Source organism: Coregonus lavaretus (assembly GCF_964263955.1).
Source record: "Coregonus lavaretus genome assembly, chromosome: 35".
NCBI classification, from domain to species: Eukaryota; Metazoa; Chordata; class Actinopteri; order Salmoniformes; family Salmonidae; genus Coregonus; species Coregonus lavaretus.
The window spans coordinates 15,840,867-15,985,045 of record NC_140022.1 but is presented as its reverse complement, the minus strand read 5'-3'; positions in this window follow the sequence as shown (position 1 = coordinate 15,985,045).

Sequence of the window (144,179 nt, the reverse complement as noted above, 5' to 3'; positions counted from 1 at the left end):
AGCCAGCCTAATGGCTAATGCATTCTATTGATGACAGAAAAAAAACCTCTCTCTTTGTTAATCACCAACATATGTTGTAATCAATTATCTCAATAAATATGTACCAAAAGAGTAGGTTGTGTAAAAAAACAAGTACGCCTACCTAATTTGTAGCTGATTCATTTCATTTCTAATAAGAATAATATGTTCTTAATTGAATGGACATCCATTTCAAATGGTTGAATTGATAGACCTCTTTAAATTGAGGTGCACTCAAGGGCACTCAAAGAGAAGACTGGCATTTTTACCTCCTTGGTTTTTAAAATAGATGAAACTGTACAAGTTAGGTCCTGCATGGATATAGAGTCATTTTCTACCCAAAACACAGTGTTTTCAATGATATGATGGAAGTGATTAGTGTGGTTTGTGAGAACCAGGCCCAATATGGAGTAGAGCTACATGAGGGGTTGAATAAGGCTCAATAGTAAGGTACAGAAAGACCCTGAAGTTTGCTTTTTAAAGTCTGTGTTGTGCTTTTTCATCTGCCATGGCAACGCCTTGCATCACAATGATGATGTCATGAAGGATATTGTTCACGAAATGATAAGAACAGCCAAAATCGATTCATTTGAACTTGGTTGCTTTTCCAGTAGCCAACTTTTTACTAGTAATTCAGATAGGCCTATTGCCTAAACATATCTGGATCAGGATTCTCACTTGATTAATTGTAAGTAGCTGGGAAGAAAACGTGTGCACATTGTAAAGAGATGCATTATTATTTGGTTAGCAACACCCACTTACTACAACGTTGTGTATTTTCCAGAGTTATTGTTAGCTAAGAGGAAGACATGGAGGGTTCAACGCTGACACAGAGGAGGGGTGAGTGTCGGTTGGAGGAAAGGGCGATCTAGACAGACTACGTGATGGAGCTGGGAGCCAGGTTGGCTCTGGTTTTGCAGAATCAGAAGGATCAGGAGAAGAAGATGAAGAGGATTTGGTTCAAGACGAGGAAAATGCCAAGACTGATTGAGGAGGTAACAAGACCAACTTTGACAAAGTCGACAAGAGTTCTGTTTAACAATATTAAATTAAAGCAAATATAAGTTATTGTAAGGGCAAAATGTTCCATATGCCATGGAATGTAAGCTAACAATGTTTTGTCCTTATTTCTTTTTGTATTAGGCTACACCATGGCAATGCTTATAACTGTTCTTGTCTAAATGTGTTGTATCGTGTCTGTCTGTTTCAGTGAATTTATGTCCTCAGTTCTTATGGTTGTCTGGTCATAAAAAATAAACAACCGTTCTATCATAGACGCTCATATCAGGATTATGTGGTTGTCTCACCTAGCTACCTGTCACGGTTTCGGCCGAGACTGCTCCTCCTCCTGGTTCGGGCAGGCATCGGCGTTCGCCGTCCCCGGAGTACTAGCTGCCACCGTTGGATGTTTCATGTGTGATTGCTTTGGTCTGTTCTGTACACCTGTGTCTGTTTGTGTGCTGATTGCGTGTCCTATAAGTTCCCTGTTTTGTAGTGTTTAGATTGTGTGTTGTTGTTCGCCTGTCGTTGTGCTGCGTGTTTTGTTTCTTGTTTGTTGTTTTTGTGTTTTACGCATGGTGCGTAAATGCTCGCCTCTGATTATTTTTTGAGGAAGTTTGTTTACCGTTTCCTTTTGGATTTCTAAGTAAACTCTGTTGGACTGAGCCTCGGTGTCCTGCGCCTGACTTCCACACCACTTACACCTCACCTCATGACAGAACAACACACCATGATGGAGTCAGCAGGAGCAGTGGCGGCACCCAGGTCGTTGGAGGAGAGGATCAGCGACCAAGACATCATGATCCAGCGACTTGGGTCCGCCATGAATGAGGTGTCCAACATGCTGAGCCGTTTGATGACTAGGGAGGAGCCCACGCCTTCGCACACCATCCCATCACCAACGGCCAGTCCTCCTCTCTCAACACCGGAACCCAGTGCTATTCGACTCTCGCTCCCGAGGGCATATGACGGTTCTGCAGCCGGGTGTCAGGGATTTCTGCTGCAGGTGGAACTGTACCTGGCTACTATACACCCGGCGCCCTCGGGATACGAGAGCGTCTCCGCCCTCATCTCCTGTTTATCCGGCAAGGCGTTGGAATGGGCCAACGCCGAATGGAGGGGAATAGACGCCGCAACCATCACCTACGCGGAGTTCTCCCGCCGCTTCAGGACTGTCTTTGATCATCCACCGGAGGGTAGAGCGGCGGGAGAGCGTCTGTTCCACCTCCGACAGGGGAAGAGGAGCGCCCAGGACTTCGCACTGGAGTTTCGGACACTAGCAGCGGATGCGGGGTGGAATGAGAGGGCCCTCATCGACCACTACAGGTGCACCCTACAAGAGGACGTTCGTCGTGAGCTGGCCTGCAGGGACACCAACTTGTCATTCGACCAGTTGGTGGACATTTCCATCCGTCTAGACACCCTGCTGGCTACCCGCGGACGTCCTGAGTGGGGGTCGTCCATTTCGCCCTCCAGCACCTCCGAGCCGATTCCTATGGAGCTCGGGGGTGCTGGCGCTAGAGAGAGGAGAAGAGGGAACCCGAGGGGAGCCATCCCCTGCACCACCTGCGGTCGTGGAGGGCACACCGCGGCCAGGTGCAGGGGAGGGTCTCTTGGGAGAGGTGACAACAGGCCACGCACTGGGGAGTCATTTCAGGTGAGTAGGCGCCCCACTTACCCAGAGCTTTCTGTTGGTCACATGAGTATTCCTGTGAGATTTCCACAGGTGGCACCTCATTCCCAGCATAAGGCGCTAGTCGATTCAGGCGCAGCTGGGAACTTTATTGATCGAACATTTTGGTATAGGTTAGGAATTCCCCTTCGGCCGGTAGAAACTCCATTCCCTGTCCACACATTAGACAGCCGGCCGTTGGGGTCGGGTCTGATCAGGGATGTCACAGCACCGCTAACAATGACGACGCAGGGGGGTCATGAGGAGAGTATTCAGTTTTATCTGATTGACTCTCCTGCGTACCCAGTGGTGTTGGGCCTTCCCTGGTTAAGTACCCATGATCCTACCATAGCGTGGGAACAGAGGGCTCTTATGGAGTGGTCTGCCCAGTGTGTAGGGAGATGTCTAGGTGTTTCCGTAGGGGCGACCTCGGTAGAGAGTCCGAACCAAGTGCCCGCACTGCGCATTCCCCCTGAGTATGAGGATTTAGCACTCGTGTTTAGCAAATCAAGGGCAGCACGGCTACCTCCTCATAGACAGGGGGACTGTGCGATAAATCTCCAGACAGGAGCAGCTTTTCCCCGGAGTCATGTGTATCCCCTGTCTCAAGAGGAGACAGCGGCTATGGAAACTTACATAGCCGAGTCCTTGGCACAGGGATACATACGACCCTCTACTTCCCCGGTCTCCTCGAGTTTCTTCTTTGTGAAGAAGAAGGACGGGGGATTGCGCCCGTGTATTGATTACCGTAGTCTCAATCAGATCACAGTGAAATACAGTTACCCACTTCCTCTGATTGCGACGATGACGGAGTCATTACGCGGAGCGCGGTTCTTCACAAAGTTGGATCTTAGGAGCGCGTACAATCTGGTGCGCATTAGGGAGGGGGATGAATGGAAGACAGCATTTAGCACCACCTCGGGTCATTACGAGTATCTCGTCATGCCATACGGGTTAATGAATGCTCCTTCAGTCTTCCAATCCTTTGTTGACGAGATTTTCCGGGACATGCATGGGCAGGGGGTGGTAGTGTACATCGACGACATCCTGGTGTACTCTTCCACCCGAGCCGAGCATGTAGCCCAGGTGCGCCGAGTGTTGAGAAGACTGCTGGAGCATGACTTGTATGTCAAGGCAGAGAAATGCCTGTTCTTCCAGGAGTCCGTCTCCTTTTTGGGTTATCGGTTGTCCGCATCTGGTGTGGAGATAGAGGTAGACCGGGTATCGGCCGTGCGTAATTGGCAAACCCCAACTACTGTAAAAGAGGTGCAGCGGTTCTTGGGTTTTGCTAATTACTACCGGAGGTTTATTCAGGGTTTTGGACAGGTTGCAGCTCCCATTACATCTCTGCTAAAGGGGGGTCCGGTTCATCTGCATTGGTCGGCTGAGGCGGACAGGGCATTTGTCAAACTGAAAGACCTGTTCACCTCGGCTCCGGTGCTGGCACATCCGGATCCCTCTTTACCCTTCCAAGTTGAGGTGGACGCGTCCGAGACCGGTATTGGGGCAGTTCTTTCACAACGGTCCGGCACGCCACCTAAGCTCCGCCCCTGTGCGTTCTACTCGAAGAAGCTCAGCTCGGCGGAGCGCAATTATGATGTTGGGGATAGGGAGCTGTTAGCCGTAGTCCAGGCCCTAAAGGTGTGGAGGCATTGGCTTGAGGGGGCTCAACACCCTTTCCTCATTTTGACAGATCACCGTAACCTGGAGTACATCCGGGCAGCTAGGAGATTGAACCCTCGTCAGGCAAGGTGGAACATGTTCCTAACCCGTTTTGTTTTTAAGATCACATACATCCCAGGGTCCCAGAATGGTAAGGCAGACGCTCTGTCCCGGCGGTATGACTCAGAGGAGAGGTCCAACGAGCCTATTTCCATATTGCCGGAGTCTTGTTTGGTGGCTCCGGTGGTATGGGAGGTCGATGCGGAAATCGAGCGGGCACTACGTACCGACCCTACTCCCCCCGAGTGTCCTGTGGGGCGGACGTACGTCCCGCGCGAGGTTCGTGATCGACTTATTTATTGGGCTCATACATCACCCTCCTCTGGACATCCGGGTATTGGCCGGACAGTGCACTGTCTTAGCATGAAATACTGGTGGCCCACGTTAGCTAGGGATGTGAGGGTTTATGTCTCCTCCTGCTCGGTATGTGCCCAGTGTAAGGCGCCTAGACATTTGCCCAGGGGTAAGCTACATCCCCTGCCCGTTCCACAACGACCATGGTCCCACCTATCGGTGGATTTCGTAACCGATCTTCCCCCCTCCCAGGGGAATACCACCATTTTGGTCGTTGTGGATCGGTTTTCTAAAGCCTGTCGTCTCCTTCCTATGCCGGGTCTCCCTTCTGCCCTACAAACCGCTGAGGCCCTATTCACCCATGTGTTCTGGCACTATGGGGTCCCCGAGGATATTGAGTCTGACCGAGGTCCCCAGTTCACCTCCAGAGTCTGGGGGGCGTTTATGGAACGGTTGGGGGTCTCGGTAAGCCTTACCTCGGGGTACCACCCAGAGAGCAATGGGCAGGTGGAACGTGTCAACCAGGATGTGGGTAGGTTTTTGAGATCCTATTGCCGGGACCAGCCGGAGGAGTGGTCTAGGTTCCTTCCCTGGGCAGAGATAGCCCAGAACTCTCTCCGCCACTCCTCCACCAATTTAACACCTTTCCAATGTGTTCTAGGTTATCATCCGGTCCTGGCACCGTGGCACGAGAGCCAGATCGAGGCCCCTGCGGTGGACGATTGGATTCGGCGCTCGGAGGAGACGTGGGACGCTGCCCATGTCCATCTGCAGCGTGCCATACGTCAACAAAAGGCGAGCGCCGACCGCCACCGCAGTGAGGGACCGGTGTACGCACCGGGAGATCGAGTCTGGCTCTCGACTCGAAACATGCCCCTCCGCCTGCCCTGCCGGAAGCTGGGTCGGCGGTTTGTGGGGCCCTTCAAAGTCCTGAGAAGATTGAACGAGGTGTGTTACAGGTTACAACTGCCTATAGAGTATAAAAATATTAACCCCTCGTTCCATGTGTCTCTTCTCAGGCCGGTGGTAGCTGGCCCACTCCAAGAGGAAGAGATAGGAGAGACCCCTCCGCCCCCTTTGGACATCGAGGGGGCCCCGGCGTACAGGGTCCGGACGATCTTGGACTCAAGGCGCCGGATGAGTGGTCTCCAGTATCTCGTGGAGTGGGAGGGGTACGGTCCGGAGGAACGGTGCTGGGTGCCCAGGAGGGACATACTCGATCCATCCCTCCTGACTGAGTTTCACCATGGGCATCCCACGCGCCCGGGTCCGCGTCCTCCTGGCCGTCCCCGAGGCCGGGGTCGGCGCACGGCTGGAGCCGCGCGTCAAGGGGGGGGTACTGTCACGGTTTCGGCTGAGACTGCTCCTCCTCCTGGTTCGGGCAGGCATCGGCGTTCGCCGTCCCCGGAGTACTAGCTGCCACCGTTGGATGTTTCATGTGTGATTGCTTTGGTCTGTTCTGTACACCTGTGTCTGTTTGTGTGCTGATTGCGTGTCCTATAAGTTCCCTGTTTTGTAGAGTTTAGATTGTGTGTTGTTGTTCGCCTGTCGTTGTGCTGCGTGTTTTGTTTCTTGTTTGTTGTTTTTGTGTTTTACGCATGGTGCGTAAATACTCGCCTCTGATTATTTTTTGAGGAAGTTTGTTTACCGTTTCCTTTTGGATTTCTAAGTAAACTCTGTTGGACTGAGCCTCGGTGTCCTGCGCCTGACTTCCACACCACTTACACCTCACCTCATGACACTACCTTAAGTTGAATGCACTAACTAACTATAAGTCGTTCTGGATAAAAGCGTCTGATAAACGGCTAAAATGTCAAATGTTATGCTGGGTGTGGGGCATGTATTTTTACACTTAGCTGGCCCATTGGCTAGGGGACAAAGGGTTGGGACAGACTGGTGCAGAGCATCTTAGAGGACACTATATATATATATATATATATATATATATATATATATGATGTATAAGTAAGTAGTGCTGACTCATACAGTTTGTATGTATGTACTGAATGTGATCACTTATATCATGTCTGTTTCTTTTCTCACGCAGAATGTGTGAGATGTGAGCAACTGTCCTCTCACTGAGTTCATGGCTCCCTGTATTGACTCCCTCCCACCACTGGCTTTCACCAATCAGAGGCCTATACCTACCATGTTGCATCCCCCCTCTCCATTTGCCATACGCGCTCAGGATGCACAGCGGTTCATTGTATTTTCATACTTTGTCCCTGAAACCTGCCAGTCTGCTGAATGCCCAGTTGCCACAGAGGCCACTGTAGATGTATCTACAGGTATACGAGAGGACCTATGGACAGATATACATCTTTCCTCAATGCTGCATCGATACCTGCCACACTTCTTTGACGAAGACTCCATGCAGCCACATCAGGCAGTAGAGGGCACCACTGAGGTCTCAGTTGCTCCAGTGGCAATATCTAATGTTGAGGAAGAGGACAGATTCTATCATTACTCCCTCCCACCCCTGGCTCAGCGGTTCATTGGTAATTCATTCAATTTCCTCGAAACCTCTAAGCCTGCTGTTTCAGCCACAGAGTGCCCAGTTGCCACAGAGACCACTGCTACCACAGCCACTGTCAAGGGAGAGAATCGATGGGCAGCTAGAAGTCTTCCTTCAGTGCTGCCTACATGCCTGCCAACAGTCTTTGACGATGACTTCATGCCATCAGAGCAGACAGTAGAGGATACCTATGAGGTCTCAGTTGCTACAGAGACCACTGCAGGCACAGCTACTGTTGATTTTGGAGTGTACAGATCAGCAGCTAAATGCCCTGTCCCAATGCTGCCTCCAAGTCTGCCACTTGTCTTTGAAGTTGACTACAAACTGCCAGGGGAGGCAGTAGAGGACACCACCAAGTGTCCAGTTATCAGTGAAACAAACAATGATGTGTCCACTCACCTCAAAGAGGACATGGCAGCTGATCAAAGCCCTCCTGACCCTGCAGCACTGCCTCCAAGCTCGCCATGTATCCGAGACTCTGACCACAAACTGACAGAGGAGACAAAAGAGGATGCCACCGAGTCCTCCGTTACCACAGCGATCACTGCAGGCACATCCATTGTCCAGGGAGAGAACCTGTTGGGTGATAAAAGCCCGGCTCCAATGCTGCCTTCAAAGTTGCCACACATTCTAGACAATGGCCACAAGCAGCCAGAGGAGGCAGTAGAGGACACCACCAAGAGTCAAGTGTCCAGGGAAGCGGCCGTTTCCGTCTCCACTGTCCACACTCTGCCAGGGGAGGCAGTAGAGGACACCAACAAGTGTCCAGTTGCCAGGGAAGCAGCCGTTTCTGTGTCCACTGTCCACACGGAGGAGTGTTTGGCTGAAAAAAGTCCTCCTGCACCTGCAACACTGCCTCTAATCCTGACCTGCACCCACAACAATGACCACAAACCGCTATGGAAGACAGTTGAGTGCACTACAAAGTGCTCAGTCGACACAGAGGCAACTGTTGCTATTTACACCTGGGATGATAAAAGTCCTCCAGGTCTGCAATGCATTCACAACAACAATGACCACAAGCAGCCAGAGGAGACAGTTGAGGACACCACATAGTGCTCAGTTAACACAGAGGCAAGTGCAGTTGCATCCACTGTCAAGAGAGAGGAACTGATGAGTGATAAAAGCCCTGTCCTAGCACTTCCTCCAAGCCTGGCATGCATCCATGACAAGGACCACAAGCAGCCAGAGCAGAAAGGGAAGGGCACTAGTGAAGAGGTGGATCGCTGCCCTCATGCTCACCAGCTGGTCCCAGATGCTAACTTAACTCTGGCAACCCCTCTGCTCTGCATGGCCACTAAGACGCCTGTTAGAGTGAGAGCCTCCATATGCAGGTCAGAGGATGAGGAACCCAGGCCCTGGATGCTGAAAAAGGCAAAGGTAGGTGTCCTATTTTACACTTCTACTCTACAGGGTTGGGGGTCTGTTCCATTTCAATTCAAAGCATTAAATTAAGTACTTCCTGAATTGACTGGAATTGAAATTGAATTGACCCCAACCCTGCTAATCTATGCTCATAGTATAAAACATCACCCCTTACTAGGGTTAACATTTGTATTACGTTTGGTGTGGACCCAGGAGGAACATCTATGGCTATTACAAAATCGGTTTGGGATACAAATAAACAAGTTACCTCAATTACTGTCCTCTAAATTGTGTGCCCCATGTGGCCATCAATGTATGTTGATCACTCAAATGTGTATTGAATGTGCCACATTGGAACAATATTACATCTAGAGTCAATGTCATCCTGTTAGGATTATTGGACAGGCATTGACATTGAGAGTGAAGAGAGGAGCGTCAAGGAGGAGGTGAGCCCGAGGGAGGGTTTGAAGAGTGAGGCGGACCGTGCCCATTCCAAGAGCTCCAATGGGACGGTTTCATCAGAGAGAGCAGAGACCATCCTGGGAAGAGTGGGCTTTCTGGCCATGAACCTCAAGCAGAAAGTCAAATTTTTAAAGATGGAGGAAAAAGAGAAAAATAAGGAACTGAATAAGAAGTTGAAAGATGACGAGAAAGAGAGAAAGGTCTCTTGCCTCGAGGTTGTCGGGAGAGGTTGTGTTTTCTCTAGCAGGAGATAAGCTGGCTTCTTATATGTTGTTGAGTAAAGCTTAAACCATGTATTTAGATTGTATGTAGGTATTGTAGTCAGGTATTATAGGTAGTTTACTTAGGTAGTTATTGTAGGTTATTGTAGGTAATTATTGTAGGTAAGTATTCTATTCGGTGGACCCCGGCGAAGCACGAGTGCTAGCTAACCCACCACTTGGACCAACAAAGCTAGCTAGCTAGTGGGTAGCTACTGGTAACTTTTAGCAACTGTGGTTAGTTGTTTCCAATGTTATTTAATGCTTAAGAGTACCTGTAATTGAGCCAGCTAGCTACCGACCATTCAGCTGTTCTTCTAACCTCATTATCCGAGGCATTAACGTTAGATGGTTGGTGGCTGCTGTACTTAATTACAGCTACTGATTGCAGCCTGCCACCCAGTTAGCTGGCAAAATATGATTAGACAAATAATAATATTTATTTGAATGATACAGTATGTTACTAAATTGAAATTAAAATGAAATGTTTTTGTAATTATAACATTTTACGAAATGTAAAAAGAAAACTTTAAAAAATAATAATAATAACAAAAGCAAGGTAAAAAGAAAAGGAAACCGATCCAGATTCCTATTACCAGTGTAAAAACAAAGGGGGGAGGTGTCAATGTAAATAGTCCGGGTGGCCATTTGATTAATTGTTCAGCAGTCTTATGAATTGGGGATAGAAGCTGTTAAGGAGCCTTTTGGACCTAGACTTGGCACTCTGGTACTGCTTGCTGTGCGGTAGCAGAGAGAACAGTCTATGACTTGGGTGACTGGAGTCTTTGTCAATTTTTTGGGCCTCCCTCTTACACCTCCAAGTATATAGGTCCTGGATGGCAGGAAGCTTGGCTCCAGTGATGTACTGGGCCGTACGCACTACCCTCTGTAGCGCCTTACGGTCGGATGCCGAGCAGTTGCCATACCAGGCGGTGATGCAACTGGTCAGGAAGCTCTCGATGGTGCAGCTGTAGAACTTTTTGAGGATCTTGGGACCAATGCCAAATCTTTTCAGTCTCCTGAGGTGGAAAAGGCGTTGTCGTGCCCTCTTCACGACTGTCTTGGTGTGTTTGAACCATGATAGTTTGTTGGTGATGTGGACACCAAGGAACTTGAAACTCTCGACCTGCTCCACTACAGCCCCGTCGATGTAAATGGGGCGTGTTCCCAGTCCCTGTCCCTGAAAATCCTCCCCGGAGCATGATGCTGCCACCACCATGCTTCACCGTAGGGATGGTGCCAGGTTTCCTCCAAACGTGATCTCATCCCAGGTAAGAGGGGGAGTGGCAGCAGCAGCAGGTTCTCCCCATGTGAGCTGAGTCCAGTGGACCAGTCCTGTATCCCCCCACCCAGACAGCGACAGTGGTCTAAACCATGGCTAGCTATCCACAATCTGGCTCGACTAAACAAGGTTTACCAAGAGGGAAGGAGGGAGAGGAAGGTAGAGGAAGAGAAAGAGGGAGGAGAGGAAGGAGGAAAGGGAGAAAATGACTGTAAGAAGGACTGTAAGACTGTAAGAAGGAAAGGAGGGAGAAGGCCGAGCAAGAGGAAGAGGAAGAGGTGGAAGATAACAAGGAGAGTTGATCTGTCCATCACTACCATAAGGAGATCTCTTCTGGGGCCTCTTGTTCTCTCCTCTTTCCCACAGAGGAGCACCTTTCGCAGGCAGCCCAGAGCAGACTCTCCGCTGAGAGAAGGCTAGCCCCTGGAGGTTTCACCTTGGATTTATACAGAGAACCCCCCAGTACTCAAACTGCTTTACATTGTAGAGGGTGATCTAATCTCATTTGAGGCGACCCAATGACCCAGAAATGCTCCATGGACAGACTTCCTCCCTGCTCCCCGTCTCGCTGGCAGGGGGCTCGTACGAACACCCTCCCTTCCTTGACTCCAGCAACACCCCTTCTTCACCTGCCCCCCTTATCATGTTATGAGTCTCACCTACAGGTCCCGCCCCCTGGCCTACCTGTTGCAGGTGTAAGTATGGTGTGTCGGACACAGCTGCCCTCCACCTCCTCCCCCTCCTCCCCCTCCTTCCCTCTTTCTCCCACTCCCCCCATCTCTCGCGCTCTCTCCTCCTCCCCCTCTCTTCCCTTTAAAGCAATAGTTTAAACCTACACACTTCCTTAAACCTAAAATAAGTCAAGAAGTAATTTTGTGTGGAAGTCAAACATTTGTTCAGAACGACAAAATCGAGACCTTTACATAGCCCATCTCTCATTGTCTATAGGAGTGATGTACACTGGTCAAATTGCCCAAATGTTAATTTAGACATTCACAAATTTTACAGATTTTGACTCTCACTAATGGCATGAAATGTTTGGCAAAGTAGTAAAGAAGGTTGTATTATACTTTTCTTGTGTACTAGATCATATGGTTTGGAAAGTGTTTTTTTTCTCAGACATAAATGAACAATTCCAGGTGAAAGCTAAAGGTCGTAGCTTCCTGGGGGGAGGGACACCACTACATTAATAAAATATTTCCCTCTTGCTAGATTGATGACTAAAGCCCTAGTGAAACAGTGCAAAATGGTTGTCAGCTCAACTGGTTAAATACAAGACCTGTTCATTGTGAAATGTATGTGTTCAAGTCTAATAATTTTGCTCTATATATTTTCTACTCTGTATGTAATTTTATCTGTTTAAGCTGTTTGGATTGTTAATTGATATAACACAGGGCACCATTGAAAAAGAGACACTGGTCTCAATTGGGATTCCCTGTAAAAATAAAGAGGAATATGATAGAGGGAATATGATAGCGAGTATTATGATGGAGTGGAATATGATGGAGAGAAATATAATAGAGAGAATATGATGGAGGGAATATGATAGAGGAATTTGATGGAGGGGAATATGATAGAGAATGAATGGAGGAATGTGTGACGCTCTTGAGCAACAAAGGTTGTCTGTTTGGTTATATCAACTGGAAAGACACGGATAAGAAAATGTTCAAACAATTTTAAACAATACTTTTCTATAGTCAGCTGATATTGATTTCTTTATTTAATTATTTATTAAAGTTAAATGCTAAACATCAATGACACCTACTCTTCAATTACATTTTTTGGGCCTATATAATTACACATCCAGCTAATTTTATCCCTCTATGAGCATGCGTACCGTAAAGATACCGTAAGGATCACTCGACTGCAACAGCTCTCGTTGATTTAATCGATCAATGGCTCAGATCACTTGACCAAGATAAACTTGTGGATGAGCTGCTTCTTGATTTTAGTGCTGCAGTTGACCTTGTTGATCATATGGCTAATAGCTGAGGCCATTGAAGAGAGATGTTTTCTTGAACCCTCATTTCTTTTTTGGAACTTTGTTACTGAGGTGACATAGACTATGGAAGACTTGTTTTACTGTAGTAAGGTAGCCTATGTATTTCATTGATGATGATGATGATGATGATGATGATGAAAAATATTGGCATTAGTGGTAGGCTGAGATCGAACAAACAACCTAAGTAAGCCTGGCTGCTATTTATGATATCTAAAACATATAGACTTTTAATTAGGCAAAACACATGTCGTTTGAATGGTCAACCATTTTACATGAGTTACAGCATTTTATTTTAATAAAAAATGAGGTTATATGGATTCATTGTATATATTAGGTATGACTGTGCTGCATAGGTACAAAAAATCTAAAATAAATAAACGAAATTGTGCCAGCATTTGATAACACATGAAAGCTGCTGTGGGTAACCATGGCAATGGGGACTCCATTGTGACATCACAAGATTCCGATTCTGGAAGGTTACCTGTTGCACAGACAAACTGAACAGTGCAAAGAGACTGATTCAACTAACCACTGACAAATTATTAATGTCCTATTTCATTAGTGAGAGAACACACTGCTTACTTCAGAGGTAGGTTGTAATATAACTTATTGTGAATGTGTTTCAGTAGTATAACTTATTTTCAAATTACTTGTGAATGAATGTGACATTTTAAGTAGACCTAACATGACTAGTGAAACTGTTGAAGAGAGATAGTTTGCTTGAGTCCTCTTTTTGTGAGAAAATGCTTCATCCTGACACCTGAGATGTCATGTTACAATTGTAGTGAGCCAGCCTAATGGCTAATGCATTCTATTGATGACAGAAAAAAAAACCTCTCTCTGTGTTAATCACCAACATATGTTGTAATCAATTATCTCAATAAATATGTACCAAAAGAGTAGGTTGTGTAAAAAAACAAGTACGCCTACCTAATTTGTAGCTGATTCATTTCTAATAAGAATAATATGTTCTTAATTGAATGGACATCCATTTCAAATGGTTGAATTGATAGACCTCTTTAAATTGAGGTGCACTCAAGGGCACTCAAAGAGAAGACTGGCATTTTTACCTCCTTGGTTTTTAAAATAGATGAAACTGTACAAGTTAGGTCCTGCATGGATATAGAGTCATTTTCTACCCAAAACACAGTGTTTTCAATGATATGATGGAAGTGATTAGTGTGGTTTGTGAGAACCAGGCCCAATATGGAGTAGAGCTACATGAGGGGTTGAATAAGGCTCAATAGTAAGGTACAGAAAGACCCTGAAGTTTGCTTTTTAAAGTCTGTGTTGTGCTTTTTCATCTGCCATGGCAACGCCTTGCATCACAATGATGATGTCATGAAGGATATTGTTCACGAAATGATAAGAACAGCCAAAATCGATTCATTTGAACTTGGTCGCTTTTCCAGTAGCCAACTTTTTACTAGTAATTCAGATAGGCCTATTGCCTAAACATATCTGGATCAGGATTCTCACTTGCTTAATTGTAAGTAGCTGGGAAGAAAACGTGTGCACATTGTAAAGAGATGCATTATTATTTGGTTAGCAACACCCACTTACTACAACGTTGTGTATTTTCCAGAGTTATTGTTAGCTAAGAGGAAGACATGGAGGGTTCAACATTGACACAGAGGAGGGGTGAGTGTCGGTTGGAGGAAAGGGCGATCTAGACAGACTACGTGATGGAGCTGGGAGCCAGGTTTGCTCTGGTTTTGCAGAATCAGAAGGATCAGGAGAAGAAGATGAAGAGGATTTGGTTCAAGACGAGGAAAATGCCAAGACTGATTGAGGAGGTAACAAGACCAACTTTGACAAAGTCGACAAGAGTTCTGTTTAACAATATTAAATTAAAGAAAATATAAGTTATTGTAAGCGCAAAATGTTCCATATGCCATGGAATGTAAGCTAACAATGTTTTGTCCTTATTTCTTTTTGTATTAGGCTACACCATGGCAATGCTTATAACTGTTCTTGTCTAAATGTGTTGTATCGTGTCTGTCTGTTTCAGTGAATTTATGTCCTCAGTTCTTATGGTTGTCTGGTCATAAAAAATAAACAACCGTTCTATCATAGACGCTCATATCAGGATTATGTGGTTGTCTCACCTAGCTACCTGTCACGGTTTCGGCCGAGACTGCTCCTCCTCCTGGTTCGGGCAGGCATCGGCGTTCGCCGTCCCCGGAGTACTAGCTGCCACCGTTGGATGTTTCATGTGTGATTGCTTTGGTCTGTTCTGTACACCTGTGTCTGTTTGTGTGCTGATTGCGTGTCCTATAAGTTCCCTGTTTTGTAGAGTTTAGATTGTGTGTTGTTGTTCGCCTGTCGTTGTGCTGCGTGTTTTGTTTCTTGTTTGTTGTTTTTGTGTTTTACGCATGGTGCGTAAATGCTCGCCTCTGATTATTTTTTGAGGAAGTTTGTTTACCGTTTCCTTTTGGATTTCTAAGTAAACTCTGTTGGACTGAGCCTCGGTGTCCTGCGCCTGACTTCCACACCACTTACACCTCACCTCATGACAGAACAAAACACCATGATGGAGTCAGCAGGAGCAGTGGCGGCACCCAGGTCGTTGGAGGAGAGGATCAGCGACCAAGACATCATGATCCAGCGACTTGGGTCCGCCATGAATGAGGTGTCCAACATGCTGAGCCGTTTGATGACTAGGGAGGAGCCCACGCCTTCGCACACCATCCCATCACCAACGGCCAGTCCTCCTCTCTCAACACCGGAACCCAGTGCTATTCGACTCTCGCTCCCGAGGGCATATGACGGTTCTGCAGCCGGGTGTCAGGGATTTCTGCTGCAGGTGGAACTGTACCTGGCTACTATACACCCGGCGCCCTCGGGATACGAGAGCGTCTCCGCCCTCATCTCCTGTTTATCCGGCAAGGCGTTGGAATGGGCCAACGCCGAATGGAGGGGAATAGACGCCGCAACCATCACCTACGCGGAGTTCTCCCGCCGCTTCAGGACTGTCTTTGATCATCCACCGGAGGGTAGAGCGGCGGGAGAGCGTCTGTTCCACCTCCGACAGGGGAAGAGGAGCGCCCAGGACTTCGCACTGGAGTTTCGGACACTAGCAGCGGATGCGGGGTGGAATGAGAGGGCCCTCATCGACCACTACAGGTGCACCCTACAAGAGGACGTTCGTCGTGAGCTGGCCTGCAGGGACACCAACTTGTCATTCGACCAGTTGGTGGACATTTCCATCCGTCTAGACACCCTGCTGGCTACCCGCGGACGTCCTGAGTGGGGGTCGTCCATTTCGCCCTCCAGCACCTCCGAGCCGATTCCTATGGAGCTCGGGGGTGCTGGCGCTAGAGAGAGGAGAAGAGGGAACCCGAGGGGAGCCATCCCCTGCACCACCTGCGGTCGTGGAGGGCACACCGCGGCCAGGTGCAGGGGAGGGTCTCTTGGGAGAGGTGACAACAGGCCACGCACTGGGGAGTCATTTCAGGTGAGTAGGCGCCCCACTTACCCAGAGCTTTCTGTTGGTCACATGAGTATTCCTGTGAGATTTCCACAGGTGGCACCTCATTCCCAGCATAAGGCGCTAGTCGATTCAGGCGCAGCTGGGAACTTTATTGATCGAACATTTTGGTATAGGTTAGGAATTCCCCTTCGGCCGGTAGAAACTCCATTCCCTGTCCACACATTAGACAGCCGGCCGTTGGGGTCGGGTCTGATCAGGGATGTCACAGCACCGCTAACAATGACGACGCAGGGGGGTCATGAGGAGAGTATTCAGTTTTATCTGATTGACTCTCCTGCGTACCCAGTGGTGTTGGGCCTTCCCTGGTTAAGTACCCATGATCCTACCATAGCGTGGGAACAGAGGGCTCTTATGGAGTGGTCTGCCCAGTGTGTAGGGAGATGTCTAGGTGTTTCCGTAGGGGCGACCTCGGTAGAGAGTCCGAACCAAGTGCCCGCACTGCGCATTCCCCCTGAGTATGAGGATTTAGCACTCGTGTTTAGCAAATCAAGGGCAGCACGGCTACCTCCTCATAGACAGGGGGACTGTGCGATAAATCTCCAGACAGGAGCAGCTTTTCCCCGGAGTCATGTGTATCCCCTGTCTCAAGAGGAGACAGCGGCTATGGAAACTTACATAGCCGAGTCCTTGGCACAGGGATACATACGACCCTCTACTTCCCCGGTCTCCTCGAGTTTCTTCTTTGTGAAGAAGAAGGACGGGGGATTGCGCCCGTGTATTGATTACCGTAGTCTCAATCAGATCACAGTGAAATACAGTTACCCACTTCCTCTGATTGCGACGATGACGGAGTCATTACGCGGAGCGCGGTTCTTCACAAAGTTGGATCTTAGGAGCGCGTACAATCTGGTGCGCATTAGGGAGGGGGATGAATGGAAGACAGCATTTAGCACCACCTCGGGTCATTACGAGTATCTCGTCATGCCATACGGGTTAATGAATGCTCCTTCAGTCTTCCAATCCTTTGTTGACGAGATTTTCCGGGACATGCATGGGCAGGGGGTGGTAGTGTACATCGACGACATCCTGGTGTACTCTTCCACCCGAGCCGAGCATGTAGCCCAGGTGCGCCGAGTGTTGAGAAGACTGCTGGAGCATGACTTGTATGTCAAGGCAGAGAAATGCCTGTTCTTCCAGGAGTCCGTCTCCTTTTTGGGTTATCGGTTGTCCGCATCTGGTGTGGAGATAGAGGTAGACCGGGTATCGGCCGTGCGTAATTGGCAAACCCCAACTACTGTAAAAGAGGTGCAGCGGTTCTTGGGTTTTGCTAATTACTACCGGAGGTTTATTCGGGGTTTTGGACAGGTTGCAGCTCCCATTACATCTCTGCTAAAGGGGGGTCCGGTTCATCTGCATTGGTCGGCTGAGGCGGACAGGGCATTTGTCAAACTGAAAGACCTGTTCACCTCGGCTCCGGTGCTGGCACATCCGGATCCCTCTTTACCCTTCCAAGTTGAGGTGGACGCGTCCGAGACCGGTATTGGGGCAGTTCTTTCACAACGGTCCGGCACGCCACCTAAGCTCCGCCCCTGTGCGTTCTACTCGAAGAAGCTCAGCTCGGCGGAGCGCAATTATGATGTTGGGGATAGGGAGCTGTTAGCCGTAGTCCAGGCCCTAAAGGTGTGGAGGCATTGGCTTGAGGGGGCTCAACACCCTTTCCTCATTTTGACAGATCACCGTAACCTGGAGTACATCCGGGCAGCTAGGAGATTGAACCCTCGTCAGGCAAGGTGGAACATGTTCCTAACCCGTTTTGTTTTTAAGATCACATACATCCCAGGGTCCCAGAATGGTAAGGCAGACGCTCTGTCCCGGCGGTATGACTCAGAGGAGAGGTCCAACGAGCCTATTTCCATATTGCCGGAGTCTTGTTTGGTGGCTCCGGTGGTATGGGAGGTCGATGCGGAAATCGAGCGGGCACTACGTACCGACCCTACTCCCCCCGAGTGTCCTGTGGGGCGGACGTACGTCCCGCGCGAGGTTCGTGATCGACTTATTTATTGGGCTCATACATCACCCTCCTCTGGACATCCGGGTATTGGCCGGACAGTGCACTGTCTTAGCATGAAATACTGGTGGCCCACGTTAGCTAGGGATGTGAGGGTTTATGTCTCCTCCTGCTCGGTATGTGCCCAGTGTAAGGCGCCTAGACATTTGCCCAGGGGTAAGCTACATCCCCTGCCCGTTCCACAACGACCATGGTCCCACCTATCGGTGGATTTCGTAACCGATCTTCCCCCCTCCCAGGGGAATACCACCATTTTGGTCGTTGTGGATCGGTTTTCTAAAGCCTGTCGTCTCCTTCCTATGCCGGGTCTCCCTTCTGCCCTACAAACCGCTGAGGCCCTATTCACCCATGTGTTCCGGCACTATGGGGTCCCCGAGGATATTGTGTCTGACCGAGGTCCCCAGTTCACCTCCAGAGTCTGGGGGGCGTTTATGGAACGGTTGGGGGTCTCGGTAAGCCTTACCTCGGGGTACCACCCAGAGAGCAATGGGCAGGTGGAACGTGTCAACCAGGATGTGGGTAGGTTTTTGAGATCCTATTGCCGGGACCAGCCGGAGGAGTGGTCTAGGTTCCTTCCCTGGGCAGAGATAGCCCAGAACTCTCTCCGCCACTCCTCCACCAATTTAACACCTTTCCAATGTGTTCTAGGTTATCATCCGGTCCTGGCACCGTGGCACGAGAGCCAGATCGAGGCCCCTGCGGTGGACGATTGGATTCAGCGCTCGGAGGAGACGTGGGACGCTGCCCATGTCCATCTGCAGCGTGCCATACGTCAACAAAAGGCGAGCGCCGACCGCCACCGCAGTGAGGGACCGGTGTACGCACCGGGAGATCGAGTCTGGCTCTCGACTCGAAACATGCCCCTCCGCCTGCCCTGCCGGAAGCTGGGTCGGCGGTTTGTGGGGCCCTTCAAAGTCCTGAGAAGATTGAACGAGGTGTGTTACAGGTTACAACTGCCTATAGAGTATAAAAATATTAACCCCTCGTTCCATGTGTCTCTTCTCAGGCCGGTGGTAGCTGGCCCACTCCAAGAGGAAGAGATAGGAGAGACCCCTCCGCCCCCTTTGGACATCGAGGGGGCCCCGGCGTACAGGGTCCGGACCATCTTGGACTCAAGGCGCCGGATGAGTGGTCTCCAGTATCTCGTGGAGTGGGAGGGGTACGGTCCGGAGGAACGGTGCTGGGTGCCCAGGAGGGACATACTCGATCCATCCCTCCTGACTGAGTTTCACCATGGGCATCCCACGCGCCCGGGTCCGCGTCCTCCTGGCCGTCCCCGAGGCCGGGGTCGGCGAACGGCTGGAGCCGCGCGTCAAGGGGGGGGTACTGTCACGGTTTCAGCCGAGACTGCTCCTCCTCCTGGTTCAGGCAGGCATCGGCGTTCGCCGTCCCCGGAGTACTAGCTGCCACCGTTGGATGTTTCATGTGTGATTGCTTTGGTCTGTTCTGTACACCTGTGTCTGTTTGTGTGCTGATTGCGTGTCCTATAAGTTCCCTGTTTTGTAGAGTTTAGATTGTGTGTTGTTGTTCGCCTGTCGTTGTGCTGCGTGTTTTGTTTCTTGTTTGTTGTTTTTGTGTTTTACGCATGGTGCGTAAATGCTCGCCTCTGATTATTTTTTGAGGAAGTTTGTTTACCGTTTCCTTTTGGATTTCTAAGTAAACTCTGTTGGACTGAGCCTCGGTGTCCTGCGCCTGAATTCCACACCACTTACACCTCACCTCATGACACTACCTTAAGTTGAATGCACTAACTAACTATAAGTCGTTCTGGATAAAAGCGTCTGATAAACGGCTAAAATGTCAAATGTTATGCTGGGTGTGGGGCATGTATTTTTACACTTAGCTGGCCCATTGGCTAGGGGACAAAGGGTTGGGACAGACTGGTGCAGAGCATCTTAGAGGACACTATATATATATATATATATATATATATATATATGATGTATAAGTAAGTAGTGCTGACTCATACAGTATGTATGTATGTACTGAATGTGATCACTTTCATCATGTCTGTTTCTTTTCTCACGCAGAATGTGTGAGATGTGAGCAACTGTCCTCTCACTGAGTTCATGGCTCCCTGTATTGACTCCCTCCCACCACTGGCTTTCACCAATCAGAGGCCTATACCTACCATGTTGCATCCCCCCTCTCCATTTGCCATACACGCTCAGGATGCACAGCGGTTCATTGTATTTTCATACTTTGTCCCTGAAACCTGCCAGTCTGCTGAATGCCCAGTTGCCACAGAGGCCACTGCAGATGTATCTACAGGTATACGAGAGGACCTATGGACAGATATACATCTTTCCTCAATGCTGCATCGATACCTGCCACACTTCTTTGACGAAGACTCCATGCAGCCACATCAGGCAGTAGAGGGCACCACTGAGGTCTCAGTTGCTCCAGTGGCAATATCTAATGTTGAGGAAGAGGACATATTCTATCATTACTCCCTCCCACCCCTGGCTCAGCGGTTCATTGGCAATTCATTCAATTTCCTCGAAACCTCTAATCCTGCTGTTTCAGCCACAGAGTGCCCAGTTGCCACAGAGACCACTGCTACCACAGCCACTGTCAAGGGAGAGAATCGATGGGCAGCTAGAAGTCTTCCTTCAGTGCTGCCTACATGCCTGCCAACAGTCTTTGACGATGACTTCATGCCATCAGAGCAGACAGTAGAGGATACCTATGAGGTCTCAGTTGCTACAGAGACCACTGCAGGCACAGCTACTGTTGATTTTGGAGTGTACAGATCAGCAGCTAAATGCCCTGTCCCAATGCTGCCTCCAAGTCTGCCACTTGTCTTTGAAGTTGACTACAAACTGCCAGGGGAGGCAGTAGAGGACACCACCAAGTGTCCAGTTATCAGTGAAACAAACAATGATGTGTCCACTCACCTCAAAGAGGACATGGCAGCTGATCAAAGCCCTCCTGACCCTGCAGCACTGCCTCCAAGCTCGCCATGTATCCGAGACTCTGACCACAAACTGACAGAGGAGACAAAAGAGGATGCCACCGAGTCCTCCGTTACCACAGCGATCACTGCAGGCACATCCATTGTCCAGGGAGAGAACCTGTTGGGTGATAAAAGCCCGGCTCCAATGCTGCCTTCAAAGTTGCCACACATTCTAGACAATGGCCACAAGCAGCCAGAGGAGGCAGTAGAGGACACCACCAAGAGTCAAGTGTCCAGGAAAGCGGACGTTTCTTCTCCTCCAGGTCTGCAATGCATTCACAACAACAATGACCACAAGCAGCCAGAGGAGACAGTTGAGGACACCACATAGTGCTCAGTTAACACAGAGGCAAGTGCAGTTGCATCCACTGTCAAGAGAGAGGAACTGATGAGTGATAAAAGCCCTGTCCTAGCACTTCCTCCAAGCCTGGCATGCATCCATGACAAGGACCACAAGCAGCCAGAGCAGAAAGGGAAGGGCACTAGTGAAGAGGTGGATCGCTGCCCTCATGCTCACCAGCTGGTCCCAGATGCTAACTTAACTCTGGCAACCCCTCTGCTCTGCATGGCCACTAAGACGCCTGTTAGAGTGAGAGCCTCCATATGCAGGTCAGAGGATGAGGAACCCAGGCCCTGGACGCTGAAAAAGGCAAAGGTAGGTGTCCTATTTTACACTTCTACTCTACAGGGTTGGGGGTCTGTTCCATTTCAATTCAAAGCATTGAATTAAGTACTTCCTGAATTGACTGGAATTGAAATTGAATTGACCCCAACCCTGCTAATCTATGCTCATAGTATGAAACATCACCCCTTACTAGGGTTAACATTTGTATTACGTTTGGTGTGGACCCAGGAAGAACATCTATGGCTATTACAAAATCGGTTTGGGATACAAATAAACAAGTTACCTCAATTACTGTCCTCTAAATTGTGTGCCCCATGAGGCCATCAATGTATGTTGATCACTCAAATGTGTATTGAATGTGCCACATTGGAACAATATTACATCTAGAGTCAATGTCTTCCTGTTAGGATTATTGGACAGGCATTGACATTGAGAGTGAAGAGAGGAGCGTCAAGGAGGAGGTGAGCCCGAGGGAGGGTTTGAAGAGTGAGGCGGACCGTGCCCATTCCAAGAGCTCCAATGGGACGGTTTCATCAGAGAGAGCAGAGACCATCCTGGGAAGAGTGGGCTTTCTGGCCATGAACCTCAAGCAGAAAGTCACATTTTTAAAGATGGAGGAAAAAGAGAAAAATAAGGAACTGAATAAGAAGTTGAAAGATGACGAGAAAGAGAGAAAGGTCTCTTGCCTCGAGGTTGTCGGGAGAGGTTGTGTTTTCTCTAGCAGGAGATAAGCTGGCTTCTTATATGTTGTTGAGTAAAGCTTAAACCATGTATTTAGATTGTATGTAGGTATTGTAGTCAGGTATTATAGGTAGTTTACTTAGGTAGTTATTGTAGGTTATTGTAGGTAATTATTGTAGGTAAGTATTCTATTCGGTGGACCCCGGCGAAGCACGAGTGCTAGCTAACCCACCACTTGGACCAACAAAGCTAGCTAGCTAGTGGGTAGCTACTGGTAACTTTTAGCAACTGTGGTTAGTTGTTTCCAATGTTATTTCACGCTTAAGAGTACCTGTAATTGAGCCAGCTAGCTACCGACCATTCAGCTGTTCTTCTAACCTCATTATCCGAGGCATTAACGTTAGATGGTTGGTGGCTGCTGTACTTAATTACAGCTACTGATTGCAGCCTGCCACCCAGTTAGCTGGCAAAATATGATTAGACAAATAATAATATTTATTTGAATGATACAGTATGTTACTAAATTGAAATTAAAATGAAATGTTTTTGTAATTATAACATTTTACGAAATGTAAAAAGAAAACTTTAAAAAATAATAATAATAACAAAAGCAAGGTAAAAAGAAAAGGAAACCGATCCAGATTCCTATTACCAGTGTAAAAACAAAGGGGGGAGGTGTCAATGTAAATAGTCCGGGTGGCCATTTGATTAATTGTTCAGCAGTCTTATGAATTGGGGATAGAAGCTGTTAAGGAGCCTTTTGGACCTAGACTTGGCACTCTGGTACCGCTTGCTGAACAGTCTATGACTTGGGTGACTGGAGTCTTTGTCAATTTTTTGGGCCTCCCTCTTACACCTCCAAGTATATAGGTCCTGGATGGCAGGAAGCTTGGCTCCAGTGATGTACTGGGCCGTACGCACTACCCTCTGTAGCGCCTTACGGTCGGATGCCGAGCAGTTGCCATACCAGGCGGTGATGCAACTGGTCAGGAAGCTCTCGATGGTGCAGCTGTAGAACTTTTTGAGGATCTTGGGACCAATGCCAAATCTTTTCAGTCTCCTGAGGTGGAAAAGGCGTTGTCGTGCCCTCTTCACGACTGTCTTGGTGTGTTTGAACCATGATAGTTTGTTGGTGATGTGGACACCAAGGAACTTGAAACTCTCGACCTGCTCCACTACAGCCCCGTCGATGTGAATGGGGCGTGTTCCCAGTCCCTGTCCCTGAAAATCCTCCCCGGAGCATGATGCTGCCACCACCATGCTTCACCGTAGGGATGGTGCCAGGTTTCCTCCAAACGTGATCTCATCCCAGGTAAGAGGGGGAGTGGCAGCAGCAGCAGGTTCTCCCCATGTGAGCTGAGTCCAGTGGACCAGTCCTGTATCCCCCCACCCAGACAGCGACAGTGGTCTAAACCATGGCTAGCTATCCACAATCTGGCTCGACTAAACAAGGTTTACCAAGAGGGAAGGAGGGAGAGGAAGGTAGAGGAAGAGAAAGAGGGAGGAGAGGAAGGAGGAAAGGGAGAAAATGACTGTAAGAAGGACTGTAAGACTGTAAGAAGGAAAGGAGGGAGAAGGCCGAGCAAGAGGAAGAGGAAGAGGTGGAAGATAACAAGGAGAGTTGATCTGTCCATCACTACCATAAGGAGATCTCTTCTGGGGCCTCTTGTTCTCTCCTCTTTCCCACAGAGGAGCACCTTTCGCAGGCAGCCCAGAGCAGACTCTCCGCTGAGAGAAGGCTAGTCCCTGGAGGTTTCACCTTGGATTTATACAGAGAACCCCCCAGTACTCAAACTGCTTTACATTGTAGAGGGTGATCTAATCTCATTGGAGGCGACCCAATGACCCAGAAATGCTCCATGGACAGACTTCCTCCCTGCTCCCCGTCTCGCTGGCAGGGGGCTCGTAGGAACACCCTCCCTTCCTTGACTCCAGCAACACCCCTTCTTCACCTGCCCCCCTTATCATGTTATGAGTCTCACCTACAGGTCCCGCCCCCTGGCCTACCTGTTGCAGGTGTAAGTATGGTGTGTCGGACACAGCTGCCCTCCACCTTCTCCCCCTCCTCCCCCTCCTCCCCCTCCTTCCCTCTTTCTCCCACTCCCCCCATCTCTCGCGCTCTCTCTCTCCTCCTCCCCCTCTCTTCCCTTTAAAGCAATAGTTTAAACCTACACACTTCCTTAAACCTAAAATAAGTCAAGAAGTAATTTTGTGTGGAAGTCAAACATTTGTTCAGAACGACAAAATCGAGACCTTTACATAGCCCACCTCTCATTGTCTATAGGAGTGATGTACACTGGTCAAATTGCCCAAATGTTAATTTAGACATTCACAAATTTTTACAGATTTTGACTCTCACTAATGTCATGAAATGTTTGGCAAAGTAGTAAAGAAGGTTGTATTATACTTTTCTTGTGTACTAGATCATATGGTTTGGAAAGTGTTTTTTTTCTCAGACATAAATGAACAATTCCAGGTGAAAGCTAAAGGTCGTAGCTTCCTGGGGGGAGGGACACCACTACATTAATAAAATATTTCCCTCTTGCTAGATTGATGACTAAAGCCCTAGTGAAACAGTGCAAAATGGTTGTCAGCTCAACTGGTTAAATACAAGACCTGTTCATTGTGAAATGTATGTGTTCAAGTCTAATAATTTTGCTCTATATATTTTCTACTCTGTATGTAATTTTATCTGTTTAAGCTGTTTGGATTGTTAATTGATATAACACAGGGCACCATTGAAAAAGAGACACTGGTCTCAATTGGGATTCCCTGTAAAAATAAAGAGGAATATGATAGAGGGAATATGATAGCGAGTATTATGATGGAGTGGAATATGATGGAGAGAAATATAATAGAGAGAATATGATGGAGGGAATATGATAGAGGAATTTGATGGAGGGGAATATGATAGAGAATGAATGGAGGAATGTGTGACGCTCTTGAGCAACAAAGGTTGTCTGTTTGGTTATATCAACTGGAAAGACACGGATAAGAAAATGTTCAAACATAATTTTAAACAATACTTTTCTATAGTCAGCTGATATTGATTTCTTTATTTAATTATTTATTAAACTTAAATGCTAAACATCAATGACACCTACTCTTCAATTACATTTTTTGGGCCTATATAATTACACATCCAGCTAAGTTTATCCCTCTATGAGCATGCGTACCGTAAAGATACCGTAAGGATCACTCGACTGCAACAGCTCTCGTTGATTTAATCGATCAATGGCTCAGATCACTTGACCAAGATAAACTTGTGGATGAGCTGCTTCTTGATTTTAGTGCTGCAGTTGACCTTGTTGATCATATGGCTAATAGCTGAGGCCATTGAAGAGAGATGTTTTCTTGAACCCTCATTTCTTTTTTGGAACTTTGTTACTGAGGTGACATAGACTATGGAAGACTTGTTTTACTGTAGTAAGGTAGCCTATGTATTTCATTGATGATGATGATGATGATGATGATGAAAAATATTGGCATTAGTGGTAGGCTGAGATCGAACAAACAACCTAAGTAAGCCTGGCTGCTATTTATGATATCTAAAACATATAGACTTTTAATTAGGCAAAACACATGTCGTTTGAATGGTCAACCATTTTACATGAGTTACAGCATTTTATTTTAATAAAAAATTAGGTTATATGGATTCATTGTATATATTAGGTATGACTGTGCTGCATAGGTACAAAAAATCTAAAATAAATAAACTAAATTGTGCCAGCATTTGATAACACATGAAAGCTGCTGTGGGTAACCATGGCAATGGGGACTCCATTGTGACATCACAAGAGTCCGATTCTGGAAGGTTACCTGTTGCACAGACAAACTGAACAGTGCAAAGAGACTGATTCAACTAACCACTGACAAATTATTAATGTCCTATTTCATTAGTGAGAGAACACACTGCTTACTTCAGAGGTAGGTTGTAATATAACTTATTGTGAATGTGTTTCAGTAGTATAACTTATTTTCAAATTACTTGTGTATGAATGTGACATTTTAAGTAGACCTAACATGACTAGTGAAACTGTTGAAGAGAGATAGTTTGCTTGAGTCCTCTTTTTGTGAGAAAATGCTTCATCCTGACACCTGAGATGTCATGCCACGGTGGATAGCTGTTTCCAATGTTATTCATGCTTAAGAGTACCTGTAATTAAGCCAGCTAGCTTTCTACCATTTCAGCCGTTTTTCTAACTTCATTATCTGAGGCATCAGCGTTAGGTAGTTAGTACCTACTGTACTTAATTACACCTACTGATTGCAGAAGACAAATATCAGCTGGCGTCGGGTAAGTTTGGCTTTGTACATAGCTTGGGCTTTGTCGAGTAAGGCTTAATTATGTATTTAGAACGTAGTTGGTTATTGTAAGTAGGCATCGCGGGCTGTTGTGGATAGTTATTGTAGGTTAGCATTATATTCGGCTATGCCGGGGATTAGCACGAAGCTAGCCAGCTAGCTAGCCGTGTCTCATACAAAGTCAACACAGTAGCCAATCACGACTAGCTAACTGTACCGCAGCAGCTAAATACAATATATTTGTACTAGCTAGCCAACGTTTAATTATTGCTGCGTTATGATAGGAACTAGACACAGACACGAATTATCTGTTTAGCGTGTTAAAACACTATCGGTCGTTTGTTGTTACCAAGTATTGGTGCTAAACTGTGTGTTATTGGATGCTAGCATGCTTGTTGGCTAAAGCGTCATAGCTAGGCACCGTGGGCTGTTGTGGGTGGCTATTGTAGGTAGCACGTAGCTAGCTAGCCGTTTTCCAAACAAAGTCAACACAGTAGCCATTGCTAGTTAGCCAACATGACCAGCCAACTGTACTGTAGCTGCTAAATACAATATATTTGTGCTAGCTAGCCAACGTAATTCGTTAACACACAAATTATCTGTTTAGTGTGTTAGCTCACTACTGTTAGTTTGTTGTAACCAAGTATTGGTGCTAAACTGTGTGTTATTGGATGCTAGCATGCTGGTCAGCCATGGTGCCATTTGTGCTAAACTGTGTGTTATTGGATGCTAGCATGCTAGTCAGCAATGGTGCCATTGGTGCTAAACTGTGTGTTATTGGATGCTAGCATGCTAGTCAGCCATGGTGTCATATTTAGCTAGCTGAACAAAGCAAGTTGAGTCTATTCCTTGAAACATTGAACTGCTGTAGTTCACAACAATTCTAATTTCTAAAAGTGGAAGTTGGGAGAGTTTTTATCTGGATGGTTCAGTGAAACAATTATAGTTTCTGAGGTGTAAGTTTTGGCGAGGGAGGCCCTACTCACTTCTTTTCCTGATGTTTAATTCATTTCATTCCGATCTCCTCTGCATTATTGTAGCCATTTGCTACAGCCTGTCAACTATGCCTCTGCCTATCCCTGTTCTCTCCTCTCCGCACAGGCCACACAAACGCCTCACACCGCGTGGCTGCTGCCTCTAACCTGGTGGTCCCTGCACGCACCCCACACCTGGAGTTCCAGGTCTCAGGCAGCCTCTGGAACTGCCGTTCTGCTGCCAACAAAGCTGACTTCATCCCAGCCTATGCTAACCTCCATTCCCTCGACTTCCTGGCGCTGACGGAAACATGGATTACCACTGAAAACACTGCTACTCCTACTGCTCTCTCCTCGTCTGACCATGTGTTCTCGCATACCCCGAGAGCATCTGGTCAGAGGGGTGGTGGCACAGGAATCCTCATCTCTCCCAAGTGGACATTCTCAATTTTTCCCCTAACCCATCTGTCTATCTCCTCATTTGAATTCCATGCTGTCACAGTCACTAGCCCATCTAAGCTTAATATCCTTGTCATCTATCGCCCTCCAGGTTCCCTTGGAGAGTTCATCAATGAGCTTGACGCCTTGATAAGCTCCTTTCCTGAGGATGGCTCACCCCTCACAGTTTTGGGGGATTTCAACCTCCCTACGTCTACATTTGACTCATTTCTCTCTGCCTCCTTCTTTCCACTCCTCTCCTCTTTTGACCTCACCCTCTCACCGTCCCTCCCTACTCACAAGGCAGGCAATACGCTTGACCTCATCTTTACTAGATGCTGCTCTTCTACTAATCTCACTGCAACTCCCCTCCATGTCTCCGACCACTACTTTGTGTCCTTTTCTCTCTCGCTCTCCTCCAACACTACTCACTCTGCCCCTACACAGATGGTAATGCGCCGCCGCAACCTTCGCTCTCTCTCTCCCACTACTCTCTCCTCTTCCATCCTATCATCACTTCCCTCTGCTCAATCCTTCTCCCTCCAATCTCCTGATTCTGCCTCCTCAACCCTCCTCTCCTCCCTTTCTGCATCCTTTGACTCTCTGTGTCCCCTATCCTCCCGGCCGGCTCGGTCCTCCCCTCCAGCTCCGTGGCTTGATGACTCATTGCGAGCTCACAGAAATGGAAGAAAACTAAACTCCCTGCCGACCTGGCATCTTTTCACTCCCTCCTCTCTACATTTTCTTCATCTGTTTCTGCTGCTAAGGCACTTTCTACCACTCTAAATTCCAAGCATCTGCCTCTAACCCTAGGAAGCTCTTTGCCACATTCTCCTCCCTGCTGAATCCCCCCCCCTCCCCCCCTCCTCTCTCTCGGTGGATGACTTCGTCAACCACTTTGAAAAGAAGGTTGACGACATCCGATCCTCGTTTGTTAAGTCTAATGACACTGCTGGTCCTACTCACACTGCCCTACCCTATGCTTTGACTTCTTTCTCCCCTCTCTCTCCAGATAAAATCCTGCGACTTGTGACTGCAGGCCGCCCAACAACCTGCCCGCTTGACCCCATCCCCTCCTCTCTTCTCCAGACCATCTCCGGTGACCTTCTCCCCTACCTCACCTCGCTGATCAACTCATCCTTGACCGCTGGCTATGTCCCTTCCGTCTTCAAGAGAGCGAGAGTTGCACCCCTTCTCAAAAAACCAACACTCGATCCCACTGACGTCAACAACTACAGACCAGTATCCCTTCTTTCTTTTCTTTCCAAAACTATTGAGCGTGCCGTCTTTAGCCAACTCTCTTGCTATCTCTCTCAGAATGACCTTCTTGATCCAAACCAGTCAGGTTTCAGGACTGGTCATTCAACTGAGACTGCTCTTCTCTGTCACAGAGGCTCTCCGCACTGCTAAAGCTAACTCTCTCTCCTCTGCTCTTGTCCTTCTAGACCTGTCTGCTGCCTTTGATACTGTGAACCATCAGATCCTCCTCTCCACCCTCTCCGAGCTGGGCATCTCCGGCGCGGCTCACTCCTGGATTGCGTCCTACCTGACCGGTCGCTCCTACCAAGTGGCGTGGCGAGAAGCTGTCTCCGCACCACGTGCTCTCACCACTGGTGTCCCCCAGGGCTCAGTTCTAGGCCCTCTCCTATTCTCCCTATACACCAAGTCACTTGGCTCTGTCATATCCTCACATGGCCTCTCCTATCATTGCTACGCTGACGATACACAACTAATCTTCTCCTTTCCCCCTTCTGATAACCAGGTGGCGAATCGCATCTCTGCATGTCTGGCAGACATATCAGTATGGATGTCGGATCACCACCTCAAGCTGAACCCTGGCAAGACGGAGCTGCTCTTCCTCCCGGGGAAGGACTGCCCGTTCCATGACCTCGCCATCACGATTGACAACTCCGTTGTGTCCTCCTCCCAGAGTGCGAAGAGCCTTGGCGTGACCCTGGACAACACCCTGTCGTTCTCCGCTAACATCAAGGCGGTGACCCGATCCTGCAGATCCACGCTCTACAACATTCGGAGAGTACGACCCTGCCTTACACAGGAAGCGGCACAGGTCCTAATCCAGGCACTTGTCATCTCCCGTCTGGATTACTGCAACTCGCTGTTGGCTGGGCTCCCTGCCTGTGCCATTAAACCCCTACAACTCATCCAGAATGCCGCCGCCCGTCTGGTGTTCAACCTTCCCAAGTTCTCTCACGTCACCCCCCTCCTCCGCACACTCCACTGGCTTCCAGTTGAAGCTCGCATCCGTTACAAGACCATGGTGCTTGCTTATGGAGCAGTGAGGGGAACGGCACCGCCGTACCTTCAGGCTCTGATCAGTCCCTACACCCAAACGAGGGCATTGTGTTCATCCACCTCTGGCCTGCTGGCTCCCCTTCCTCTGCGGAAGCATAGCTCCCGCTCAGCCCAGTCAAAACTGTTCGCTGCTCTGGCACCCCAATGGTGGAACAAGCTCCCTCACGACGCCAGGACAGACATTTGAAACCCCACCTCTTTAAGGAATACCTGGGATAGGATAATGTAATCCTTCTACCCCCCGTACCCCAACCCACCCCCCCCAAAAAAAAAATAAAAAAAATAAAGAGAAAAAAATAATAAAAAATAAAATTGTAAAGTGGTTATCCCACTAGCTATAGGGTGAATGCACCAATTTGTAAGTCACTCTGGATAAGAGCGTCTGCTAAATGGGGTAAATGTGCCCTTGAGCAAGGCACTTAACCCTAATTGCTCCTGTAAGTCGCTCTGGATAAGAGCGTCTGCTAAATGACTAAAATTTAAAATGTAAATGTAATGTTACAATTGTAGTGAGCCAGCCTAATGGCTAATGCATTCTATTGATGACAGAAAAAAAACCTCTCTCTGTGTTAATCACCAACATATGTTGTAATCAATTATCTCAATAAATATGTACCAAAAGAGTAGGTTGTGTAAAAAAACAAGTACGCCTACCTAATTTGTAGCTGATTCATTTCTAATAAGAATAATATGTTCTTAATTGAATGGACATCCATTTCAAATGGTTGAATTGATAGACCTCTTTAAATTGAGGTGCACTCAAGGGCACTCAAAGAGAAGACTGGCATTTTTACCTCCTTGGTTTTTAAAATAGATGAAACTGTTTAAGTTAGGTCCTGCATGGATATAGAGTCATTTTCTACCCAAAACACAGTGTTTTCAATGATATGATGGAAGTGATTAGTGTGGTTTGTGAGAACCAGGCCCAATATGGAGTAGAGCTACATGAGGGGTTGAATAAGGCTCAATAGTAAGGTACAGAAAGACCCTGAAGTTTGCTTTTTAAAGTCTGTGTTGTGCTTTTTCATCTGCCATGGCAACGCCTTGCATCACAATGATAATGTCATGAAGGATATTGTTCACGAAATGATAAGAACAGCCAAAATCAATTCATTTGAACTTGGTCGCTTTTCCAGTAGCCAACTTTTTACTAGTAATTCAGATAGGCCTATTGCCTAAACATATCTGGATCAGGATTCTCACTTGCTTAATTGTAAGTAGCTGGGAAGAAAACGTGTGCACATTGTAAAGAGATGCATTATTATTTGGTTAGCAACACCCACTTACTACAACGTTGTGTATTTTCCAGAGTTATTGTTAGCTAAGAGGAAGACATGGAGGGTTCAACGCTGACACAGAGGAGGGGTGAGTGTCGGTTGGAGGAAAGGGCGATCTAGACAGACTACGTGATGGAGCTGGGAGCCAGGTTGGCTCTGGTTTTGCAGATCCAGAAGGATCAGGAGAAGAAGATGAAGAGGATTTGGTTCAAGTCGAGGAAAATGCCAAGACTGATTGAGGAGGTAACAAGACCAACTTTGACAAAGTCGACAAGAGTTCTGTTTAACAATATTAATTAAAGCAAATATAAGTTATTGTAAGGGCAAAATGTTCCATATGCCATGGAATGTAAGCTAACAATGTTTTGTCCTTATTTCTTTTTGTATTAGGCTACACCATGGCAATGCTTATAACTGTTCTTGTCTAAATGTGTTGTATCGTGTCTGTCTGTTTCAGTGAATTTATGTCCTCAGTTCTTATGGTTGTCTGGTCATAAAAAATAAACAACCGTTCTATCATAGACGCTCATATCAGGATTATGTGGTTGTCTCACCTAGCTACCTTAAGTTGAATGCACTAACTAACTATAAGTCGTTCTGGGTAAAAGCGTCTGATAAATGGCTAAAATGTCAAATGTTATGCTGGGTGTGGGGCATGTATTTTTACACTTAGCTGGCCCATTGGCTAGGGGACCAAGGGTTGGGACAGACTGGTGCAGAGCATCTTAGAGGACACATATATATATATATATATATATGTGATGTATAAGTAAGTAGTGCTGACTCATACAGTATGTATGTATGTACTGAATGTGATCACTTTCATCATGTCTGTTTCTTTTCTCACGCAGAATGTGTGAGATGTGAGCAACTGTCCTCTCACTGAGTTCATGGCTCCCTGTATTGACTCCCTCCCACCACTGGCTTTCACCAATCAGAGGCCTATACCTACCATGTTGCATCCCCCCTCTCCATTTGCCATACACGCTCAGGATGCACAGCGGTTCATTGTATTTTCATACTTTGTCCCTGAAACCTGCCAGTCTGCTGAATGCCCAGTTGCCACAGAGGCCACTGCAGATGTATCTACAGGTATACGAGAGGACCTATGGACAGATATACATCTTTCCTCAATGCTGCATCGATACCTGCCACACTTCTTTGACGAAGACTCCATGCAGCCACATCAGGCAGTAGAGGGCACCACTGAGGTCTCAGTTGCTCCAGTGGCAATATCTAATGTTGAGGAAGAGGACAGATTCTATCATTACTCCCTCCCAACCCTTGGCTCAGCGGTTCATTGGCAATTCATTCAATTTATTCGAAACCTCTAAGCCTGCTGTTTCAGCCACAGAGTGCCCAGTTGCCACAGAGACCACTGCTACCACAGCCACTGTCAAGGGAGAGAATCGATGGGCAGCTAGAAGTCTTCCTTCAGTGCTGCCTACATGCCTGCCAACAGTCTTTGACGATGACTTCATGCCATCAGAGCAGACAGTAGAGGATACCTATGAGGTCTCAGTTGCTACAGAGACCACTGCAGGCACAGCTACTGTTGATTTTGGAGTGTACAGATCAGCAGCTAAATGCCCTGTCCCAATGCTGCCTCCAAGTCTGCCACTTGTCTTTGAAGTTGACTACAAACTGCCAGGGGAGGCAGTAGAGGACACCACCAAGTGTCCAGTTATCAGTGAAACAAACAATGATGTGTCCACTCACCTCAAAGAGGACATGGCAGCTGATCAAAGCCCTCCTGACCCTGCAGCACTGCCTCCAAGCTCGCCATGTATCCGAGACTCTGACCACAAACTGACAGAGGAGACAAAAGAGGATGCCACCGAATCCTCCGTTACCACAGCGATCACTGCAGGCACATCCATTGTCCAGGGAGAGAACCTGTTGGGTGATAAAAGCCCGGCTCCAATGCTGCCTTCAAAGTTGCCACACATTCTAGACAATGGCCACAAGCAGCCAGAGGAGGCAGTAGAGGACACCACCAAGAGTCAAGTGTCCAGGGAAGCGGCCGTTTCCGTCTCCACTGTCCACACTCTGCCAGGGGAGGCAGTAGAGGACACCAACAAGTGTCCAGTTGCCAGGGAAGCAGCCGTTTCTGTGTCCACTGTCCACACGGAGGAGTGTTTGGCTGATAAAAGTCCTCCTGCACCTGCAACACTGCCTCTAATCCTGACCTGCACCCACAACAATGACCACAAACCGCTATGGAAGACAGTTGAGTGCACTACAAAGTGCTCAGTCGACACAGAGGCAACTGTTGCTATTTACACCTGGGATGATAAAAGTCCTCCAGGTCTGCAATGCATTCACAACAACAATGACCACAAGCAGCCAGAGGAGACAGTTGAGGACACCACATAGTGCTCAGTTAACACAGAGGCAAGTGCAGTTGCATCCACTGTCAAGAGAGAGGAACTGATGAGTGATAAAAGCCCTGTCCTAGCACTTCCTCCAAGCCTGGCATGCATCCATGACAAGGACCACAAGCAGCCAGAGCAGAAAGGGAAGGGCACTAGTGAAGAGGTGGATCGCTGCCCTCATGCTCACCAGCTGGTCCCAGATGCTAACTTAACTCTGGCAACCCCTCTGCTCTGCATGGCCACTAAGACGCCTGTTAGAGTGAGAGCCTCCATATGCAGGTCAGAGGATGAGGAACCCAGGCCCTGGACGCTGAAAAAGGCAAAGGTAGGTGTCCTATTTTACACTTCTACTCTACAGGGTTGGGGGTCTGTTCCATTTCAATTCAAAGCATTGAATTAAGTACTTCCTGAATTGACTGGAATTGAAATTGAATTGACCCCAACCCTGCTAATCTATGCTCATAGTATAAAACATCACCCCTTACTAGGGTTAACATTTGTATTACGTTTGGTGTGGACCCAGGAAGAACATCTATGGCTATTACAAAATCGGTTTGGGATACAAATAAACAAGTTACCTCAATTACTGTCCTCTAAATTGTGTGCCCCATGAGGCCATCAATGTATGTTGATCACTCAAATGTGTATTGAATGTGCCACATTGGAACAATATTACATCTAGAGTCAATGTCTTCCTGTTAGGATTATTGGACAGGCATTGACATTGAGAGTGAAGAGAGGAGCGTCAAGGAGGAGGTGAGCCCGAGGGAGGGTTTGAAGAGTGAGGCGGACCGTGCCCATTCCAAGAGCTCCAATGGGACGGTTTCATCAGAGAGAGCAGAGACCATCCTGGGAAGAGTGGGCTTTCTGGCCATGAACCTCAAGCAGAAAGTCACATTTTTAAAGATGGAGGAAAAAGAGAAAAATAAGGAACTGAATAAGAAATTGAAAGATGACGAGAAAGAGAGAAAGGTCTCTTGCCTCGAGGTTGTCGGGAGAGGTTGTGTTTTCTCTAGCAGGAGATAAGCTGGCTTCTTATATGTTGTTGAGTAAAGCTTAAACCATGTATTTAGATTGTATGTAGGTATTGTAGTCAGGTATTATAGGTCGTTTACTTAGGTAGTTATTGTAGGTTATTGTAGGTAATTATTGTAGGTAAGTATTCTATTCGGTGGACCCCGGCGAAGCACGAGTGCTAGCTAACCCACCACTTGGACCAACAAAGCTAGCTAGCTAGTGGGTAGCTACTGGTAACTTTTAGCAACTGTGGTTAGTTGTTTCCAATGTTATTTCACGCTTAAGAGTACCTGTAATTGAGCCAGCTAGCTACCGACCATTCAGCTGTTCTTCTAACCTTATTATCCGAGGCATTAACGTTAGATGGTTGGTGGCTGCTGTACTTAATTACAGCTACTGATTGCAGCCTGCCACCCAGTTAGCTGGCAAAATATGATTAGACAAATAATAATATTTATTTGAATGATACAGTATGTTACTAAATTGAAATTAAAATGAAATGTTTTTGTAATTATAACATTTTACGAAATGTAAAAAGAAAACTTTAAAAAATAATAATAATAACAAAAGCAAGGTAAAAAGAAAAGGAAACCGATCCAGATTCCTATTACCAGTGTAAAAACAAAGGGGGGAGGTGTCAATGTAAATAGTCCGGGTGGCCATTTGATTAATTGTTCAGCAGTCTTATGAATTGGGGATAGAAGCTGTTAAGGAGCCTTTTGGACCTAGACTTGGCACTCTGGTACCGCTTGCTGTGCGGTAGCAGAGAGAACAGTCTATGACTTGGGTGACTGGAGTCTTTGTCAATTTTTTGGGCCTCCCTCTTACACCTCCAAGTATATAGGTCCTGGATGGCAGGAAGCTTGGCTCCAGTGATGTACTGGGCCGTACGCACTACCCTCTGTAGCGCCTTACGGTCGGATGCCGAGCAGTTGCCATACCAGGCGGTGATGCAACTGGTCAGGAAGCTCTCGATGGTGCAGCTGTAGAACTTTTTGAGGATCTTGGGACCAATGCCAAATCTTTTCAGTCTCCTGAGGTGGAAAAGGCGTTGTCGTGCCCTCTTCACGACTGTCTTGGTGTGTTTGAACCATGATAGTTTGTTGGTGATGTGGACACCAAGGAACTTGAAACTCTCGACCTGCTCCACTACAGCCCCGTCGATGTGAATGGGGCGTGTTCCCAGTCCCTGTCCCTGAAAATCCTCCCCGGAGCATGATGCTGCCACCACCATGCTTCACCGTAGGGATGGTGCCAGGTTTCCTCCAAACGTGATCTCATCCCAGGTAAGAGGGGGAGTGGCAGCAGCAGCAGGTTCTCCCCATGTGAGCTGAGTCCAGTGGACCAGTCCTGTATCCCCCCACCCAGACAGCGACAGTGGTCTAAACCATGGCTAGCTATCCACAATCTGGCTCGACTAAACAAGGTTTACCAAGAGGGAAGGAGGGAGAGGAAGGTAGAGGAAGAGAAAGAGGGAGGAGAGGAAGGAGGAAAGGGAGAAAATGACTGTAAGAAGGACTGTAAGACTGTAAGAAGGAAAGGAGGGAGAAGGCCGAGCAAGAGGAAGAGGAAGAGGTGGAAGATAACAAGGAGAGTTGATCTGTCCATCACTACCATAAGGAGATCTCTTCTGGGGCCTCTTGTTCTCTCCTCTTTCCCACAGAGGAGCACCTTTCGCAGGCAGCCCAGAGCAGACTCTCCGCTGAGAGAAGGCTAGCCCCTGGAGGTTTCACCTTGGATTTATACAGAGAACCCCCCAGTACTCAAACTGCTTTACATTGTAGAGGGTGATCTAATCTCATTGGAGGCGACCCAATGACCCAGAAATGCTCCATGGACAGACTTCCTCCCTGCTCCCCGTCTCGCTGGCAGGGGGCTCGTAGGAACACCCTCCCTTCCTTGACTCCAGCAACACCCCTTCTTCACCTGCCCCCCTTATCATGTTATGAGTCTCACCTACAGGTCCCGCCCCCTGGCCTACCTGTTGCAGGTGTAAGTATGGTGTGTCGGACACAGCTGCCCTCCACCTCCTCCCCCTCCTCCCCCTCCTTCCCTCTTTCTCCCACTCCCCCCATCTCTCGCGCTCTCTCCTCCTCCCCCTCTCTTCCCTTTAAAGCAATAGTTTAAACCTACACACTTCCTTAAACCTAAAAAAAGTCAAGAAGTAATTTTGTGTGGAAGTCAAACATTTGTTCAGAACGACAAAATCGAGACCTTTACATAGCCCATCTCTCATTGTCTATAGGAGTGATGTACACTGGTCAAATTGCCCAAATGTTAATTTAGACATTCACAAATTTTACAGATTTTGACTCTCACTAATGTCATGAAATGTTTGGCAAAGTAGTAAAGAAGGTTGTATTATACTTTTCTTGTGTACTAGATCATGGTGTAGCCTCACAGAAGGCAGCTAGCTATATGGGGTGACTGGCTATCACATGGTGACTGGTTCAAGCCCCACTCCAGCTGTTAACAGCTACATTGGTGTCAGAAGTGGGATAATCTTAGTCCATCACCTTTATGTGAATTCTGCTCCACAGGGGACCATGGTCTTTTTCAGCATGTGCTATAATGCCCGGGGGTGGTTGAATTCTGGGGGAAAGTCAGTGATATAATCTCTGTATTTATAGACCAAATATTGTCATTACATCCAATAGTGATGTTGCTTTGTGACGAAAGGTCGCTGGTTCTAATCCCCGAGCCGACTAGGTGTCGATGTGCCCTTGAGCAAGGGGCTTAACCCTAATTGCTCCTGTAAGTCGCTCTGGATAAGAGCGTCTGCTAAATGACTAATTATTATTATTATTAATTATTATTATTATCATATGGTTTGGAAAGTGTTTTTTTTCTCAGACATAAATGAACAATTCCAGGTGAAAGCTAAAGGTCGTAGCTTCCTGGGGGGAGGGACACCACTACATTAATAAAATATTTCCCTCTTGCTAGATTGATGACTAAAGCCCTAGTGAAACAGTGCAAAATGGTTGTCAGCTCAACTGGTTAAATACAAGACCTGTTCATTGTGAAATGTATGTGTTCAAGTCTAATAATTTTGCTCTATATATTTTCTACTCTGTATGTAATTTTATCTGTTTAAGCTGTTTGGATTGTTAATTGATATAACACAGGGCACCATTGAAAAAGAGACACTGGTCTCAATTGGGATTCCCTGTATAAATAAAGAGGAATATGATAGAGGGAATATGATAGCGAGTATTATGATGGAGTGGAATATGATGGAGAGAAATATAATAGAGAGAATATGATGGAGGGAATATGATAGAGGAATTTGATGGAGGGGAATATGATAGAGAATGAATGGAGGAATGTGTGACGCTCTTGAGCAACAAAGGTTGTCTGTTTGGTTATATCAACTGGAAAGACACGGATAAGAAAATGTTCAAACATAATTTTAAACAATACTTTTCTATAGTCAGCTGATATTGATTTCTTTATTTAATTATTTATTAAACTTAAATGCTAAACATCAATGACACCTACTCTTCAATTACATTTTTTGGGCCTATATAATTACACATCCAGCTAATTTTATCCCTCTATGAGCATGCGTACCGTAAAGATACCGTAAGGATCACTCGACTGCAACAGCTCTCGTTGATTTAATCGATCAATGGCTCAGATCACTTGACCAAGATAAACTTGTGGATGAGCTGCTTCTTGATTTTAGTGCTGCAGTTGACCTTGTTGATCATATGGCTAATAGCTGAGGCCATTGAAGAGAGATGTTTTCTTGAACCCTCATTTCTTTTTTGGAACTTTGTTACTGAGGTGACATAGACTATGGAAGACTTGTTTTACTGTAGTAAGGTAGCCTATGTATTTCATTGATGATGATGATGATGATGATGATGAAAAATATTGGCATTAGTGGTAGGCTGAGATCGAACAAACAACCTAAGTAAGCCTGGCTGCTATTTATGATATCTAAAACATATAGACTTTTAATTAGGCAAAACACATGTCGTTTGAATGGTCAACCATTTTACATGAGTTACAGCATTTTATTTTAATAAAAAATTAGGTTATATGGATTCATTGTATATATTAGGTATGACTGTGCTGCATAGGTACAAAAAATCTAAAATAAATAAACTAAATTGTGCCAGCATTTGATAACACATGAAAGCTGCTGTGGGTAACCATGGCAATGGGGACTCCATTGTGACATCACAAGAGTCCGATTCTGGAAGGTTACCTGTTGCACAGACAAACTGAACAGTGCAAAGAGACTGATTCAACTAACCACTGACAAATTATTAATGTCCTATTTCATTAGTGAGAGAACACACTGCTTACTTCAGAGGTAGGTTGTAATATAACTTATTGTGAATGTGTTTCAGTAGTATAACTTATTTTCAAATTACTTGTGTATGAATGTGACATTTTAAGTAGACCTAACATGACTAGTGAAACTGTTGAAGAGAGATAGTTTGCTTGAGTCCTCTTTTTGTGAGAAAATGCTTCATCCTGACACCTGAGATGTCATGTTACAATTGTAGTGAGCCAGCCTAATGGCTAATGCATTCTATTGATGACAGAAAAAAAACCTCTCTCTGTGTTAATCACCAACATATGTTGTAATCAATTATCTCAATAAATATGTACCAAAAGAGTAGGTTGTGTAAAAAAACAAGTACGCCTACCTAATTTGTAGCTGATTAATTTCTAATAAGAATAATATGTTCTTAATTGAATGGACATCCATTTCAAATGGTTGAATTGATAGACCTCTTTAAATTGAGGTGCACTCAAGGGCACTCAAAGAGAAGACTGGCATTTTTACCTCCTTGGTTTTTAAAATAGATGAAACTGTACAAGTTAGGTCCTGCATGGATATAGAGTCATTTTCTACCCAAAACACAGTGTTTTCAATGATATGATGGAAGTGATTAGTGTGGTTTGTGAGAACCAGGCCCAATATGGAGTAGAGCTACATGAGGGGTTGAATAAGGCTCAATAGTAAGGTACAGAAAGACCCTGAAGTTTGCTTTTTAAAGTCTGTGTTGTGCTTTTTCATCTGCCATGGCAACGCCTTGCATCACAATGATGATGTCATGAAGGATATTGTTCACGAAATGATAAGAACAGCCAAAATCGATTCATTTGAACTTGGTCGCTTTTCCAGTAGCCAACTTTTTACTAGTAATTCAGATAGGCCTATTGCCTAAACATATCTGGATCAGAATTCTCACTTGATTAATTGTAAGTAGCTGGGAAGAAAACGTGTGCACATTGTAAAGAGATGCATTATTATTTGGTTAGCAACACCCACTTACTACAACGTTGTGTATTTTCCAGAGTTATTGTTAGCTAAGAGGAAGACATGGAGGGTTCAACGCTGACACAGAGGAGGGGTGAGTGTCGGTTGGAGGAAAGGGCGATCTAGACAGACTACGTGATGGAGCTGGGAGCCAGGTTGGCTCTGGTTTTGCAGATCCAGAAGGATCAGGAGAAGAAGATGAAGAGGATTTGGTTCAAGACGAGGAAAATGCCAAGACTGATTGAGGAGGTAACAAGACCAACTTTGACAAAGTCGACAAGAGTTCTGTTTAACAATATTAATTAAAGCAAATATAAGTTATTGTAAGGGCAAAATGTTCCATATGCCATGGAATGTAAGCTAACAATGTTTTGTCCTTATTTCTTTTTGTATTAGGCTACACCATGGCAATGCTTATAACTGTTCTTGTCTAAATGTGTTGTATCGTGTCTGTCTGTTTCAGTGAATTTATGTCCTCAGTTCTTATGGTTGTCTGGTCATAAAAAATAAACAACCGTTCTATCATAGACGCTCATATCAGGATTATGTGGTTGTCTCACCTAGCTACCTTAAGTTGAATGCACTAACTAACTATAAGTCATTCTGGATAAAAGCGTCTGATAAATGGCTAAAATGTCAAATGTTATGCTGGGTGTGGGGCATGTATTTTTACACTTAGCTGGCCCATTGGCTAGGGGACCAAGGGTTGGGACAGACTGGTGCAGAGCATCTTAGAGGACACTATATATATATATATATATATATATATATATATATATATATATATATATATATATATATATATATATATATATATATATATATATATATATATATATATATATGATGTATAAGTAAGTAGTGCTGACTCATACAGTATGTATGTATGTACTGAATGTGATCACTTTCATCATGTCTGTTTCTTTTCTCACGCAGAATGTGTGAGATGTGAGCAACTGTCCTCTCACTGAGTTCATGGCTCCCTGTATTGACTCCCTCCCACCACTGGCTTTCACCAATCAGAGGCCTATACCTACCATGTTGCATCCCCCCTCTCCATTTGCCATACACGCTCAGGATGCACAGCGGTTCATTGTATTTTCATACTTTGGCCCTGAAACCTGCCAGTCTGCTGAATGCCCAGTTGCCACAGAGGCCACTGCAGATGTATCTACAGGTATACGAGAGGACCTATGGACAGATATACATCTTTCCTCAATGCTGCATCGATACCTGCCACACTTCTTTGACGAAGACTCCATGCAGCCACATCAGGCAGTAGAGGGCACCACTGAGGTCTCAGTTGCTCCAGTGGCAATATCTAATGTTGAGGAAGAGGACAGATTCTATCATTACTCCCTCCCAACCCTTGGCTCAGCGGTTCATTGGCAATTCATTCAATTTCTTCGAAACCTCTAAGCCTGCTGTTTCAGCCACAGAGTGCCCAGTTGCCACAGAGACCACTGCTACCACAGCCACTGTCAAGGGAGAGAATCGATGGGCAGCTAGAAGTCTTCATTCAGTGCTGCCTACATGCCTGCCAACAGTCTTTGACGATGACTTCATGCCATCAGAGCAGACAGTAGAGGATACCTATGAGGTCTCAGTTGCTACAGAGACCACTGCAGGCACAGCTACTGTTGATTTTGGAGTGTACAGATCAGCAGCTAAATGCCCTGTCCCAATGCTGCCTCCAAGTCTGCCACTTGTCTTTGAAGTTGACTACAAACTGCCAGGGGAGGCAGTAGAGGACACCACCAAGTGTCCAGTTATCAGTGAAACAAACAATGATGTGTCCACTCACCTCAAAGAGGACATGGCAGCTGATCAAAGCCCTCCTGACCCTGCAGCACTGCCTCCAAGCTCGCCATGTATCCGAGACTCTGACCACAAACTGACAGAGGAGACAAAAGAGGATGCCACCGAATCCTCCGTTACCACAGCGATCACTGCAGGCACATCCATTGTCCAGGGAGAGAACCTGTTGGGTGATAAAAGCCCGGCTCCAATGCTGCCTTCAAAGTTGCCACACATTCTAGACAATGGCCACAAGCAGCCAGAGGAGGCAGTAGAGGACACCACCAAGAGTCAAGTGTCCAGGGAAGCGGCCGTTTCCGTCTCCACTGTCCACACTCTGCCAGGGGAGGCAGTAGAGGACACCAACAAGTGTCCAGTTGCCAGGGAAGCAGCCGTTTCTGTGTCCACTGTCCACACGGAGGAGTGTTTGGCTGATAAAAGTCCTCCTGCACCTGCAACACTGCCTCTAATCCTGACCTGCACCCACAACAATGACCACAAACCGCTATGGAAGACAGTTGAGTGCACTACAAAGTGCTCAGTCGACACAGAGGCAACTGTTGCTATTTACACCTGGGATGATAAAAGTCCTCCAGGTCTGCAATGCATTCACAACAACAATGACCACAAGCAGCCAGAGGAGACAGTTGAGGACACCACATAGTGCTCAGTTAACACAGAGGCAAGTGCAGTTGCATCCACTGTCAAGAGAGAGGAACTGATGAGTGATAAAAGCCCTGTCCTAGCACTTCCTCCAAGCCTGGCATGCATCCATGACAAGGACCACAAGCAGCCAGAGCAGAAAGGGAAGGGCACTAGTGAAGAGGTGGATCGCTGCCCTCATGCTCACCAGCTGGTCCCAGATGCTAACTTAACTCTGGCAACCCCTCTGCTCTGCATGGCCACTAAGACGCCTGTTAGAGTGAGAGCCTCCATATGCAGGTCAGAGGATGAGGAACCCAGGCCCTGGACGCTGAAAAAGGCAAAGGTAGGTGTCCTATTTTACAGTTCTACTCTACAGGGTTGGGGGTCTGTTCCATTTCAATTCAAAGCATTGAATTAAGTACTTCCTGAATTGACTGGAATTGAAATTGAATTGACCCCAACCCTGCTAATCTATGCTCATAGTATAAAACATCACCCCTTACTAGGGTTAACATTTGTATTACGTTTGGTGTGGACCCAGGAAGAACATCTATGGCTATTACAAAATCGGTTTGGGATACAAATAAACAAGTTACCTCAATTACTGTCCTCTAAATTGTGTGCCCCATGAGGCCATCAATGTATGTTGATCACTCAAATGTGTATTGAATGTGCCACATTGGAACAATATTACATCTAGAGTCAATGTCTTCCTGTTAGGATTATTGGACAGGCATTGACATTGAGAGTGAAGAGAGGAGCGTCAAGGAGGAGGTGAGCCCGAGTGAGGGTTTGAAGAGTGAGGCGGACCGTGCCCATTCCAAGAGCTCCAATGGGACGGTTTCATCAGAGAGAGCAGAGACCATCCTGGGAAGAGTGGGCTTTCTGGCCATGAACCTCAAGCAGAAAGTCACATTTTTAAAGATGGAGGAAAAAGAGAAAAATAAGGAACTGAATAAGAAGTTGAAAGATGACGAGAAAGAGAGAAAGGTCTCTTGCCTCGAGGTTGTCGGGAGAGGTTGTGTTTTCTCTAGCAGGAGATAAGCTGGCTTCTTATATGTTGTTGAGTAAAGCTTAAACCATGTATTTAGATTGTATGTAGGTATTGTAGTCAGGTATTATAGGTAGTTTACTTAGGTAGTTATTGTAGGTTATTGTAGGTAATTATTGTAGGTAAGTATTCTATTCGGTGGACCCCGGCGAAGCACGAGTGCTAGCTAACCCACCACTTGGACCAACAAAGCTAGCTAGCTAGTGGGTAGCTACTGGTAACTTTTAGCAACTGTGGTTAGTTGTTTCCAATGTTATTTCACGCTTAAGAGTACCTGTAATTGAGCCAGCTAGCTACCGACCATTCAGCTGTTCTTCTAACCTCATTATCCGAGGCATTAACGTTAGATGGTTGGTGGCTGCTGTACTTAATTACAGCTACTGATTGCAGCCTGCCACCCAGTTAGCTGGCAAAATATGATTAGACAAATAATAATATTTATTTGAATGATACAGTATGTTACTAAATTGAAATTAAAATGAAATGTTTTTGTAATTATAACATTTTACGAAATGTAAAAAGAAAACTTTAAAAAATAATAATAATAACAAAAGCAAGGTAAAAAGAAAAGGAAACCGATCCAGATTCCTACTACCAGTGTAAAAACAAAGGGGGGAGGTGTCAATGTAAATAGTCCGGGTGGCCATTTGATTAATTGTTCAGCAGTCTTATGAATTGGGGATAGAAGCTGTTAAGGAGTCTTTTGGACCTAGACTTGGCACTCTGGTACCGCTTGCTGTGCGGTAGCAGAGAGAACAGTCTATGACTTGGGTGACTGGAGTCTTTGTCAATTTTTTGGGCCTCCCTCTTACACCTCCAAGTATATAGGTCCTGGATGGCAGGAAGCTTGGCTCCAGTGATGTACTGGGCCGTACTCACCACCCTCTGTAGCGCCTTACGGTCGGATGCCGAGCAGTTGCCATACCAGGCGGTGATGCAACTGGTCAGGAAGCTCTCGATGGTGCAGCTGTAGAACTTTTTGAGGATCTTGGGACCAATGCCAAATCTTTTCAGTCTCCTGAGGTGGAAAAGGCGTTGTCGTGCCCTCTTCACGACTGTCTTGGTGTGTTTGAACCATGATAGTTTGTTGGTGATGTGGACACCAAGGAACTTGAAACTCTCGACCTGCTCCACTACAGCCCCGTCGATGTGAATGGGGCGTGTTCCCAGTCCCTGTCCCTGAAAATCCTCCCCGGAGCATGATGCTGCCACCACCATGCTTCACCGTAGGGATGGTGCCAGGTTTCCTCCAAACGTGATCTCATCCCAGGTAAGAGGGGGAGTGGCAGCAGCAGCAGGTTCTCCCCATGTGAGCTGAGTCCAGTGGACCAGTCCTGTATCCCCCCACCCAGACAGCGACAGTGGTCTAAACCATGGCTAGCTATCCACAATCTGGCTCGACTAAACAAGGTTTACCAAGAGGGAAGGAGGGAGAGGAAGGTAGAGGAAGAGAAAGAGGGAGGAGAGGAAGGAGGAAAGGGAGAAAATGACTGTAAGAAGGACTGTAAGACTGTAAGAAGGAAAGGAGGGAGAAGGCTGAGCAAGAGGAAGAGGAAGAGGTGGAAGATAACAAGGAGAGTTGATCTGTCCATCACTACCATAAGGAGATCTCTTCTGGGGCCTCTTGTTCTCTCCTCTTTCCCACAGAGGAGCACCTTTCGCAGGCAGCCCAGAGCAGACTCTCCGCTGAGAGAAGGCTAGCCCCTGGAGGTTTCACCTTGGATTTATACAGAGAACACCCCAGTACTCAAACTGCTTTACATTGTAGAGGGTGATCTAATCTCATTGGAGGCGACCCAATGACCCAGAAATGCTCCATGGACAGACTTCCTCCCTGCTCCCCGTCTCGCTGGCAGGGGGCTCGTAGGAACACCCTCCCTTCCTTGACTCCAGCAACACCCCTTCTTCACCTGCCCCCTTTATCATGTTATGAGTCTCACCTACAGGTCCCGCCCCCTGGCCTACCTGTTGCAGGTGTAAGTATGGTGTGTCGGACACAGCTGCCCTCCACCTCCTCCCCCTCCTCCCCCTCCTTCCCTCTTTCTCCCACTCCCCCCATCTCTCGCGCTCTCTCCTCCTCCCCCTCTCTTCCCTTTAAAGCAATAGTTTAAACCTACACACTTCCTTAAACCTAAAATAAGTCAAGAAGTAATTTTGTGTGGAAGTCAAACATTTGTTCAGAACGACAAAATCGAGACCTTTACATAGCCCATCTCTCATTGTCTATAGGAGTGATGTACACTGGTCAAATTGCCCAAATGTTAATTTAGACATTCACAAATTTTACAGATTTTGACTCTCACTAATGTCATGAAATGTTTGGCAAAGTAGTAAAGAAGGTTGTATTATACTTTTCTTGTGTACTAGATCATATGGTTTGGAAAGTGTTTTTTTTCTCAGACATAAATGAACAATTCCAGGTGAAAGCTAAAGGTCGTAGCTTCCTGGGGGGAGGGACACCACTACATTAATAAACTATTTCCCTCTTGCTAGATTGATGACTAAAGCCCTAGTGAAACAGTGCAAAATGGTTGTCAGCTCAACTGGTTAAATACAAGACCTGTTCATTGTGAAATGTATGTGTTCAAGTCTAATAATTTTGCTCTATATATTTTCTACTCTGTATGTAATTTTATCTGTTTAAGCTGTTTGGATTGTTAATTGATATAACACAGGGCACCATTGAAAAAGAGACACTGGTCTCAATTGGGATTCCCTGTAAAAATAAAGAGGAATATGATAGAGGGAATATGATAGCGAGTATTATGATGGAGTGGAATATGATGGAGAGAAATATAATAGAGAGAATATGATGGAGGGAATATGATAGAGGAATTTGATGGAGGGGAATATGATAGAGAATGAATGGAGGAATGTGTGACGCTCTTGAGCAACAAAGGTTGTCTGTTTGGTTATATCAACTGGAAAGACACGGATAAGAAAATGTTCAAACATAATTTTAAACAATACTTTTCTATAGTCAGCTGATATTGATTTCTTTATTTAATTATTTATTAAACTTAAATGCTAAACATCAATGACACCTACTCTTCAATTACATTTTTTGGGCCTATATAATTACACATCCAGCTAATTTTATCCCTCTATGAGCATGCGTACCGTAAAGATACCGTAAGGATCACTCGACTGCAACAGCTCTCGTTGATTTAATCGATCAATGGCTCAGATCACTTGACCAAGATAAACTTGTGGATGAGCTGCTTCTTGATTTTAGTGCTGCAGTTGACCTTGTTGATCATATGGCTAATAGCTGAGGCCATTGAAGAGAGATGTTTTCTTGAACCCTCATTTCTTTTTTGGAACTTTGTTACTGAGGTGACATAGACTATGGAAGACTTGTTTTACTGTAGTAAGGTAGCCTATGTATTTCATTGATGATGATGATGATGATGATGAAAAATATTGGCATTAGTGGTAGGCTGAGATCGAACAAACAACCTAAGTAAGCCTGGCTGCTATTTATGATATCTAAAACATATAGACTTTTAATTAGGCAAAACACATGTCGTTTGAATGGTCAACCATTTTACATGAGTTACAGCATTTTATTTTAATAAAAAATTAGGTTATATGGATTCATTGTATATATTAGGTATGACTGTGCTGCATAGGTACAAAAAATCTAAAATAAATAAACTAAATTGTGCCAGCATTTGATAACACATGAAAGCTGCTGTGGGTAACCATGGCAATGGGGACTCCATTGTGACATCACAAGATTCCGATTCTGGAAGGTTACCTGTTGCACAGACAAACTGAACAGTGCAAAGAGACTGATTCAACTAACCACTGACAAATTGTTAATGTCCTATTTCATTAGTGAGAGAACACACTGCTTACTTCAGAGGTAGGTTGTAATATAACTTATTGTGAATGTGTTTCAGTAGTATAACTTATTTTCAAATTACTTGTGAATGAATGTGACATTTTAAGTAGACCTAACATGACTAGTGAAACTGTTGAAGAGAGAGTTTGCTTGAGTCCTCTTTTTGTGAGAAAATGCTTCATCCTGACACCTGAGATGTCATGCCACGGTGGATAGCTGTTTCCAATGTTATTCACGCTTAAGAGTACCTGTAATTAAGCCAGCTAGCTTTCTACCATTTCAGCCGTTTTTCTAACTTCATTATCTGAGGCATCAGCGTTAGGTAGTTAGTACCTACTGTACTTAATTACACCTACTGATTGCAGAAGACAAATATCAGCTGACGTCGGGTAAGTTTGGCTTTGTACATAGCTTGGGCTTTGTCGAGTAAGGCTTAATTATGTATTTAGAACGTAGTTGGTTATTGTAAGTAGGCATCGCGGGCTGTTGTGGATAGTTATTGTAGGTTAGCATTATATTCGGCTATGCCGGGGATTAGCACGAAGCTAGCCAGCTAGCTAGCCGTGTCTCATACAAAGTCAACACAGTAGCCAATCACGACTAGCTAACTGTACCGCAGCAGCTAAATACAATATATTTGTACTAGCTAGCCAACGTTTAATTATTGCTGCGTTATGATAGGAACTAGACACAGACACAAATTATCTGTTTAGCGTGTTAAAACACTATCGGTCGTTTGTTGTTACCAAGTATTGGTGCTAAACTGTGTGTTATTGGATGCTAGCATGCTTGTTGGCTAAAGCGTCATAGCTAGGCACCGTGGGCTGTTGTGGGTGGCTATTGTAGGTAGCACGTAGCTAGCTAGCCGTTTTCCAAACAAAGTCAACACAGTAGCCATTGCTAGTTAGCCAACATGACCAGCCAACTGTACTGTAGCTGCTAAATACAATATATTTGTGCTAGCTAGCCAACGTAATTCGTTAACACACAAATTATCTGTTTAGTGTGTTAGCTCACTACTGTTAGTTTGTTGTAACCAAGTATTGGTGCTAAACTGTGTGTTATTGGATGCTAGCATGCTGGTCAGCCATGGTGCCATTTGTGCTAAACTGTGTGTTATTGGATGCTAGCATGCTAGTCAGCAATGGTGCCATTGGTGCTAAACTGTGTGTTATTGGATGCTAGCATGCTAGTCAGCCATGGTGTCATATTTAGCTAGCTGAACAAAGCAAGTTGAGTCTATTCCTTGAAACATTGAACTGCTGTAGTTCACAACAATTCTAATTTCTAAAAGTGGAAGTTGGGAGAGTTTTTATCTGGATGGTTCAGTGAAACAATTATAGTTTCTGAGGTGTAAGTTTTGGCGAGGGAGGCCCTACTCACTCCTTTTCCTGATGTTTAATTCATTTCATTCCGATCTCCTCTGCATTATTGTAGCCATTTGCTACAGCCTGTCAACTATGCCTCTGCCTATCCCTGTTCTCTCCTCTCCGCACAGGCCACACAAACGCCTCACACCGCGTGGCTGCTGCCTCTAACCTGGTGGTCCCTGCACGCACCCCACACCTGGAGTTCCAGGTCTCAGGCAGCCTCTGGAACTGCCGTTCTGCTGCCAACAAAGCTGACTTCATCCCAGCCTATGCTAACCTCCATTCCCTCGACTTCCTGGCGCTGACGGAAACATGGATTACCACTGAAAACACTGCTACTCCTACTGCTCTCTCCTCGTCTGACCATGTGTTCTCGCATACCCCGAGAGCATCTGGTCAGAGGGGTGGTGGCACAGGAATCCTCATCTCTCCCAAGTGGACATTCTCAATTTTTTCCCCTAACCCATCTGTCTATCTACTCATTTGAATTCCATGCTGTCACAGTCACTAGCCCATCTAAGCTTAATATCCTTGTCATCTATCGCCCTCCAGGTTCCCTTGGAGAGTTCATCAATGAGCTTGACGCCTTGATAAGCTCCTTTCCTGAGGATGGCTCACCCCTCACAGTTTTGGGGGATTTCAACCTCCCTACGTCTACATTTGACTCATTTCTCTCTGCCTCCTTCTATCCACTCCTCTCCTCTTTTGACCTCACCCTCTCACCGTCCCTCCCTACTCACAAGGCAGGCAATACGCTTGACCTCATCTTTACTAGATGCTGCTCTTCTACTAATCTCACTGCAACTCCCCTCCATGTCTCCGACCACTACTTTGTGTCCTTTTCTCTCTCGCTCTCCTCCAACACTACTCACTCTGCCCCTACACAGATGGTAATGTGCCGCCGCAACCTTCGCTCTCTCTCTCCCACTACTCTCTCCTCTTCCATCCTATCATCACTTCCCTCTGCTCAATCCTTCTCCCTCCAATCTCCTGATTCTGCCTCCTCAACCCTCCTCTCCTCCCTTTCTGCATCCTTTGACTCGCTGTGTCCCCTATCCTCCCGGCCGGCTCGGTCCTCCCCTCCAGCTCCGTGGCTTGATGACTCATTGCGAGCTCACAGAACAGAGCTCCGGGCAGCGGAGCGGAAATGGAAGAAAACTAAACTCCCTGCCGACCTGGCATCTTTTCACTCCCTCCTCTCTACATTTTCTTCATCTGTTTCTGCTGCTAAGGCACTTTATACCACTCTAAATTCCAAGCATCTGCCTCTAACCCTAGGAAGCTCTTTGCCACATTCTCCTCCCTGCTGAATCCCCCCCCCCCCCTCCCCCCCTCCCCTCTCTCGGTGGATGACTTCGTCAACCACTTTGAAAAGAAGGTTGACGACATCCGATCCTCGTTTGTTAAGTCTAATGACACTGCTGGTCCTACTCACACTGCCCTACCCTATGCTTTGACTTCTTTCTCCCCTCTCTCTCCAGATAAAATCCTGCGACTTGTGACTGCAGGCCGCCCAACAACCTGCCCGCTTGACCCCATCCCCTCCTCTCTTCTCCAGACCATCTCCGGTGACCTTCTCCCCTACCTCACCTCGCTGATCAACTCATCCTTGACCGCTGGCTATGTCACTTCCGTCTTCAAGAGAGCGAGAGTTGCACCCCTTCTCAAAAAACCAACACTCGATCCCACTGACGTCAACAACTACAGACCAGTATCCCTTCTTTCTTTTCTTTCCAAAACTATTGAGCGTGCCGTCTTTAGCCAACTCTCTTGCTATCTCTCTCAGAATGACCTTCTTGATCCAAACCAGTCAGGTTTCAGGACTGGTCATTCAACTGAGACTGCTCTTCTCTGTGTCACGGAGGCTCTCCGCACTGCTAAAGCTAACTCTCTCTCCTCTGCTCTTGTCCTTCTAGACCTGTCTGCTGCCTTTGATACTGTGAACCATCAGATCCTCCTCTCCACCCTCTCCGAGCTGGGCATCTCCGGCGCGGCTCACTCCTGGATTGCGTCCTACCTGACCGGTCGCTCCTACCAAGTGGCGTGGCGAGAAGCTGTCTCCGCACCACGTGCTCTCACCACTGGTGTCCCCCAGGGCTCAGTTCTAGGCCCTCTCCTATTCTCCCTATACACCAAGTCACTTGGCTCTGTCATATCCTCACATGGCCTCTCCAATCATTGCTACGCTGACGATACACAACTAATCTTCTCCTTTCCCCCTTCTGATAACCAGGTGGCGAATCGCATCTCTGCATGTCTGGCAGACATATCAGTATAGCTCCCGCTCAGCCCAGTCAAAACTGTTCGCTGCTCTGGCACCCCAATGGTGGAACAAGCTCCCTCACGATCCAGGACAGACATTTTTAACCCCACCTCTTTAAGGAATACCTGGGATAGGATAATGTAATCCTTCTACCCCACGTACCCCAACCCACCCCCCCCCAAAAAAATAAAAAATAAATAAAGAGAAAATAAAAAGAAAAAATGAAATTGTAAAGTGGTTATCCCACTAGCTATAGGGTGAATGCACCAATTTGTAAGTCACTCTGGATAAGAGCGTCTGCTAAATGGGGTAAATGTGCCCTTGAGCAAGGCACTTAACCCTAATTGCTCCTGTAAGTCGCTCTGGATAAGAGCGTCTGCTAAATGACTAACATTTTAAATGTAAATGTAATGTTACAATTGTAGTGAGCCAGCCTAATGGCTAATGCATTCTATTGATGACAGAAAAAAAACCTCTCTCTGTGTTAATCACCAACATATGTTGTAATCAATTATCTCAATAAATATGTACCAAAAGAGTAGGTTGTGTAAAAAAACAAGTACGCCTACCTAATTTGTAGCTGATTCATTTCTAATAAGAATAATATGTTCTTAATTGAATGGACATCCATTTCAAATGGTTGAATTGATAGACCTCTTTAAATTGAGGTGCACTCAAGGGCACTCAAAGAGAAGACTGGCATTTTTACCTCCTTGGTTTTTAAAATAGATGAAACTGTACAAGTTAGGTCCTGCATGGATATAGAGTCATTTTCTACCCAAAACACAGTGTTTTCAATGATATGATGGAAGTGATTAGTGTGGTTTGTGAGAACCAGGCCCAATATGGAGTAGAGCTACATGAGGGGTTGAATAAGGCTCAATAGTAAGGTACAGAAAGACCCTGAAGTTTGCTTTTTAAAGTCTGTGTTGTGCTTTTTCATCTGCCATGGCAACGCCTTGCATCACAATGATGATGTCATGAAGGATATTGTTCACGAAATGATAAGAACAGCCAAAATCGATTCATTTGAACTTGGTCGCTTTTCCAGTAGCCAACTTTTTACTAGTAATTCAGATAGGCCTATTGCCTAAACATATCTGGATCAGGATTCTCACTTGCTTAATTGTAAGTAGCTGGGAAGAAAACGTGTGCACATTGTAAAGAGATGCATTATTATTTGGTTAGCAACACCCACTTACTACAACGTTGTGTATTTTCCAGAGTTATTGTTAGCTAAGAGGAAGACATGGAGGGTTCAACGCTGACACAGAGGAGGGGTGAGTGTCGGTTGGAGGAAAGGGCGATCTAGACAGACTACGTGATGGAGCTGGGAGCCAGGTTGGCTCTGGTTTTGCAGATCCAGAAGGATCAGGAGAAGAAGATGAAGAGGATTTGGTTCAAGTCGAGGAAAATGCCAAGACTGATTGAGGAGGTAACAAGACCAACTTTGACAAAGTCGACAAGAGTTCTGTTTAACAATATTAATTAAAGCAAATATAAGTTATTGTAAGGGCAAAATGTTCCATATGCCATGGAATGTAAGCTAACAATGTTTTGTCCTTATTTCTTTTTGTATTAGGCTACACCATGGCAATGCTTATAACTGTTCTTGTCTAAATGTGTTGTATCGTGTCTGTCTGTTTCAGTGAATTTATGTCCTCAGTTCTTATGGTTGTCTGGTCATAAAAAATAAACAACCGTTCTATCATAGACGCTCATATCAGGATTATGTGGTTGTCTCACCTAGCTACCTTAAGTTGAATGCACTAACTAACTATAAGTCGTTCTGGGTAAAAGCGTCTGATAAATGGCTAAAATGTCAAATGTTATGCTGGGTGTGGGGCATGTATTTTTACACTTAGCTGGCCCATTGGCTAGGGGACCAAGGGTTGGGACAGACTGGTGCAGAGCATCTTAGAGGACACTATATATATATATATATATATATATATATGTGATGTATAAGTAAGTAGTGCTGACTCATACAGTATGTATGTATGTACTGAATGTGATCACTTTCATCATGTCTGTTTCTTTTCTCACGCAGAATGTGTGAGATGTGAGCAACTGTCCTCTCACTGAGTTCATGGCTCCCTGTATTGACTCCCTCCCACCACTGGCTTTCACCAATCAGAGGCCAATACCTACCATGTTGCATCCCCCCTCTCCATTTGCCATACGCGCTCAGGATGCACAGCGGTTCATTGTATTTTCATACTTTGTCCCTGAAACCTGCCAGTCTGCTGAATGCCCAGTTGCCACAGAGGCCACTGCAGATGTATCTACAGGTATACGAGAGGACCTATGGACAGATATACATCTTTCCTCAATGCTGCATCGATACCTGCCGCACTTCTTTGACGAAGACTCCATGCAGCCACATCAGGCAGTAGAGGGCACCACTGAGGTCTCAGTTGCTCCAGTGGCAATATCTAATGTTGAGGAAGAGGACAGATTCTATCATTACTCCCTCCCACCCCTGGCTCAGCGGTTCATTGGCAATTCATTCAATTTCCTCGAAACCTCTAAGCCTGCTGTTTCAGCCACAGAGTGCCCAGTTGCCACAGAGACCACTGCTACCACAGCCACTGTCAAGGGAGAGAATCGATGGGCAGCTAGAAGTCTTCCTTCAGTGCTGCCTACATGCCTGCCAACAGTCTTTGACGATGACTTCATGCCATCAGAGCAGACAGTAGAGGATACCTATGAGGTCTCAGTTGCTACAGAGACCACTGCAGGCACAGCTACTGTTGATTTTGGAGTGTACAGATCAGCAGCTAAATGCCCTGTCCCAATGCTGCCTCCAAGTCTGCCACTTGTCTTTGAAGTTGACTACAAACTGCCAGGGGAGGCAGTAGAGGACACCACCAAGTGTCCAGTTATCAGTGAAACAAACAATGATGTGTCCACTCACCTCAAAGAGGACATGGCAGCTGATCAAAGCCCTCCTGACCCTGCAGCACTGCCTCCAAGCTCGCCATGTATCCGAGACTCTGACCACAAACTGACAGAGGAGACAAAAGAGGATGCCACCGAATCCTCCGTTACCACAGCGATCACTGCAGGCACATCCATTGTCCAGGGAGAGAACCTGTTGGGTGATAAAAGCCCGGCTCCAATGCTGCCTTCAAAGTTGCCACACATTCTAGACAATGGCCACAAGCAGCCAGAGGAGGCAGTAGAGGACACCACCAAGAGTCAAGTGTCCAGGGAAGCGGCCGTTTCAGTCTCCACTGTCCACACTCTGCCAGGGGAGGCAGTAGAGGACAACAACAAGTGTCCAGTTGCCAGGGAAGCAGCCATTTCTGTGTCCACTGTCCACACGGAGGAGAGTTTGGCTGAAAAAGTCCTCCTGCACCTGCAACACTGCCTCTAATCCTGACCTGCACCCACAACAATGACCACAAACCGCTATGGAAGACAGTTGAGTGCACTACAAAGTGCTCAGTCGACACAGAGGCAACTGTTGCTATTTACACCTGGGATGATAAAAGTCCTCCAGGTCTGCAATGCATTCACAACAACAATGACCACAAGCAGCCAGAGGAGACAGTTGAGGACACCACATAGTGCTCAGTTAACACAGAGGCAAGTGCAGTTGCATCCACTGTCAAGAGAGAGGAACTGATGAGTGATAAAAGCCCTGTCCTAGCACTTCCTCCAAGCCTGGCATGCATCCATGACAAGGACCACAAGCAGCCAGAGCAGAAAGGGAAGGGCACTAGTGAAGAGGTGGATCGCTGCCCTCATGCTCACCAGCTGGTCCCAGATGCTAACTTAACTCTGGCAACCCCTCTGCTCTGCATGGCCACTAAGACGCCTGTTAGAGTGAGAGCCTCCATATGCAGGTCAGAGGATGAGGAACCCAGGCCCTGGACGCTGAAAAAGGCAAAGGTAGGTGTCCTATTTTACACTTCTACTCTACAGGGTTGGGGGTCTGTCCATTTCAATTCAAAGCATTGAATTAAGTACTTCCTGAATTGACTGGAATTGAAATTGAATTGACCCCAACCCTGCTAATCTATGCTCATAGTATAAAACATCACCCCTTACTAGGGTTAACATTTGTATTACGTTTGGTGTGGACCCAGGAAGAACATCTATGGCTATTACAAAATCGGTTTGGGATACAAATAAACAAGTTACCTCAATTACTGTCCTCTAAATTGTGTGCCCCATGAGGCCATCAATGTATGTTGATCACTCAAATGTGTATTGAATGTGCCACATTGGAACAATATTACATCTAGAGTCAATGTCTTCCTGTTAGGATTATTGGACAGGCATTGACATTGAGAGTGAAGAGAGGAGCGTCAAGGAGGAGGTGAGCCCGAGGGAGGGTTTGAAGAGTGAGGCGGACCGTGCCCATTCCAAGAGCTCCAATGGGACGGTTTCATCAGAGAGAGCAGAGACCATCCTGGGAAGAGTGGGCTTTCTGGCCATGAACCTCAAGCAGAAAGTCACATTTTTAAAGATGGAGGAAAAAGAGAAAAATAAGGAACTGAATAAGAAGTTGAAAGATGACGAGAAAGAGAGAAAGGTCTCTTGCCTCGAGGTTGTCGGGAGAGGTTGTGTTTTCTCTAGCAGGAGATAAGCTGGCTTCTTATATGTTGTTGAGTAAAGCTTAAACCATGTATTTAGATTGTATGTAGGTATTGTAGTCAGGTATTATAGGTAGTTTACTTAGGTAGTTATTGTAGGTTATTGTAGGTAATTATTGTAGGTAAGTATTCTATTCGGTGGACCCCGGTGAAGCACGAGTGCTAGCTAACCCACCACTTGGACCAACAAAGCTAGCTAGCTAGTGGGTAGCTACTGGTAACTTTTAGCAACTGTGGTTAGTTGTTTCCAATGTTATTTCACGCTTAAGAGTACCTGTAATTGAGCCAGCTAGCTACCGACCATTCAGCTGTTCTTCTAACCTCATTATCCGAGGCATTAACGTTAGATGGTTGGTGGCTGCTGTACTTAATTACAGCTACTGATTGCAGCCTGCCACCCAGTTAGCTGGCAAAATATGATTAGACAAATAATAATATTTATTTGAATGATACAGTATGTTACTAAATTGAAATTAAAATGAAATGTTTTTGTAATTATAACATTTTACGAAATGTAAAAAGAAAACTTTAAAAAATAATAATAATAACAAAAGCAAGGTAAAAAGAAAAGGAAACCGATCCAGATTCCTATTACCAGTGTAAAAACAAAGGGGGGAGGTGTCAATGTAAATAGTCCGGGTGGCCATTTGATTAATTGTTCAGAAGTCTTATGAATTGGGGATAGAAGCTGTTAAGGAGCCTTTTGGACCTAGACTTGGCACTCTGGTACCGCTTGCTATGCGGTAGCAGAGAGAACAGTCTATGACTTGGGTGACTGGAGTCTTTGTCAATTTTTTGGGCCTCCCTCTTACACCTCCAAGTATATAGGTCCTGGATGGCAGGAAGCTTGGCTCCAGTGATGTACTGGGCCGTACGCACTACCCTCTGTAGCTCCTTACGGTCGGATGCCGAGCAGTTGCCATACCAGGCGGTGATGCAACTGGTCAGGAAGCTCTCGATGGTGCAGCTGTAGAACTTTTTGAGGATCTTGGGACCAATGCCAAATCTTTTCAGTCTCCTGAGGTGGAAAAGGCGTTGTCGTGCCCTCTTCACGACTGTCTTGGTGTGTTTGAACCATGATAGTTTGTTGGTGATGTGGACACCAAGGAACTTGAAACTCTCGACCAGCTCCACTACAGCCCCGTCGATGTGAATGGGGCGTGTTCCCAGTCCCTGTCCCTGAAAATCCTCCCCGGAGCATGATGCTGCCACCACCATGCTTCACCGTAGGGATGGTGCCAGGTTTCCTCCAAACGTGTCTCATCCCAGGTAAGAGGGGGAGTGGCAGCAGCAGCAGGTTCTCCCCATGTGAGCTGAGTCCAGTGGACCAGTCCTGTATCCCCCCACCCAGACAGCGACAGTGGTCTAAACCATGGCTAGCTATCCACAATCTGGCTCGACTAAACAAGGTTTACCAAGAGGGAAGGAGGGAGAGGAAGGTAGAGGAAGAGAAAGAGGGAGGAGAGGAATGAGGAAAGGGAGAAAATGACTGTAAGAAGGACTGTAAGACTGTAAGAAGGAAAGGAGGGAGAAGGCCGAGCAAGAGGAAGAGGAAGAGGTGGAAGATAACAAGGAGAGTTGATCTGTCCATCACTACCATAAGGAGATCTCTTCTGGGGCCTCTTGTTCTCTCCTCTTTCCCACAGAGGAGCACCTTTCGCAGGCAGCCCAGAGCAGACTCTCCGCTGAGAGAAGGCTAGCCCCTGGAGGTTTCACCTTGGATTTATACAGAGAACCCCCCAGTACTCAAACTGCTTTACATTGTAGAGGGTGATCTAATCTCATTGGAGGCGACCCAATAACCCAGAAATGCTCCATGGACAGACTTCCTCCCTGCTCCCCGTCTCGCTGGCAGGGGGCTCGTAGGAACACCCTCCCTTCCTTGACTCCAGCAACACCCCTTCTTCACCTGCCCCCCTTATCATGTTATGAGTCTCACCTACAGGTCCCGCCCCCTGGCCTACCTGTTGCAGGTGTAAGTATGGTGTGTCGGACACAGCTGCCCTCCACCTCCTCCCCCTCCTCCCCCTCCTTCCCTCTTTCTCCCACTCCCCCCATCTCTCGCGCTCTCTCCTCCTCCCCCTCTCTTGCCTTTAAAGCAATAGTTTAAACCTACACACTTCCTTAAACCTAAAATAAGTCAAGAAGTAATTTTGTGTGGAAGTCAAACATTTGTTCAGAACGACAAAATCGAGACCTTTACATAGCCCATCTCTCATTGTCTATAGGAGTGATGTACACTGGTCAAATTGCCCAAATGTTAATTTAGACATTCACAAATTTTACAGATTTTGACTCTCACTAATGTCATGAAATGTTTGGCAAAGTAGTAAAGAAGGTTGTATTATACTTTTCTTGTGTACTAGATCATATGGTTTGGAAAGTGTTTTTTTTCTCAGACATAAATGAACAATTCCAGGTGAAAGCTAAAGGTCGTAGCTTCCTGGGGGGAGGGACACCACTACATTAATAAAATATTTCCCTCTTGCTAGATTGATGACTAAAGCCCTAGTGAAACAGTGCAAAATGGTTGTCAGCTCAACTGGTTAAATACAAGACCTGTTCATTGTGAAATGTATGTGTTCAAGTCTAATAATTTTGCTCTATATATTTTCTACTCTGTATGTAATTTTATCTGTTTAAGCTGTTTGGATTGTTAATTGATATAACACAGGGCACCATTGAAAAAGAGACACTGGTCTCAATTGGGATTCCCTGTAAAAATAAAGAGGAATATAATAGAGGGAATATGATAGCGAGTATTATGATGGAGTGGAATATGATGGAGAGAAATATAATAGAGAGAATATGATGGAGGGAATATGATAGAGGAATTTGATGGAGGGGAATATGATAGAGAATGAATGGAGGAATGTGTGACGCTCTTGAGCAACAAAGGTTGTCTGTTTGGTTATATCAACTGGAAAGACACGGATAAGAAAATGTTCAAACATAATTTTAAACAATACTTTTCTATAGTCAGCTGATATTGATTTCTTTATTTAATTATTTATTAAACTTAAATGCTAAACATCAATGACACCTACTCTTCAATTACATTTTTTGGGCCTATATAATTACACATCCAGCTAATTTTATCCCTCTATGAGCATGCGTACCGTAAAGATACCGTTAGGATCACTCGACTGCAACAGCTCTCGTTGATTTAATCGATCAATGGCTCAGATCAATTGACCAAGATAAACTTGTGGATGAGCTGCTTCTTGATTTTAGTGCTGCAGTTGACCTTGTTGATCATATGGCTAATAGCTGAGGCCATTGAAGAGAGATGTTTTCTTGAACCCTCATTTCTTTTTTGGAACTTTGTTACTGAGGTGACATAGACTATGGAAGACTTGTTTTACTGTAGTAAGGTAGCCTATGTATTTCATTGATGATGATGATGATGATGAAAAATATTGGCATTAGTGGTAGGCTGAGATCGAACAAACAACCTAAATAAGCCTGGCTGCTATTTATGATATCTAAAACATATAGACTTTTAATTAGGCAAAACACATGTCGTTTGAATGGTCAACCATTTTACATGAGTTACAGCATTTTATTTTAATAAAAAATTAGGTTATATGGATTCATTGTATATATTAGGTATGACTGTGCTGCATAGGTACAAAAAATCTAAAATAAATAAACTAAATTGTGCCAGCATTTGATAACACATGAAAGCTGCTGTGGGTAACCATGGCAATGGGGACTCCATTGTGACATCACAAGATTCCGATTCTGGAAGGTTACCTGTTGCACAGACAAACTGAACAGTGCAAAGAGACTGATTCAACTAACCACTGACAAATTATTAATGTCCTATTTCATTAGTGAGAGAACACACTGCTTACTTCAGAGGTAGGTTGTAATATAACTTATTGTGAATGTGTTTCAGTAGTATAACTTATTTTCAAATTACTTGTGTATGAATGTGACATTTTAAGTAGACCTAACATGACTAGTGAAACTGTTGAAGAGAGATAGTTTGCTTGAGTCCTCTTTTTGTGAGAAAATGCTTCATCCTGACACCTGAGATGTCATGTTACAATTGTAGTGAGCCAGCCTAATGGCTAATGCATTCTATTGATGACAGAAAAAAAACCTCTCTCTGTGTTAATCACCAACATATGTTGTAATCAATTATCTCAATAAATATGTACCAAAAGAGTAGGTTGTGTAAAAAAACAAGTACGCCTACCTAATTTTTAGCTGATTCATTTCTAATAAGAATAATATGTTCTTAATTGAATGGACATCCATTTCAAATGGTTGAATTGATAGACCTCTTTAAATTGAGGTGCACTCAGGGGCACTCAAAGAGAAGACTGGCATTTTTACCTCCTTGGTTTTTAAAATAGATGAAACTGTACAAGTTAGGTCCTGCATGGATATAGAGTCATTTTCTACCCAAAACACAGTGTTTTCAATGATATGATGGAAGTGATTAGTGTGGTTTGTGAAAACCAGGCCCAATATAGAGTTGAGCTACATGAGGGGTTGAATAAGGCTCAATAGTAAGGTACAGAAAGACCCTGAAGTTTGCTTTTTAAAGTCTGTGTTGTGCTTTTTCATCTGCCATGGCAACGCCTTGCATCACAATGATGATGTCATGAAGGATATTGTTCACGAAATGATAAGAACAGCCAAAATCGATTCATTTGAACTTGGTCGCTTTTCCAGTAGCCAACTTTTTACTAGTAATTCAGATAGGCCTATTGCCTAAACATATCTGGATCAGGATTCTCACTTGATTAATTGTAAGTAGCTGGGAAGAAAACGTGTGCACATTGTAAAGAGATGCATTATTATTTGGTTAGCAACACCCACTTACTACAACGTTGTGTATTTTCCAGAGTTATTGTTAGCTAAGAGGAAGACATGGAGGGTTCAACGCTGACACAGAGGAGGGGTGAGTGTCGGTTGGAGGAAAGGGCGATCTAGACAGACTACGTGATGGAGCTGGGAGCCAGGTTGGCTCTGGTTTTGCAGATCCAGAAGGATCAGGAGAAGAAGATGAAGAGGATTTGGTTCAAGACGAGGAAAATGCCAAGACTGATTGAGGAGGTAACAAGACCAACTTTGACAAAGTCGACAAGAGTTCTGTTTAACAATATTAATTAAAGCAAATATAAGTTATTGTAAGGGCAAAATGTTCCATATGCCATGGAATGTAAGCTAACAATGTTTTGTCCTTATTTCTTTTTGTATTAGGCTACACCATGGCAATGCTTATAACTGTTCTTGTCTAAATGTGTTGTATCGTGTCTGTCTGTTTCAGTGAATTTATGTCCTCAGTTCTTATGGTTGTCTGGTCATAAAAAATAAACAACCGTTCTATCATAGACGCTCATATCAGGATTACGTGGTTGTCTCACCAAGCTACCTTAAGTTGAATGCACTAACTAACTATAAGTCGTTCTGGATAAAAGCGTCTGATAAATGGCTAAAATGTCAAATGTTATGCTGGGTGTGGGGCATGTATTTTTACACTTAGCTGGCCCATTGGCTAGGGGACCAAGGGTTGGGACAGACTGGTGCAGAGCATCTTAGAGGACACTTTATATATATATATGTATATGTGATGTATAAGTAAGTAGTGCTGACTCATACAGTATGTATGTATGTACTGAATGTGATCACTTTCATCATGTCTGTTTCTTTTCTCACGCAGAATGTGTGAGATGTGAGCAACTGTCCTCTCACTGTGTTCATGGCTCCCTGTATTGACTCCCTCCCACCACTGGCTTTCACCAATCAGAGGCCTATACCTACCATGTTGCATCCCCCCTCTCCATTTGCCATACGCGCTCAGGATGCACAGCGGTTCATTGTATTTTCATACTTTGTCCCTGAAACCTGCCAGTCTGCTGAATGCCCAGTTGCCACAGAGGCCACTGCAGATGTATCTACAGGTATACGAGAGGACCTATGGACAGATATACATCTTTCCTCAATGCTGCATCGATACCTGCCACACTTCTTTGACGAAGACTCCATGCAGCCACATCAGGCAGTAGAGGGCACCACTGAGGTCTCAGTTGCTCCAGTGGCAATATCTAATGTTGAGGAAGAGGACAGATTCTATCATTACTCCCTCCCACCCCTGGCTCAGCGGTTCATTGGCAATTCATTCAATTTCCTCGAAACCTCTAAGCCTGCTGTTTCAGCCACAGAGTGCCCAGTTGCCACAGAGACCACTGCTACCACAGCCACTGTCAAGGGAGAGAATCGATGGGCAGCTAGAAGTCTTCCTTCAGTGCTGCCTACATGCCTGCCAACAGTCTTTGACGATGACTTCATGCCATCAGAGCAGACAGTAGAGGATACCTATGAGGTCTCAGTTGCTACAGAGACCACTGCAGGCACAGCTACTGTTGATTTTGGAGTGTACAGATCAGCAGCTAAATGCCCTGTCCCAATGCTGCCTCCAAGTCTGCCACCTGTCTTTGAAGTTGACTACAAACTGCCAGGGGAGGCAGTAGAGGACACCACCAAGTGTCCAGTTATCAGTGAAACAAACAATGATGAGTCCACTCACCTCAAAGAGGACATGGCAGCTGATCAAAGCCCTCCTGACCCTGCAGCACTGCCTCCAAGCTCACCATTTATTCGAGACTCTGACCACAAACTGACAGAGGAGACAAAAGAGGATGCCACCGAATCCTCCGTTACCACAGCGATCACTGCAGGCACATCCATTGTCCAGGGAGAGAACCTGTTGGGTGATAAAAGCCCGGCTCCAATGCTGCCTTCAAAGTTGCCACACATTCTAGACAATGGCCACAAGCAGCCAGAGGAGGCAGTAGAGGACACCACCAAGAGTCAAGTGTCCAGGGAAGCGGCCGTTTCCGTCTCCACTGTCCACACTATGCCAGGAGAGGCAGTAGATGACACCAACAAGTGTCCAGTTGCCAGGGAAGCAGCCGTTTCTGTGTCCACTGTCCACACGGAGGAGTGTTTGGCTGATAAAAGTCCTCCTGCACCTGCAACACTGCCTCTAATCCTGACCTGCACCCACAACAATGACCACAAACCGCTATGGAAGACAGTTGAGTGCACTACAAAGTGCTCAGTCGACACAGAGGCAACTGTTGCTATTTACACCTGGGATGATAAAAGTCCTCCAGGTCTGCAATGCATTCACAACAACAATGACCACAAGCAGCCAGAGGAGACAGTTGAGGACACCACATAGTGCTCAGTTAACACAGAGGCAAGTGCAGTTGCATCCACTGTCAAGAGAGAGGAACTGATGAGTGATAAAAGCCCTGTCCTAGCACTTCCTCCAAGCCTGGCATGCATCCATGACAAGGACCACAAGCAGCAAGAGCAGAAAGGGAAGGGCACTAGTGAAGAGGTGGATCGCTGCCCTCATGCTCACCAGCTGGTCCCAGATGCTAACTTAACTCTGGCAACCCCTCTGCTCTGCATGGCCACTAAGACGCCTGTTAGAGTGAGAGCCTCCATATGCAGGTCAGAGGATGAGGAACCCAGGCCCTGGACGCTGAAAAAGGCAAAGGTAGGTGTCCTATTTTACACTTCTACTCTACAGGGTTGGGGGTCTGTTCCATTTCAATTCAAAGCATTGAATTAAGTACTTCCTGAATTGACTGGAATTGAAATTGAATTGACCCCAACCCTGCTAATCTATGCTCATAGTATAAAACATCACCCCTTACTAGGGTTAACATTTGTATTACGTTTGGTGTGGACCCAGGAAGAACATCTATGGCTATTACAAAATCGGTTTGGGATACAAATAAACAAGTTACCTCAATTACTGTCCTCTAAATTGTGTGCCCCATGAGGCCATCAATGTATGTTGATCACTCAAATGTGTATTGAATGTGCCACATTGGAACAATATTACATCTAGAGTCAATGTCTTCCTGTTAGGATTATTGGACAGGCATTGACATTGAGAGTGAAGAGAGGAGCGTCAAGGAGGAGGTGAGCCCGAGGGAGGGTTTGAAGAGTGAGGCGGACCGTGCCCATTCCAAGAGCTCCAATGGGACGGTTTCATCAGAGAGAGCAGAGACCATCCTGGGAAGAGTGGGCTTTCTGGCCATGAACCTCAAGCAGAAAGTCACATTTTTAAAGATAGAGGAAAAAGAGAAAAATAAGGAACTGAATAAGAAGTTGAAAGATGACGAGAAAGAGAGAAAGGTCTCTTGCCTCGAGGTTGTCGGGAGAGGTTGTGTTTTCTCTAGCAGGAGATAAGCTGGCTTCTTATATGTTGTTGAGTAAAGCTTAAACCATGTATTTAGATTGTATGTAGGTATTGTAGTCAGGTATTATAGGTAGTTTACTTAGGTAGTTATTGTAGGTTATTGTAGGTAATTATTGTAGGTAAGTATTCTATTCGGTGGACCCCGGCGAAGCACGAGTGCTAGCTAACCCACCACTTGGACCAACAAAGCTAGCTAGCTAGTAACTGCTACTGGTAACTTTTAGCAACTGTGGTTAGTTGTTTCCAATGTTATTTCACGCTTAAGAGTACCTGTAATTGAGCCAGCTAGCTACCGACCATTCAGCTGTTCTTCTAACCTCATTATCCGAGGCATTAACGTTAGATGGTTGGTGGCTGCTGTACTTAATTACAGCTACTGATTGCAGCCTGCCACCCAGTTAGCTGGCAAAATATGATTAGACAAATAATAATATTTATTTGAATGATACAGTATGTTACTAAATTGAAATTAAAATGAAATGTTTTTGTAATTATAACATTTTACGAAATGTAAAAAGAAAACTTAAAAAAATAATAATAATAACAAAAGCAAGGTAAAAAGAAAAGGAAACCGATCCAGATTCCTATTACCAGTGTAAAAAGAAAGGGGGGAGGTGTCAATGTAAATAGTCCGGGTGGCCATTTGATTAATTGTTCAGCAGTCTTATGAATTGGGGATAGAAGCTGTTAAGGGGCCTTTTGGACCTAGACTTGGCACTCTGGTACCGCTTGCTGTGCGGTAGCAGAGAGAACAGTCTATGACTTGGGTGACTGGAGTCTTTGTCAATTTTTTGGGCCTCCCTCTTACACCTCCAAGTATATAGGTCCTGGATGGCAGGAAGCTTGGCTCCAGTGATGTACTGGGCCGTACGCACTACCCTCTGTAGCGCCTTACGGTCGGATGCCGAGCAGTTGCCATACCAGGCGGTGATGCAACTGGTCAGGAAGCTCTCGATGGTGCAGCTGTATAACTTTTTGAGGATCTTGGGACCAATGCCAAATCTTTTCAGTCTCCTGAGGTGGAAAAGGCGTTGTCGTGCCCTCTTCCCGACTGTCTTGGTGTGTTTGAACCATGATAGTTTGTTGGTGATGTGGACACCAAGGAACTTGAAACTCTCGACCTGCTCCACTACAGCCCCGTCGATGTGAATGGGGCGTGTTCCCAGTCCCTGTCCCTGAAAATCCTCCCCGGAGTATGATGCTGCCACCACCATGCTTCACCGTAGGGATGGTGCCAGGTTTCCTCCAAACGTGATCTCATCCCAGGTAAGAGGGGGAGTGGCAGCAGCAGCAGGTTCTCCCCATGTGAGCTGAGTCCAGTGGACCAGTCCTGTATCCCCCCACCCAGACAGCGACAGTGGTCTAAACCATGGCTAGCTATCCACAATCTGGCTCGACTAAACAAGGTTTACCAAGAGGGAAGGAGGGAGAGGAAGGTAGAGGAAGAGAAAGAGGGAGGAGAGGAAGGAGGAAAGGGAGAAAATGACTGTAAGAAGGACTGTAAGACTGTAAGAAGGAAAGGAGGGAGAAGGCCGAGCAAGAGGAAGAGGAAGAGGTGGAAGATAACAAGGAGAGTTGATCTGTCCATCACTACCATAAGGAGATCTCTTCTGGGGCCTCTTGTTCTCTCCTCTTTCCCACAGAGGAGCACCTTTCGCAGGCAGCCCAGAGCAGACTCTCCGCTGAGAGAAGGCTAGCCCCTGGAGGTTTCACCTTGGATTTATACAGAGAACCCCCCAGTACTCAAACTGCTTTACATTGTAGAGGGTGATCTAATCTCATTGGAGGCGACCCAATGACCCAGAAATGCTCCATGGACAGACTTCCTCCCTGCTCCCCGTCTCGCTGGCAGGGGGCTCGTAGGAACACCCTCCCTTCCTTGACTCCAGCAACACCCCTTCTTCACCTGCCCCCCTTATCATGTTATGAGTCTCACCTACAGGTCCCGCCCCCTGGCCTACCTGTTGCAGGTGTAAGTATGGTGTGTCGGACACAGCTGCCCTCCACCTCCTCCCCCTCCTCCCCCTCCTCCCCCTCCTTCCCTCTTTCTCCCACTCCCCCCATCTCTCGCGCTCTCTCCTCCTCCCCCTCTCTTCCCTTTAAAGCAATAGTTTAAACCTACACACTTCCTTAAACCTAAAATAAGTCAAGAAGTAATTTTGTGTGGAAGTCAAACATTTGTTCAGAACGACAAAATCGAGACCTTTACATAGCCCATCTCTCATTGTCTATAGGAGTGATGTACACTGGTCAAATTGCCCAAATGTTAATTTAGACATTCACAAATTTTACAGATTTTGACTCTCACTAATGTCATGAAATGTTTGGCAAAGTAGTAAAGAAGGTTGTATTATACTTTTCTTGTGTACTAGATCATATGGTTTGGAAAGTGTTTTTTTTTCTCATACATAAATGAACAATTCCAGGTGAAAGCTAAAGGTCGTAGCTTCCTGGGGGGAGGGACACCACTACATTAATAAAATATTTCCCTCTTGCTAGATTGATGACTAAAGCCCTAGTGAAACAGTGCAAAATGGTTGTCAGCTCAACTGGTTAAATACAAGACCTGTTCATTGTGAAATGTATGTGTTCAAGTCTAATATTTTTGCTCTATATATTTTCTACTCTGTATGTAATTTTATCTGTTTAAGCTGTTTGGATTGTTAATTGATATAACACAGGGCACCATTGAAAAAGAGACACTGGTCTCAATTGGGATTCCCTGTAAAAATAAAGAGGAATATGATAGAGGGAATATGATAGCGAGTATTATGATGGAGTGGAATATGATGGAGAGAAATATTATAGAGAGAATATGATGGAGGGAATATGATAGAGGAATTTGATGGAGGGGAATATGATAGAGAATGAATGGAGGAATGTGTGACGCTCTTGAGCAACAAAGGTTGTCTGTTTGGTTATATCAACTGGAAAGACACGGATAAGAAAATTTTCAAACATAATTTTAAACAATACTTTTCTATAGTCAGCTGATATTGATTTCTTTATTTAATTATTTATTAAACTTAAATGCTAAACATCAATGACACCTACTCTTCAATTACATTTTTTGGGCCTATATAATTACACATCCAGCTAATTTTATCCCTCTATGAGCATGCGTACCGTAAAGATACCGTAAGGATCACTCGACTGCAACAGCTCTCGTTGATTTAATCGATCAATGGCTCAGATCACTTGACCAAGATAAACTTGTGGATGAGCTGCTTCTTGATTTTAGTGCTGCAGTTGACCTTGTTGATCATATAGTTAATAGCTGAGGCCATTGAAGAGAGATATTTTCTTGAACCCTCATTTCTTTTTTGGAACTTTGTTACTGAGGTGACATAGACTATGGAAGACTTGTTTTACTGTAGTAAGGTAGCCTATGTATTTCATTGATGATGATGATGATGATGATGATGAAAAATATTGGCATTAGTGGTAGGCTGAGATCGAACAAACAACCTAAGTAAGCCTGGCTGCTATTTATGATATCTAAAACATATAGACTTTTAATTAGGCAAAACACATGTCGTTTGAATGGTCAACCATTTTACATGAGTTACAGCATTTTATTTTAATAAAAAATTAGGTTATATGGATTCATTGTATATATTAGGTATGACTGTGCTGCATAGGTACAAAAAATCTAAAATAAATAAACTAAATTGTGCCAGCATTTGATAACACATGAAAGCTGCTGTGGGTAACCATGGCAATGGGGACTCCATTGTGACATCACAAGATTCCGATTCTGGAAGGTTACCTGTTGCACAGACAAACTGAACAGTGCAAAGAGACTGATTCAACTAACCACTGACAAATTATTAATGTCCTATTTCATTAGTGAGAGAACACACTGCTTACTTCAGAGGTAGGTTGTAATATAACTTATTGTGAATGTGTTTCAGTAGTATAACTTATTTTCAAATTACTTGTGTATGAATGTGACATTTTAAGTAGACCTAACATGACTAGTGAAACTGTTGAAGAGAGATAGTTTGCTTGAGTCCTCTTTTTGTGAGAAAATGCTTCATCCTGACACCTGAGATGTCATGCCACGGTGGATAGCTGTTTCCAATGTTATTCACGCTTAAGAGTACCTGTAATTAAGCCAGCTAGCTTTCTACCATTTCAGCCGTTTTTCTAACTTCATTATCTGAGGCATCAGCGTTAGGTAGTTAGTACCTACTGTACTTAATTACACCTACTGATTGCAGAAGACAAATATCAGCTGGCGTCGGGTAAGTTTGGCTTTGTACATAGCTTGGGCTTTGTCGAGTAAGGCTTAATTATGTATTTAGAACGTAGTTGGTTATTGTAAGTAGGCATCGCGGGCTGTTGTGGATAGTTATTGTAGGTTAGCATTATATTCGGCTATGCCGGGGATTAGCACGAAGCTAGCCAGCTAGCTAGCCGTGTCTCATACAAAGTCAACACAGTAGCCAATCACGACTAGCTAACTGTACCGCAGCAGCTAAATACAATATATTTGTACTAGCTAGCCAACGTTTAATTATTGCTGCGTTATGATAGGAACTAGACACAGACACGAATTATCTGTTTAGCGTGTTAAAACACTATCGGTCGTTTGTTGTTACCAAGTATTGGTGCTAAACTGTGTGTTATTGGATGCTAGCATGCTTGTTGGCTAAAGCGTCATAGCTAGGCACCGTGGGCTGTTGTGGGTGGCTATTGTAGGTAGCACGTAGCTAGCTAGCCGTTTTCCAAACAAAGTCAACACAGTAGCCATTGCTAGTTAGCCAACATGACCAGCCAACTGTACTGTAGCTGCTAAATACAATATATTTGTGCTAGCTAGCCAACGTAATTCGTTAACACACAAATTATCTGTTTAGTGTGTTAGCTCACTACTGTTAGTTTGTTGTAACCAAGTATTGGTGCTAAACTGTGTGTTATTCGATGCTAGCATGCTGGTCAGCCATGGTGCCATTTGTGCTAAACTGTGTGTTATTTGATGCTAGCATGCTAGTCAGCAATGGTGCCATTGGTGCTAAACTGTGTGTTATTGGATGCTAGCATGCTAGTCAGCCATGGTGTCATATTTAGCTAGCTGAACAAAGCAAGTTGAGTCTATTCCTTGAAACATTGAACTGCTGTAGTTCACAACAATTCTAATTTCTAAAAGTGGAAGTTGGGAGAGTTTTTATCTGGATGGTTCAGTGAAACAATTATAGTTTCTGAGGTGTAAGTTTTGGCGAGGGAGGCCCTACTCACTCCTTTTCCTGATGTTTAATTCATTTCATTCCGATCTCCTCTGCATTATTGTAGCCATTTGCTACAGCCTGTCAACTATGCCTCTGCCTATCCCTGTTCTCTCCTCTCCGCACAGGCCACACAAACGCCTCACACCGCGTGGCTGCTGCCTCTCTAACCTGGTGGTCCCTGCACGCACCCCACACCTGGAGTTCCAGGTCTCAGGCAGCCTCTGGAACCGCCGTTCTGCTGCCAACAAAGCTGACTTCATCCCAGCCTATGCTAACCTCCATTCCCTCGACTTCCTGGCGCTGACGGAAACATGGATTACCACTGAAAACACTGCTACTCCTACTGCTCTCTCCTCGTCTGACCATGTGTTCTCGCATACCCCGAGAGCATCTGGTCAGAGGGGTGGTGGCACAGGAATCCTCATCTCTCCCAAGTGGACATTCTCAATTTTTCCCCTAACCCATCTGTCTATCTCCTCATTTGAATTCCATGCTGTCACAGTCACTAGCCCATCTAAGCTTAATATCCTTGTCATCTATCGCCCTCCAGGTTCCCTTGGAGAGTTCATCAATGAGCTTGACGCCTTGATAAGCTCCTTTCCTGAGGATGGCTCACCCCTCACAGTTTTGGGGGATTTCAACCTCCCTACGTCTACATTTGACTCATTTCTCTCTGCCTCCTTCTTTCCACTCCTCTCCTCTTTTGACCTCACCCTCTCACCGTCCCTCCCTACTCACAAGGCAGGCAATACGCTTGACCTCATCTTTACTAGATGCTGCTCTTCTACTAATCTCACTGCGCTCTCTCTCTCCCACTACTCTCTCCTCTTCCATCCTATCATCACTTCCCTCTGCTCAATCCTTCTCCCTCCAATCTCCTGATTCTGCCTCCTCAACCCTCCTCTCCTCCCTTTCTGCATCCTTTGACTCTCTGTGTCCCCTATCCTCCCGGCCGGCTCGGTCCTCCCCTCCAGCTCCGTGGCTTGATGACTCATTGCGAGCTCACAGAACAGAGCTCCGGGCAGCGGAGCGGAAATGGAAGAAAACTAAACTCCCTGCCGACCTGGCATCTTTTCACTCCCTCCTCTCTACATTTTCTTCATCTGTTTCTGCTGCTAAGGCACTTTCTACCACTCTAAATTCCAAGCATCTGCCTCTAACCCTAGGAAGCTCTTTGCCACATTCTCCTCCCTGCTGAATCCCCCCCCCCCTCCCCCCCTCCTCTCTCTCGGTGGATGACTTCGTCAACCACTTTGAAAAGAAGGTTGACGACATCCGATCCTCGTTTGTTAAGTCTAATGACACTGCTGGTCCTACTCACACTGCCCTACCCTATGCTTTGACTTCTTTCTCCCCTCTCTCTCCAGATAAAATCCTGCGACTTGTGACTGCAGGCCGCCCAACAACCTGCCCGCTTGACCCCATCCCCTCCTCTGTTCTCCAGACCATCTCCGGTGACCTTCTCCCCTACCTCACCTCGCTGATCAACTCATCCTTGACCGCTGGCTATGTCCCTTCCGTCTTCAAGAGAGCGAGAGTTGCACCCCTTCTCAAAAAACCAACACTCGATCCCACTGACGTCAACAACTACAGACCAGTATCCCTTCTTTCTTTTCTTTCCAAAACTATTGAGCGTGCCGTCTTTAGCCAACTCTCTTGCTATCTCTCTCAGAATGACCTTCTTGATCCAAACCAGTCAGGTTTCAGGACTGGTCATTCAACTGAGACTGCTCTTCTCTGTGTCACGGAGGCTCTCCGCACTGCTAAAGCTAACTCTCTCTCCTCTGCTCTTGTCCTTCTAGACCTGTCTGCTGCCTTTGATACTGTGAACCATCAGATCCTCCTCTCCACCCTCTCCGAGCTGGGCATCTCCGGCGCGGCTCACTCCTGGATTGCGTCCTACCTGACCGGTCGCTCCTACCAAGTGGCGTGGCGAGAAGCTGTCTCCGCACCACGTGCTCTCACCACTGGTGTCCCCCAGGGCTCAGTTCTAGGCCCTCTCCTATTCTCCCTATACACCAAGTCACTTGGCTCTGTCATATCCTCACATGGCCTCTCCTATCATTGCTACGCTGACGATACACAACTAATCTTCTCCTTTCCCCCTTCTGATAACCAGGTGGCGAATCGCATCTCTGCATGTCTGGCAGACATATCAGTATGGATGTCGGATCACCACCTCAAGCTGAACCCTGGCAAGACGGAGCTGCTCTTCCTCCCGGGGAAGGACTGCCCGTTCCATGACCTCGCCATCACGATTGAGAACTCCGTTGTGTCCTCCTCCCAGAGTGCGAAGAGCCTTGGCGTGACCCTGGACAACACCCTGTCGTTCTCCGCTAACATCAAGGCGGTGACCCGATCCTGCAGATCCACGCTCTACAACATTCGGAGAGTACGACCCTGCCTTACACAGGAAGCGGCACAGGTCCTAATCCAGGCACTTGTCATCTCCCGTCTGGATTACTGCAACTCGCTGTTGGCTGGGCTCCCTGCCTGTGCCATTAAACCCCTACAACTCATCCAGAATGCCGCCGCCCGTCTGGTGTTCAACCTTCCCAAGTTCTCTCACGTCACCCCCCTCCTCCGCACACTCCACTGGCTTCCAGTTGAAGCTCGCATCCGTTACAAGACCATGGTGCTTGCTTATGGAGCAGTGAGGGGAACGGCACCGCCGTACCTTCAGGCTCTGATCAGTCCCTACACCCAAACGAGGGCATTGCGTTCATCCACCTCTGGCCTGCTGGCTCCCCTTCCTCTGCGGAAGCATAGCTCCCGCTCAGCCCAGTCAAAACTGTTCGCTGCTCTGGCACCCCAATGGTGGAACAAGCTCCCTCACGACGCCAGGACAGCGGAGTCACTCACCACCTTCCGGAGACATTTGAAACCCCACTTCTTTAAGGAATACCTGGGATAGGATAATTAAATCCTTCTACCCCCCGTACCCCAACCCCCCCCCCCCCCCCCCCCCCCCCCCCCCCCAAAAAAAAATAAAATAAAATAAAAATAAAAAATTTGTAAAGTGGTTATCCCACTAGCTATAGGGTGAATGCACCAATTTGTAAGTCACTCTGGATAAGAGCGTCTGCTAAATGGGGTAAATGTGCCCTTGAGCAAGGCACTTAACCCTAATTGCTCCTGTAAGTCGCTCTGGATAAGAGCGTCTGCTAAATGACTAAAATGTAAAATGTAAATGTAATGTTACAATTGTAGTGAGCCAGCCTAATGGCTAATGCATTCTATTGATGACAGAAAAAAAACCTCTCTCTGTGTTAATCACCAACATATGTTGTAATCAATTATCTCAATAAATATGTACCAAAAGAGTAGGTTGTGTAAAAAAACAAGTACGCCTACCTAATTTGTAACTGATTCATTTCTAATAAGAATAATATGTTCTTAATTGAATGGACATCCATTTCAAATGGTTGAATTGATAGACCTCTTTAAATTGAGGTGCACTCAAGGGCACTCAAAGAGAAAACTGGCATTTTTACCTCCTTGGTTTTTAAAATAGATGAAACTGTACAAGTTAGGTCCTGCATGGATATAGAGTCATTTTCTACCCAAAACACAGTGTTTTCAATGATATGATGGAAGTGATTAGTGTGGTTTGTGAGAACCAGGCCCAATATGGAGTAGAGCTACATGAGGGGTTGAATAAGGCTCAATAGTAAGGTACAGAAAGACCCTGAAGTTTGCTTTTTAAAGTCTGTGTTGTGCTTTTTCATCTGCCATGGCAACGCCTTGCATCACAATGATGATGTCATGAAGGATATTGTTCACGAAATGATAAGAACAGCCAAAATCGATTCATTTGAACTTGGTCGCTTTTCCAGTAGCCAACTTTTTACTAGTAATTCAGATAGGCCTATTGCCTAAACATATCTGGATCAGGATTCTCACTTGCTTAATTGTAAGTAGCTGGGAAGAAAACGTGTGCACATTGTAAAGAGATGCATTATTATTTGGTTAGCAACACCCACTTACTACAACGTTGTGTATTTTCCAGAGTTATTGTTAGCTAAGAGGAAGACATGGAGGGTTCAACGCTGACACAGAGGAGGGGTGAGTGTCGGTTGGAGGAAAGGGCGATCTAGACAGACTACGTGATGGAGCTGGGAGCCAGGTTGGCTCTGGTTTTGCAGATCCAGAAGGATCAGGAGAAGAAGATGAAGAGGATTTGGTTCAAGTCGAGGAAAATGCCAAGACTGATTGAGGAGGTAACAAGACCAACTTTGACAAAGTCGACAAGAGTTCTGTTTAACAATATTAATTAAAGCAAATATAAGTTATTGTAAGGGCAAAATGTTCCATATGCCATGGAATGTAAGCTAACAATGTTTTGTCCTTATTTCTTTTTGTATTAGGCTACACCATGGCAATGCTTATAACTGTTCTTGTCTAAATGTGTTGTATCGTGTCTGTCTGTTTCAGTGAATTTATGTCCTCAGTTCTTATGGTTGTCTGGTCATAAAAAATAAACAACTGTTCTATCATAGACGCTCATATCAGGATTATGTGGTTGTCTCACCTAGCTACCTTAAGTTGAATGCACTAACTAACTATATGTCGTTCTGGATAAAAGCGTCTGATAAATGGCTAAAATGTCAAATGTTATGCTGGGTGTGGGTCATGTATTTTTACACTTAGCTGGCCCATTGGCTAGGGGACCAAGGGTTGGGACAGACTGGTGCAGAGAATCTTAGAGGACACTATATATATATATATATATATATATATATATATATATATATATGTGATGTATAAGTAAGTAGTGCTGACTCATACAGTATGTATGTATGTACTGAATGTGATCACTTTCATCATGTCTGTTTCTTTTCTCACGCAGAATGTGTGAGATGTGAGCAACTGTCCTCTCACTGAGTTCATGGCTCCCTGTATTGACTCCCTCCCACCACTGGCTTTCACCAATCAGAGGCCTATACCTACCATGTTGCATCCCCCTCTCCATTTGCCATACGCGCTCAGGATGCACAGCGGTTCATTGTATTTTCATACTTTGTCCCTGAAACCTGCCAGTCTGCTGAATGCCCAGTTGCCACAGAGGCCACTGCAGATGTATCTACAGGTATACGAGAGGACCTATGGACAGATATACATCTTTCCTCAATGCTGCATCGATACCTGCCACACTTCTTTGACGAAGACTCCATGCAGCCACATCAGGCAGTAGAGGGCACCACTGAGGTCTCAGTTGCTCCAGTGGCAATATCTAATGTTGAGGAAGAGGACAGATTCTATCATTACTCCCTCCAACCCCTGGCTCAGCGGTTCATTGGCAATTCATTCAATTTCCTCGAAACCTCTAAGCCTGCTGTTTCAGCCACAGAGTGCCCAGTTGCCACAGAGACCACTGCTACCACAGCCACTGTCAAGGGAGAGAATCGATGGGCAGCTAGAAGTCTTCCTTCAGTGCTGCCTACATGCCTGCCAACAGTCTTTGACGATGACTTCATGCCATCAGAGCAGACAGTAGAGGATACCTATGAGGTCTCAGTTGCTACAGAGACCACTGCAGGCACAGCTACTGTTGATTTTGGAGTGTACAGATCAGCAGCTAAATGCCCTGTCCCAATGCTGCCTCCAAGTCTGCCACTTGTCTTTGAAGTTGACTACAAACTGCCAGGGGAGGCAGTAGAGGACACCACCAAGTGTCCAGTTATCAGTGAAACAAACAATGATGTGTCCACTCACCTCAAAGAGGACATGGCAGCTGATCAAAGCCCTCCTGACCCTGCAGCACTGCCTCCAAGCTCGCCATGTATCCGAGACTCTGACCACAAACTGACAGAGGAGACAAAAGAGGATGCCACCGAGTCCTCCGTTACTGCAGGCACATCCATTGTCCAGGGAGAGAACCTGTTGGGTGATAAAAGCCCGGCTCCAATGCTGCCTTCAAAGTTGCCACACATTCTAGACAATGGCCACAAGCAGCCAGAGGAGGCAGTAGAGGACACCACCAAGAGTCAAGTGTCCAGGGAAGCGGCCGTTTCCGTCTCCACTGTCCACACTCTGCCAGGGGAGGCAGTAGAGGACACCAACAAGTGTCCAGTTGCCAGGGAAGCAGCCGTTTCTGTGTCCACTGTCCACACGGAGGAGTGTTTGGCTGATAAAAGTCCTCCTGCACCTGCAACACTGCCTCTAATCCTGACCTGCACCCACAACAATGACCACAAACCGCTATGGAAGACAGTTGAGTGCACTACAAAGTGCTCAGTCGACACAGAGGCAACTGTTGCTATTTACACCTGGGATGATAAAAGTCCTCCAGGTCTGCAATGCATTCACAACAACAATGACCACAAGCAGCCAGAGGAGACAGTTGAGGACACCACATAGTGCTCAGTTAACACAGAGGCAAGTGCAGTTGCATCCACTGTCAAGAGAGAGGAACTGATGAGTGATAAAAGCCCTGTCCTAGCACTTCCTCCAAGCCTGGCATGCATCCATGACAAGGACCACAAGCAGCCAGAGCAGAAAGGGAAGGGCACTAGTGAAGAGGTGGATCGCTGCCCTCATGCTCACCAGCTGGTCCCAGATGCTAACTTAACTCTGGCAACCCCTCTGCTCTGCATGGCCACTAAGACGCCTGTTAGAGTGAGAGCCTCCATATGCAGGTCAGAGGATGAGGAACCCAGGCCCTGGACGCTGAAAAAGGCAAAGGTAGGTGTCCTATTTTACACTTCTACTCTACAGGGTTGGGGGTCTGTTCCATTTCAATTCAAAGCATTGAATTAAGTACTTCCTGAATTGACTGGAATTGAAATTGAATTGACCCCAACCCTGCTAATCTATGCTCATAGTATAAAACATCACCCCTTACTAGGGTTAACATTTGTATTACGTTTGGTGTGGACCCAGGAAGAACATCTATGGCTATTACAAAATCGGTTTGGGATACAAATAAACAAGTTACCTCAATTACTGTCCTCTAAATTGTGTGCCCCATGAGGCCATCAATGTATGTTGATCACTCAAATGTGTATTGAATGTGCCACATTGGAACAATATTACATCTAGAGTCAATGTCTTCCTGTTAGGATTATTGGACAGGCATTGACATTGAGAGTGAAGAGAGGAGCGTCAAGGAGGAGGTGAGCCCGAGGGAGGGTTTGAAGAGTGAGGCGGACCGTGCCCATTCCAAGAGCTCCAATGGGACGGTTTCATCAGAGAGAGCAGAGACCATCCTGGGAAGAGTGGGCTTTCTGGCCATGAACCTCAAGCAGAAAGTCACATTTTTAAAGATGGAGGAAAAATAGAAAAATAAGGAACTGAATAAGAAGTTGAAAGATGATGAGTAAGAGAGAAAGGTCTCTTGCCTCGAGGTTGTCGGGAGAGGTTGTGTTTTCTCTAGCAGGAGATAAGCTGGCTTCTTATATGTTGTTGAGTAAAGCTTAAACCATGTATTTAGATTGTATGTAGGTATTGTAGTCAGGTATTATAGGTAGTTTACTTAGGTAGTTATTGTAGGTTATTGTAGGTAATTATTGTAGGTAAGTATTCTATTCGGTGGACCCCGGCGAAGCACGAGTGCTAGCTAACCCACCACTTGGACCAACAAAGCTAGCTAGCTAGTGGGTAGCTACTGGTAACTTTTAGCAACTGTGGTTAGTTGTTTCCAATGTTATTTCACGCTTAAGAGTACCTGTAATTGAGCCAGCTAGCTACCGACCATTCAGCTGTTCTTCTAACCTCATTATCCGAGGCATTAACGTTAGATGGTTGGTGGCTGCTGTACTTAATTACAGCTACTGATTGCAGCCTGCCACCCAGTTAGCTGGCAAAATATGATTAGACAAATAATAATATTTATTTGAATGATACAGTATGTTACTAAATTGAAATTAAAATGAAATGTTTTTGTAATTATAACATTTTACGAAATGTAAAAAGAAAACTTAAAAAAATAATAATAATAACAAAAGCAAGGTAAAAAGAAAAGGAAACCGATCCAGATTCCTATTACCAGTGTAAAAACAAAGGGGGGAGGTGTCAATGTAAATAGTCCGGGTGGCCATTTGATTAATTGTTCAGCAGTCTTATGAATTGGGGATAGAAGCTGTTAAGGGGCCTTTTGGACCTAGACTTGGCACTCTGGTACCGCTTGCTGTGCGGTAGCAGAGAGAACAGTCTATGACTTGGGTGACTGGAGTCTTTGTCAATTTTTTGGGCCTCCCTCTTACACCTCCAAGTATATAGGTCCTGGATGGCAGGAAGCTTGTCTCCAGTGATGTACTGGGCCGTACGCACTACCCTCTGTAGCGCCTTACGGTCGGATGCCGAGCAGTTGCCATACCAGGCGGTGATGCAACTGGTCAGGAAGCTCTCGATGGTGCAGCTGTATAACTTTTTGAGGATCTTGGGACCAATGCCAAATCTTTTCAGTCTCCTGAGGTGGAAAAGGCGTTGTCGTGCCCTCTTCCCGACTGTCTTGGTGTGTTTAAACCATGATAGTTTGTTGGTGATGTGGACACCAAGGAACTTGAAACTCTCGACCTGCTCCACTACAGCCCCGTCGATGTGAATGGGGCGTGTTCCCAGTCCCTGTCCCTGATAATCCTCCCCGGAGCATGATGCTGCCACCACCATGCTTCACCGTAGGGATGGTGCCAGGTTTCCTCCAAACGTGATCTCATCCCAGGTAAGAGGGGGAGTGGCAGCAGCAGCAGGTTCTCCCCATGTGAGCTGAGTCCAGTGGACCAGTCCTGTATCCCACCACCCAGACAGCGACAGTGGTCTAAACCATGGCTAGCTATCCACAATCTGGCTCGACTAAACAAGGTTTACCAAGAGGGAAGGAGGGAGAGGAAGGTAGAGGAAGAGAAAGAGGGAGGAGAGGAAGGAGGAAAGGGAGAAAATGACTGTAAGAAGGACTGTAAGACTGTAAGAAGGAAAGGAGGGAGAAGGCCGAGCAAGAGGAAGAGGAAGAGGTGGAAGATAACAAGGAGAGTTGATCTGTCCATCACTACCATAAGGAGATCTCTTCTGGGGCCTCTTGTTCTCTCCTCTTTCCCACAGAGGAGCACCTTTCGCAGGCAGCCCAGAGCAGACTCTCCGCTGAGAGAAGGCTAGCCCCTGGAGGTTTCACCTTGGATTTATACAGAGAACCCCCCAGTACTCAAACTGCTTTACATTGTAGAGGGTGATCTAATCTCATTGGAGGCGACCCAATGACCCAGAAATGCTCCATGGACAGACTTCCTCCCTGCTCCCCGTCTCGCTGGCAGGGGGCTCGTAGGAACACCCTCCCTTCCTTGACTCCAGCAACACCCCTTCTTCACCTGCCCCCCTTATCATGTTATGAGTCTCACCTACAGGTCCCGCCCCCTGGCCTACCTGTTGCAGGTGTAAGTATGGTGTGTCGGACACAGCTGTCCTCCCCCTCCTCCCCCTCCTTCCCTCTTTCTCCCACTCCCCCCATCTCTCGCGCTCTCTCTCTCCTCCTCCCCCTCTCTTCCCTTTAAAGCAATAGTTTAAACCTACACACTTCCTTAAACCTAAAATAAGTCAAGAAGTAATTTTGTGTGGAAGTCAAACATTTGTTCAGAACGACAAAATCGAGACCTTTACATAGCCCATCTCTCATTGTCTATAGGAGTGATGTACACTGGTCAAATTGCCCAAATGTTAATTTAGACATTCACAAATTTTACAGATTTTGACTCTCACTAATGGCATGAAATGTTTGGCAAAGTAGTAAAGAAGGTTGTATTATACTTTTCTTGTGTACTAGATCATATGGTTTGGAAAGTGTTTTTTTTCTCAGACATAAATGAACAATTCCAGGTGAAAGCTAAAGGTCGTAGCTTCCTGGGGGGAGGGACACCACTACATTAATAAAATATTTCCCTCTTGCTAGATTGATGACTAAAGCCCTAGTGAAACAGTGCAAAATGGTTGTCAGCTCAACTGGTTAAATACAAGACCTGTTCGTTGTGAAATGTATGTGTTCAAGTCTAATAATTTTGCTCTATATATTTTCTACTCTGTATGTAATTTTATCTGTTTAAGCTGTTTGGATTGTTAATTGATATAACACAGGGCACCATTGAAAAAGAGACACTGGTCTCAATTGGGATTCCCTGTAAAAATAAAGAGGAATATGATAGAGGGAATATGATAGCGAGTATTATGATGGAGTGGAATATGATGGAGAGAAATATAATAGAGAGAATATGATGGAGGGAATATGATAGAGGAATTTGATGGAGGGGAATATGATAGAGAATGAATGGAGGAATGTGTGACGCTCTTGAGCAACAAAGGTTGTCTGTTTGGTTATATCAACTGGAAAGACACGGATAAGAAAATGTTCAAACATAATTTTAAACAATACTTTTCTATAGTCAGCTGATATTGATTTCTTTATTTAATTATTTATTAAACTTAAATGCTAAACATCAATGACACCTACTCTTCAATTACATTTTTTGGGCCTATATAATTACACATCCAGCTAATTTTATCCCTCTATGAGCATGCGTACCGTAAAGATACCGTAAGGATCACTCGACTGCAACAGCTCTCGTTGATTTAATCGATCAATGGCTCAGATCACTTGACCAAGATAAACTTGTGGATGAGCTGCTTCTTGATTTTAGTGCTGCAGTTGACCTTGTTGATCATATGGCTAATAGCTGAGGCCATTGAAGAGAGATGTTTTCTTGAACCCTCATTTCTTTTTTGGAACTTTGTTACTGAGGTGACATAGACTATGGAAGACTTGTTTTACTGTAGTAAGGTAGCCTATGTATTTCATTGATGATGATGATGATGATGATGATGAAAAATATTGGCATTAGTGGTAGGCTGAGATCGAACAAACAACCTAAGTAAGCCTGGCTGCTATTTATGATATCTAAAACATATAGACTTTTAATTAGGCAAAACACATGTCGTTTGAATGGTCAACCATTTTACATGAGTTACAGCATTTTATTTTAATAAAAAATTAGGTTATATGGATTCATTGTATATATTAGGTATGACTGTGCTGCATAGGTACAAAAAATCTAAAATAAATAAACGAAATTGTGCCAGCATTTGATAACACATGAAAGCTGCTGTGGGTATCCATGGCAATGGGGACTCCATTGTGACATCACAAGATTCCGATTCTGGAAGGTTACCTGTTGCACAGACAAACTGAACAGTGCAAAGAGACTGATTCAACTAACCACTGACAAATTATTAATGTCCTATTTCATTAGTGAGAGAACACACTGCTTACTTCAGAGGTAGGTTGTAATATAACTTATTGTGAATGTGTTTCAGTAGTATAACTTATTTTCAAATTACTTGTGTATGAATGTGACATTTTAAGTAGACCTAACATGACTAGTGAAACTGTTGAAGAGAGATAGTTTGCTTGAGTCCTCTTTTTGTGAGAAAATGCTTCATCCTGACACCTGAGATGTCATGCCACGGTGGATAGCTGTTTCCAATGTTATTCACGCTTAAGAGTACCTGTAATTAAGCCAGCTAGCTTTCTACCATTTCAGCCGTTTTTCTAACTTCATTATCTGAGGCATCAGCGTTAGGTAGTTAGTACCTACTGTACTTAATTACACCTACTGATTGCAGAAGACAAATATCAGCTGGCGTCGGGTAAGTGTGGCTTTGTACATAGCTTGGGCTTTGTCGAGTAAGGCTTAATTATGTATATAGAACGTAGTTGGTTATTGTAAGTAGGCATCGCGGGCTGTTGTGGATAGTTATTGTAGGTTAGCATTATATTCGGCTATGCCGGGGATTAGCACGAAGCTAGCCAGCTAGCTAGCCGTGTCTCATACAAAGTCAACACAGTAGCCAATCACGACTAGCTAACTGTACCGCAGCAGCTAAATACAATATATTTGTACTAGCTAGCCAACGTTTAATTATTGCTGCGTTATGATAGGAACTAGACACAGACACAAATTATCTGTTTAGCGTGTTAAAACACTATCGGTCGTTTGTTGTTACCAAGTATTGGTGCTAAACTGTGTGTTATTGGATGCTAGCATGCTTGTTGGCTAAAGCGTCATAGCTAGGCACCGTGGGCTGTTGTGGGTGGCTATTGTAGGTAGCACGTAGCTAGCTAGCCGTTTTCCAAACAAAGTCAACACAGTAGCCATTGCTAGTTAGCCAACATGACCAGCCAACTGTACTGTAGCTGCTGTTGGGTTTTATTTTTCTCATAATTGGATCTGTATGTGATGGATAGCTTGGAAGGAATGCATTAATGAGGAGCACTGTACTGATATGGATTGTTTCACATAACAGGGTGGGGAACATTGGGGGTAGGACAGATAAGACTTATGCGAACACTCTCTCTTTGTGTCTGTGAAACTGTCCTTGAACATGGCTACAGTGGATTTGTGTATTTTCAGGTGCTGACTCTGCAGGTTATTATCATAGCAACTATGCCTGGTAACAAATGGAACAGATTGGCTGAAATGGAGTCTGGAAAACACTCAGTCCTTTGCTCTGGTTGGCCAACAGAAGAGGTGGAGGCTTTCTGTCAGAGTATTTGAGAAGAATTATTGTTTACAGATTCTTAGTTCTAAGAGTGCCCTGCGTGGTATCTCGGTGGACCCGTATATACGAACCTTCATACTTATCATACATACATTTTGCATATAATAAATTAAACTTGGATTGAAGATCTCTTGATTCTTATTCCAATACCAGATTTGAATTACGCAATTTCTAACACTGCTAAATACAATATATTTGTGCTAGCTAGCCAACGTAATTCGTTAACACACAAATGATCTGTTTAGTGTGTTAGCTCACTACTGTTAGTTTGTTGTAACCAAGTATTGGTGCTAAACTGTGTGTTATTGGATGCTAGCATGCTGGTCAGCCATGGTGCCATTTGTGCTAAACTGTGTGTTATTGGATGCTAGCATGCTAGTCAGCAATGGTGCCATTGGTGCTAAACTGTGTGTTATTGGATGCTAGCATGCTAGTCAGCCATGGTGTCATATTTAGCTAGCTGAACAAAGCAAGTTGAGTCTATTCCTTGAAACATTGAACTGCTGTAGTTCACAACAATTCTAATTTCTAAAAGTGGAAGTTGGGAGCGTTTTTATCTGGATGGTTCAGTGAAACAATTATAGTTTCTGAGGTGTAAGTTTTGGCGAGGGAGGCCCTACTCACTCCTTTTCCTGATGTTTAATTCATTTCATTCCGATCTCCTCTGCATTATTGTAGCCATTTGCTACAGCCTGTCAACTATGCCTCTGCCTATCCCTGTTCTCTCCTCTCCGCACAGGCCACACAAACGCCTCACACCGCGTGGCTGCTGCCTCTAACCTGGTGGTCCCTGCACGCACCCCACACCTGGAGTTCCAGGTCTCAGGCAGCCTCTGGAACTGCCGTTCTGCTGCCAACAAAGCTGACTTCATCCCAGCCTATGCTAACCTCCATTCCCTCGACTTCCTGGCGCTGACGGAAACATGGATTACCACTGAAAACACTGCTACTCCTACTGCTCTCTCCTCGTCTGACCATGTGTTCTCGCATACCCCGAGAGCATCTGGTCAGAGGGGTGGTGGCACAGGAATCCTCATCTCTCCCAAGTGGACATTCTCAATTTTTCCCCTAACCCATCTGTCTATCTCCTCATTTGAATTCCATGCTGTCACAGTCACTAGCCCATCTAAGCTTAATATCCTTGTCATCTATCGCCCTCCAGGTTCCCTTGGAGAGTTCATCAATGAGCTTGACGCCTTGATAAGCTCCTTTCCTGAGGATGGCTCACCCCTCACAGTTTTGGGGGATTTCAACCTCCCTACGTCTACATTTGACTCATTTCTCTCTGCCTCCTTCTTTCCACTCCTCTCCTCTTTTGACCTCACCCTCTCACCGTCCCTCCCTACTCACAAGGCAGGCAATACGCTTGACCTCATCTTTACTAGATGCTGCTCTTCTACTAATCTCACTGCAACTCCCCTCCATGTCTCCGACCACTACTTTGTGTCCTTTTCTCTCTCGCTCTCCTCCAACACTACTCACTCTGCCCCTACACAGATGGTAATGCGCCGCCGCAACCTTCGCTCTCTCTCTCCCACTACTCTCTCCTCTTCCATCCTATCATCACTTCCCTCTGCTCAATCCTTCTCCCTCCAATCTCCTGATTCTGCCTCCTCAACCCTCCTCTCCTCCCTTTCTGCATCCTTTGACTCTCTGTGTCCCCTATCCTCCCGGCCGGCTCGGTCCTCCCCTCCAGCTCCGTGGCTTGATGACTCATTGCGAGCTCACAGAACAGAGCTCCGGGCAGCGGAGCGGAAATGGAAGAAAACTAAACTCCCTGCCGACCTGGCATCTTTTCACTCCCTCCTCTCTACATTTTCTTCATCTGTTTCTGCTGCTAAGGCACTTTCTACCACTCTAAATTCCAAGCATCTGCCTCTAACCCTAGGAAGCTCTTTGCCACATTCTCCTCCCTGCTGAATCCCCCCCCCCTCCCCCCCTCCTCTCTCTCGGTGGATGACTTCGTCAACCACTTTGAAAAGAAGGTTGACGACATCCGATCCTCGTTTGTTAAGTCTAATGACACTGCTGGTCCTACTCACACTGCCCTACCCTATGCTTTGACTTCTTTCTCCCCTCTCTCTCCAGATAAAATCCTGCGACTTGTGACTGCAGGCCGCCCAACAACCTGCCCGCTTGACCCCATCCCCTCCTCTCTTCTCCAGACCATCTCCGGTGACCTTCTCCCCTACCTCACCTCGCTGATCAACTCATCCTTGACCGCTGGCTATGTCCCTTCCGTCTTCAAGAGAGCGAGAGTTGCACCCCTTCTCAAAAAACCAACACTCGATCCCACTGACGTCAACAACTACAGACCAGTATCCCTTCTTTCTTTTCTTTCCAAAACTATTGAGCATGCCGTCTTTAGCCAACTCTCTTGCTATCTCTCTCAGAATGACCTTCTTGATCCAAACCAGTCAGGTTTCAGGACTGGTCATTCAACTGAGACTGCTCTTCTCTGTGTCACGGAGGCTCTCCGCACTGCTAAAGCTAACTCTCTCTCCTCTGCTCTTGTCCTTCTAGACCTGTCTGCTGCCTTTGATACTGTGAACCATCAGATCCTCCTCTCCACCCTCTCCGAGCTGGGCATCTCCGGCGCGGCTCACTCCTGGATTGCGTCCTACCTGACCGGTCGCTCCTACCAAGTGGCGTGGCGAGAAGCTGTCTCCGCACCACGTGCTCTCACCACTGGTGTCCCCCAGGGCTCAGTTCTAGGCCCTCTCCTATTCTCCCTATACACCAAGTCACTTGGCTCTGTCATATCCTCACATGGCCTCTCCTATCATTGCTACGCTGACGATACACAACTAATCTTCTCCTTTCCCCCTTCTGATAACCAGGTGGCGAATCGCATCTCTGCATGTCTGGCAGACATATCAGTATGGATGTCGGATCACCACCTCAAGCTGAACCCTGGCAAGACGGAGCTGCTCTTCCTCCCGGGGAAGGACTGCCCGTTCCATGACCTCGCCATCACGATTGACAACTCCGTTGTGTCCTCCTCCCAGAGTGCGAAGAGCCTTGGCGTGACCCTGGACAACACCCTGTCGTTCTCCGCTAACATCAAGGCGGTGACCCGATCCTGCAGATCCACGCTCTACAACATTCGGAGAGTACGACCCTGCCTTACACAGGAAGCGGCACAGGTCCTAATCCAGGCACTTGTCATCTCCCGTCTGGATTACTGCAACTCGCTGTTGGCTGGGCTCCCTGCCTGTGCTATTAAACCCCTACAACTCATCCAGAATGCCGCCGCCCGTCTGGTGTTCAACCTTCCCAAGTTCTCTCACGTCACCCCCCTCCTCCGCACACTCCACTGGCTTCCAGTTGAAGCTCGCATCCGTTACAAGACCATGGTGCTTGCTTATGGAGCAGTGAGGGGAACGGCACCGCCGTACCTTCAGGCTCTGATCAGTCCCTACACCCAAACGAGGGCATTGCGTTCATCCACCTCTGGCCTGCTGGCTCCCCTTCCTCTGCGGAAGCATAGCTCCCGCTCAGCCCAGTCAAAACTGTTCGCTGCTCTGGCACCCCAATGGTGGAACAAGCTCCCTCACGACGCCAGGACAGCGGAGTCACTCACCACCTTCCGGAGACATTTGAAACCCCACCTCTTTAAGGAATACCTGGGATAGGATAATGTAATCCTTCTACCCCCCGTACCCCAACCCACCCCCCCCAAAAAATAAAAAAATAAAAAAAAAAGAGAAAAAAAAAAGAAAAAATAAAATTGTAAAGTGGTTATCCCACTAGCTATAGGGTGAATGCACCAATTTGTAAGTCACTCTGGATAAGAGCGTCTGCTAAATGGGGTAAATGTGCCCTTGAGCAAGGCACTTAACCCTAATTGCTCCTTTAAGTCGCTCTGGATAAGAGCGTCTGCTAAATGACTAAAATCTAAAATGTAAATGTGATGTTACAATTGTAGTGAGCCAGCCTAATGGCTAATGCATTCTATTGATGATAGAAAAAAAACCTCTCTCTGTGTTAATCACCAACATATGTTGTAATAAATTATCTCAATAAATATGTACCAAAAGAGTAGGTTGTGTAAAAAAACAAGTACGCCTACCTAATTTGTAGCTGATTCATTTCTAATAAGAATAATATGTTCTTAATTGAATGGACATCCATTTCAAATGGTTGAATTGATAGACCTCTTTAAATTGAGGTGCACTCAAGGGCACTCAAAGAGAAGACTGGCATTTTTACCTCCTTGGTTTTTAAAATAGATGAAACTGTACAAGTTAGGTCCTGCATGGATATAGAGTCATTTTCTACCCAAAACACAGTGTTTTCAATGATATGATGGAAGTGATTAGTGTGGTTTGTGAGAACCAGGCCCAATATGGAGTAGAGCTACATGAGGGGTTGAATAAGGCTCAATAGTAAGGTACAGAAAGACCCTGAAGTTTGCTTTTTAAAGTCTGTGTTGTGCTTTTTCATCTGCCATGGCAACGCCTTGCATCACAATGATGATGTCATGAAGGATATTGTTCACGAAATGATAAGAACAGCCAAAATCGATTCATTTGAACTTGGTCGCTTTTCCAGTAGCCAACTTTTTACTAGTAATTCAGATAGGCCTATTGCCTAAACATATCTGGATCAGGATTCTCACTTGATTAATTGTAAGTAGCTGGGAAGAAAACGTGTGCACATTGTAAAGAGATGCATTATTATTTGGTTAGCAACACCCACTTACTACAACGTTGTGTATTTTCCAGAGTTATTGTTAGCTAAGAGGAAGACATGGAGGGTTCAACGCTGACACAGAGGAGGGGTGAGTGTCGGTTGGAGGAAAGGGCGATCTAGACAGACTACGTGATGGAGCTGGGAGCCAGGTTGGCTCTGGTTTTGCAGAATCAGAAGGATCAGGAGAAGAAGATGAAGAGGATTTGGTTCAAGACGAGGAAAATGCCAAGACTGATTGAGGAGGTAACAAGACCAACTTTGACAAAGTCGACAAGAGTTCTGTTTAACAATATTAAATTAAAGCAAATATAAGTTATTGTAAGGGCAAAATGTTCCATATGCCATGGAATGTAAGCTAACAATGTTTTGTCCTTATTTCTTTTTGTATTAGGCTACACCATGGCAATGCTTATAACTGTTCTTGTCTAAATGTGTTGTATCGTGTCTGTCTGTTTCAGTGAATTTATGTCCTCAGTTCTTATGGTTGTCTGGTCATAAAAAATAAACAACCGTTCTATCATAGACGCTCATATCAGGATTATGTGGTTGTCTCACCTAGCTACCTGTCACGGTTTCGGCCGAGACTGCTCCTCCTCCTGGTTCGGGCAGGCATCGGCGTTCGCCGTCCCCGGAGTACTAGCTGCCACCGTTGGATGTTTCATGTGTGATTGCTTTGGTCTGTTCTGTACACCTGTGTCTGTTTGTGTGCTGATTGCGTGTCCTATAAGTTCCCTGTTTTGTAGAGTTTAGATTGTGTGTTGTTGTTCGCCTGTCGTTGTGCTGCGTGTTTTGTTTCTTGTTTGTTGTTTTTGTGTTTTACGCATGGTGCGTAAATGCTCGCCTCTGATTATTTTTTGAGGAAGTTTGTTTACCGTTTCCTTTTGGATTTCTAAGTAAACTCTGTTGGACTGAGCCTCGGTGTCCTGCGCCTGACTTCCACACCACTTACACCTCACCTCATGACAGAACAACACACCATGATGGAGTCAGCAGGAGCAGTGGCGGCACCCAGGTCGTTGGAGGAGAGGATCAGCGACCAAGACATCATGATCCAGCGACTTGGGTCCGCCATGAATGAGGTGTCCAACATGCTGAGCCGTTTGATGACTAGGGAGGAGCCCACGCCTTCGCACACCATCCCATCACCAACGGCCAGTCCTCCTCTCTCAACACCGGAACCCAGTGCTATTCGACTCTCGCTCCCGAGGGCATATGACGGTTCTGCAGCCGGGTGTCAGGGATTTCTGCTGCAGGTGGAACTGTACCTGGCTACTATACACCCGGCGCCCTCGGGATACGAGAGCGTCTCCGCCCTCATCTCCTGTTTATCCGGCAAGGCGTTGGAATGGGCCAACGCCGAATGGAGGGGAATAGACGCCGCAACCATCACCTACGCGGAGTTCTCCCGCCGCTTCAGGACTGTCTTTGATCATCCACCGGAGGGTAGAGCGGCGGGAGAGCGTCTGTTCCACCTCCGATAGGGGAAGAGGAGCGCCCAGGACTTCGCACTGGAGTTTCGGACACTAGCAGCGGATGCGGGGTGGAATGAGAGGGCCCTCATCGACCACTACAGGTGCACCCTACAAGAAGACGTTCGTCGTGAGCTGGCCTGCAGGGACACCAACTTGTCATTCGACCAGTTGGTGGACATTTCCATCCATCTAGACACCCTGCTGGCTACCCGCGGACGTCCTGAGTGGGGGTCGTCCATTTCGCCCTCCAGCACCTCCGAGCCGATTCCTATGGAGCTCGGGGGTGCTGGCGCTAGAGAGAGGAGAAGAGGGAACCCGAGGGGAGCCATCCCCTGCACCACCTGCGGTCGTGGAGGGCACACCGCGGCCAGGTGCAGGGGAGGGTCTCTTGGGAGAGGTGACAACAGGCCACGCACTGGGGAGTCATTTCAGGTGAGTATGCGCCCCACTTACCCAGAGCTTTCTGTTGGTCACATGAGTATTCCTGTGAGATTTCCACAGGTGGCACCTCATTCCCAGCATAAGGCGCTAGTCGATTCAGGCGCAGCTGGGAACTTTATTGATCGAACATTTTGGTATAGGTTAGGAATTCCCCTTCGGCCGGTAGAAACTCCATTCCCTGTCCACACATTAGACAGCCGGCCGTTGGGGTCGGGTCTGATCAGGGATGTCACAGCACCGCTAACAATGACGACGCAGGGGGGTCATGAGGAGAGTATTCAGTTTTATCTGATTGACTCTCCTGCGTACCCAGTGGTGTTGGGCCTTCCCTGGTTAAGTACCCATGATCCTACCATAGCGTGGTAACAGAGGGCTCTTATGGAGTGGTCTGCCCAGTGTGTAGGGAGATGTCTAGGTGTTTCCGTAGGGGCGACCTCGGTAGAGAGTCCGAACCAAGTGCCCGCACTGCGCATTCCCCCTGAGTATGAGGATTTAGCACTCATGTTTAGCAAATCAAGGGCAGCACGGCTACCTCCTCATAGACAGGGGGACTGTGCGATAAATCTCCAGACAGGAGCAGCTTTTCCCCGGAGTCATGTGTATCCCCTGTCTCAAGAGGAGACAGCGGCTATGGAAACTTACATAGCCGAGTCCTTGGCACAGGGATACATACGACCCTCTACTTCCCCGGTCTCCTCGAGTTTCTTCTTTGTGAAGAAGAAGGACGGGGGATTGCGCCCGTGTATTGATTACCGTAGTCTCAATCAGATCACAGTGAAATACAGTTACCCACTTCCTCTGATTGCGACGATGACGGAGTCATTACGCGGAGCGCGGTTCTTCACAAAGTTGGATCTTAGGAGCGCGTACAATCTGGTGCGCATTAGGGAGGGGGATGAATGGAAGACAGCATTTAGCACCACCTCGGGTCATTACGAGTATCTCGTCATGCCATACGGGTTAATGAATGCTCCTTCAGTCTTCCAATCCTTTGTTGACGAGATTTTCCGGGACATGCATGGGCAGGGGGTGGTAGTGTACATCGACGACATCCTGGTGTACTCTTCCACCCGAGCCGAGCATGTAGCCCAGGTGCGCCGAGTGTTGAGAAGACTGCTGGAGCATGACTTGTATGTCAAGGCAGAGAAATGCCTGTTCTTCCAGGAGTCCGTCTCCTTTTTGGGTTATCGGTTGTCCGCATCTGGTGTGGAGATAGAGGTAGACCGGGTATCGGCCGTGCGTAATTGGCAAACCCCAACTACTGTAAAAGAGGTGCAGCGGTTCTTGGGTTTTGCTAATTACTACCGGAGGTTTATTCGGGGTTTTGGACAGGTTGCAGCTCCCATTACATCTCTGCTAAAGGGGGGTCCGGTTCATCTGCATTGGTCGGCTGAGGCGGACAGGGCATTTGTCAAACTGAAAGACCTGTTCACCTCGGCTCCGGTGCTGGCACATCCGGATCCCTCTTTACCCTTCCAAGTTGAGGTGGACGCGTCCGAGACCGGTATTGGGGCAGTTCTTTCACAACGGTCCGGCACGCCACCTAAGCTCCGCCCCTGTGCGTTCTACTCGAAGAAGCTCAGCTCGGCGGAGCGCAATTATGATGTTGGGGATAGGGAGCTGTTAGCCGTAGTCCAGGCCCTAAAGGTGTGGAGGCATTGGCTTGAGGGGGCTCAACACCCTTTCCTCATTTTGACAGATCACCGTAACCTGGAGTACATCCGGGCAGCTAGGAGATTGAACCCTCGTCAGGCAAGGTGGAACATGTTCCTAACCCGTTTTGTTTTTAAGATCACATACATCCCAGGGTCCCAGAATGGTAAGGCAGACGCTCTGTCCCGGCGGTATGACTCAGAGGAGAGGTCCAACGAGCCTATTTCCATATTGCCGGAGTCTTGTTTGGTGGCTCCGGTGGTATGGGAGGTCGATGCGGAAATCGAGCGGGCACTACGTACCGACCCTACTCCCCCCGAGTGTCCTGTGGGGCGGACGTACGTCCCGCGCGAGGTTCGTGATCGACTTATTTATTGGGCTCATACATCACCCTCCTCTGGACATCCGGGTATTGGCCGGACAGTGCACTGTCTTAGCATGAAATACTGGTGGCCCACGTTAGCTAGGGATGTGAGGGTTTATGTCTCCTCCTGCTCGGTATGTGCCCAGTGTAAGGCGCCTAGACATTTGCCCAGGGGTAAGCTACATCCCCTGCCCGTTCCACAACGACCATGGTCCCACCTATCGGTGGATTTCGTAACCGATCTTCCCCCCTCCCAGGGGAATACCACCATTTTGGTCGTTGTGGATCGGTTTTCTAAAGCCTGTCGTCTCCTTCCTATGCCGGGTCTCCCTTCTGCCCTACAAACCGCTGAGGCCCTATTCACCCATGTGTTCCGGCACTATGGGGTCCCCGAGGATATTGTGTCTGACCGAGGTCCCCAGTTCACCTCCAGAGTCTGGGGGGCGTTTATGGAACGGTTGGGGGTCTCGGTAAGCCTTACCTCGGGGTACCACCCAGAGAGCAATGGGCAGGTGGAACGTGTCAACCAGGATGTGGGTAGGTTTTTGAGATCCTATTGCCGGGACCAGCCGGAGGAGTGGTCTAGGTTCCTTCCCTGGGCAGAGATAGCCCAGAACTCTCTCCGCCACTCCTCCACCAATTTAACACCTTTCCAATGTGTTCTAGGTTATCATCCGGTCCTGGCACCGTGGCACGAGAGCCAGATCGAGGCCCCTGCGGTGGACGATTGGATTCGGCGCTCGGAGGAGACGTGGGACGCTGCCCATGTCCATCTGCAGCGTGCCATACGTCAACAAAAGGCGAGCGCCGACCGCCACCGCAGTGAGGGACCGGTGTACGCACCGGGAGATCGAGTCTGGCTCTCGACTCGAAACATGCCCCTCCGCCTGCCCTGCCGGAAGCTGGGTCGGCGGTTTGTGGGGCCCTTCAAAGTCCTGAGAACATTGAACGAGGTGTGTTACAGGTTACAACTGCCTATAGAGTATAAAAATATTAACCCCTCGTTCCATGTGTCTCTTCTCAGGCCGGTGGTAGCTGGCCCACTCCAAGAGGAAGAGATAGGAGAGACCCCTCCGCCCCCTTTGGACATCGAGGGGGCCCCGGCGTACAGGGTCCGGACCATCTTGGACTCAAGGCGCCGGATGAGTGGTCTCCAGTATCTCGTGGAGTGGGAGGGGTACGGTCCGGAGGAACGGTGCTGGGTGCCCAGGAGGGACATACTCGATCCATCCCTCCTGACTGAGTTTCACCATGGGCATCCCACGCGCCCGGGTCCGCGTCCTCCTGGCCGTCCCCGAGGCCGGGGTCGGCGAACGGCTGGAGCCGCGCGTCAAGGGGGGGGTACTGTCACGGTTTCAGCCGAGACTGCTCCTCCTCCTGGTTCGGGCAGGCATCGGCGTTCGCCGTCCCCGGAGTACTAGCTGCCACCGTTGGATGTTTCATGTGTGATTGCTTTGGTCTGTTCTGTACACCTGTGTCTGTTTGTGTGCTGATTGCGTGTCCTATAAGTTCCCTGTTTTGTAGAGTTTAGATTGTGTGTTGTTGTTCGCCTGTCGTTGTGCTGCGTGTTTTGTTTCTTGTTTGTTGTTTTTGTGTTTTACGCATGGTGCGTAAATGCTCGCCTCTGATTATTTTTTGAGGAAGTTTGTTTACCGTTTCCTTTTGGATTTCTAAGTAAACTCTGTTGGACTGAGCCTCGGTGTCCTGCGCCTGAATTCCACACCACTTACACCTCACCTCATGACACTACCTTAAGTTGAATGCACTAACTAACTATAAGTCGTTCTGGATAAAAGCGTCTGATAAACGGCTAAAATGTCAAATGTTATGCTGGGTGTGGGGCATGTATTTTTACACTTAGCTGGCCCATTGGCTAGGGGACAAAGGGTTGGGACAGACTGGTGCAGAGCATCTTAGAGGACACTATATATATATATATATATATATATATATATATATATGATGTATAAGTAAGTAGTGCTGACTCATACAGTATGTATGTATGTACTGAATGTGATCACTTTCATCATGTCTGTTTCTTTTCTCACGCAGAATGTGTGAGATGTGAGCAACTGTCCTCTCACTGAGTTCATGGCTCCCTGTATTGACTCCCTCCCACCACTGGCTTTCACCAATCAGAGGCCTATACCTACCATGTTGCATCCCCCCTCTCCATTTGCCATACACGCTCAGGATGCACAGCGGTTCATTGTATTTTCATACTTTGTCCCTGAAACCTGCCAGTCTGCTGAATGCCCAGTTGCCACATAGGCCACTGCAGATGTATCTACAGGTATACGAGAGGACCTATGGACAGATATACATCTTTCCTCAATGCTGCATCGATACCTGCCACACTTCTTTGACGAAGACTCCATGCAGCCACATCAGGCAGTAGAGGGCACCACTGAGGTCTCAGTTGCTCCAGTGGCAATATCTAATGTTGAGGAAGAGGACAGATTCTATCATTACTCCCTCCCACCCCTGGCTCAGCGGTTCATTGGCAATTCATTCAATTTCCTCGAAACCTCTAATCCTGCTGTTTCAGCCACAGAGTGCCCAGTTGCCACAGAGACCACTGCTACCACAGCCACTGTCAAGGGAGAGAATCGATGGGCAGCTAGAAGTCTTCCTTCAGTGCTGCCTACATGCCTGCCAACAGTCTTTGACGATGACTTCATGCCATCAGAGCAGACAGTAGAGGATACCTATGAGGTCTCAGTTGCTACAGAGACCACTGCAGGCACAGCTACTGTTGATTTTGGAGTGTACAGATCAGCAGCTAAATGCCCTGTCCCAATGCTGCCTCCAAGTCTGCCACTTGTCTTTGAAGTTGACTACAAACTGCCAGGGGAGGCAGTAGAGGACACCACCAAGTGTCCAGTTATCAGTGAAACAAACAATGATGTGTCCACTCACCTCAAAGAGGACATGGCAGCTGATCAAAGCCCTCCTGACCCTGCAGCACTGCCTCCAAGCTCGCCATGTATCCGAGACTCTGACCACAAACTGACAGAGGAGACAAAAGAGGATGCCACCGAGTCCTCCGTTACCACAGCGATCACTGCAGGCACATCCATTGTCCAGGGAGAGAACCTGTTGGGTGATAAAAGCCCGGCTCCAATGCTGCCTTCAAAGTTGCCACACATTCTAGACAATGGCCACAAGCAGCCAGAGGAGGCAGTAGAGGACACCACCAAGAGTCAAGTGTCCAGGAAAGCGGCCGTTTCTTCTCCTCCAGGTCTGCAATGCATTCACAACAACAATGACCACAAGCAGCCAGAGGAGACAGTTGAGGACACCACATAGTGCTCAGTTAACACAGAGGCAAGTGCAGTTGCATCCACTGTCAAGAGAGAGGAACTGATGAGTGATAAAAGCCCTGTCCTAGCACTTCCTCCAAGCCTGGCATGCATCCATGACAAGGACCACAAGCAGCCAGAGCAGAAAGGGAAGGGCACTAGTGAAGAGGTGGATCGCTGCCCTCATGCTCACCAGCTGGTCCCAGATGCTAACTTAACTCTGGCAACCCCTCTGCTCTGCATGGCCACTAAGACGCCTGTTAGAGTGAGAGCCTCCATATGCAGGTCAGAGGATGAGGAACCCAGGCCCTGGACGCTGAAAAAGGCAAAGGTAGGTGTCCTATTTTACACTTCTACTCTACAGGGTTGGGGGTCTGTTCCATTTCAATTCAAAGCATTGAATTAAGTACTTCCTGAATTGACTGGAATTGAAATTGAATTGACCCCAACCCTGCTAATCTATGCTCATAGTATAAAACATCACCCCTTACTAGGGTTAACATTTGTATTACGTTTGGTGTGGACCCAGGAAGAACATCTATGGCTATTACAAAATCGGTTTGGGATACAAATAAACAAGTTACCTCAATTACTGTCCTCTAAATTGTGTGCCCCATGAGGCCATCAATGTATGTTGATCACTCAAATGTGTATTGAATGTGCCACATTGGAACAATATTACATCTAGAGTCAATGTCTTCCTGTTAGGATTATTGGACAGGCATTGACATTGAGAGTGAAGAGAGGAGCGTCAAGGAGGAGGTGAGCCCGAGGGAGGGTTTGAAGAGTGAGGCGGACCGTGCCCATTCCAAGAGCTCCAATGGGACGGTTTCATCAGAGAGAGCAGAGACCATCCTGGGAAGAGTGGGCTTTCTGGCCATGAACCTCAAGCAGAAAGTCACATTTTTAAAGATGGAGGAAAAAGAGAAAAATAAGGAACTGAATAAGAAGTTGAAAGATGACGAGAAAGAGAGAAAGGTCTCTTGCCTCGAGGTTGTCGGGAGAGGTTGTGTTTTCTCTAGCAGGAGATAAGCTGGCTTCTTATATGTTGTTGAGTAAAGCTTAAACCATGTATTTAGATTGTATGTAGGTATTGTAGTCAGGTATTATAGGTAGTTTACTTAGGTAGTTTATTGTAGGTTATTGTAGGTAATTATTGTAGGTAAGTATTCTATTCGGTGGACCCCGGCGAAGCACGAGTGCTAGCTAACCCACCACTTGGACCAACAAAGCTAGCTAGCTAGTGGGTAGCTACTGGTAACTTTTAGCAACTGTGGTTAGTTGTTTCCAATGTTATTTCACGCTTAAGAGTACCTGTAATTGAGCCAGCTAGCTACCGACCATTCAGCTGTTCTTCTAACCTCATTATCCGAGGCATTAACGTTAGATGGTTGGTGGCTGCTGTACTTAATTACAGCTACTGATTGCAGCCTGCCACCCAGTTAGCTGGCAAAATATGATTAGACAAATAATAATATTTATTTGAATGATACAGTATGTTACTAAATTGAAATTAAAATGAAAAGTTTTTGTAATTATAACATTTTACGAAATGTAAAAAGAAAACTTTAAAAAATAATAATAATAACAAAAGCAAGGTAAAAAGAAAAGGAAACCGATCCAGATTCCTATTACCAGTGTAAAAACAAAGGGGGGAGGTGTCAATGTAAATAGTCCGGGTGGCCATTTGATTAATTGTTCAGCAGTCTTATGAATTGGGGATAGAAGCTGTTAAGGAGCCTTTTGGACCTAGACTTGGCACTCTGGTACCGCTTGCTGAACAGTCTATGACTTGGGTGACTGGAGTCTTTGTCAATTTTTTGGGCCTCCCTCTTACACCTCCAAGTATATAGGTCCTGGATGGCAGGAAGCTTGGCTCCAGTGATGTACTGGGCCGTACGCACTACCCTCTGTAGCGCCTTACGGTCGGATGCCGAGCAGTTGCCATACCAGGCGGTGATGCAACTGGTCAGGAAGCTCTCGATGGTGCAGCTGTAGAACTTTTTGAGGATCTTGGGACCAATGCCAAATCTTTTCAGTCTCCTGAGGTGGAAAAGGCGTTGTCGTGCCCTCTTCACGACTGTCTTGGTGTGTTTGAACCATGATAGTTTGTTGGTGATGTGGACACCAAGGAACTTGAAACTCTCGACCTGCTCCACTACAGCCCCGTCGATGTGAATGGGGCGTGTTCCCAGTCCCTGTCCCTGAAAATCCTCCCCGGAGCATGATGCTGCCACCACCATGCTTCACCGTAGGGATGGTGCCAGGTTTCCTCCAAACATGATCTCATCCCAGGTAAGAGGGGGAGTGGCAGCAGCAGCAGGTTCTCCCCATGTGAGCTGAGTCCAGTGGACCAGTCCTGTATCCCCCCACCCAGACAGCGACAGTGGTCTAAACCATGGCTAGCTATCCACAATCTGGCTCGACTAAACAAGGTTTACCAAGAGGGAAGGAGGGAGAGGAAGGTAGAGGAAGAGAAAGAGGGAGGAGAGGAAGGAGGAAAGGGAGAAAATGACAGTAAGAAGGACTGTAAGACTGTAAGAAGGAAAGGAGGGAGAAGGCCGAGCAAGAGGAAGAGGAAGAGGTGGAAGATAACAAGGAGAGTTGATCTGTCCATCACTACCATAAGGAGATCTCTTCTGGGGCCTCTTGTTCTCTCCTCTTTCCCACAGAGGAGCACCTTTCGCAGGCAGCCCAGAGCAGACTCTCCGCTGAGAGAAGGCTAGTCCCTGGAGGTTTCACCTTGGATTTATACAGAGAACCCCCCAGTACTCAAACTGCTTTACATTGTAGAGGGTGATCTAATCTCATTGGAGGCGACCCAATGACCCAGAAATGCTCCATGGACAGACTTCCTCCCTGCTCCCCGTCTCGCTGGCAGGGGGCTCGTAGGAACACCCTCCCTTCCTTGACTCCAGCAACACCCCTTCTTCACCTGCCCCCCTTATCATGTTATGAGTCTCACCTACAGGTCCCGCCCCCTGGCCTACCTGTTGCAGGTGTAAGTATGGTGTGTCGGACACAGCTGCCCTCCACCTTCTCCCCCTCCTCCCCCTCCTCCCCCTCCTCCCCCTCCTTCCCTCTTTCTCCCACTCCCCCCATCTCTCGCGCTCTCTCTCTCCTCCTCCCCCTCTCTTCCCTTTAAAGCAATAGTTTAAACCTACACACTTCCTTAAACCTAAAATAAGTCAAGAAGTAATTTTGTGTGGAAGTCAAACATTTGTTCAGAACGACAAAATCGAGACCTTTACATAGCCCACCTCTCATTGTCTATAGGAGTGATGTACACTGGTCAAATTGCCCAAATGTTAATTTAGACATTCACAAATTTTTACAGATTTTGACTCTCACTAATGTCATGAAATGTTTGGCAAAGTAGTAAAGAAGTTTGTATTATACTTTTCTTGTGTACTAGATCATATGGTTTGGAAAGTGTTTTTTTTCTCAGACATAAATGAACAATTCCAGGTGAAAGCTAAAGGTCGTAGCTTCCTGGGGGGAGGGACACCACTACATTAATAAAATATTTCCCTCTTGCTAGATTGATGACTAAAGCCCTAGTGAAACAGTGCAAAATGGTTGTCAGCTCAACTGGTTAAATACAAGACCTGTTCATTGTGAAATGTATGTGTTCAAGTCTAATAATTTTGCTCTATATATTTTCTACTCTGTATGTAATTTTATCTGTTTAAGCTGTTTGGATTGTTAATTGATATAACACAGGGCACCATTGAAAAAGAGACACTGGTCTCAATTGGGATTCCCTGTAAAAATAAAGAGGAATATGATAGAGGGAATATGATAGCGAGTATTATGATGGAGTGGAATATGATGGAGAGAAATATAATAGAGAGAATATGATGGAGGGAATATGATAGAGGAATTTGATGGAGGGGAATATGATAGAGAATGAATGGAGGAATGTGTGACGCTCTTGAGCAACAAAGGTTGTCTGTTTGGTTATATCAACTGGAAAGACACGGATAAGAAAATGTTCAAACATAATTTTAAACAATACTTTTCTATAGTCAGCTGATATTGATTTCTTTATTTAATTATTTATTAAACTTAAATGCTAAACATCAATGACACCTACTCTTCAATTACATTTTTTGGGCCTATATAATTACACATCCAGCTAATTTTATCCCTCTATGAGCATGCGTACCGTAAAGATACCGTAAGGATCACTCGACTGCAACAGCTCTCGTTGATTTAATCGATCAATGGCTCAGATCACTTGACCAAGATAAACTTGTGGATGAGCTGCTTCTTGATTTTAGTGCTGCAGTTGACCTTGTTGATCATATGGCTAATAGCTGAGGCCATTGAAGAGAGATGTTTTCTTGAACCCTCATTTATTTTTTTGAACTTTGTTACTGAGGTGACATAGACTATGGAAGACTTGTTTTACTGTAGTAAGGTAGCCTATGTATTTCATTGATGATGATGATGATGATGATGAAAAATATTGGCATTAGTGGTAGGCTGAGATCGAACAAACAACCTAAGTAAGCCTGGCTGCTATTTATGATATCTAAAACATATAGACTTTTAATTAGGCAAAACACATGTCGTTTGAATGGTCAACCATTTTACATGAGTTACAACATTTTATTTTAATAAAAAATTAGGTTATATGGATTCATTGTATATATTAGGTATGACTGTGCTGCATAGGTACAAAAAATCTAAAATAAATAAACTAAATTGTGCCAGCATTTGATAACACATGAAAGCTGCTGTGGGTAACCATGGCAATGGGGACTCCATTGTGACATCACAAGATTCCGATTCTGGAAGGTTACCTGTTGCACAGACAAACTGAACAGTGCAAAGAGACTGATTCAACTAACCACTGACAAATTATTAATGTCCTATTTCATTAGTGAGAGAACACACTGCTTACTTCAGAGGTAGGTTGTAATATAACTTATTGTGAATGTGTTTCAGTAGTATAACTTATTTTCAAATTACTTGTGTATGAATGTGACATTTTAAGTAGACCTAACATGACTAGTGAAACTGTTGAAGAGAGATAGTTTGCTTGAGTCCTCTTTTTGTGAGAAAATGATTCATCCTGACACCTGAGATGTCATGTTACAATTGTAGTGAGCCAGCCTAATGGCTAATGCATTCTATTGATGACAGAAAAAAAACCTCTTTCTGTGTTAATCACCAACATATGTTGTAATCAATTATCTCAATAAATATGTACCAAAAGAGTAGGTTGTGTAAAAAAACAAGTACGCCTACCTAATTTGTAGCTGATTCATTTCTAATAAGAATAATATGTTCTTAATTGAATGGACATCCATTTCAAATGGTTGAATTGATAGACCTCTTTAAATTGAGGTGCACTCAAGGGCACTCAAAGAGAAGACTGGCATTTTTACCTCCTTGGTTTTTAAAATAGATGAAACTGTACAAGTTAGGTCCTGCATGGATATAGAGTCATTTTCTACCCAAAACACAGTGTTTTCAATGATATGATGGAAGTGATTAGTGTGGTTTGTGAGAACCAGGCCCAATATGGAGTAGAGCTACATGAGGGGTTGAATAAGGCTCAATAGTAAGGTACAGAAAGACCCTTGTGTATTTTCCAGAGTTATTGTTAGCTAAGAGGAAGACATGGAGGGTTCAACGCTGACACAGAGGAGGGGTGAGTGTCGGTTGGAGGAAATGGCGATCTAGACAGACTACGTGATGGAGCTGGGAGCCAGGTTGGCTCTGGTTTTGCAGATCCAGAAGGATCAGGAGAAGAAGATGAAGAGGATTTGGTTCAAGACGAGGAAAATGCCAAGACTGATTGAGGAGGTAACAAGACCAACTTTGACAAAGTCGACAAGAGTTCTGTTTAACAATATTAATTAAAGCAAGTATAAGTTATTGTAAGGGCAAAATGTTCCATATGCCATGGAATGTAAGCTAACAATGTTTTGTCCTTATTTCTTTTTGTATTAGGCTACACCATGGCAATGCTTATAACTGTTCTTGTCTAAATGTGTTGTATCGTGTCTGTCTGTTTCAGTGAATTTATGTCCTCAGTTCTTATGGTTGTCTGGTCATAAAAAATAAACAACCGTTCTATCATAGACGCTCATATCAGGATTATGTGGTTGTCTCACCTAGCTACCTTAAGTTGAATGCACTAACTAACTATAAGTCGTTCTGGATAAAAGCGTCTGATAAATGGCTAAAATGTCAAATGTTATGCTGGGTGTGGGGCATGTATTTTTACACTTAGCTGGCCCATTGGCTAGGGGACCAAGGGTTGGGACAGACTGGTGCAGAGCATCTTAGAGGACACTATATATATATATATATATATATATATATATATATATATATATATATGTGATGTATAAGTAAGTAGTGCTGACTCATACAGTATGTATGTATGTACTGAATGTGATCACTTTCATCATGTCTGTTTCTTTTCTCACGCAGAATGTGTGAGATGTGAGCAACTGTCCTCTCACTGAGTTCATGGCTCCCTGTATTGACTCCCTCCCACCACTGGCTTTCACCAATCAGAGGCCTATACCTACCATGTTGCATCCCCCCTCTCCATTTGCCATACGCGCTCAGGATGCACAGCGGTTCATTGTATTTTCATACTTTGTCCCTGAAACCTGCCAGTCTGCTGAATGCCCAGTTGCCACAGAGGCCACTGCAGATGTATCTACAGGTATACGAGAGGACCTATGGACAGATATACATCTTTCCTCAATGCTGCATCGATACCTGCCACACTTCTTTGACGAAGACTCCATGCAGCCACATCAGGCAGTAGAGGGCACCACTGAGGTCTCAGTTGCTCCAGTGGCAATATCTAATGTTGAGGAAGAGGACAGATTCTATCATTACTCCCTCCCACCCCTGGCTCAGCGGTTCATTGGCAATTCATTCAATTTCCTCGAAACCTCTAAGCCTATTGTTTCAGCCACAGAGTGCCCAGTTGCCACAGAGACCACTGCTACCACAGCCACTGTCAAGTGAGAGAATCGATGGGCAGCTAGAAGTCTTCCGTCAGTGCTGCCTACATGCCTGCCAACAGTCTTGGACGATGACTTCATGCCATCAGAGCAGACAGTAGAGGATACCTATGAGGTCTCAGTTGCTACAGAGACCACTGCAGGCACAGCTACTGTTGATTTTGGAGTGTACAGATCAGCAGCTAAATGCCCTGTCCCAATGCTGCCTCCAAGTCTGCCACTTGTCTTTGAAGTTGACTACAAACTGCCAGGGGAGGCAGTAGAGGACACCACCAAGTGTCCAGTTATCAGTGAAACAAACAATGATGTGTCCACTCACCTCAAAGAGGACATGGCAGCTGATCAAAGCCCTCCTGACCCTGCAGCACTGCCTCCAAGCTCGCCATGTATCCGAGACTCTGACCACAAACTGACAGAGGAGACAAAAGAGGATGCCACCGAGTCCTCCGTTACCACAGTGATCACTGCAGGCACATCCATTGTCCAGGGAGAGAACCTGTTGGGTGATAAAAGCCCGGCTCCAATGCTGCCTTCAAAGTTGCCACACATTCTAGACAATGGCCACAAGCAGCCAGAGGAGGCAGTAGAGGACACCACCAAGAGTCAAGTGTCCAGGGAAGCGGCCATTTCCGTCTCCACTGTCCACACTCTGCCAGGGGAGGCAGTAGAGGACACCAACAAGTGTCCAGTTGCCAGGGAAGCAGCCGTTTCTGTGTCCACTGTCCACACGGAGGAGTGTTTGGCTGATAAAAGTCCTCCTGCACCTGCAACACTGCCTCTAATCCTGACCTGCACACACAACAATGACCACAAACCGCTATGGAAGACAGTTGAGTGCCCTACAAAGTGCTCAGTCGACACAGAGGCAACTGTTGCTATTTACACCTGGGATGATAAAAGTCCTCCAGGTCTGCAATGCATTCACAACAACAATGACCACAAGCAGCCAGAGGAGACAGTTGAGGACACCACATAGTGCTTTGTTAACACAGAGGCAAGTGCAGTTGCATCCACTGTCAAGAGAGAGGAACTAATGAGTGATAAAAGCCCTGTCCTAGCACTTCCTCCAAGCCTGGCATGCATCCATGACAAGGACCACAAGCAGCCAGAGCAGAAAGGGAAGGGCACTAGTGAAGAGGTGGATCGCTGCCCTCATGCTCACCAGCTGGTCCCAGATGCTAACTTAATTCTGGCAACCCCTCTGCTCTGCATGGCCACTAAGACGCCTGTTAGAGTGAGAGCCTCCATATGCAGGTCAGAGGATGAGGAACCCAGGCCCTGGACGCTGAAAAAGGCAAAGGTAGGTGTCCTATTTTACACTTCTACTCTACAGGGTTGGGGGTCTGTTCCATTTCAATTCAAAGCATTGAATTAAGTACTTCCTGAATTGACTGGAATTGAAATTGAATTGACCCCAATCCTGCTAATCTATGCTCATAGTATAAAACATCACCCCTTACTAGGGTTAACATTTGTATTACGTTTGGTGTGGACCCAGGAAGAACATCTATGGCTATTACAAAATCGGTTTGGGATACAAATAAACAAGTTACCTCAATTACTGTCCTCTAAATTGTGTGCCCCATGAGGCCATCAATGTATGTTGATCACTCAAATGTGTATTGAATGTGCCACATTGGAACAATATTACATCTAGAGTCAATGTCTTCCTGTTAGGATTATTGGACAGGCATTGACATTGAGAGTGAAGAGAGGAGCGTCAAGGAGGAGGTGAGCCCGAGGGAGGGTTTGAAGAGTGAGGCGGACCGTGCCCCTTCCAAGAGCTCCAATGGGACGGTTTCATCAGAGAGAGGAGAGACCATCCTGGGAAGAGTGGGCTTTCTGGCCATGAACCTCAAGCAGAAAGTCACATTTTTAAAGATGGAGGAAAAAGAGAAAAATAAGGAACTGAATAAGAAGTTGAAAGATGACGAGAAAGAGAGAAAGGTCTCTTGCCTCGAGGTTGTCGGGAGAGGTTGTGTTTTCTCTAGCAGGACATAAGCTGGCTTCTTATATGTTGTTGAGTAAAGCTTAAACCATGTATTTAGATTGTATGTAGGTATTGTAGTCAGGTATTATAGGTAGTTTACTTAGGTAGTTATTGTAGGTTATTGTAGGTAATTATTATAGGTAAGTATTCTATTCGGTGGACCCCGGCGAAGCACGAGTGCTAGCTAACCCACCACTTGGACCAACAAAGCTAGCTAGCTAGTGGGTAGCTACTGGTAGCTTTTAGCAACTGTGGTTAGTTGTTTCCAATGTTATTTCACACTTAAGAGTACCTGTAATTGAGCCAGCTAGCTACCGACCATTCAGCTGTTCTTCTAACCTCATTATCCGAGGCATTAACGTTAGATGGTTGGTGGCTGCTGTACTTAATTACAGCTACTGATTGCAGCCTGCCACCCAGTTAGCTGGCAAAATATGATTAGACAAATAATAATATTTATTTGAATGATACAGTATGTTACTAAATTGAAATTAAAATGAAATGTTTTTGTAATTATATCATTTTACGAAATGTAAAAAGAAAACTTTAAAAAATAATAATAATAACAAAAGCAAGGTAAAAAGAAAAGGAAACCGATCCAGATTCCTATTACCAGTGTAAAAACAAAGGGGGGAGGTGTCAATGTAAATTGTCCAGGTGGCCAATTGATTAATTGTTCAGCAGTCTTATGAATTGGGGATAGAAGCTGTTAAGGAGCCTTTTGGACCTAGACTTGGCACTCTGGTACCGCTTGCTGTGCGGTAGCAGAGATAACAGTCTATGACTTGGGTGACTGGAGTCTTTGTCAATTTTTTGGGCCTCCCTCTTACACCTCCAAGTATATAGGTCCTGGATGGCAGGAAGCTTGGCTCCAGTGATGTACTGGGCCGTACGCACTACCCTCTGTAGTGCCTTACGGTCGGATGCCGAGCAGTTGCCATACCAGGCGGTGATGCAACTGGTCAGGAAGCTCTCGATGGTGCAGCTGTAGAACTTTTTGAGGATCTTGGGACCAATGCCAAATCTTTTCAGTCTCCTGAGGTGGAAAAGGCGTTGTCGTGCCCTCTTCACGACTGTCTTGGTGTGTTTGAACCATGATAGTTTGTTGGTGATGTGGACACCAAGGAACTTGAAACTCTCGACCTGCTCCACTACAGCCCCGTCGATGTGAATGGGGCGTGTTCCCAGTCCCTGTCCCTGAAAATCCTCCCCGGAGCATGATGCTGCCACCACCATGCTTCACCGTAGGGATGGTGCCAGGTTTCCTCCAAACGTGATCTCATCCCAGGTAAGAGGGGGAGTGGCAGCAGCAGCAGGTTCTCCCCATGTGAGCTGAGTCCAGTGGACCAGTCCTGTATCCCCCCACCCAGACAGCGACAGTGGTCTAAACCATGGCTAGCTATCCACAATCTGGCTCGACTAAACAAGGTTTACCAAGAGGGAAGGAGGGAGAGGAAGGTAGAGGAAGAGAAAGAGGGAGGAGAGGAAGGAGGAAAGGGAGAAAATGACTGTAAGAAGGACTGTAAGACTGTAAGAAGGAAAGGAGGGAGAAGGCCGAGCAAGAGGAAGAGGAAGAGGTGGAAGATAACAAGGAGAGTTGATCTGTCCATCACTACCATAAGGAGATCTCTTCTGGGGCCTCTTGTTCTCTCCTCTTTCCCACAGAGGAGCACCTTTCGCAGGCAGCCCAGAGCAGACTCTCCGCTGAGAGAAGGCTAGCCCCTGGAGGTTTCACCTTGGATTTATACAGAGAACCCCCCAGTACTCAAACTGCTTTACATTGTAGAGGGTGATCTAATCTCATTGGAGGCGACCCAATGACCCAGAAATGCTCCATGGACAGACTTCCTCCCTGCTCCCCGTCTCGCTGGCAGGGGGCTCGTAGGAACACCCTCTCTTCCTTGACTCCAGCAACACCCCTTCTTCACCTGCCCCCCTTATCATGTTATGAGTCTCACCTACAGGTCCCGCCCCCTGGCCTACCTGTTGCAGGTGTAAGTATGGTGTGTCGGACACAGCTGCCCTCCACCTCCTCCCCCTCCTCCCCCTCCTTCCCTCTTTCTCCCACTCCCCCCATCTCTCGCGCTCTCTCTCTCCTCCTCCCCCTCTCTTCCCTTTAAAGCAATAGTTTAAACCTACACACTTCCTTAAACCTAAAAAAAGTCAAGAAGTAATTTTGTGTGGAAGTCAAACATTTGTTCAGAACGACAAAATCGAGACCTTTACATAGCCCATCTCTCATTGTCTATAGGAGTGATGTACACTGGTCAAATTGCCCAAATGTTAATTTAGACATTCACAAATTTTACAGATTTTGACTCTCACTAATGTCATGAAATGTTTGGCAAAGTAGTAAAGAAGGTTGTATTATACTTTTCTTGTGTACTAGATCATATGGTTTGGAAAGTGTTTTTTTTCTCAGACATAAATTAACAATTCCAGGTGAAAGCTAAAGGTCGTAGCTTCCTGGGGGGAGGGACACCACTACATTAATAAAATATTTCCCTCTTGCTAGATTGATGACTAAAGCCCTAGTGAAACAGTGCAAAATGGTTGTCAGCTCAACTGGTTAAATACAAGACCTGTTCGTTGTGAAATGTATGTGTTCAAGTCTAATAATTTTGCTCTATATATTTTCTACTCTGTATGTAATTTTATCTGTTTAAGCTGTTTGGATTGTTAATTGATATAACACAGGGCACCATTGAAAAAGAGACACTGGTCTCAATTGGGATTCCCTGTAAAAATAAAGAGGAATATGATAGAGGGAATATGATAGCGAGTATTATGATGGAGTGGAATATGATGGAGAGAAATATAATAGAGAGAATATGATGGAGGGAATATGATAGAGGAATTTGATGGAGGGGAATATGATAGAGAATGAATGGAGGAATGTGTGACGCTCTTGAGCAACAAAGGTTGTCTGTTTGGTTATATCAACTGGAAAGACACGGATAAGAAAATGTTCAAACATAATTTTAAACAATACTTTTCTATAGTCAGCTGATATTGATTTCTTTATTTAATTATTTATTAAACTTAAATGCTAAACATCAATGACACCTACTCTTCAATTACATTTTTTGGGCCTATATAATTACACATCCAGCTAATTTTATCCCTCTATGAGCATGCGTACCGTAAAGATACCGTAAGGATCACTCGACTGCAACAGCTCTCGTTGATTTAATCGATCAATGGCTCAGATCACTTGACCAAGATAAACTTGTGGATGAGCTGCTTCTTGATTTTAGTGCTGCAGTTGACCTTGTTGATCATATGGCTAATAGCTGAGGCCATTGAAGAGAGATGTTTTCTTGAACCCTCATTTATTTTTTTGAACTTTGTTACTGAGGTGACATAGACTATGGAAGACTTGTTTTACTGTAGTAAGGTAGCCTATGTATTTCATTGATGATGATGATGATGATGATGAAAAATATTGGCATTAGTGGTAGGCTGAGATCGAACAAACAACCTAAGTAAGCCTGGCTGCTATTTATGATATCTAAAACATATAGACTTTTAATTAGGCAAAACACATGTCGTTTGAATGGTCAACCATTTTACATGAGTTACAACATTTTATTTTAATAAAAAATTAGGTTATATGGATTCATTGTATATATTAGGTATGACTGTGCTGCATAGGTACAAAAAATCTAAAATAAATAAACTAAATTGTGCCAGCATTTGATAACACATGAAAGCTGCTGTGGGTAACCATGGCAATGGGGACTCCATTGTGACATCACAAGATTCCGATTCTGGAAGGTTACCTGTTGCACAGACAAACTGAACAGTGCAAAGAGACTGATTCAACTAACCACTGACAAATTATTAATGTCCTATTTCATTAGTGAGAGAACACACTGCTTACTTCAGAGGTAGGTTGTAATATAACTTATTGTGAATGTGTTTCAGTAGTATAACTTATTTTCAAATTACTTGTGTATGAATGTGACATTTTAAGTAGACCTAACATGACTAGTGAAACTGTTGAAGAGAGATAGTTTGCTTGAGTCCTCTTTTTGTGAGAAAATGATTCATCCTGACACCTGAGATGTCATGTTACAATTGTAGTGAGCCAGCCTAATGGCTAATGCATTCTATTGATGACAGAAAAAAAACCTCTTTCTGTGTTAATCACCAACATATGTTGTAATCAATTATCTCAATAAATATGTACCAAAAGAGTAGGTTGTGTAAAAAAACAAGTACGCCTACCTAATTTGTAGCTGATTCATTTCTAATAAGAATAATATGTTCTTAATTGAATGGACATCCATTTCAAATGGTTGAATTGATAGACCTCTTTAAATTGAGGTGCACTCAAGGGCACTCAAAGAGAAGACTAGCATTTTTACCTCCTTGGTTTTTAAAATAGAGGAAACTGTACAAGTTAGGTCCTGCATGGATATAGAGTCATTTTCTACCCAAAACACAGTGTTTTCAATGATATGATGGAAGTGATTAGTGTGGTTTGTGAGAACCAGGCCCAATATGGAGTAGAGCTACATGAGGGGTTGAATAAGGCTCAATAGTAAGGTACAGAAAGTTTGTGTTGTGCTTTTTCATCTGCCATGGCAACGCCTTGCATCACAATGATGATGTCATGAAGGATATTGTTCACGAAATGATAAGAACAGCCAAAATCGATTCATTTGAACTTGGTCGCTTTTCCAGTAGCCAACTTTTTACTAGTAATTCAGATAGGCCTATTGCCTAAACATATCTGGATCAGGATTCTCACTTGCTTAATTGTAAGTAGCTGGGAAGAAAACGTGTGCACATTGTAAAGAGATGCATTATTATTTGGTTAGCAACACCCACTTACTACAACGTTGTGTATTTTCCAGAGTTATTGTTAGCTAAGAGGAAGACATGGAGGGTTCAACGCTGACACAGAGGAGGGGTGAGTGTCGGTTGGAGGAAAGGGCGATCTAGACAGACTACGTGATGGAGCTGGGAGCCAGGTTGGCTCTGGTTTTGCAGATCCAGAAGGATCAGGAGAAGAAGATGAAGAGGATTTGGTTCAAGACGAGGAAAATGCCAAGACTGATTGAGGAGGTAACAAGACCAACTTTGACAAAGTCGACAAGAGTTCTGTTTAACAATATTAATTAAAGCAAGTATAAGTTATTGTAAGGGCAAAATGTTCCATATGCCATGGAATGTAAGCTAACAATGTTTTGTCCTTATTTCTTTTTGTATTAGGCTACACCATGGCAATGCTTATAACTGTTCTTGTCTAAATGTGTTGTATCGTGTCTGTCTGTTTCAGTGAATTTATGTCCTCAGTTCTTATGGTTGTCTGGTCATAAAAAATAAACAACCGTTCTATCATAGACGCTCATATCAGGATTATGTGGTTGTCTCACCTAGCTACCTTAAGTTGAATGCACTAACTAACTATAAGTCGTTCTGGATAAAAGCGTCTGATAAATGGCTAAAATGTCAAATGTTATGCTGGGTGTGGGGCATGTATTTTTACACTTAGCTGGCCCATTGGCTAGGGGACCAAGGGTTGGGACAGACTGGTGCAGAGCATCTTAGAGGACACTATATATATATATATATATATATATATATATATATATATATATATATATATATATATATATGTATATATATATATATATATATATGTGATGTATAAGTAAGTAGTGCTGACTCATACAGTATGTATGTATGTACTGAATGTGATCACTTTCATCATGTCTGTTTCTTTTCTCACGCAGAATGTGTGAGATGTGAGCAACTGTCCTCTCACTGAGTTCATGGCTCCCTGTATTGACTCCCTCCCACCACTGGCTTTCACCAATCAGAGGCCTATACCTACCATGTTGCATCCCCCCTCTCCATTTGCCATACGCGCTCAGGATGCACAGCGGTTCATTGTATTTTCATACTTTGTCCCTGAAACCTGCCAGTCTGCTGAATGCCCAGTTTCCACAGAGGCCACTGCAGATGTATCTACAGGTATACGAGAGGACCTATGGACAGATATACATCTTTCCTCAATGCTGCATCGATACCTGCCACACTTCTTTGACGAAGACTCCATGCAGCCACATCAGGCAGTAGAGGGCACCACTGAGGTCTCAGTTGCTCCAGTGGCAATATCTAATGTTGAGGAAGAGGACAGATTCTATCATTACTCCCTCCCACCCCTGGCTCAGCGGTTCATTGGCAATTCATTCAATTTCCTCGAAACCTCTAAGCCTATTGTTTCAGCCACAGAGTGCCCAGTTGCCACAGAGACCACTGCTACCACAGCCACTGTCAAGTGAGAGAATCGATGGGCAGCTAGAAGTCTTCCTTCAGTGCTGCCTACATGCCTGCCAACAGTCTTGGACGATGACTTCATGCCATCAGAGCAGACAGTAGAGGATACCTATGAGGTCTCAGTTGCTACAGAGACCACTGCAGGCACAGCTACTGTTGATTTTGGAGTGTACAGATCAGCAGCTAAATGCCCTGTCCCAATGCTGCCTCCAAGTCTGCCACTTGTCTTTGAAGTTGACTACAAACTGCCAGGGGAGGCAGTAGAGGACACCACCAAGTGTCCAGTTATCAGTGAAACAAACAATGATGTGTCCACTCACCTCAAAGAGGACATGGCAGCTGATCAAAGCCCTCCTGAACCTGCAGCACTGCCTCCAAGCTCGCCATGTATCCGAGACTCTGACCACAAACTGACAGAGGAGACAAAAGAGGATGCCACCGAGTCCTCCGTTACCACAGCGATCACTGCAGGCACATCCATTGTCCAGGGAGAGAACCTGTTGGGTGATAAAAGCCCGGCTCCAATGCTGCCTTCAAAGTTGCCACACATTCTAGACAATGGCCACAAGCAGCCAGAGGAGGCAGTAGAGGACACCACCAAGAGTCAAGTGTCCAGGGAAGCGGCCATTTCCGTCTCCACTGTCCACACTCTGCCAGGGGAGGCAGTAGAGGACACCAACAAGTGTCCAGTTGCCAGGGAAGCAGCCGTTTCTGTGTCCACTGTCCACACGGAGGAGTGTTTGGCTGATAAAAGTCCTCCTGCACCTGCAACACTGCCTCTAATCCTGACCTGCACACACAACAATGACCACAAACCGCTATGGAAGACAGTTGAGTGCCCTACAAAGTGCTCAGTCGACACAGAGGCAACTGTTGCTATTTACACCTGGGATGATAAAAGTCCTCCAGGTCTGCAATGCATTCACAACAACAATGACCACAAGCAGCCAGAGGAGACAGTTGAGGACACCACATAGTGCTTTGTTAACACAGAGGCAAGTGCAGTTGCATCCACTGTCAAGAGAGAGGAACTAATGAGTGATAAAAGCCCTGTCCTAGCACTTCCTCCAAGCCTGGCATGCATCCATGACAAGGACCACAAGCAGCCAGAGCAGAAAGGGAAGGGCACTAGTGAAGAGGTGGATCGCTGCCCTCATGCTCACCAGCTGGTCCCAGATGCTAACTTAATTCTGGCAACCCCTCTGCTCTGCATGGCCACTAAGACGCCTGTTAGAGTGAGAGCCTCCATATGCAGGTCAGAGGATGAGGAACCCAGGCCCTGGACGCTGAAAAAGGCAAAGATAGGTGTCCTATTTTACACTTCTACTCTACAGGGTTGGGGGTCTGTTCCATTTCAATTCAAAGCATTGAATTAAGTACTTCCTGAATTGACTGGAATTTAAATTGAATTGACCCCAATCCTGCTAATCTATGCTCATAGTATAAAACATCACCCCTTACTAGGGTTAACATTTGTATTACGTTTGGTGTGGACCCAGGAAGAACATCTATGGCTATTACAAAATCGGTTTGGGATACAAATAAACAAGTTACCTCAATTACTGTCCTCTAAATTGTGTGCCCCATGAGGCCATCAATGTATGTTGATCACTCAAATGTGTATTGAATGTGCCACATTGGAACAATATTACATCTAGAGTCAATGTCTTCCTGTTAGGATTATTGGACAGGCATTGACATTGAGAGTGAAGAGAGGAGCGTCAAGGAGGAGGTGAGCCCGAGGGAGGGTTTGAAGAGTGAGGCGGACCGTGCCCATTCCAAGAGCTCCAATGGGACGGTTTCATCAGAGAGAGGAGAGACCATCCTGGGAAGAGTGGGCTTTCTGGCCATGAACCTCAAGCAGAAAGTCACATTTTTAAAGATGGAGGAAAAAGAGAAAAATAAGGAACTGAATAAGAAGTTGAAAGATGACGAGAAAGAGAGAAAGGTCTCTTGCCTCGAGGTTGTCGGGAGAGGTTGTGTTTTCTCTAGCAGGAGATAAGCTGGCTTCTTATATGTTGTTGAGTAAAGCTTAAACCATGTATTTAGATTGTATGTAGGTATTGTAGTCAGGTATTATAGGTAGTTTACTTAGGTAGTTATTGTAGGTTATTGTAGGTAATTATTATAGGTAAGTATTCTATTCGGTGGACCCCGGCGAAGCACGAGTGCTAGCTAACCCACCACTTGGACCAACAAAGCTAGCTAGCTAGTGGGTAGCTACTGGTAGCTTTTAGCAACTGTGGTTAGTTGTTTCCAATGTTATTTCACACTTAAGAGTACCTGTAATTGAGCCAGCTAGCTACCGACCATTCAGCTGTTCTTCTAACCTCATTATCCGAGGCATTAACGTTAGATGGTTGGTGGCTGCTGTACTTAATTACAGCTACTGATTGCAGCCTGCCACCCAGTTAGCTGGCAAAATATGATTAGACAAATAATAATATTTATTTGAATGATACAGTATGTTACTAAATTGAAATTAAAATGAAATGTTTTTGTAATTATATCATTTTACGAAATGTAAAAAGAAAACTTTAAAAAATAATAATAATAACAAAAGCAAGGTAAAAAGAAAAGGAAACCGATCCAGATTCCTATTACCAGTGTAAAAACAAAGGGGGGAGGTGTCAATGTAAATTGTCCAGGTGGCCAATTGATTAATTGTTCAGCAGTCTTATGAATTGGGGATAGAAGCTGTTAAGGAGCCTTTTGGACCTAGACTTGGCACTCTGGTACCGCTTGCTGTGCGGTAGCAGAGATAACAGTCTATGACTTGGGTGACTGGAGTCTTTGTCAATTTTTTGGGCCTCCCTCTTACACCTCCAAGTATATAGGTCCTGGATGGCAGGAAGCTTGGCTCCAGTGATGTACTGGGCCGTACGCACTACCCTCTGTAGTGCCTTACGGTCGGATGCCGAGCAGTTGCCATACCAGGCGGTGATGCAACTGGTCAGGAAGCTCTCGATGGTGCAGCTGTAGAACTTTTTGAGGATCTTGGGACCAATGCCAAATCTTTTCAGTCTCCTGAGGTGGAAAAGGCATTGTCGTGCCCTCTTCACGACTGTCTTGGTGTGTTTGAACCATGATAGTTTGTTGGTGATGTGGACACCAAGGAACTTGAAACTCTCGACCTGCTCCACTACAGCCCCGTCGATGTGAATGGGGCGTGTTCCCAGTCCCTGTCCCTGAAAATCCTCCCCGGAGCATGATGCTGCCACCACCATGCTTCACCGTAGGGATGGTGCCAGGTTTCCTCCAAACGTGATCTCATCCCAGGTAAGAGGGGGAGTGGCAGCAGCAGCAGGTTCTCCCCATGTGAGCTGAGTCCAGTGGACCAGTCCTGTATCCCCCCACCCAGACAGCGACAGTGGTCTAAACCATGGCTAGCTATCCACAATCTGGCTCGACTAAACAAGGTTTACCAAGAGGGAAGGAGGGAGAGGAAGGTAGAGGAAGAGAAAGAGGGAGGAGAGGAAGGAGGAAAGGGAGAAAATGACTGTAAGAAGGACTGTAAGACTGTAAGAAGGAAAGGAGGGAGAAGGCCGAGCAAGAGGAAGAGGAAGAGGTGGAAGATAACAAGGAGAGTTGATCTGTCCATCACTACCATAAGGAGATCTCTTCTGGGGCCTCTTGTTCTCTCCTCTTTCCCACAGAGGAGCACCTTTCGCAGGCAGCCCAGAGCAGACTCTCCGCTGAGAGAAGGCTAGCCCCTGGAGGTTTCACCTTGGATTTATACAGAGAACCCCCCAGTACTCAAACTGCTTTACATTGTAGAGGGTGATCTAATCTCATTGGAGGCGACCCAATGACCCAGAAATGCTCCATGGACAGACTTCCTCCCTGCTCCCCGTCTCGCTGGCAGGAGGCTCGTAGGAACACCCTCTCTTCCTTGACTCCAGCAACACCCCTTCTTCACCTGCCCCCCTTATCATGTTATGAGTCTCACCTACAGGTCCCGCCCCCTGGCCTACCTGTTGCAGGTGTAAGTATGGTGTGTCGGACACAGCTGCCCTCCACCTCCTCCCCCTCCTCCCCCTCCTTCCCTCTTTCTCCCACTCCCCCCATCTCTCGCGCTCTCTCTCTCCTCCTCCCCCTCTCTTCCCTTTAAAGCAATAGTTTAAACCTACACACTTCCTTAAACCTAAAAAAAGTCAAGAAGTAATTTTGTGTGGAAGTCAAACATTTGTTCAGAACGACAAAATTGAGACCTTTACATAGCCCATCTCTCATTGTCTATAGGAGTGATGTACACTGGTCAAATTGCCCAAATGTTAATTTAGACATTCACAAATTTTACAGATTTTGACTCTCACTAATGTCATGAAATGTTTGGCAAAGTAGTAAAGAAGGTTGTATTATACTTTTCTTGTGTACTAGATCATATGGTTTGGAAAGTGTTTTTTTTCTCAGACATAAATTAACAATTCCAGGTGAAAGCTAAAGGTCGTAGCTTCCTGGGGGGAGGGACACCACTACATTAATAAAATATTTCCCTCTTGCTAGATTGATGACTAAAGCCCTAGTGAAACAGTGCAAAATGGTTGTCAGCTCAACTGGTTAAATACAAGACCTGTTCATTGTGAAATGTATGTGTTCAAGTCTAATAATTTTGCTCTATATATTTTCTACTCTGTATGTAATTTTATCTGTTTAAGCTGTTTGGATTGTTAATTGATATAACACAGGGCACCATTGAAAAAGAGACACTGGTCTCAATTGGGATTCCCTGTAAAAATAAAGAGGAATATGATAGAGGGAATATGATAGCGAGTATTATGATGGAGTGGAATATGATGGAGAGAAATATAATAGAGAGAATATGATGGAGGGAATATGATAGAGGAATTTGATGGAGGGGAATATGATAGAGAATGAATGGAGGAATGTGTGACGCTCTTGAGCAACAAAGGTTGTCTGTTTGGTTATATCAACTGGAAAGACACGGATAAGAAAATGTTCAAACATAATTTTAAACAATACTTTTCTATAGTCAGCTGATATTGATTTCTTTATTTAATTATTTATTAAACTTAAATGCTAAACATCAATGACACCTACTCTTCAATTACATTTTTTGGGCCTATATAATTACACATCCAGCTAATTTTATCCCTCTATGAGCATGCGTACCGTAAAGATACCGTAAGGATCACTCGACTGCAACAGCTCTCGTTGATTTAATCGATCAATGGCTCAGATCACTTGACCAAGATAAACTTGTGGATGAGCTGCTTCTTGATTTTAGTGCTGCAGTTGACCTTGTTGATCATATGGCTAATAGCTGAGGCCATTGAAGAGAGATGTTTTCTTGAACCCTCATTTCTTTTTTGGAACTTTGTTACTGAGGTGACATAGACTATGGAAGACTTGTTTTACTGTAGTAAGGTAGCCTATGTATTTCATTGATGATGATGATGATGATGATGATGAAAAATATTGGCATTAGTGGTAGGCTGAGATCGAACAAACAACCTAAGTAAGCCTGGCTGCTATTTATGATATCTAAAACATATAGACTTTTAATTAGGCAAAACACATGTCGTTTGAATGGTCAACCATTTTACATGAGTTACAGCATTTTATTTTAATAAAAAATTAGGTTATATGGATTCATTGTATATATTAGGTATGACTGTGCTGCATAGGTACAAAAAATCTAAAATATATAAACTAAATTGTGCCAGCATTTGATAACACATGAAAGCTGCTGTGGGTAACCATGGCAATGGGGACTCCATTGTGACATCACAAGATTCCGATTCTGGAAGGTTACCTGTTGCACAGACAAACTGAACAGTGCAAAGAGACTGATTCAACTAACCACTGACAAATTATTAATGTCCTATTTCATTAGTGAGAGAACACACTGCTTACTTCAGAGGTAGGTTGTAATATAACTTATTGTGAATGTGTTTCAGTAGTATAACTTATTTTCAAATTACTTGTGAATGAATGTGACATTTTAAGTAGACCTAACATGACTAGTGAAACTGTTGAAGAGAGATAGTTTGCTTGAGTCCTCTTTTTGTGAGAAAATGCTTCATCCTGACACCTGAGATGTCATGTTACAATTGTAGTGAGCCAGCCTAATGGCTAATGCATTCTATTGATGACAGAAAAAAAACCTCTCTCTGTGTTAATCACCAACATATGTTGTAATCAATTATCTCAATAAATATGTACCAAAAGAGTAGGTTGTGTAAAAAAACAAGTACGCCTACCTAATTTGTAGCTGATTCATTTCTAATAAGAATAATATGTTCTTAATTGAATGGACATCCATTTCAAATGGTTGAATTGATAGACCTCTTTAAATTGAGGTGCACTCAAGGGCACTCAAAGAGAAGACTGGCATTTTTACCTCCTTGGTTTATAAAATAGATGAAACTGTACAAGTTAGGTCCTGCATGGATATAGAGTCATTTTCTACCCAAAACACAGTGTTTTCAATGATATGATGGAAGTGATTAGTGTGGTTTGTGAGAACCAGGCCCAATATGGAGTAGAGCTACATGAGGGGTTGAATAAGGCTCAATAGTAAGGTACAGAAAGACCCTGAAGTTTGCTTTTTAAAGTCTGTGTTGTGCTTTTTCATCTGCCATGGCAACGCCTTGCATCACAATGATGATGTCATGAAGGATATTGTTCACGAAATGATAAGAACAGCCAAAATCGATTCATTTGAACTTGGTCGCTTTTCCAGTAGCCAACTTTTTACTAGTAATTCAGATAGGCCTATTGCCTAAACATATCTGGATCAGGATTCTCACTTGATTAATTGTAAGTAGCTGGGAAGAAAACGTGTGCACATTGTAAAGAGATGCATTATTATTTGGTTAGCAACACCCACTTACTACAACGTTGTGTATTTTCCAGAGTTATTGTTAGCTAAGAGGAAGACATGGAGGGTTCAACGCTGACACAGAGGAGGGGTGAGTGTCAGTTGGAGGAAAGGGCGATCTAGACAGACTACGTGATGGAGCTGGGAGCCAGGTTGGCTCTGGTTTTGCAGAATCAGAAGGATCAGGAGAAGAAGATGAAGAGGATTTGGTTCAAGACGAGGAAAATGCCAAGACTGATTGAGGAGGTAACAAGACCAACTTTGACAAAGTCGACAAGAGTTCTGTTTAACAATATTAATTAAAGCAAATATAAGTTATTGTAAGGGCAAAATGTTCCATATGCCATGGAATGTAAGCTAACAATGTTTTGTCCTTATTTCTTTTTGTATTAGGCTACACCATGGCAATGCTTATAACTGTTCTTGTCTAAATGTGTTGTATCGTGTCTGTCTGTTTCAGTGAATTTATGTCCTCAGTTCTTATGGTTGTCTGGTCTTAAAAAATAAACAACCGTTCTATCATAGACGCTCATATCAGGATTATGTGGTTGTCTCACCTAGCTACCTTAAGTTGAATGCACTAACTAACTATAAGTCGTTCTGGATAAAAGTGTCTGATAAATGGCTAAAATGTCAAATGTTATGCTGGGTGTGGGGCATGTATTTTTACACTTAGCTGGCCCATTGGCTAGGGGACCAAGGGTTGGGACAGACTGGTGCAGAGCATCTTAGAGGACACTATATATATATATATATATATATATATATATATATATATATATATATATGTGATGTATAAGTAAGTAGTGCTGACTCATACAGTATGTATGTATGTACTGAATGTGATCACTTTCATCATGTCTGTTTCTTTTCTCACGCAGAATGTGTGAGATGTGAGCAACTGTCCTCTCACTGAGTTCATGGCTCCCTGTATTGACTCCCTCCCACCACTGGCTTTCACCAATCAGAGGCCTATACCTACCATGTTGCATCCCCCCTCTCCATTTGCCATACGCGCTCAGGATGCACAGCGGTTCATTGTATTTTCATACTTTGTCCCTGAAACCTGCCAGTCTGCTGAATGCCCAGTTGCCACAGAGGCCACTGCAGATGTATCTACAGGTATACGAGAGGACCTATGGACCGATATACATCTTTCCTCAATGCTGAATCGATACCTGCCACACTTCTTTGACGAAGACTCCATGCAGCCACATCAGGCAGTAGAGGGCACCACTGAGGTCTCAGTTGCTCCAGTGGCAATATCTAATGTTGAGGAAGAGGACAGATTCTATCATTACTCCCTCCCACCCCTGGCTCAGCGGTTCATTGGCAATTCATTCAATTTCCTCGAAACCTCTAAGCCTGCTGTTTCAGCCACAGAGTGCCCAGTTGCCACAGAGACCACTGCTACCACAGCCACTGTCAAGGGAGAGAATCGATGGGCAGCTAGAAGTTTTTTTTTTTTTTTTTTTTTTTTTTTCACCTTTATTTAACCTGGTAAGCCAGTTGAGAACAGGTTCTCATTTACAACTGCGACCTGGCCAAGATAAAGCAAAGTAGTGCAATAAAAACAACACAGAGTTACATATGGGGTAAAAAAAACAAAGTCAGAAATACAACAGAAAATATATATACAGTTTGTGCAAATGTAGCAAGTTATGGAGGTAAGGCAATAAATAGGCTATAGTGCAGAATAATTACAATAGTATTAACACTGGAATGCTAGATGTGCAAGAGATGATGTGCAAATAGAGATACTGGGGTGCAAAAGAGCAAAATAAATAACAATATAGGGATGAGGTAGTTGGGTGGGCTAATTTCAGATGGGCTGTGTACAGGTGCAGTGATCGGTAAGGTGCTCTGACAACTGATGCTTAAAGTTATTGAGGGAGATAAGAGTCTCCAGCTTCAGAGATTTTTGCAATTCGTTCCAGTCATTGGCAGCAGAGAACTGGAAGGAATGGCGGCCAAAGGAGGTGTTGGCTTTGGGAATGACCAGTGAGATATACCTGCTGGAGCGCAGACTACGGGTGGGTGCTGCTATGGTGACCAATGAGCTAAGATAAGGCGGGGATTTGCCTAGCAGTGATTTATAGATGGCCTGGAGCCAGTGGGTTTGACGACGAACATGTAGTGAGGACCAGCCAACAAGAGCGTACAGGTCACAGTGGTGGGTAGTGTATGGGGCTTTGGAGACAAAACGGATGGCACTGTGATAGACTACATCCAATTTGCTGAGTAGAGTATTGGAGGCTATTTTGTAAATGACATCGCCGATGTCAAGGATCGGTAGGATAGTCAGTTTTACGAGGGCATGTTTGGCAGCATGAGTGAAGGAGGCTTTGTTGCGAAATAGGAAGCCAATTCTAGATTTAACTTTGGATTGGAGATTCTTTATGTGAGTCTGGAAGTTGAGTTTACAGTCTAACCAGACACCTAGATATTTGTAGTTGTCCACATACTCTAGGTCAGACCCGTCGAGAGTGGTGATTCTAGTCGGGTGGGCGGGTGCTAGCAGCGTTCGATTGAAAAGCATGCATTTAGTTTTACTAGTGTTTAAGAGCAGTTGAAGGCTACTGAAGGATTGTTGTATGGCATTGAAGCTCGTTTGGAGGTTTGTTAACACAGTGTCCAATGAAGGGCCAGATGTATACAAAATGGTGTCGTCTGCGTAGAGGTGGATCTGAGAGTCACCAGCAGCAAGAGCGACATCATTGATATACACGGAGAAAAGTGTCGGCCCAAGAATTGAACCCTGTGGCACCCCCATAGAGACTGCCATAGGTCCAGACAACAGGCCCTCCGATTTGACACACTGAACTCTATCTGAGAAGTAGTTGGTGAACCAGGCGAGGCAGTCATTTGAGAAACCAAGGCTATTTAGTCTGCCAATAAGAATGCGGTGGTTGACAGAGTCGAAAGCCTTGGCCAGGTCGATGACGACGGCTGCACAGTACTGTCTATTATCAATCGTGGTTATAATATCGTTTAGGACCTTGAGCGTGGCTGAAGTGCACCCGTGACCAGCTCGGAAACCGGATTGCATAGCGGAGAAGGTACGGTGGTATTCGAAATGGTCGATGATCTGTTTGTTAACTTGGCTTTCGAATACTTTCGAAAGGCAGGGCAGGATGGATATAGGTCTGTAGCAGTTTGGATCTAGAGTGTCACCCCCTTTGAAGAGGGGGATGACCGCGGCAGCTTTCCAATCTCTGGGGATCTCAGACGTTATGAAAGAGAGGTTGAACAGACTAGTAATAGGGGTTGCGACAATTTCGGCGGCTAGTTTTAGAAAGAAAGGGTCCAGATTGTCTAGCCCAGCTGATTTGTAGGGGTCCAGATTTTGCAGCACTTTCAAAACATCAGCTGTCTGAATTTGTGTGAAGGAGAAGCGGGGGGGGCATGGGCAAGTTGCAGCAGAGGGTGCAGAGTTGGTGGCCGGGTTAGTGGTAGCCAGATGGAAAGCATGGCCAGCTGTAGCGAAATGCTTGTTGAAATTCTCGATTATTGTAGTTTTATCGGTGGTGATAGTGTTTCCTAGCCTCAGTGCAGTGGGCAGCTGGGAGGAAGTGCTCTTATTCTCCATGGACTTTACAGTGTCCCAAAACTTTTTGGAGTTAGTGCTACAGGATGCAAATTTCTGTTTGAAAAAGTTAGCCTTTGCTTTCCTGACTGCTTGTGTATATTGGTTCCTAACTTCCCTGAAAAGTTGCATATCGCGGGGGCTATTTGATGCTAATGCTGTACGCCACAGGATGTTTTTGTGCTGGTCAAGGGCAGTCAAGTCTGAGGAGAACCAGGGGCTATATCGGTTCTTAATTCTGTATTTTTTGAATGGGGCATGTTTATTTAAGATTGAGAGGAAATTACTTGTAAGGAACAACCAGGCATCCTCTACTGACGGAATGAGATCTATATCCATCCAGGATACCTGGGCCAGGTCAATTAGGAAGGCCTCCTCGCTAAAGTGTTTTAGGGAGCGTTTGACAGTGATGAGGGGTGGTCGTTTGACCGCGGACCCGTTACGGACGCAGGCAATAAGGCAGTGATCGCTGAGATCCTGGTTGAAGACAGCTGAGGTGTATTTAGAGGGTATGTTAGTCAGGATGATATCTATGAGGGTACCCATGTTTAAGGATTTAGGGTTGTACCTGGTAGGTTCGTTGATAATTTGCGTGAGGTTGAGGGCATCTAGCTTGGATTGTAGGATGGCTGGGGTATTAAGCATATCCCAATTTAGGTCACCAAGCAGTACAAACTCAGAGGATAAATGGGGGGCAATCAATTCACATATGGTGTCCAGGGCACAGCTGGGGGCTGAGGGGGGTCTGTAGCAAGCGGCAACAGTGAGAGACTTATTTCTGGAAAGGTGGATTTTTAGAAGTAGAAGCTCAAACTGTTTGGGCACAGACCTGGATAGTATGATAGAGCTCTGCAGGCTATCTCTACAGTAGATTGCAACTCCACCCCCTTTGGCAGTTCTATCTAGACGGAAAATGTTATAGTTGGGGATGGAAATTTCAGAATTTTTGGTGGCCTTCCTGAGCCAGGATTCAGACACTGCTAGAACATCAGGGTTGGCAGAGTGTGCTAACGCAGTGAATAACTCAAACTTAGGAAGTAGACTTCTGATATTTATGTGCAAGAAACCAAGACTTTTGCGATTACAGAAGTCATCAAATGAAAGCTCCTGGGGAGTAGGAGTGATACTGGGGGCTACAGGGCCTGGGTTAGCCTCTACATCACCAGAGGAACAGAGGAGGACTAGAATAAGGATACGGCTAAAGGCTTTAAGAACTGGTCTTCTAGTGCGTTGGGTACATAGAATAAAGGGGGCAGATTTCCGGGTGTTATAGAAAAGATTCAGGGCATTATGTACAGACAAGGATATGGAAGGATATGAGTAAAGTGGAGGTAAACCTAAGCGTTGGGTAACAATGAAAGAGATAGTATCTCTAGAGGCATCAATTGAGTCGGTCTCTGAGTGTATGGGTGGAGGAACAAAGGAGCTAACTAAGGCAGATTTAGCTAGGCTGGGGGGTCTACAGAGATATAGTACAATTAGAAATAACCGAAACAACAATAAACTAACCATGTTTGGGCTGAGGCTAAACATAAGCAGGATGTAGTACCTAAAAAGGAACAGTCCAGCAGATATCAGCTGTATAGCTGAGTTATCATAAGGTCCGGTGGTGAAGCGCTAGTGAGTAAGAGGCCACGGCTAGCGTGTGCTACGTCCGTTTTGTTGTAGCCAGCTGGTAGCGATGAATCCGGAGTTAAAGATCCAGTGATTCATTAATTCCGGCGGAAAAACTGATATGTTCTGGGTCGATAACGCGCTGTGCAGACTGGCCGAATATCCGGTGATTAATGTCCAGCGATTAAAATTAATCCATCGGAAAAAAAATCCAATGATCTGGGAGAAACACCGCTAGCTGTGGCTAATAGCAAGTAGCTAGTTAGCTGGCTAGCTAGTTTCAACTGTAGATTCTAGATAAAAAGGTAAGTCAATAATAGAATCCGTTCCACATTGAGTGAGGCGGGTTGCAGGAAAGTATATTTTGTAGAAGGATGAAAAGTCTGATAGGGAAATATGTACGAAAAATACAAAAAAACAGGGTATTTACAGGCTATTTGCAGACAAACGACAGAAACAGGACTGCACTACCTCGCCATCTTGGAAACACCTTCCTTCAGTGCTGCCTACATGCCTGCCAACAGTCTTTGACGATGACTTCATGCCATCAGAGCAGACAGTAGAGGATACCTATGAGGTCTCAGTTGCTACAGAGACCACTGCAGGCACAGCTACTGTTGATTTTGGAGTGTACAGATCAGCAGCTAAATGCCCTGTCCCAATGCTGCCTCCAAGTCTGCCACTTGTCTTTGAAGTTGACTACAAACTGCCAGGGGAGGCAGTAGAGGACACCACCAAGTGTCCAGTTATCAGTGAAACAAACAATGATGTGTCCACTCACCTCAAAGAGGACATGGCAGCTGATCAAAGCCCTCCTGACCCTGCAGCACTGCCTCCAAGCTCGCCATGTATCCGAGACTCTGACCACAAACTGACAGAGGAGACAAAAGAGGATGCCACCGAGTGCTCCGTTACCACAGCGATCACTGCAGGCACATCCATTGTCCAGGGAGAGAACCTGTTGGGTGATAAAAGCCCGGCTCCAATGCTGCCTTCAAAGTTGCCACACATTCTAGACAATGGCCACAAGCAGCCAGAGGAGGCAGTAGAGGACACCACCAAGAGTCAAGTGTCCAGGGAAGCGGCCGTTTCCGTCTCCACTGTCCACACTCTGCCAGGGGAAGCAGTAGAGGACACCAACAAGTGTCCAGTTGCCAGGGAAGCAGCCGTTTCTGTGTCCACTGTCCACACGGAGGAGTGTTTGGCTGATAAAAGTCCTCCTGCACCTGCAACACTGCCTCTAATCCTGACCTGCACCCACAACAATGACCACAAACCGCTATGGAAGACAGTTGAGTGCACTACAAAGTGCTCAGTCGACACAGAGGCAACTGTTGCTATTTACACCTGGGATGATAAAAGTCCTCCAGGTCTGCAATGCATTCACAACAACAATGACCACAAGCAGCCAGAGGAGACAGTTGAGGACACCACATAGTGCTCAGTTAACACAGAGGCAAGTGCAGTTGCATCCACTGTCAAGAGAGAGGAACTGATGAGTGATAAAAGCCCTGTCCTAGCACTTCCTCCAAGCCTGGCATGCATCCATGACAAGGACCACAAGCAGCCAGAGCAGAAAGGGAAGGGCACTAGTGAAGAGGTGGATCGCTGCCCTCATGCTCACCAGCTGGTCCCAGATGCTAACTTAACTCTGGCAACCCCTCTGCTCTGCATGGCCACTAAGACGCCTGTTAGAGTGAGAGCCTCCATATGCAGGTCAGAGGATGAGGAACCCAGGCCCTGGACGCTGAAAAAGGCAAAGGTAGGTGTCCTATTTTACACTTCTACTCTACAGGGTTGGGGGTCTGTTCCATTTCAATTCAAAGCATTGAATTAAGTACTTCCTGAATTGACTGGAATTGAAATTGAATTGACTCCAACCCTGCTAATCTATGCTCATAGTATAAAACATCACCCCTTACTAGGGTTAACATTTGTATTATGTTTGGTGTGGACCCAGGAAGAACATCTATGGCTATTACAAAATCGGTTTGGGATACAAATAAACAAGTTACCTCAATTACTGTCCTCTAAATTGTGTGCCCCATGAGGCCATCAATGTATGTTGATCACTCAAATGTGTATTGAATGTGCCACATTGGAACAATATTACATCTAGAGTCAATGTCTTCCTGTTAGGATTATTGGACAGGCATTGACATTGAGAGTGAAGAGAGGAGCGTCAAGGAGGAGGTGAGCCCGAGGGAGGGTTTGAAGAGTGAGGCGGACCGTGCCCATTCCAAGAGCTCCAATGGGACGGTTTCATCAGAGAGAGCAGAGACCATCCTGGGAAGAGTGGGCTTTCTGGCCATGAACCTCAAGCAGAAAGTCACATTTTTAAAGATGGAGGAAAAAGAGAAAAATAAGGAACTGAATAAGAAGTTGAAAGATGACGAGAAAGAGAGAAAGGTCTCTTGCCTCGAGGTTGTCGGGAGAGGTTGTGTTTTCTCTAGCAGGAGATAAGCTGGCTTCTTATATGTTGTTGAGTAAAGCTTAAACCATGTATTTAGATTGTATGTAGGTATTGTAGTCAGGTATTATAGGTAGTTTACTTAGGTAGTTATTGTAGGTTATTGTAGGTAATTATTGTAGGTAAGTATTCTATTCGGTGGACCCCGGCGAAGCACGAGTGCTAGCTAACCCACCACTTGGACCAACAAAGCTAGCTAGCTAGTGGGTAGCTACTGGTAACTTTTAGCAACTGTGGTTAGTTGTTTCCAATGTTATTTCACGCTTAAGAGTACCTGTAATTGAGCCAGCTAGCTACCGACCATTCAGCTGTTCTTCTAACCTCATTATCCGAGGCATTAACGTTAGATGGTTGGTGGCTGCTGTACTTAATTACAGCTACTGATTGCAGCCTGCCACCCAGTTAGCTGGCAAAATATGATTAGACAAATAATAATATTTATTTGAATGATACAGTATGTTACTAAATTGAAATTAAAATGAAATGTTTTTGTAATTATAACATTTTACGAAATGTAAAAAGAAAACTTTAAAAAATAATAATAATAACAAAAGCAAGGTAAAAAGAAAAGGAAACCGATCCAGATTCCTATTACCAGTGTAAAAACAAAGGGGGGAGGTGTCAATGTAAATAGTCCGGGTGGCCATCTGATTAATTGTTCAGCAGTCTTATGAATTGGAGATAGAAGCTGTTAAGGAGCCTTTTGGACCTAGACTTGGCACTCTGGTACCGCTTGCTGTGCGGTAGCAGAGAGAACAGTCTATGACTTGGGTGACTGGAGTCTTTGTCAATTTTTTGGGCCTCCCTCTTACACCTCCAAGTATATAGGTCCTGGATGGCAGGAAGCTTGTCTCCAGTGATGTACTGGGCCGTACGCACTACCCTCTGTAGCGCCTTACGGTCGGATGCCGAGCAGTTGCCATACCAGGCGGTGATGCAACTGGTCAGGAAGCTCTCGATGGTGCAGCTGTAGAACTTTTTGAGGATCTTGGGACCAATGCCAAATCTTTTCAGTCTCCTGAGGTGGAAAAGGCGTTGTCGTGCCCTCTTCACGACTGTCTTGGTGTGTTTGAACCATGATAGTTTGTTGGTGATGTGGACACCAAGGAACTTGAAACTCTCGACCTGCTCCACTACAGCCCCGTCGATGTGAATGGGGCGTGTTCCCAGTCCCTGTCCCTGAAAATCCTCCCCGGAGCATGATGCTGCCACCACCATGCTTCACCGTAGGGATGGTGCCAGGTTTCCTCCAAACGTGATCTCATCCCAGGTAAGAGGGGGAGTGGCAGCAGCAGCAGGTTCTCCCCATGTGAGCTGAGTCCAGTGGACCAGTCCTGTATCCCCCCACCCAGACAGCGACAGTGGTCTAAACCATGGCTAGCTATCCACAATCTGGCTCGACTAAACAAGGTTTACCAAGAGGGAAGGAGGGAGAGGAAGGTAGAGGAAGAGAAAGAGGGAGGAGAGGAAGGAGGAAAGGGAGAAAATGACTGTAAGAAGGACTGTAAGACTGTAAGAAGGAAAGGAGGGAGAAGGCCGAGCAAGAGGAAGAGGAAGAGGTGGAAGATAACAAGGAGAGTTGATCTGTCCATCACTACCATAAGGAGATCTCTTCTGGGGCCTCTTGTTCTCTCCTCTTTCCCACAGAGGAGCACCTTTCGCAGGCAGCCCAGAGCAGACTCTCCGCTGAGAGAAGGCTAGCCCCTGGAGGTTTCACCTTGGATTTATACAGAGAACCCCCCAGTACTCAAACTGCTTTACATTGTAGAGGGTGATCTAATCTCATTGGAGGCGACCCAATGACCCAGAAATGCTCCATGGACAGACTTCCTCCCTGCTCCCCGTCTCGCTGGCAGGGGGCTCGTAGGAACACCCTCCCTTCCTTGACTCCAGCAACACCCCTTCTTCACCTGTCCCCCTTATCATGTTATGAGTCTCACCTACAGGTCCCGCCCCCTGGCCTACCTGTTGCAGGTGTAAGTATGGTGTGTCGGACACAGCTGCCCTCCCCCTCCTCCCCCTCCTTCCCTCTTTCTCCCACTCCCCCCATCTCTCGCGCTCTCTCCTCCTCCCCCTCTCTTCCCTTTAAAGCAATAGTTTAAACCTACACACTTCCTTAAACCTAAAATAAGTCAAGAAGTAATTTTGTGTGGAAGTCAAACATTTGTTCAGAACGACAAAATCGAGACCTTTACATAGCCCATCTCTCATTGTCTATAGGAGTGATGTACACTGGTCAAATTGCCCAAATGTTAATTTAGACATTCACAAATTTTACAGATTTTGACTCTCACTAATGGCATGAAATGTTTGGCAAAGTAGTAAAGAAGGTTGTATTATACTTTTCTTGTGTACTAGATCATATGGTTTGGAAAGTGTTTTTTTTCTCAGACATAAATGAACAATTCCAGGTGAAAGCTAAAGGTCGTAGCTTCCTGGGGGGAGGGACACCACTACATTAATAAAATATTTCCCTCTTGCTAGATTGATGACTAAAGCACTAGTGAAACAGTGCAAAATGGTTGTCAGCTCAACTGGTTAAATACAAGACCTGTTCATTGTGAAATGTATGTGTTCAAGTCTAATAATTTTGCTCTATATATTTTCTACTCTGTATGTAATTTTATCTGTTCAAGCTGTTTGGATTGTTAATTGATATAACACAGGGCACCATTGAAAAAGAGACACTGGTCTCAATTGGGATTCCCTGTAAAAATAAAGAGGAATATGATAGAGGGAATATGATAGCGAGTATTATGATGGAGTGGAATATGATGGAGAGAAATATAATAGAGAGAATATGATGGAGGGAATATGATAGAGGAATTTGATGGAGGGGAATATGATAGAGAATGAATGGAGGAATGTGTGACGCTCTTGAGCAACAAAGGTTGTCTGTTTGGTTATATCAACTGGAAAGACACGGATAAGAAAATGTTCAAACATAATTTTAAACAATACTTTTCTATAGTCAGCTGATATTGATTTCTTTATTTATTTATTAAACTTAAATGCTAAACATCAATGACACCTACTCTTCAATTACATTTTTTGGGCCTATATAATTACACATCCAGCTAATTTTATCCCTCTATGAGCATGCGTACCGTAAAGATACCGTAAGGATCACTCGACTGCAACAGCTCTCGTTGATTTAATCGATCAATGGCTCAGATCACTTGACCAAGATAAACTTGTGGATGAGCTGCTTCTTGATTTTAGTGCTGCAGTTGACCTTGTTGATCATATGGCTAATAGCTGAGGCCATTGAAGAGAGATGTTTTCTTGAACCCTCATTTCTTTTTTGGAACTTTGTTACTGAGGTGACATAGACTATGGAAGACTTGTTTTACTGTAGTAAGGTAGCCTATGTATTTCATTGATGATGATGATGATGATGATGATGATGAAAAATATTGGCATTAGTGGTAGGCTGAGATCGAACAAACAACCTAAGTAAGCCTGGCTGCTATTTATGATATCTAAAACATATAGACTTTTAATTAGGCAAAACACATGTCGTTTGAATGGTCAACCATTTTACATGAGTTACAGCATTTTATTTTAATAAAAAATTAGGTTATATGGATTCATTGTATATATTAGGTATGACTGTGCTGCATAGGTACAAAAAATCTAAAATAAATAAACGAAATTGTGCCAGCATTTGATAACACATGAAAGCTGCTGTGGGTAACCATGGCAATGGGGACTCCATTGTGACATCACAAGATTCCGATTCTGGAAGGTTACCTGTTGCACAGACAAACTGAACAGTGCAAAGAGACTGATTCAACTAACCACTGACAAATTATTAATGTCCTATTTCATTAGTGAGAGAACACACTGCTTACTTCAGAGGTAGGTTGTAATATAACTTATTGTGAATGTGTTTCAGTAGTATAACTTATTTTCAAATTACTTGTGTATGAATGTGACATTTTAAGTAGACCTAACATGACTAGTGAAACTGTTGAAGAGAGATAGTTTGCTTGAGTCCTCTTTTTGTGAGAAAATGCTTCATCCTGACACCTGAGATGTCATGTTACAATTGTAGTGAGCCAGCCTAATGGCTAATGCATTCTATTGATGACAGAAAAAAAACCTCTCTCTGTGTTAATCACCAACATATGTTGTAATCAATTATCTCAATAAATATGTACCAAAAGAGTAGGTTGTGTAAAAAAACAAGTACGCCTACCTAATTTGTAGCTGATTCATTTCTAATAAGAATAATATGTTCTTAATTGAATGGACATCCATTTCAAATGGTTGAATTGATAGACCTCTTTAAATTGAGGTGCACTCAAGGGCACTCAAAGAGAAGACTGGCATTTTTACCTCCTTGGTTTTTAAAATAGATGAAACTGTACAAGTTAGGTCCTGCATGGATATAGAGTCATTTTCTACCCAAAACACAGTGTTTTCAATGATATGATGGAAGTGATTAGTGTGGTTTGTGAGAACCAGGCCCAATATGGAGTAGAGCTACATGAGGGGTTGAATAAGGCTCAATAGTAAGGTACAGAAAGACCCTGAAGTTTGCTTTTTAAAGTCTGTGTTGTGCTTTTTCATCTGCCATGGCAACGCCTTGCATCACAATGATGATGTCATGAAGGATATTGTTCACGAAATGATAAGAACAGCCAAAATCGATTCATTTGAACTTGGTCGCTTTTCCAGTAGCCAACTTTTTACTAGTAATTCAGATAGGCCTATTGCCTAAACATATCTGGATCAGGATTCTCACTTGATTAATTGTAAGTAGCTGGGAAGAAAACGTGTGCACATTGTAAAGAGATGCATTATTATTTGGTTAGCAACACCCACTTACTACAACGTTGTGTATTTTCCAGAGTTATTGTTAGCTAAGAGGAAGACATGGAGGGTTCAACGCTGACACAGAGGAGGGGTGAGTGTCGGTTGGAGGAAAGGGCGATCTAGACAGACTACGTGATGGAGCTGGGAGCCAGGTTGGCTCTGGTTTTGCAGAATCAGAAGGATCAGGAGAAGAAGATGAAGAGGATTTGGTTCAAGACGAGGAAAATGCCAAGACTGATTGAGGAGGTAACAAGACCAACTTTGACAAAGTCGACAAGAGTTCTGTTTAACAATATTAAATTAAAGCAAATATAAGTTATTGTAAGGGCAAAATGTTCCATATGCCATGGAATGTAAGCTAACAATGTTTTGTCCTTATTTCTTTTTGTATTAGGCTACACCATGGCAATGCTTATAACTGTTCTTGTCTAAATGTGTTGTATCGTGTCTGTCTGTTTCAGTGAATTTATGTCCTCAGTTCTTATGGTTGTCTGGTCATAAAAAATAAACAACCGTTCTATCATAGACGCTCATATCAGGATTATGTGGTTGTCTCACCTAGCTACCTTAAGTTGAATGCACTAACTAACTATAAGTCATTCTGGATAAAAGCGTCTGATAAATGGCTAAAATGTCAAATGTTATGCTGGGTGTGGGGCATGTATTTTTACACTTAGCTGGCCCATTGGCTAGGGGACCAAGGGTTGGGACAGACTGGTGCAGAGCATCTTAGAGGACACTAATATATATATATATATATGTGATGTATAAGTAAGTAGTGCTGACTCATACAGTATGTATGTATGTACTGAATGTGATCACTTTCATCATGTCTGTTTCTTTTCTCACGCAGAATGTGTGAGATGTGAGCAACTGTCCTCTCACTGAGTTCATGGCTCCCTGTATTGACTCCCTCCCACCACTGGCTTTCACCAATCAGAGGCCTATACCTACCATGTTGCATCCCCCCTCTCCATTTGCCATACGCGCTCAGGATGCACAGCGGTTCATTGTATTTTCATACTTTGTCCCTGAAACCTGCCAGTCTGCTGAATGCCCAGTTGCCACAGAGGCCACTGCAGATGTATCTACAGGTATACGAGAGGACCTATGGACAGATATACATCTTTCCTCAATGCTGCATCGATACCTGCCACACTTCTTTGACGAAGACTCCATGCAGCCACATCAGGCAGTAGAGGGCACCACTGAGGTCTCAGTTGCTCCAGTGGCAATATCTAATGTTGAGGAAGAGGACAGATTCTATCATTACTCCCTCCCACCCCTGGCTCAGCGGTTCATTGGCAATTCATTCAATTTCCTCGAAACCTCTAAGCCTGCTGTTTCAGCCACAGAGTGCCCAGTTGCCACAGAGACCACTGCTACCACAGCCACTGTCAAGGGAGAGAATCGATGGGCAGCTAGAAGTCTTCCTTCAGTGCTGCCTACATGCCTGCCAACAGTCTTTGACGATGACTTCATGCCATCAGAGCAGACAGTAGAGGATACCTATGAGGTCTCAGTTGCTACAGAGACCACTGCAGGCACAGCTACTGTTGATTTTGGAGTGTACAGATCAGCAGCTAAATGCCCTGTCCCAATGCTGCCTCCAAGTCTGCCACTTGTCTTTGAAGTTGACTACAAACTGCCAGGGGAGGCAGTAGAGGACACCACCAAGTGTCCAGTTATCAGTGAAACAAACAATGATGTGTCCACTCACCTCAAAGAGGACATGGCAGCTGATCAAAGCCCTCCTGACCCTGCAGCACTGCCTCCAAGCTCGCCATGTATCCGAGACTCTGACCACAAACTGACAGAGGAGACAAAAGAGGATGCCACCGAGTCCTCCGTTACCACAGCGATCACTGCAGGCACATCCATTGTCCAGGGAGAGAACCTGTTGGGTGATAAAAGCCCGGCTCCAATGCTGCCTTCAAAGTGGCCACACATTCTAGACAATGGCCACAAGCAGCCAGAGGAGGCAGTAGAGGACACCACCAAGAGTCAAGTGTCCAGGGAAGCGGCCGTTTCCGTCTCCACTGTCCACACTCTGCCAGGGGAGGCAGTAGAGGACACCAACAAGTGTCCAGTTGCCAGGGAAGCAGCCGTTTCTGTGTCCACTGTCCACACGGAGGAGAGTTTGGCTGAAAAAAGTCCTCCTGCACCTGCAACACTGCCTCTAATCCTGACCTGCACCCACAACAATGACCACAAACCGCTATGGAAGACAGTTGAGTGCACTACAAAGTGCTCAGTCGACACAGAGGCAACTGTTGCTATTTACACCTGGGATGATAAAAGTCCTCCAGGTCTGCAATGCATTCACAACAACAATGACCACAAGCAGCCAGAGGAGACAGTTGAGGACACCACATAGTGCTCAGTTAACACAGAGGCAAGTGCAGTTGCATCCACTGTCAAGAGAGAGGAACTGATGAGTGATAAAAGCCCTGTCCTAGCACTTCCTCCAAGCCTGGCATGCATCCATGACAAGGACTACAAGCAGCCAGAGCAGAAAGGGAAGGGCACTAGTGAAGAGGTGGATCGCTGCCCTCATGCTCACCAGCTGGTCCCAGATGCTAACTTAACTCTGGCAACCCCTCTGCTCTGCATGGCCACTAAGACGCCTGTTAGAGTGAGAGCCTCCATATGCAGGTCAGAGGTAGAGGAACCCAGGCCCTGGACGCTGAAAAAGGCAAAGGTAGGTGTCCTATTTTACACTTCTACTCTACAGGGTTGGGGGTCTGTTCCATTTCAATTCAAAGCATTGAATTAAGTACTTCCTGAATTGACTGGAATTGAAATTGAATTGACCCCAACCCTGCTAATCTATGCTCATAGTATAAAACATCACCCCTTACTAGGGTTAACATTTGTATTACGTTTGGTGTGGACCCAGGAAGAACATCTATGGCTATTACAAAATCGGTTTGGGATACAAATAAACAAGTTACCTCAATTACTGTCCTCTAAATTGTGTGCCCCATGAGGCCATCAATGTATGTTGATCACTCAAATGTGTATTGAATGTGCCACATTGGAACAATATTACATCTAGAGTCAATGTCTTCCTGTTAGGATTATTGGACAGGCATTGACATTGAGAGTGAAGAGAGGAGCGTCAAGGAGGAGGTGAGCCCGAGGGAGGGTTTGAAGAGTGAGGCGGACCGTGCCCATTCCAAGAGCTCCAATGGGACGGTTTCATCAGAGAGAGCAGAGACCATCCTGGGAAGAGTGGGCTTTCTGGCCATGAACCTCAAGCAGAAAGTCACATTTTTAAAGATGGAGGAAAAAGAGAAAAATAAGGAACTGAATAAGAAGTTGAAAGATGACGAGAAAGAGAGAAAGGTCTCTTGCCTCGAGGTTGTCGGGAGAGGTTGTGTTTTCTCTAGCAGGAGATAAGCTGGCTTCTTATATGTTGTTGAGTAAAGCTTAAACCATGTATTTAGATTGTATGTAGGTATTGTAGTCAGGTATTATAGGTAGTTTACTTAGGTAGTTATTGTAGGTTATTGTAGGTAATTATTGTAGGTAAGTATTCTATTCGGTGGACCCCGGCGAAGCACGAGTGCTAGCTAACCCACCACTTGGACCAACAAAGCTAGCTAGCTAGTGGGTAGCTACTGGTAACTTTTAGCAACTGTGGTTAGTTGTTTCCAATGTTATTTCAAGCTTAAGAGTACCTGTAATTGAGCCAGCTAGCTACCGACCATTCAGCTGTTCTTCTAACCTCATTATCCGAGGCATTAACGTTAGATGGTTGGTGGCTGCTGTACTTAATTACAGCTACTGATTGCAGCCTGCCACCCAGTTAGCTGGCAAAATATGATTAGACAAATAATAATATTTATTTGAATGATACAGTATGTTACTAAATTGAAATTAAAATGAAATGTTTTTGTAATTATAACATTTTACGAAATGTAAAAAGAAAACTTTAAAAAATAATAATAATAACAAAAGCAAGGTAAAAAGAAAAGGAAACCGATCCAGATTCCTATTACCAGTGTAAAAACAAAGGGGGGAGGTGTCAATGTAAATAGTCCGGGTGGCCATTTGATTAATTGTTCAGCAGTCTTATGAATTGGGGATAGAAGCTGTTAAGGAGCCTTTTGGACCTAGACTTGGCACTCTGGTACCGCTTGCTGTGCGGTAGCAGAGAGAACAGTCTATGACTTGGGTGACTGGAGTCTTTGTCAATTTTTTGGGCCTCCCTCTTACACCTCCAAGTATATAGGTCCTGGATGGCAGGAAGCTTGGCTCCAGTGATGTACTGGGCCGTACGCACTACCCTCTGTAGCGCCTTACGGTCGGATGCCGAGCAGTTGCCATACCAGGCGGTGATGCAACTGGTCAGGAAGCTCTCGATGGTGCAGCTGTAGAACTTTTTGAGGATCTTGGGACCAATGCCAAATCTTTTCAGTCTCCTGAGGTGGAAAAGGCGTTGTCGTGCCCTCTTCACGACTGTCTTGGTGTGTTTGAACCATGATAGTTTGTTGGTGATGTGGACACCAAGGAACTTGAAACTCTCGACCTGCTCCACTACAGCCCCGTCGATGTGAATGGGGCGTGTTCCCAGTCCCTGTCCCTGAAAATCCTCCCCGGAGCATGATGCTGCCACCACCATGCTTCACCGTAGGGATGGTGCCAGGTTTCCTCCAAACGTGATCTCATCCCAGGTAAGAGGGGGAGTGGCAGCAGCAGCAGGTTCTCCCCATGTGAGCTGAGTCCAGTGGACCAGTCCTGTATCCCCCCACCCAGACAGCGACAGTGGTCTAAACCATGGCTAGCTATCCACAATCTGGCTCGACTAAACAAGGTTTACCAAGAGGGAAGGAGGGAGAGGAAGGTAGAGGAAGAGAAAGAGGGAGGAGAGGAAGGAGGAAAGGGAGAAAATGACTGTAAGAAGGACTGTAAGACTGTAAGAAGGAAAGGAGGGAGAAGGCCGAGCAAGAGGAAGAGGAAGAGGTGGAAGATAACAAGGAGAGTTGATCTGTCCATCACTACCATAAGGAGATCTCTTCTGGGGCCTCTTGTTCTCTCCTCTTTCCCACAGAGGAGCACCTTTCGCAGGCAGCCCAGAGCAGACTCTCCGCTGAGAGAAGGCTAGCCCCTGGAGGTTTCACCTTGGATTTATACAGAGAACCCCCCAGTACTCAAACTGCTTTACATTGTAGAGGGTGATCTAATCTCATTGGAGGCGACCCAATGACCCAGAAATGCTCCATGGACAGACTTCCTCCCTGCTCCCCGTCTCGCTGGCAGGGGGCTCGTAGGAACACCCTCCCTTCCTTGACTCCAGCAACACCCCTTCTTCACCTGCCCCCCTTATCATGTTATGAGTCTCACCTACAGGTCCCGCCCCCTGGCCTACCTGTTGCAGGTGTAAGTATGGTGTGTCGGACACAGCTGCCCTCCACCTCCTCCCCCTCCTCCCCCTCCTCCCCCTCCTCCCCCTCCTTCCCTCTTTCTCCCACTCCCCCCATCTCTCGCGCTCTCTCCTCCTCCCCCTCTCTTCCCTTTAAAGCAATAGTTTAAACCTACACACTTCCTTAAACCTAAAATAAGTCAAGAAGTAATTTTGTGTGGAAGTCAAACATTTGTTCAGAACGACAAAATCGAGACCTTTACATAGCCCATCTCTCATTGTCTATAGGAGTGATGTACACTGGTCAAATTGCCCAAATGTTAATTTAGACATTCACAAATTTTACAGATTTTGACTCTCACTAATGGCATGAAATGTTTGGCAAAGTAGTAAAGAAGGTTGTATTATACTTTTCTTGTGTACTAGATCATATGGTTTGGAAAGTGTTTTTTTTCTCAGACATAAATGAACAATTCCAGGTGAAAGCTAAAGGTCGTAGCTTCCTGGGGGGAGGGACACCACTACATTAATAAAATATTTCCCTCTTGCTAGATTGATGACTAAAGCCCTAGTGAAACAGTGCAAAATGGTTGTCAGCTCAACTGGTTAAATACAAGACCTGTTCATTGTGAAATGTATGTGTTCAAGTCTAATAATTTTGCTCTATATATTTTCTACTCTGTATGTAATTTTATCTGTTTAAGCTGTTTGGATTGTTAATTGATATAACACAGGGCACCATTGAAAAAGAGACACTGGTCTCAATTGGGATTCCCTGTAAAAATAAAGAGGAATATGATAGAGGGAATATGATAGCGAGTATTATGATGGAGTGGAATATGATGGAGAGAAATATAATAGAGAGAATATGATGGAGGGAATATGATAGAGGAATTTGATGGAGGGGAATATGATAGAGAATGAATGGAGGAATGTGTGACGCTCTTGAGCAACAAAGGTTGTCTGTTTGGTTATATCAACTGGAAAGACACGGATAAGAAAATGTTCAAACATAATTTTAAACAATACTTTTCTATAGTCAGCTGATATTGATTTCTTTATTTAATTATTTATTAAACTTAAATGCTAAACATCAATGACACCTACTCTTCAATAAAAAATTTTGGGCCTATATAATTACACATCCAGCTAATTTTATCCCTCTATGAGCATGCGTACCGTAAAGATACCGTAAGGATCACTCGACTGCAACAGCTCTCGTTGATTTAATCGATCAATGGCTCAGATCACTTGACCAAGATAAACTTGTGGATGAGCTGCTTCTTGATTTTAGTGCTGCAGTTGACCTTGTTGATCATATGGCTAATAGCTGAGGCCATTGAAGAGAGATGTTTTCTTGAACCCTCATTTCTTTTTTGGAACTTTGTTACTGAGGTGACATAGACTATGGAAGACTTGTTTTACTGTAGTAAGGTAGCCTATGTATTTCATTGATGATGATGATGAAAAATATTGGCATTAGTGGTAGGCTGAGATCGAACAAACAACCTAAGTAAGCCTGGCTGCTATTTATGATATCTAAAACATATAGACTTTTAATTAGGCAAAACACATGTCGTTTGAATGGTCAACCATTTTACATGAGTTACAGCATTTTATTTTAATAAAAAATTAGGTTATATGGATTCATTGTATATATTAGGTATGACTGTGCTGCATAGGTACAAAAAATCTAAAATAAATAAACTAAATTGTGCCAGCATTTGATAACACATGAAAGCTGCTGTGGGTAACCATGGCAATGGGGACTCCATTGTGACATCACAAGATTCCGATTCTGGAAGGTTACCTGTTGCACAGACAAACTGAACAGTGCAAAGAGACTGATTCAACTAACCACTGACAAATTATTAATGTCCTATTTCATTAGTGAGAGAACACACTGCTTACTTCAGAGGTAGGTTGTAATATAACTTATTGTGAATGTGTTTCAGTAGTATAACTTATTTTCAAATTACTTGTGTATGAATGTGACATTTTAAGTAGACCTAACATGACTAGTGAAACTGTTGAAGAGAGATAGTTTGCTTGAGTCCTCTTTTTGTGAGAAAATGCTTCATCCTGACACCTGAGATGTCATGTTACAATTGTAGTGAGCCAGCCTAATGGCTAATGCATTCTATTGATGACAGAAAAAAAACCTCTCTCTGTGTTAATCACCAACATATGTTGTAATCAATTATCTCAATAAATATGTACCAAAAGAGTAGGTTGTGTAAAAAAACAAGTACGCCTACCTAATTTGTAGCTGATTCATTTCTAATAAGAATAATATGTTCTTAATTGAATGGACATCCATTTCAAATGGTTGAATTGATAGACCTCTTTAAATTGAGGTGCACTCAAGGGCACTCAAAGAGAAGACTGGCATTTTTACCTCCTTGGTTTTTAAAATAGATGAAACTGTACAAGTTAGGTCCTGCATGGATATAGAGTCATTTTCTACCCAAAACACAGTGTTTTCAATGATATGATGGAAGTGATTAGTGTGGTTTGTGAGAACCAGGCCCAATATGGAGTAGAGCTACATGAGGGGTTGAATAAGGCTCAATAGTAAGGTACAGAAAGACCCTGAAGTTTGCTTTTTAAAGTCTGTGTTGTGCTTTTTCATCTGCCATGGAAACGCCTTGCATCACAATGATGATGTCATGAAGGATATTGTTCACGAAATGATAAGAACAGCCAAAATCGATTCATTTGAACTTGGTCGCTTTTCCAGTAGCCAACTTTTTACTAGTAATTCAGATAGGCCTATTGCCTAAACATATCTGGATCAGGATTCTCACTTGATTAATTGTAAGTAGCTGGGAAGAAAACGTGTGCACATTGTAAAGAGATGCATTATTATTTGGTTAGCAACACCCACTTACTACAACGTTGTGTATTTTCCAGAGTTATTGTTAGCTAAGAGGAAGACATGGAGGGTTCAACGCTGACACAGAGGAGGGGTGAGTGTCGGTTGGAGGAAAGGGCAATCTAGACAGACTACGTGATGGAGCTGGGAGCCAGGTTGGCTCTGGTTTTGCAGATCCAGAAGGATCAGGAGAAGAAGATGAAGAGGATTTGGTTCAAGACGAGGAAAATGCCAAGACTGATTGAGGAGGTAACAAGACCAACTTTGACAAAGTCGACAAGAGTTCTGTTTAACAATATTAATTAAAGCAAATATAAGTTATTGTAAGGGCAAAATGTTCCATATGCCATGGAATGTAAGCTAACAATGTTTTGTCTTTATTTCTTTTTGTATTAGGCTACACCATGGCAATGCTTATAACTGTTCTTGTCTAAATGTGTTGTATCGTGTCTGTCTGTTTCAGTGAATTTATGTCCTCAGTTCTTATGGTTGTCTGGTCATAAAAAATAAACAACCGTTCTATCATAGACACTCATATCAGGATTATGTGGTTGTCTCACCTAGCTACCTTAAGTTGAATGCACTAACTAACTATAAGTCGTTCTGGATAAAAGCGTCTGATAAATGGCTAAAATGTCAAATGTTATGCTGGGTGTGGGGCATGTATTTTTACACTTAGCTGGCCCATTGGCTAGGGGACCAAGGGTTGGGACAGACTGGTGCAGAGCATCTTAGAGGACACTATATATATATATATATATATATATATATATGATGTATAAGTAAGTAGTGCTGACTCATACAGTATGTATGTATGTACTGAATGTGATCACTTTCATCATGTCTGTTTCTTTTCTCACGCAGAATGTGTGAGATGTGAGCAACTGTCCTCTCACTGAGTTCATGGCTCCCTGTATTGACTCCCTCCCACCACTGGCTTTCACCAATCAGAGGCCTATACCTACCATGTTGCATCCCCCCTCTCCATTTGCCATACGCGCTCAGGATGCACAGCGGTTCATTGTATTTTCATACTTTGTCCCTGAAACCTGCCAGTCTGCTGAATGCCCAGTTGCCACAGAGGCCACTGCAGACGTATCTACAGGTATACGAGAGGACCTATGGACAGATATACATCTTTCCTCAATGCTGCATCGATACCTGCCACACTTCTTTGACGAAGACTCCATGCAGCCACATCAGGCAGTAGAGGGCACCACTGAGGTCTCAGTTGCTCCAGTGGCAATATCTAATGTTGAGGAAGAGGACAGATTCTATCATTACTCCCTCCCACCCCTGGCTCAGCGGTTCATTGGCAATTCATTCAATTTCCTCGAAACCTCTAAGCCTGCTGTTTCAGCCACAGAGTGCCCAGTTACCACAGAGACCACTGCTACCACAGCCACTGTCAAGGGAGAGAATCGATGGGCAGCTAGAAGTCTTCCTTCAGTGCTGCCTACATGCCTGCCAACAGTCTTTGACGATGACTTCATGCCATCAGAGCAGACAGTAGAGGATACCTATGAGGTCTCAGTTGCTACAGAGACCACTGCAGGCACAGCTACTGTTGATTTTGGAGTGTACAGATCAGCAGCTAAATGCCCTGTCCCAATGCTGCCTCCAAGTCTGCCACTTGTCTTTGAAGTTGACTACAAACTGCCAGGGGAGGCAGTAGAGGACACCACCAAGTGTCCAGTTATCAGTGAAACAAACAATGATGTGTCCACTCACCTCAAAGAGGACATGGCAGCTGATCAAAGCCCTCCTGACCCTGCAGCACTGCCTCCAAGCTCGCCATGTATCCGAGACTCTGACCACAAACTGACAGAGGAGACAAAAGAGGATGCCTCCGAGTCCTCCGTTACCACAGCGATCACTGCAGGCACATCCATTGTCCAGGGAGAGAACCTGTTGGGTGATAAAAGCCCGGCTCCAATGCTGCCTTCAAAGTTGCCACACATTCTAGACAATGGCCACAAGCAGCCAGAGGAGGCAGTAGAGGACACCACCAAGAGTCAAGTGTCCAGGGAAGCGGCCGTTTCCGTCTCCACTGTCCACACTCTGCCAGGGGAGGCAGTAGAGGACACCAACAAGTGTCCAGTTGCCAGGGATGCAGCCGTTTCTGTGTCCACTGTCCACACGGAGGAGTGTTTGGCTGATAAAAGTCCTCCTGCACCTGCAACACTGCCTCTAATCCTGACCTGCACCCACAACAATGACCACAAACCGCTATGGAAGACAGTTGAGTGCACTACAAAGTGCTCAGTCGACACAGAGGCAACTGTTGCTATTTACACCTGGGATGATAAAAGTCCTCCAGGTCTGCAATGCATTCACAACAACAATGACCACAAGCAGCCAGAGGAGACAGTTGAGGACACCACATAGTGCTCAGTTAACACAGAGGCAAGTGCAGTTGCATCCACTGTCAAGAGAGAGGAACTGATGAGTGATAAAAGCCCTGTCCTAGCACTTCCTCCAAGCCTGGCATGCATCCATGACAAGGACCACAAGCAGCCAGAGCAGAAAGGGAAGGGCACTAGTGAAGAGGTGGATCGCTGCCCTCATGCTCACCAGCTGGTCCCAGATGCTAACTTAACTCTGGCAACCCCTCTGCTCTGCATTGCCACTAAGACGCCTGTTAGAGTGAGAGCCTCCATATGCAGGTCAGAGGATGAGGAACCCAGGCCCTGGACGCTGAAAAAGGCAAAGGTAGGTGTCCTATTTTACACTTCTACTCTACAGGGTTGGGGGTCTGTTCCATTTCAATTCAAAGCATTGAATTAAGTACTTCCTGAATTGACTGGAATTGAAATTGAATTGACCCCAACCCTGCTAATCTATGCTCATAGTATAAAACATCACCCCTTACTAGGGTTAACATTTGTATTACGTTTGGTGTGGACCCAGGAAGAACATCTATGGCTATTACAAAATCAGTTTGGGATACAAATAAACAAGTTACCTCAATTACTGTCCTCTAAATTGTGTGCCCCATGAGGCCATCAATGTATGTTGATCACTCAAATGTGTATTGAATGTGCCACATTGGAACAATATTACATCTAGAGTCAATGTCTTCCTGTTATGATTATTGGACAGGCATTGACATTGAGAGTGAAGAGAGGAGCGTCAAGGAGGAGGTGAGATCGAGGGAGGGTTTGAAGAGTGAGGCGGACCGTGCCCATTCCAAGAGCTCCAATGGGACGGTTTCATCAGAGAGAGCAGAGACCATCCTGGGAAGAGTGGGCTTTCTGGCCATGAACCTCAAGCAGAAAGTCACATTTTTAAAGATGGAGGAAAAAGAGAAAAATAAGGAACTGAATAAGAAGTTGAAAGATGACGAGAAAGAGAGAAAGGTCTCTTGCCTCGAGGTTGTCGGGAGAGGTTGTGTTTTCTCTAGCAGGAGATAAGCTGGCTTCTTATATGTTGTTGAGTAAAGCTTAAACCATGTATTTAGATTGTATGTAGGTATTGTAGTCAGGTATTATAGGTAGTTTACTTAGGTAGTTATTGTAGGTTATTGTAGGTAATTATTGTAGGTAAGTATTCTATTCGGTGGACCCCGGCGAAGCACGAGTGCTAGCTAACCCACCCCTTGGACCAACAAAGCTAGCTAGCTAGTGGGTAGCTACTGGTAACTTTTAGCAACTGTGGTTAGTTGTTTCCAATGTTATTTCACGCTTAAGAGTACCTGTAATTGAGCCAGCTAGCTACCGACCATTCAGCTGTTCTTCTAACCTCATTATCCGAGGCATTAACGTTAGATGGTTGGTGGCTTCTGTACTTAATTACAGCTACTGATTGCAGCCTGCCACCCAGTTAGCTGGCAAAATATGATTAGACAAATAATAATATTTATTTGAATGATACAGTATGTTACTAAATTGAAATTAAAATGAAATGTTTTTGTAATTATAACATTTTACGAAATGTAAAAAGAAAACTTAAAAAAAAAATAATAATAACAAAAGCAAGGTAAAAAGAAAAGGAAACCGATCCAGATTCCTATTACCAGTGTAAAAACAAAGGGGGGAGGTGTCAATGTAAATAGTCCGGGTGGCCATTTGATTAATTGTTCAGCAGTCTTATGAATTGGGGATAGAAGCTGTTAAGGGGCCTTTTGGACCTAGACTTGGCACTCTGGTACCGCTTGCTGTGCGGTAGCAGAGAGAACAGTCTATGACTTGGGTGACTGGAGTCTTTGTCAATTTTTTGGGCCTCCCTCTTACACCTCCAAGTATATAGGTCCTGGATGGCAGGAAGCTTGGCTCCAGTGATGTACTGGGCCGTACGCACTACCCTCTGTAGCGCCTTACGGTCGGATGCCGAGCAGTTGCCATACCAGGCGGTGATGCAACTGGTCAGGAAGCTCTCGATGGTGCAGCTGTAGAACTTTTTGAGGATCTTGGGACCAATGCCAAATCTTTTCAGTCTCCTGTGGTGGAAAAGGCGTTGTCGTGCCCTCTTCACGACTGTCTTGGTGTGTTTGAACCATGATAGTTTGTTGGTGATGTGGACACCAAGGAACTTGAAACTCTCGACCTGCTCCACTACAGCCCCGTCGATGTGAATGGGGCGTGTTCCCAGTCCCTGTCCCTGAAAATCCTCCCCGGAGCATGATGCTGCCACCACCATGCTTCACCGTAGGGATGGTGCCAGGTTTTCTCCAAACGTGATCTCATCCCAGGTAAGAGGGGGAGTGGCAGCAGCAGCAGGTTCTCCCCATGTGAGCTGAGTCCAGTGGACCAGTCCTGTATCCCCCCACCCAGACAGCGACAGTGGTCTAAACCATGGCTAGCTATCCACAATCTGGCTCGACTAAACAAGGTTTACCAAGAGGGAAGGAGGGGGAGGAAGGTAGAGGAAGAGAAAGAGGGAGGAGAGGAAGGAGGAAAGGGAGAAAATGACTGTAAGAAGGACTGTAAGACTGTAAGAAGGAAAGGAGGGAGAAGGCCGAGCAAGAGGAAGAGGAAGAGGTGGAAGATAACAAGGAGAGTTGATCTGTCCATCACTACCATAAGGAGATCTCTTCTGGGGCCTCTTGTTCTCTCCTCTTTCCCACAGAGGAGCACCTTTCGCAGGCAGCCCAGAGCAGACTCTCCGCTGAGAGAAGGCTAGCCCCTGGAGGTTTCACCTTGGATTTATACAGAGAACCCCCCAGTACTCAAACTGCTTTACATTGTAGAGGGTGATCTAATCTCATTGGAGGCGACCCAATGACCCAGAAATGCTCCATGGACAGACTTCCTCCCTGCTCCCCGTCTCGCTGGCAGGGGGCTCGTAGGAACACCCTCCCTTCCTTGACTCCAGCAACACCCCTTCTTCACCTGTCCCCCTTATCATGTTATGAGTCTCACCTACAGGTCCCGCCCCCTGGCCTACCTGTTGCAGGTGTAAGTATGGTGTGTCGGACACAGCTGCCCTCCACCTCCTCCCCCTCCTCCCCCTCCTCCCCCTCCTCCCACTCCTTCCCTCTTTCTCCCACTCCCCCCATCTCTCGCGCTCTCTCCTCCTCCCCCTCTCTTCCCTTTAAAGCAATAGTTTAAACCTACACACTTCCTTAAACCTAAAATAAGTCAAGAAGTAATTTTGTGTGGAAGTCAAACATTTGTTCAGAACGACAAAATCGAGACCTTTACATAGCCCATCTCTCATTGTCTATAGGAGTGATGTACACTGGTCAAATTGCCCAAATGTTAATTTAGACATTCACAAATTTTACAGATTTTGACTCTCACTAATGTCATGAAATGTTTGGCAAAGTAGTAAAGAAGGTTGTATTATACTTTTCTTGTGTACTAGATCATATGGATTGGAAAGTGTTTTTTTTCTCAGACATAAATGAACAATTCCAGGTGAAAGCTAAAGGTCGTAGCTTCCTGGGGGGAGGGACACCACTACATTAATAAAATATTTCCCTCTTGCTAGATTGATGACTAAAGCCCTAGTGAAACAGTGCAAAATGGTTGTCAGCTCAACTGGTTAAATACAAGACCTGTTCATTGTGAAATGTATGTGTTCAAGTCTAATAATTTTGCTCTATATATTTTCTACTCTGTATGTAATTTTATCTGTTTAAGCTGTTTGGATTGTTAATTGATATAACACAGGGCACCATTGAAAAAGAGACACTGGTCTCAATTGGGATTCCCTGTAAAAATAAAGAGGAATATGATAGAGGGAATATGATAGCGAGTATTATGATGGAGTGGAACATGATGGAGAGAAATATAATAGAGAGAATATGATGGAGGGAATATGATAGAGGAATTTGATGGAGGGGAATATGATAGAGAATGAATGGAGGAATGTGTGATGCTCTTGAGCAACAAAGGTTGTCTGTTTGGTTATATCAACTGGAAAGACACGGATAAGAAAATGTTCAAACATAATTTTAAACAATACTTTTCTATAGTCAGCTGATATTGATTTCTTTATTTAATTATTTATTAAACTTAAATGCTAAACATCAATGACACCTACTCTTCAATTACATTTTTTGGGCCTATATAATTACACATCCAGCTAATTTTATCCCTCTATGAGCATGCGTACCGTAAAGATACCGTAAGGATCACTCGACTGCAACAGCTCTCGTTGATTTAATCGATCAATGGCTCAGATCACTTGACCAAGATAAACTTGTGGATGAGCTGCTTCTTGATTTTAGTGCTGCAGTTGACCTTGTTGATCATATGGCTAATAGCTGAGGCCATTGAAGAGAGATGTTTTCTTGAACCCTCATTTCTTTTTTGGAACTTTGTTACTGAGGTGACATAGACTATGGAAGACTTGTTTTACTGTAGTAAGGTAGCCTATGTATTTCATTGATGATGATGATGATGATGATGATGATGAAAAATATTGGCATTAGTGGTAGGCTGAGATCGAACAAACAACCTAAGTAAGCCTGGCTGCTATTTATGATATCTAAAACATATAGACTTTTAATTAGGCAAAACACATGTCGTTTGAATGGTCAACCATTTTACATGAGTTACAGCATTTTATTTTAATAAAAAATTAGGTTATATGGATTCATTGTATATATTAGGTATGACTGTGCTGCATAGGTACAAAAAATCTAAAATAAATAAACTAAATTGTGCCAGCATTTGATAACACATGAAAGCTGCTGTGGGTAACCATGGCAATGGGGACTCCATTGTGACATCACAAGATTCCGATTCTGGAAGGTTACCTGTTGCACAGACAAACTGAACAGTGCAAAGAGACTGATTCAACTAACCACTGACAAATTATTAATGTCCTATTTCATTAGTGAGAGAACACACTGCTTACTTCAGAGGTAGGTTGTAATATAACTTATTGTGAATGTGTTTCAGTAGTATAACTTATTTTCAAATTACTTGTGTATGAATGTGACATTTTAAGTAGACCTAACATGACTAGTGAAACTGTTGAAGAGAGATAGTTTGCTTGAGTCCTCTTTTTGTGAGAAAATGCTTCATCC